The sequence below is a fragment of the Podarcis muralis genome, chromosome 1, assembly GCF_964188315.1.
Source record: "Podarcis muralis chromosome 1, rPodMur119.hap1.1, whole genome shotgun sequence".
In the NCBI taxonomy this organism is placed as follows: Eukaryota; Metazoa; Chordata; class Lepidosauria; order Squamata; family Lacertidae; genus Podarcis; species Podarcis muralis.
Window position 1 is genome coordinate 23,771,068 of NC_135655.1, and position 144,179 is coordinate 23,915,246.

A 144,179-nucleotide genomic window follows, 5' to 3' on the forward strand; every position below is an offset into this window, starting at 1 on the left:
CTGGCCACGTGACCCGGAAGTGTCTCCGTACAGCGCTGGCCCCCGGCCTCTTAAGTGAGATGGGCGCACAACCCTAGAGTCGGACACGACTGGCCCGTATGGGCAGGGGTACCTTTACCTTATTCCAAATGCATCTTCCTCTCTTCTTCACCATCCTGTTTGGAACACAGCATGTGTTATGAGAGACTTTTCACAAATGTCAGCTGTCTGCAAAGTTGCAGGAATACAAAGCTTTTCAGGATTGCATATACAAACTTCCTGCTCCAGTACTTTGGTTTTTTTATTTATTTATAGAAATGGGATCAGCGATAGCTACGTTTAATAATATGAAATTCCTTTACATACCAGAAGAGGGGACTCATAATGTGAACATGGCCCACTACTGTATTTCCTCACCAGGGGATGGCAGAGTGGCGCATACATTTCAATAAATAAGAGTTTTAAAACATTGGCCTGAATTCTATGTCAGCAGAACTCCTGGTTACAAAATATTACCACCAGCAAAAGAGGGGGGGATTTTTGCCAGCTTCCCTCTGTAGCCCATTGGGCCCCCTAGAAAACTACTTCAGATGATGGGGTAACTGCTGCCACATCCAGATGAGAGCGGGGGAATACAAAAATTGTCTCCCTCCTGCCAGTAGATCATCTTAGCTGGGAGTCCTGGAAGACCTTGCAGGCCTTTTCCCACCTGGCCTGAGAAGGTGGGGCCCGGACTGACTCCAACTACAAAAGCTGAGACTGCTGAACAGACTCTTGGGTTGGGGTATTGTTTAGAGGGGGTTGTTGCTGTTTTAGATATTATTTTGTATATTTATTTTAGATCTCATTATGATTTATGTGGAAATAGTTTAATTTTGTTGTGTACAATTTATTGTTCAGACTACTTTTGTTACGTTTGTAATTATGTGATATTTCTCATGTTGTTAGCGGCTTTGAGCATGGTTTTAGCTATGAAAAGGCAGACATACAAATAAAATTATTTATGTATGTACATCGAAAGCCCTTCCACAAACAGAAGAAGTCCTTTTGCTTTCAGAAGCAGTTATTTGGATCCAAGCTGTAATTTATTGTAAAAAAACAATAGATATTGGGAGAAATATAATTTAGAAGAGGAAGCAAAATGCTTAATATACAGTTACTAGGCAACATCTTTAGTACTGGGAGATTGCCTATATACAATGCCACTACCACAGAGAACCTTAATTCTTTATATCTACTCAGTCAAATGGCTCAAATGGGAGGCAGTCTAATTACTGTTCGTGACACTGAAAACGAAAGCAGAATAGCTGACATTATTCCTTGTTTAGTGCAATTTTTGTGAACATTCCTAAATTTTTATATGCATGTAACTGAAGTCAGAGGGTAGACCTATGCATTTTATTTTCAGCTATCAAGCTACATTAAGAAGTCCAAACATTACCATTGTTGGAAATAATGCATGGTTATGAATACCTTTTCATAATATTTTCCTCAACAGAGTTCTTGATTACTGCAAGGCTTTCATAAACTCTATACTCTTGTTCCTTTGCATATTTGAGGTTTACCTGTTTTCACTTCACACCTGTTTTGGTAATGAACTACCAGTATGAAAGTACTTCTTTGCATTTTCATTCTTTGCATTCATTTCAGCTCCTTCAGGTTAAAAAAGTTGAGTAAGGGGCTGTGATATATTAGAAAGGATATCCAGAATGCAATATGCTAGGACTGAAAACCAGTGCCTATCTGGGTAACCCAACCATTGCTCTTTGGAAAGCTTGAGGAGTACCCAAAATTTGACTGTCTATGTCCTGCTTCTAGACTTTCCGTAAGCATCTGCTTGACTGTTAGGAAAAGACAGTGTTGCACTAGATAGGCCTTTGGCCTGATTCACCACTTTTTATGCTCTTCTGCAGAGACCCGCCTTCACAAAAACTGTTAGGTGTAAACACCATATACTTGAGCTATTAAGAGTAGAACCCTACAATTTTCTCGATGAAGTAAATTTGCACTTTGCCTACACTATGCCATTCTGTCTCCAATTAACTAGAGCCAGAATGGAGATGGTACCATAATTTGTTTTCATTTCCAACGGCAAATTAGCTCTGAACAATTTTGTGGCTTGTTCCCAGGCATGAACAGCTTCCCAAAAATTACATGCAACCTCAAGGCTCACTCATAAAACCAAACCACAGTTTAAGACTGAACCAACCTATTGTTTCAATCCTCAAGATGCATGCTTCCAATTAAGCCCTATTGGAATCAATGAGACTTGGGCTACAAAAACCACTCCTATTTCGCTTCCCAATATTTTTAAACCATCAGTTAAACCTGAAGCTCAGGGTCCACTTCAGTATCTCATCTCATAGTGAATGATCGGTTATTGCTTAGAAACCAATGGATTATTATTTCTACAGTATTATACAACATCTGTCAGCACAAGAGCTTGGTTCTGTACATGTTTACACAAAAGTCACTGCCGGTTAGTTCAGTGGGTCTTATTTAGGAGTGGGCGCTGAACAGGAGATGGTGTCATTCTGTAGGCTAGATGTTGCCCATACACAATTAGTTATCGCTCTCTACTTTTAAAGATGAAATAGGAAGCAAAAATATCTTAGACTACCGCCATAGCAACAAACTACTTTATCTACATCATATGCTTTTATCAAGATTTCATCCTTATAAAAATATGCAAAAAGAAAAAATATGTATGCAATGCCTCGGCTGAAAAGCATTGTACAATGAATAGCATCTGTGGGGGAATAAACTCTATTTGTGAGCACAAGACAGAGTGTCAGGAAATAGGAGAAGCCTAAGCTCATACTTGGATGACTGAAGAAACCAAGAACTTTTATTCACTTTATTTCAATTCTGCACAAATTTCTCCTTCATCAGGGCCACTGTTTCCAGGATAAAGAAGGAACAGGGCTGAAAATATTCAGGCTCAGTACAAAGATAGTCTGACCCAACTGACATGGTCATTTCAAAAAAAGAGCAATGATGTTTATAAATTCAATTTTAAAAGCACTGCATTATCATAAGCTCTAGCAATATTCATCTATATGCCCATTATTTTATTCAAAATGTTTTCAATCTATAAAAAATGTACTTCTTCAAAAAAGAGAAGTTAGTTTACATCCTGTGTAGAAGTCCATGTTATTAGAACCAGCAAGTCCCACAGGTATATGAATCGGCTCATATTTAAAGATGCTGAAGTTTCATTCTGTGGTGAACTTGGGTGAACTTGGGCTATTCATTTAGGGACCCACATATTTCCATGTGTATCAGGCGCTTTGGTGTAGGGAATATTCCAAATCCATGGGCGATCTGCAACGAGGAAGAAATGGACAGATTTACACCACAGATACAAAACATGATGAGCCAACTGAGATAATTAAATTAGACCTTCCATTCCTAGATTTTGATAGGAGTTAGATGTTTCACAGCCACTTCATTTTTTCACCAGCTATTAACCTTTAGAAATGAGGTTTTGCTACTCAGAAACTTGTTTGAGGTATGATTAGCTTTGACCTTTATAGCGTCATTAGTGGGGAGTGCCCAGCGCTGCCCAGTTATTTTTAGAAACCAAAAAATATTGTGATTTTTAAATGGACAGTCCAATCTGTAGGTTTGAACCCGTCGCACCAAACTCTGGGTGAAGTCAATCCAAGGTCAAGTTTTCATCTGCCATCTTGATTCAAAATGGCCCCGGGCATCCAGACAAGACCACTGTTCCCACCTTGCAAACCCTTGTGCCATGTTTGGCATTGATGTCTCAAGAGGAGACACAATCTATGTCAAAAAACAAAGTCACGCCAAAATGAAGTTTTTGTCCACTATCGTGATTCAGAATGGCGCCCATCATCCAAACAGAAATGAAATCTACCGCCCTTACTTTGAGAAGCCTTGTGTCAAGTTTGGTGATGAAATCTTTGAGGTATGATTAAGCTTTGATCTTTATAACCACACAACAAAACACACAAGCAGTTCGTCCCAAGAAGCATCACCTTCTTATAGCAAAGTTTAATGTTGGGGCGCATAGCCAAGGGCACTAACTGGAGCATTAATCAATATATTGAATATGTATATGCCAATTTGCTTTGTCAGAATCTGCAATATTTCATCTTCAGCTTAGCTTTATCTTAGATGCTAGAAATGGTTAATGGGCTGTAAGACACAATCCACCTAAGCAATACTTACCAAATCCATTTACTGTTACAGAACTCAGACAATGGGGGATACTTTTAGAGCCCTATTAATACCCTACCTGAAACCAAGCCTACAGCATAGGGGAGAAACTGGAATGCACAAAGAATGCTTCTACACTTCAAAAGGAGGAGCAGGGAAGTTCAGGGGTTGGGATAGTTTTGTAAAACCAGGTACAGAGTGAAGCGAAGGCCCAAGAAAGGTGTTGATCATCATGTGAGCTGCGCACAGGTGGGCTGTAGCGAGCTGCTGCCATTCCTGTGGAGCCTCCTTTTATTGAGACAAGTATGCAAGCCAGGCAGATACATTTTGGGCTGTGACCTTTACACATCTTCCGTCCCGAGATCGTGGGGTGGTACAAAGCTATTTTGGCACCTGTTCCACAGCGTCATTTCCCCCTTGCACAGTGTATGACGAATGGAGACAAATGGTCTCTAAGGAAAAAGTTACAGACAGGACACTGCTGACTGCTGAGACAGCAAAAGGTCAGACACAGGTGGAACGATGTACAGACAGCTGTGGCTTGTCTGGGGGGAGGGTTTTCCCTGCACCCCAAGGTCATGCGTGCAGGCAGACGTGGCTGCCTGCTGGTGGGGAAGTGTGCTCCCTCTGGACCCCACTCCCCACTCTGCGATATCCCTACAACAGAGAACATTATTTCATTTGTAAAGAAAGGTCAGAACTGCATGACACATTACAGCAGAAGGAATACCAGGGTACAATTTGATTGATGTAACAGCAGCAAGATTATTACCTGAAATTTCCACAAGTGCACAGATTTCTCAACTATGATTTTAAAAAATATATTTGTACCCAGCCCTTCCTCGCAATAATCCTGTAAAGTTGGTTAACCAAGGAAACTCAGAGGGCTTCATAGAAGGGCAGGGACTTATAACCAACACTATTTAAAAAATATGTCTACCGTATATACTCAAGTATAAGCAGACTTTTTCAGCACATTTCTAATGCTGAAAAAGGCCCCCTCATCTTATACTCGAGTGAGGCAGGTGGCGGCAGCGGAAGGACGAGCGGCCCGAAAGGAGCCCTTTCTCACCGCTGGTCCCGCCACCGCCACCCGCCTCTCACAAGGGCAGGCACAGCAGCCGCGGTTGGGAGAGGCGCTGCACTGTGCCTCACCCAGCTGTGGCTCCTATGCCTGCTCTTGTGAGCGGCAGAGGCAGCAGCAGAGGGACAAGTGGCTGCTCTTGGGCTTTTGGGCTGCTCGTTCCTCCGCCGCCGCCTTTGCCACTGTTGGCGGAGGAATGAGCAGCCCGAAAGCAGCCCTTTTGGGCTGCTTGTTCTTCCTCCGCTGCTGCTGCCACCACCAGGTTTGTGGTGTGGTGAACCGGATTATACTCAAGTCAATAAGCTTTCCCAGTTTTTTGTGCTAAAATTAGGTGCCTCGGCTTATACTAGGGTTGGCTTATACACGAGTATATACAGTATATAGACAGGCTTTTATTGTAGCTCATATAATTGTTTTGCAGTTTTCTCCTCTGGTTTTACTGATTTTGTGCAGTTTTGATTTCAACTGCTATTCATTCCCTTGAATTTTTTTTTTAATTGACTAGGATTTCTACATGAAATTACCAATTTACTCTCAATTTTACATAGGGGATGTCTTTGGAAGTACTGCCAAGACTTTTTGGTTCCATCAGGCTTCCTATCAATAACTCTTAGTGCTCTAAGCTGTCACATAACATTTTAACATAACATTTTAAAAGCTTTCTGACGATAGATGTACTTTTAATTGCTCCATACTATTGTTTTTATTCGTTTTGCAAGGTTCCTCAGAAATGTGTTACCTTGAAAGGTAGGAAATAAATCAATAAAGTAAATGGGATAAATAATAAACCCAGGTAGAAAGGGAAGAAAGAGGGGCCAAAATGATCAAGGCTGAGGAAAATTGCAGCATTTGGGACTTCCTAGTTTAGAGAAAAGGTGACATGATATGAGTTTATGAAATTATGTATGGCAGGGAGGAAGTGGGCAGAGAAACGCTTTTCTCCCTCTCCTGTAATGCTACAACTCGTGGACATTCAATGAAGCTGAATGCTAAAAGAATCAGGACCGACAAGAGAGACTACGTCTTCACACAGTTGCATAGTTGGACTATGGAACTCTCTCCCACAGGAGGCAATGGTTGACACCAATTTGGGTGGCTTTAAAATGGCATTAAACAAATTCATGGAGAATAAACCTATCTACGGCTCCTAGCCATTATGACTATGCTCTGCCTCCACAGTTGGAGACAGCAAATGCGTCTGACTACCAGTTGCCCTCTTGTGCCCAGGTCCTGCTTGCAGGTTTTCCACGGGCATCCAGTTGGCCACTGTGAGAACAGGATGCTGGACTAGACTGGCCATGGGCCGGATCCAGCGGGGGGTTTTTAGGTGGCTGAGCTAGAAGGAAACAGGTCTCTACAGTGTATTTGCAGCTATGGCACTTTCCCTTCTATTCCGGTGCAATTTTGCAGTTCCGATTCTCTCAGCAGTCTGCATGTCATTTTGGTGGTTGGCACAACACACAGACTGGAGAAACCCAAAACAAAACGCCCAATAATGCAGAATCTTTACAGACTTTATAGAATCTATTTAAGTGTGTGCAGCTTTGCTAACCAAGGATGCCTGCCGTGTTTCTACTCGTCTTCTACAGAGCCACTACGAGGCAGGGAGAGAGACAAATCGGTGAAGTCAAACAGAGGCCCGGCCCAATGTTTAAAAAACAAAGATGACCAAGCAGAGGCTGAAGGAGCATGTCATCTAAATAACTAGCAAGGTCCCCATTGCAGGCCTTCCTCAAAGCCTATGTACTGTGCAGGGTGTTTGTTTGCCACAAAGATTCTTCCTCTGGCGAAGCTTCAGGAGGTTGATTGTTGTTGTTTAGTCGTTTAGTCGTGTCCGACTCTTCGTGACCCCATGGACCAGAGCACACCAGGCACCTCTGTCCTCCACTACTTCCCGCAGTTTGGTCAAACTCATGCTGGTAACCTCGAAAACACTATCCAACCATCTCATCCTCTGTCGCCCCCTTCTCCTTGTGCCCTCCATCTTTCCCAGCATCAGTGTCTTCTCCAGGGAGTCTTCTCTTCTCATGAGGTGTCCAAAGTACTGGAGCCTCAGCTTCACGATGTGTCCTTCCAGTGAGCACTCAGGGCTGATTTCCTTAAGAATGGATAAGTTTGATCTTCTTGCAGTCCATGGGACTCTCAAGAGTCTTCTCCAGCACCATAATTCAAAAGCATCAATTCTTCGGCGATCAGCCTTCTTTATGGTCCAGCTCTCACTTCCATACATCACTACTGAGAAAACCATGGCTTTAACTATACGGACCTTTGTTGGCAAGGTGACGTCTCTACTTCTCAAGATGCTGTCTAGGCCTGTCATTGCCCTTCTCCCAAGAAGCAGGCGTCTTTTAATTTCGTGGCTGCTGTTACCATCTGCAGTGATCATGGAGCCCAAGAAAGTAAAATCTCTCACTGCCTCCATTTCTTCCCCTTCTATTTGCCAGGAGGTGATGGGACCAGTGGCCATGATCTTCGTTTTTTTGATGTTGAGCTTCAGACCATATTTTGCGCTCTCCTCTTTCACCCTCATTAAAAGGTTCTTTAATTCCTCCTCACTTTCTGCCATCAAGGTTGTGTCATCTGCATATCTGAGGTTGTTGATATTTCTTCCGGCAATCTGAATTCCAGCTTGGGATTCATCCAGCCCAGCCTTTCGCATGATGTATTCTGCATATAAATTAAATAAGCAGGGAGACAAAATACAGCCTTGTCGTACTCCTTTCCCAATTTTGAACCAATCAGTTGTTCCATATCCAGTTCTAACTGTAGCTTCTTGTCCCACATAGAGATTTCTCAGGAGACAGATGAGGTGATCAGGCACTCCCATTTCTTTAAGAACTTGCCATAGTTTGCTGTGGTCGACACAGTCAAAGGCTTTTGCATAGTCAATGAAGCAGAAGTAGATGTCTTTCTGGAACTCTCTAGCTTTCTCCATAATCCAGCGCATGTTTGCAATTTGGTCTCTGGTTCCTCTGCCTCTTCTAAATCCAGCTTGCACTTCTGGGAGTTCTCGATCCACATACTGCTTGAGCCTTCCTTGTAGAATTTTAAGCATAACCTTGCTAGCGTGTGAAATGAGTGCAATTGTGCGGTAGTTGGAGCATTCTTTGGCACTGCCCTTCTTTGGGACTGGGATGTAGACTGATCTTCTCCAATCTTCTGGCCACTGCTGAGTTTTCCAAATTTGCTGGCATATTGAGTGTAGCACCTTAACAGCATCATCTTTTAAAATTTTAAATAGCTGTCCAATACAAGCCATGTTACAGTATCTGAGTGATGCCAAGGTCATTGCTAACAATTAATACCTTGGATACACTGTGTAACAATAGGCAATGTGTGCTGCAAAAAATAGTAACGACAAAGCAATTTGGAAACCTTACACAGCGGTACATACAGCAGCAGTACAATATGTACAGCAGAACAGCGCTAGAAAACTGCATTCATTCTAGTTACGGTACAAACTATAGCCTTCTATGGTCTTCTCATTTGCTAATGAAAAATGGCCTTATTTTAATATACAAGAAAATAAGACTAATACAACTTTCTCTGAAGATTTAGACAAAGTTACTGAATTGGAAAATGTTAAAACAATCCATTAACATTTATTTATAATGTGAGATGGCACCTTAGAAAAATTAGTGTTTAGTTAGGCCTGTCTAACAGGTCTATAGCAGGGCTTTATTTCGGTCTACTTTTCCTCAAAGTTGTGTTGCTGTTTTTAACACTTTTAGACTTCCCACTAGTTATTCATAGAGCTTTACAAAGCGGGGTCACACTTCAAACCCTATGCTTTCACAGGAAAGGAAGCAAAAGGGTGTAACAGATATGCAGGGAAAAGACACAGAGGAAGAAGCAAAGTATGCAGACATATATTTAACCATTCCAAAGGGAGACCCCACATATTGGTATATCCCCTGCTTGCTTTTTTCATGGTAGTCCTGAGTTGTACAGCTCTGGCCCACAACAAGAAAACAATGAAGATTTTGCAGAGCTGAGTTTACAGCTTAAAGTCCTGTCCGATTTCTTTCAATAATACTTCTCCACAGGATGTAGACTGATAGAGCTGCATAACTGCGTTGTCAACTTAACTTAGGCAGCATTCCTTAGGTACCTTTCCCAACGTCTCCTAAAGGGCTGTCAACAGGAACACCTTACATTGAAAACATTGTGCTCTGCTAGGACTTAGCACTTCAGGTTTCTTGGGATACTTCACTGGATAAAATCTTGCAGCCCTTTGGCAGCTGTGCAAGATTTTGCTTACTGGAAACCAGAGGAGGGTGGAGAAGAAGGGAAAAGACAATTTCAAAGCCTTTCCTTGAAAAGAATCCTCTCAGAGACCCTCAGGGGTTTTGCAATTCTATGTACCAACCTTTGAAAAGCTACCCCACTAGCAGAATTCTAATGCACACAAAGACATGCTAAAAGCCCAGCTTCAAAATGAAGGGAAAGCAACAATGCTTCACATTTTCTTGCTCCTTCTGCGCAAAGTGATGATACCCATTTGTAAAACAGACATAGCATTTCATCTTAAGTATATTAATCTACTGCACAATGAACAAAGCAACCTTTGATTGTATCAGCCAGAATAAAACACGCCTCTCAAACTGCACATAATAGGAAGCCGTGAAATTATGTCTCCTGCAAATGCAGCAATTTGCAATGATTTAAAGAGAGACAATGTCATATAGCAGGTCAATTTCTGAACCTGTGGATTTACGACGTTTTTCACTGCCAAGAAGAAAACGGAGGCTAGTCAGCTCCTATCAAAGTCAGGAAATGAAGAATCCAGAGTTCTCCATAAGCAAGACTGTTCAATAAATGGGACCCAGGTTGGCAGCCTGCCTCAGTGGACCAAAGAGGTAAACTGCCTGACAACAGTGAACAAAACTTTCAGTACAATCCTTTCCTTGACTTGCACACATTTTCTCCCTTTGGGCTGGTGGAGCATGAAGTTATACTTGCCCAAAAAAACCCCAACATTCCATCACAGCAGCATCTCAGGATCACATCAGGAGGTATAGAAGTCTTATTTCTCTCTGTACAGCAGGATTTGCTAGCAGAAGAGCAGAAACTAGGCAGAGCTGAGCAAGAAGCAGGAAGAGGTTGAAATGCTATGCTCACTTGGGACTAGTGCCAGCAAAATGTTACACCTGAATAAGAGGAGGCATAAATGAAAGCACTCTAGAGCCAGTGAAGATCCCAGTCACACCACATCACGATGGGAGGAAAAGAACCCTATCGATGCTGCAGCTAATCATATCACCATCAGGAATATAGAAGTCCAAACGAGGAAATACAGCTTGCTAACAGCACTCTCTCTCTTCACAATTCCAGAGACCTCGGGTGACACATGTGGGATTTTTCTGATAAGATAACATGATGGAAGGGGACGTAGTGGAAAGGTAACATTTTGTACAAACAGCAAGCCAAGGCAAACAAATACAGGAAGGACGAAAGTATTATGCTTTCTTAAGTCCCCTTAAGGACACGGGTGGCGCTGTGGTCTAAACCACAGAGCCTAGGACTTGCTAATCAGAAGGTCGGCGGTTCGAATCCCTGTGATGGGGTGAGCTCCCATTGCTCGGTCCCAGCTCCTGCCCACCTAGCAGTTCAAAAGCATGTCAAAGTGCAAGTAGATAAATAGGTAAACGGGAAGGTAAAAGGCGTTTCCGAGCGCTGCTCTGCTTCGCCAGAAGCAGCTTGGTCATGCTGGCCACATGACCTGGAAGCTGTACGCCGGCTCCCTCGGCCAATAAAGTGAGATGAGCGCTGCAACCCCAGAGTCGTTCGCGACTGGACCTAACGGTCAGGGGTCCCTTTACCTTTAAGACCCCCTCATAGATACATCAGAGACAAACACCCACCTGGAAGCCCAATGTCACATTCTTGTAAATGAATTTGCAAGGCACCCACACAGGTATGCAAGGGAGGGGAAGAGCATACATTTTTGAAAGCCCAATTTCGGCAAATAAGCTACCTGGCACAAACGGAATCATAGGACCAGCCTATCAAAGATTGAAAGGCTATTCTATTTATTGCTACTTGTGTCCCATTCTTCTTCCAAACTCAGCCCATTATTGTAACAACACTTGGGCAGATCCATAATGACCTACTTGAGGGTTTTAGAGCCAAGCAGGATTTCCAAAGCTTGGCTGTTAAGTCTCATCCCCAGACGTGAAGCACTAGTTGCCACAGCTAGTCTTATGTGGAGGATCTAGTTCTTTTGATGAGTGGCGTTTAAGAGCCAGACAATTCTGATACTTTAAAAATTACTTCCATTGGTCTCTTTTGGGTTAGTCCAGGGGTCTGCAACCCGCGGCTCCGGAGCCGCATGTGGCTCTTTTACATCTTTGCCGCGGCTCCGGGGCGGATACTAGCGAGGGGAGGAGGCGCATTGTGCGCCCCGACACTCCTCACTGTGGCGGGCGCTGTACTGGCTGTGACATCACATGGGGGTGGTGCGTGCGTTAGTCACGCACAGTCCCGACGTCACCTTCCCGCCCGCTGTCAGATCGCGGCTCCGGAGATATATTTGTTTTAAATGTCGCAATGGTTTTGCGGCTCCCAGTTGTTGTTTTTTCTTCGGAAACGGGTCCAAGTGGCTCTTTTTGTCTTAAAGGTTGCAGACCCCTGGGTTAGTCTCACTTTCTAGATATCATCTCCCTTAGCTCCCATCAACAATTATAGTTATTCCCCCGCCAAGTGTCAAAGAATAAAAAGGTCTTTTGCTCAAGTGTGATACCTGTCCTTTTCCCCTACATTTGAGGAGGACATCTTACCTTTGCTTTCATACTTCTCTGGGGGCAGATCATAAGGTACAGGAAACGCTAACACCGGCTCATCAGAAAACATGTTTTCCTTAACTTGGAAGTAGCCTGCATCCAAGCCCTGTGAAAAGTGCACACACACACACACAGAGAGAAGTGATGTTACATTCAATCCATCACTTCACTTCCTTTCATCAGAAAATATCCATGAGGCTTGCAAACATATATTCTTACATTTCCTTCTTCCCTGGTTAGCAGCTACAACATATAGTCCTGTATCCAGCGTTAGTCATACTGGGAGTAGACACATTGAAATTAAAGGGCCTGAGTAACTTAGGTCCATTCATTTAAATGGGTCTACTCCGATTAGAACTTGGCTAGATGTTAAATAGCTGACCCAAACTAAAGAAACAGACATTTTATTAGCTTTGTAAATGTCTTGTTCCAAACTGCGCAAGACCTCAAAAGGGCAGTTTCACAACTTTTTGGAACTGTGATACAGATGCACATTGCCTGATGAACTGATGTCATAATGGTATTTATGTATTTATGAATACATAAAAAGACTTGATTGCATTCACTAAATGAAGAATTATATGGAATTAGATAAACTCACAAATTCTGATGGCAGGAAGAGGACTCCTAGCTCATATGATCGGATCATCATCTGCGTGCCATTTTTCTCAAACACTCCCCAAGCAGCCTTAGAAAGATTGGCACTAGAGAGAGAAAAACTCAATTTCTGAGACTCACAATAAAGAAAGAAAAACACCAAAATTGCTACCTGTTTTACTTAAAAGAGGACAGAGGGGCCAAATGATAATTAAAGCAGCTGTTCTGGAGGAAATACAAAAGAAGTCAAAGACTTGCCTTGTAACTAGAAACCATGCAATCTTCTGGAAGTCTGGAGACGATCTCATATAAGTCTTAATGTGCGGCATTGCGTGGCTACGACCTGACGTCTCTGCTGACCACTTGCTCAAGTATTAAAAAATGAAAAGGGAAGTTTTAAGTTAAACCTTAATTAAGATGTTTTCAAATTCACATCGTTCCCAAGCGTTTCTGCCAAGCTTCAAATAAAGTCCAATCCCCATGTTATAGATAAGCGTGTACCAAGTTTGAAGTGGCTACCCACATCTATTTTCAGTATGCACAGGAAAAGTCTTCAAACATGGTTTATGCCCTTATTACGCGTATTGTGCAAAGCAGCATTCTGCAACCATTCCTAGAGCATATGACCAGATAATGATCAACACCCCACCAGCACTCTCACATGCAAGAATTGTCAATGGGCACAATGCGCTTAGATCCCAGTCACAATTAACTAAACCTTTTACCCTTCAATGTACAGATTCACTGGATTCAAATTACACTTGACTTAAACCAAGGAATGTATGTATGTTTACAAAAAATCAAAAGAGGTAAGAGCACATTGTTGCCGCTCATCACTGTCTACTGATGTTCTTCTTTTTTTGCAATCAAAACATAAAATAACATTCGCTGGATCAGGCCACCTCAATTTCTGAGAAAGCTTAAAGGTTATATAGGAATGTACATCACAATCCAATGAGTTTTAAAAATGAACTTTCCAAGGCTTCTCTGATTTCCTTGTTTGTATGCCTATTTCTCCTGCAAATGTAACGGATCTTTTTAAAAAACAAACAAACCCAAAATGTCATTAAATCACGAGGAGATAATTTTACTTACTGGAAGTAAGAGTGCAGCCAAAGCTGTTTCTGTGCTGTTTGTATACTGTACGGAAGAGAACCACCAGCTTAGAGAGAAAGAAAAGACCCATTACTCATAGTTAAGTGTGGCATTGAAAAGGTTTCTCACAATAGAATAATGAATTATTCACAAATTTTCCCTATACATGCACACAAAAACAGATTTAGTAGGATTTTAAAAAGCAATTTACACCCCAGCCTCTTTAAAGAATACTCTATATGCAGATTTTCAATTATGTGATATGGAACCTGCAGTACATAAAATAAACATCAAGATGGAAGAGTCAATTGGAAGTGCCACGGAAAATGCCAGCAATAACTTGCTAGTTCACATTAGTAGAGCATAAATTAACTATGCAATATGTCTTTCATGTTTGAAAAATGTATTTAGTTATGAAAATATCAAGGCCAAGACAGTTTTATTCTGATGGGCGTTTGGTTCGTGTTGATTCTCACCTCCCACTCAGTCTTTTTCATAATGTCTTGATCCTCTATTCTTATATTCTTAGGCTCTTTATATTTTATTACATAATTAACTTTCGAGGGTGATCTGCCTCAGGAGCTATTATGAGGGTTGAAAGAATGAATAGAGAAAAATGTTTTTTAAAAGAAGTTTTAAAATACAGTGGTGCCTCGCAAGACGAAATTAATCCGTTCCGCGAGTCTCTTCATCTTGCGGTTTTTTCGTCTTGCGTATCACGGCTATTAGCGGCTTAGCGGCTATTAACGGCTTAGCGGCTATTAACAGCTTAGCGGCTTTTAACGACTTAGCGGCTTTAAGAAAAAGGAAACTCGCAAGAACTCGCAAGACGTTTCGTCTTGCGAAGCAAGCCCATAGGGAAATTCGTCTTGCGGAACGACTCAAAAAACGGAAAACTCTTTCGTCTAGCGAGTTTTTCGTCTTGCGAGGCATTCGTCTTGCGGGGCACCACTGTACCATGAAACTTCTAGAAACTCCTTCTGTTGTTTCCCCCCAACTTTATAATACCCCCTTTCTGCACTGCACCCAAAGGCATATGTTTTTACCTGGATAACCTTCTAAACTCTGTCTCACGTTGTCCACTGATGGGTAAACCTAAAGTAACAAATTGTAATAACTAGTTAGCTATAATAAATTGTAGCTGAGTTGACAGCTATACTCTATTGAAGCACAATTAAGCCATTCGTGCCAAGTAACATGGTAGCAAACAGCTTAAGCCACAGCCCTACTTGGAAAAAGGTCTGCAGAAATAAGTAAGACTCTCAGAATTCAAAATCTTTTAAAAAAAATAAAAGTGAGCAGTGAGTTTTTGCATACAACACGAGTATGGTGTTATACATTAACTCAGGAGAATTTTTAAATGCACAAAGTCTATCGAGTTCAATGAGGCTTAAGCATTAGTCTTTTGCTGCATTTAACTCTAAGAACGTCAAAAGGATTTGGAAGATTACCCGCTAGCTGAAGTTTTGAAGGAAAATGTGTGGTTTTTTTATTTATTTTAAAAAAGCAGTAAGTAATAAGTAAGCAATACCAGGTGAACAGGAACATCATGATTTGTCAGTGTCTTTGTGTTGTTTCCCAGAGAGATCAAACTGTCTCTAAATTCTGAACACAGCCATTTGGAATGATCAGCTCCCAAAGATCCAATGCTTGAGAACTGTCCTATTACAGGCCAAGAATGCTGATCGGGTAGCTGGGTTGCATGCTCTTTCAAAAGCTGTTGGGGAGAAATTGGATACAAGAACAAAACATCACCACCTTTGGCAATTCAAGTTGTACTGAACAAAGTCACTTGATTAGCTGAAGTATGACAAAGGGATTGCTTATTATGAAGGACGTCATTAATCTGATTAGCTACTCAGCCAGCATCTCACCCAACCCTCTTTTACCACCAATGGATTCATAATAGGTATCTGTGCTGAATGCTTCGTTTCTCCCTAAAAAATACCATGACAGAGTTCCCTCATTGTTTAAAAACAGTAGGAAAGTCATGTTATTATGTTAACAGCAGGTAAAGGTAAAGGTAAAGGTACCCCTGCCCGTACGGGCCAGTCTTGCCAGACTCTAGGGTTGTGCGCTCATCTCACTCTATAGGCCGGGAGCCAGTGCTGTCCGCAGACACTTCCGGGTCACGTGGCCAGCGTGACAAGCTGCATCTGGCGAGCCAGCACAGCACACGGAACACCGTTTACCTTCCCGCTAGTAAGCGGTCCCTATTTATCTACTTGCACCCGAAGGTGCTTTCGAACTGCTAGGTTGGCAGGCGCTGGGACCAAACGACAGGCGCGCACCCCGCCGTAGGGATTCGAACCGCCGACCTTTCGATCGGCAAGTCCTAGGTGCTGAGGCTTTAACCCACAGCGCCACCTGCGTCCCTTTATGTTAACAGCAAAAATGGCCAAATCCTTGCGTACCTTACGGAATCACAGAATCAAAGTTGGAAGGGACTGCGAGGGTCATCTAGTCCAACCCTCTGCAATGCAGGAATCGTTTGCCCAATGTGGGGCTCAAACCCACGACCCTGAGATTAAGAGCCTCCTGGCATAAGCTTCCATGAATTAGTCTCACAATTGCATGGTCTGGTAAGCTGGTAGGTACAAAGAACCATACAATTGCAGAGTTGGAAAGGACCCCAAGGATCATCTAGTCCAGGGGTCAGCAAACTTACCACGCCTCGGGCTGGTGTCTCCAGTGCCGATTGCGTGGCGGGCCAGAGGGTGGGGGAGCACATGCCCATATGCATGCACACATGCTATTTCTGGCGCACTTCCGGGTTAGAGGAGCACCGGAAATAGCTTGTGCACATGTGCACGGGCCTCCTCCAACCCAGATGTGCACCGGAAATAACGCTTGTGCAAATAACGCTTGCGCATAAGCTATTTCTGGTGCTCCTCCAACCCGGAAGTGGGCAGCTGTGCCGGTAAGAGCGGGCGGTGGTAGCGGGCCGGATAAACGATTCCCTCGGACCTTATCCGGCCTGCGGACCTTAGTTTGGGGACCCCTGATCTAGTCCCACCCCTTGCAATGCAGGAATCTCAACTAAACCATCCATCCTCTGCTTTAAAACCTCCAATGAAGGATCTACAACCTCCTGAGGAGACCACTGTTGAACTTATCTTACTGTCAGAAAGTTCTTCCTGATGTTTAGTCGGAATCTCCTTTCTTGTAACTTTAAACCACTAGTTTGAGTACTCCTTTCTGGAGCAGGAGAAAACAAACTTTCCCCATCTTCCATGTGACAGGCCTTCAGATATTTGAAGACGGCTATCGTATCTCCTCTCAGTCTCCTCCTACATATACTTGGGGACACACTGGGCTAAGCGGGGAAAAGACACCTAGTTTTATGAACCCACAGGATCTAGTTAAAAGTGTAATCTGCTCCCAATTTCTCCAGTACGATTTGTGCCATCACCTACCAACAGTGCCCTCTTCTGCCATTTTACACAGACCCAAAGGTTTTTTTTTTTTGGGGGGGGGGTGTCATATCAGAATACCAATGACAATTCAGAAACCAATGGAACATAGGACCATGAACATTTCAACTCACAAAAGCTTATGCCTCAGTACCTCACTATGGTCAATGTCTCTATTGCACCCAGAAAGCTAAAGATTCTCCATGCTATATCAAGAGGTATGGTCTTCTCTTACCACACACTTCTCTGGTCTTCTCCACAATTCTTTTTGCTGAATGTAAGCCTTATATTATGTGTACCACCAAATAGCCCAGTTATCAAGATAGTTTCTCAAACTGCACAATTCCCTCAGTGTTCAGCACAGAAGGCGGCTTCCTGTTGTTGTGCTCTAACTCTCCGTACTGGAAGAGTAACACTAACACAGAGTATTTTATAGATATTCCATTTACATTTGTGTAGCAAGTTAGAGACATGCTACTACCCTGAGCCACCAACTGAAGGTGCACCTTTCTTTCCTTGTCAGTTTCCGCTGTCAACAAAGAACTACTGGAGGCAAGCCTTGAAAAAGAAGAGCTTCAATGATACATCCTTAGAGGGATAGGAATAAAAACCCAGTACCTTTCTAAGTCTGAGATGACCCCATTTCTCTTTTTCACTGCCTTGGTATCGACCTGGAGTTGACCCAAGAAGATATACTCTACACAAAAGATGTAGACACAAATGAAAGCATGCCGAATTATGGTAAAGGTTACAGTGCTTTTCCAAATTGCGCTATTATCAGGCATTAAGTCTTCTCAAAGATGCTACTGCCTAGTTAAATTGTTCCAACATGCAAAGAGAAAACGATTTTTTAAAAATGCAACCAGCTTTCAGTTAGAACCTTAATTTTATCACTGCTCCATTCTCACTGCACCCCTTCCCTCTATCCTTCTCAACATGCTAAAAAAAAGGAAAGCAAGCCAGGAATAAGAATTCAGTGCAATTCGTTGCAAAAGTAACCCCTCTCAGATTATGTACCTTGTCTCTGAAAGATCATGCTGCTTGATTATTTCAACCCATTCATTGAGAGTAGGAGAACCGTAAGACCTCAAATAGCTTATTAGGTCACACTTAAAATTGGTACGAGATTCACCAGCAGACTCAGCAGCTCCAAGTGGCAGTTTTGGATACAGAGGGCTTAGCCATATTCTGGAAGACAGAAGTAAAATAATGGCTGATGTATCACCAAATGATTATATTGCATTTAGAACAACAAATAGTTTTGTTAAAGACTCAGTGTGATAGCCAACTAATGCTGGATCTTGCCCTAACGTGTTATAGAAAATGCTTTCATGGAGCAGAGTTAATTTCTATCAAATTTAAAGAATAAAGGTTTCCATTCTTTTCTCTCTTTTTTACAATTGTGGTGCATCATCTTTCAAAAGTAAAGCTCAGGGAACTGACTTATTCTGCCCTTAAAGGAAATATTCAAGCTTAACTATCTGGAAAATGTTTCAAATCATGAAGTGAAATTCAGCTACGTTGTTGCATGCACAGAATGCTGTTCATTTGTGCAACCGGACTTCTCTCCTTCCCAATGCTCCCTAAATCTCCTCCGGACAGCTGAGGAATTTAGCCAGCTTTGAAAACTGCCTAAATATGTCCTTTGTTTGAATATCCTAGCAGCAGATGCAAAAAGGCAAGTAGCAATAGGCAAAACATTATGTGGTAGATAACTTTGTAACATGCTACTTTTACCTCCAATAACAATAGTTATCTTATAGTTCAACTGAGGAGACAGGACCTTCCCTAGCTACGTAGACAATTTTTCAATATGAGCTGCATTGTCTATTGCCAACAAACAAACAAAAGAGCTCTTGTATCACTTAAGTCTATCCACAATGTCACTGACACATTTTCTTTGTTTCTCACAAGAATATCAGTATAATTTCTGTATCAGGAAAGAAACTAGAAATTTGACTTAGCATCAAATATCACTTTACTACCCACCTGCTAAAAATACAATAGGGGAAAAAGTATGTTTTATAAAGAATAAAACTTACCTGGATCATATTTTCTGTAAAAAGTAAAGACTGCATTTTATGACTTCTGAGCAGCCTGACCCAAGCAAGTATCGTCTGAAGGTGAACTTAAGTTATTGGAGCAATAAACTAACTAGGGGTCCTCTATTTATATTTATAAATATGAAACAGTCCAAGATTGACAATTCCCTGTAATAGCTGAAATCTCTACTTTAGAAATCATGCAGTAATCAATCATACTTTCACTTATTGTTCTGGCCATCATACCATCTACAACCAAAATACAGATAAGGTGATAATAAATCTACAATTCATTATTTTGAAATACTTCATCCTGTGTGACTTTATTGTCTTGTTTTAGATTCTACATTGGATAAGGAATGGGGCTTATTAGCTGTACCATTGTCTGGACTGGAAGTTTGCCACTGGGTTTTATAGGAAGGCATTTGAGGCAAGCCAACAATGGATCCTCTGGGAAATAAGGCAGCCCAGAGACCATTAAAGAGGAAATAATATATGCCATGTAGCCACAAACCACAATATTAAATGCCTTCCTAAACAGTGAGTGGTTGTGCATAACCTCTGAGAATCCTGGACGTATATACATTAAACACATGCAATATACAAGGTTTTCAAAAACCCAATGATACAAATGACAGTCATACAGCATACTATTTTATTCTGTGAGCTGCCAAAAGATCTCACGATGAAGGGCGGTAGATAAAGCTAATAAGTAGTAGTTGTTGTTTAGTCGTTTAGTCGTGTCCGACTCTTCGTGACCCCATGGACCAGAGCACGCCAGGCACTCCTGTCTTCCACCGCCTCCCGCAGTAGTAGTAGTAGTAGTAGTAGTAATAATAATAATAATAATAATAATATAATATTCTAACAGTTGCTATGGAAGTCAAGAGTCCTTTAGGGAAGTTTTTAAGGACTGATGTTTTAATGTATTTTTAGTCTCTGTTGGAAGCCGCCCAGAGTGGCTGGGAAAACCTAGCCAGTTGGGCGGGGTACAAATAATAAATTATTATTATATTATAATAACTTTCTTACCCTTGTGTTTTCTGGTACCAATCATCATCAATAAGGTTGGATGTATGTATCACCACGCGAAGCCCTTCTTCGTAATGTAACAACATCATTTTCCTATACAAAAGTGTTATAAGTATTACGGGGAGCACTAAATACAGCAAAAATGAAAGAGGGCTCAAACGCGCAAACGCAACTTCAGCGCTTTCAGGGTGTCTTCAGATATAATACTTTATATTATAGCTATAAATATGTTTACGAGGACATTGACTTTATGGCTGTTAAAATATTTCTTCAATCCGGCGGTAACACTCAAGTATACATCTCAAACAGTATGGAACTGAAACTGCCTTGGTCATTTTCCCTAAGAAGAATGGGGCAAGAATGATTAAGGAGGACTTTTGCTCAGACCCGTGGCATTTCAGATACAGAGTTCTTAGAGCTCTATTGTGTCCACCGTGCTGTTTAACACATGGTGCTGCTGACAGTCAACTCTAATTCTTTCCATTAGAGTCTGGTAAAGAGCAGGAAGTTCTGAACAGGCATTTAGAGAGTGAGCACTGAATTAGACAAGATCAAACAATAAAAGCAAGGCACAGCTAGCAGATGGACTATCTGTCTAGGAAGGGGATATACATCAAGTTTTGGGTGAAACTGCATGGTATCCTAAGGTGCACATTCATAACATGTGGATACTAACAAATACAGTTTTTATTGTAGGTGCCCAGGCCACATCGCTAGGATGAAGTCAGGGGCAGACGTTCATAATATGGTGCCTAAGAGAGAACAAAATTTACCCTCCCATTTATTTTTTACACAACGATTCTTTTTGGAACAGAGTATGTTAAAAGTGCCCTCGCCTTTCATTCTCTCAAGCGCACTATTTAGTGATCCCTCAGCGCAGCTCCCTGTGCTGGGGAACCACCTGCAGCACCCTAAATCTGGCAATGAAGTAATTTATACCAGCAGCTGTTCATGTATCAGCTGTAACATCTCTTGGACAGTCAGACCTACAGACAGACAGCTATCCATTCCCTGAAAACAAATAGACTAGATGACTAGAATAGTAGAAGTGCAGAACAATAGCATTTTATTCTCTTCGGGGAAAGTAGGAAGCATGGTGTGGTGATCACACAGGGTCCCCAGACGTTTGACGGTCTATTGATCCCTGTGCCACCACTGTGCTCGCTTTCCTGCTGCCACCAACCCGTTACTCTCGGGTACACACTGAGTCCAGACAGTTGTTAAAATTAGACCAAATAAGTTTATTTTATAAGCATTAACAAGTTTATAGTTTCTCAGATAATTTTCTTGTCAGTTTCTTAACCTTCGTTTCTTTACCGGCCTATACCTTTTGACTGATTATCTCAACTGTTTGACTGACTCCTCTTAACAGATTCTCTCACACTCTCACATCAGACTAGCCCAACCCGCAGACTTATCCTCCCTCTCTCTTCTCTGACTCCAGACTGACTTCTTAACAACTCTAACTCCTCTCCTTGGGTTCCTATAGGTTAGTCATTTTACAATTAGTTAACCCTTTCCTTATGAACCCAGTATGATGTCACACACCTAGGAGGGCAAACGCCGCACATGGGTTTTATTTTTGCAACTTTTCTGGCCCTTGTGACTGCTGAGGACACAACAGCAGCCAGCACTTCCATGTGAAAGAATAAGAATGCCAAACTAGGAAGGCACCCGGTATTCCAATGACCAACCAGATACCAGCAAGGTGTATACAAGCAGGACAACAGTCCTCTCCCACTGTTGTCCCCGCCCAACAACTAGTATTCAGAAGCATCCTGTGCCTTAACCTGGAGTCATTATGACTACTAGCCAATGATAACCTAATTAACTGCCATGAAAGAGTGTTTGGCTGCAGCAGGCTGTAAAGAGAGGGATATATTCTTGGCAGCCACCCTTAGTAAAAAGCACTGACTATCTTTTTTTGCTCAGTAGGACAATAGTCACAAGGCCTTCCCAACCCAAATTTTATATTAAAAAGCCAATTACCTATCCTTCTCAAAAAATCTACTCACATTGTCTTTTATTATTTAAAAAGGAAATATTCTTAATTAGATCCACCATTGTCCTTTCCTGTTGTTGTAACTACCATATTTTCTGTGTCCTTTGTTTCAAAACTTTCATTAAGTAAATTATAGTAGAATGCTAAACAGAAAGCATGCCATGTGTTGCCTTGGCTTATTCCCCTCAAAGAGCCAGGTTGCCTTAGAAACTGGTACTTAGGAAGGAAAATGGCAAAAAATATGCCTAGCTCATAATGCTGACTCATTCCATCATTGCTAATGATATGAACACATGAAGTTGAAAAACAACAATAGCTTACTCATAAATTGAACAAACTGTGTGCTATAGTGTACAGCAAACAATCAAGGTCTGAAAGACTATTGAAATACTACTTCTGAACAAAGTGAGGATGCTGTTAAATACACTCATGGGTGGGTTGCCTCTTTCTGGTGGGTGCTACTTTGGTGTGAATTTTTTTTAGGGGGGTGCTGGTGTTTTACCTGGTTTGAAGGGATGGGTGGGCTGAACAACACAAATTTTTATTTGATGAAATTGATATGCTGTGGTAAACTGTTCTAGTTTTCTAATTGTGCAGCAATGCAAGTATATACAGTGGTACCTCAGATTAAGTACTTAAATCGTTCCGGAGGTCTGTTCTTAACCTGAAACTGTTCTTAACCTGAAGCACCACTTTAGCTAATGGGGCCTCCTGCTGTCGGAGCACGATTTCTGTTCTCATCCTGAAGCAAAGTTCTTAAGCTGAGGTACTATTTCTGGGTTAGTGGAGTCTGTAACCTGAAGCGTATGTAACCCGAGGTAGCACTGTAATCATGTTGTGACCCCCCCCCCAAGGAACAGCCAATAATGTAGCCTAAGGGCAGGGAAAGTCATGTATTCATGCTGCTGCCTCACATGGCAAGTGTTCCTAGATGTTACGGCAAGGAAGGGGGGAGAATTTGCAACCAGAATTTGTGGCAACATCCACACGGCAACACGTAGAAGAAGAAGAGTTTGGATTTGATATCCCGCCTTTCATTCCTCTTCAGGAATATCAAAGTGGCTAACATTCTCCTTTCTCTTCCTCCCCCATAACAAACACTCTGTGAGGTGAGTGGGGCTGAGAGACTTCAAAGAAGATTAAGAGACTACCACTCTTAACCACTACACCAACATTGGCTCCACGTAGGCCACTTCTTAGCATCATATCCGTGTTAGAAGGATCAGGACCACTCTTTGTGCTGTTACAATGCTGCACACAGAAAACACAATTTAACACAAAAGGCTATATAGACAATGCACAGGCTTTTAAATAGCCACTTAATTGTAACAGGCAGCCAGAGGAGTTGTTAGGCAGTGACAGCTGTGGGCCAGCAATATGGTTAATGGTCCCCTCCCTTACCTCACTGATATGCAGAAATGAAGCAGGTGAATATTTCCCCAACACTTTATCCTGCCCCCCCCCATATAGAAAGCTTCACCTGCTAATAAGGTTCTGCATGTTAAAGGCACAAGATCAGGAAAAGCCTATAAAACTGACAACCCTAGCTAGTAACTTCTGTGCACCTATTTGCAAGGCTGATTTAAGGTACTTAACAGAATCAAGGTGCAATTGCAATGGGGCACTTCCTTTTCAAGACTTTTGCTTACCTTCTTTCATTACCTGAACAAATCTAAAGGCTACACATTGTGTGCTGCAAGTACACAGGGGCTTTTCAGCTCTTCCCTTCCAGCTGCAGGCAACTTCCCCAAAGGTGGGGGCCCTCTGGAGCAGCACTCCATGAGGCATGGGAGACTGTCACTAGAATAAGTTGAGTCAATCATCCTCTTGCTTTGAGCACAAATACATCCCAAGCTGTAAACAGTCAGAACTTTTCCTATTATACTGAGATTAATTATTAGTGTTTATCTATTTAAAATCATTTGTACCTCCCTCTTACTCTCTAAGGAAATAGTTCCTTAGTTATTACCATAACTGGCTTTCCCCAATATAATACAGATTACTTACGTGTGGTGTGTTCCAAAAGCAATATCCAACTTTGCCTGAAATAAAAATGCAATTTTTAAAAAGTCTTTTCCGGTACAGAAACTCTTAACGTTATGCAGTACTGCCTATAATGATTTAGGACCAGTTTTCTATTTTGCTTTGGCTTACTGCTCCCTGGTGGACTCAACACATATTACACTATAGCCGTCTCACCCAATACTATACATGCAATCTTCAAATCCTAAAAGTCAATCTACAGATTTTGCATGCTGTTCTCTATTGCCAATTGTTCTATTACAGCTTCAAGTATCTTAGACTGCATATAGAAGACTCAAGAGAGGTATACGAGGCACAGGGAAATGGAGAACTCTGATCAAATAAAAATATTTCCCGATTGGTAAGTAACATTCCCATAAATATAGTCCTCCTTACAGAAAACTATTAATGGACTGAGGATAAACAGCCACCCCCAACCAGGTGCCCTCCAGATGTTTTGAACAGCAGCTCCCATAATCTCCAACCTTTGTCAAAACAAAAAAAATTCCTTCCAGTAGCACCTTAAAGACCAACTAAGTTAGTTCTTGGTATGAGCTTTCGTGTGCATGCACACTTCTTCAGATACGAACCTTTGGTCATGCTGACTAGGACTGAAAGAAGCTGTAGTTCAAAACACCTTGAGGGCACCAGGTGGAGTAAGGCTACAGAAGAGACATATCTTTTGTCAATATGCAGGCAAGATAAAAATAATTACCTGGCATAAGCGAACATTTTTATAAGGATGTGCCTCTTCATGTAGTGCAGCCTTGGATTCTCGCTTCTCCCCATGGATTATTAATAAAGGCTTGTCCCTTAGAGCAAAGGAAACTTCATTAGACAACTCACTGGTGATAAACCACACAAACCTCCAGCTGAGCTACTGGCTATAAGCTGTTTAATTATGCTGGAAGTATGTATTGTCAACTCCAATTGGAAATGCCTCTCAGGATTTTCAAAAAAGTGTTTTCTTACAAGGGACATCCCCAGCCCAACAAGGAGCATCAGGGATTGAATCTGGGACCATCTGCATGTAAAGCAAATGCTCTAGCATGGAGCTACATCCCTTTCCCACATCAGTCAATGTGACTGAATGATCGGGAGTGTAATGTGGACTCCCTCACCCTCCCTTCCTACAGGTTCCCTCATGCATCTTCCTTCACTCACTTTCATGGTCTTCTTTGAGGTTTTCTTTGCATCAAGTGGTACATAAATTTTATGAAATACAGTCATACCTCGGGTTGAATGTGCTTCATGTTGAGCGCGTCCGAGTTGCGCTCCATGGCAACCCGGAAGTAATGGAGCGCGTTACTTCCATCTTTCGCCACTCGCGCATGCGCAGACGCTCAAAATAACGTCACATGCATGCGCAGAAGCGTTGAAAAGTGACGCATGCGTGCGTAGACGTGCTGTTGCTAGTTACGTTTGTTTCTGGATGTGAATGGGGCTCCAGAACGGATCCCGTTTGCATCCCAAGGTACCACTGTAAATACTTTAACCAGGGGAACACATTATGTCCCTGTAAACCATGGTTAGAACCAGATGGCCCTCACAACAAGTTTGAAACAGATATGCAAACCATGGTTGCAAGACAGCCCAGTTTGCACTGTTCCAGACATAAAACAATGCTGCAGTTAAGAACGTTAAAGGCTTGCAGAGTCAGTCCAAAAAAATAATGAAGACAATACCCCACTATTATTCCCCAACAACTTATATTCAGTGGTATATTGCCTCTGAACATGGAGACTCCATTACTCATCACTGATAAATTTATGGAGATGAAATATCTAAAAACCAACATCACATCATTGCAATAAATTTAATCTCACAAGAAGTATGTAACCTAGACCATTTTTATGTTGATTCAATTGAACCTTAAGAAAAGTTCATCATCTTGTCAACTGCCCTGAGACCTTTGGATGAAGGGCGGTATGTAAATGTAATTAATAAATAAATAAATACAGTAATGTGAAGAAGAAGAAAAGCACTACAAGAGGGAGCTCCTCTCAAAGAAGCATACCTGAATTCCTTTGGATACTGTTTGACAAGCCACTCCACATCTATACAATAGTTAAACTTTGTCATGAAGAGAAAAAGAAGGAATAGTTAGAACCTGTGTGCTACCTTTCCCCATAGTAACACTTACTGAAAGTTTAGAGCAGCCTCGTCCCACCTTGGATTCCCCAGATGTTGTAGCTCAACTTGTGGAGACTCAAGGTTGGGGAAGTTGGTTTAGGGAGATTTTTATTTCCTAAGTATAGGAGTCATTATACACGCTAAGCAAGAAAATGCTTACCCATGTAACTAGCACCTTTAAAATGCAGGACATGCTTAAGTAAGGTTTTTACTGCTGCACATTAATTAGGTTTCATCTGCCACACAATGTATGAATATAGGCTATCTCATTTATTTTCAAGGCATATGCAGCATTAGCAAAATTATCAATCCAACACAGCAAAAAATTATCGAACTAAATGCATAAAAAAGTGCAAAGAGGAAAATAAAAATTGAAACCTGTTCCCAAATATTAAGACAAATCATGTTCAGCAGAAAGCTATGATGGTGTGAAACCTTTATTAGGACCAGTTAAAATGTCACTAAAGTCAACAAGCTTTAAAGTTCACTACACCCATTCCTCTGAAAAACTTGCTTGATGCTTTTTGACATTTTAGTTGGTTCTAATAATGGTATTTCCTGAGATGGGGTTTGATTCCCCCCCCCCCCAAATGGGCAAACGAGCTGACCAAAAAGTTATGTGCATCTTCAGAAAACTCCTTTAAATGCCCTTGCAAATCCTATGGGTAAGGGAACTGCATTATGTTTTAAAATAGCAACATGAATGTATAAAGTTACCTGAGCAGAAGATACAAGAGTCCCAAAGAGGGGAGACAAAATATCTGCCATAAAAATTTAAAGTTTTGTAAATAAGCATTTCTACTGAAATAAACATCAGCAAATTTGTTTTAACAACATTAACCATAAGTGAAATTCAGGGTTGAGACATGTAACTGAAAACAAGCCTACCTCACAAAAGTGTAAACTATTTGTTCTTTAACAAGCTGCACACTGTGTCAACATATTCATCAAATTCTACCACTATCCCATACGTTCAGGACCTAAGTGTTTATGCGGAGTTAGGATTTTTTGTCCCACTTACAATGGGACACTTACATTTGCCATTTTACATCCCACTTACATTTGTCATTTAGACCCTACTGGGTGTAAGTGTCATTTTAATCTCTGGTCACATATTTTGAAGAGATGCTTTTCAGAGCTTTTCACCATACCTTTCTATTCTTACCATTCTGAATCATTTGGTGTTGTCAGAAAACCAGGCAACCTCAGGATCACCCCCAGCTACAGGACATTCATGAACAAAGTTAAAAGCAGAGATCCCAATACTAATACTCAGGTGATCCCGTTTCACAGATCCCTCCATTATGAGAACTGTCAATTTATTATCTCCGTCCTCTTCTGTAACCAGTTAGTGATTCCTAAGAGGACATGTCCTCTTATCACCAAACTACTAAGCTTATTCAGGAGTCTTTGGTCAGAGACTTTATTGAATAAAAATACCTGCTAGAGCTTTAAAGGTAAAGGGACCCCTGACCGTTAGGTCCAGTCACGGACGACTCTGGGGTTGCGGCGCTCATCTCGCTTTATTGGCCGAGGAAGCCAGCGTACAGCTGGTCAACATGATCTTCTGATCAGCAAGCCCTAGGCTCAGTGCTTTAGACCACAGCGCCACCCACTGTTTAATATCACCTAAAATGCTATGCTTTTCAACTGAAACCACTGCTAGTCAGCAAAGATAAGTAAATCAAGTGGTGTGCATGTGTGTGAACCCCAAGCTAGTTTTCTGACCACTGCAATCTTTCATTTGTTTCACACATTACACTGCAATGCCTCTATATACCATCTGCAGTAGCATTTATACCATCTCTTAGAAAAAGCTAACACCCAAAATGTGTATGCATTTATCCCCATTCCAGCATGCCATTACTTACCTTTTATGTGTAGGGATCCAGAATTGTACTTTGCCTTAATTCCTTTGACTTTAGTGAGGAAGAATCTGAAAGGGTTTCGTCCATTTAATAGATCCCAAGCATCTTGTACTCTGTCAGATGGCTCTGTCGTTTCGTAGCTTGGTGGAAGTTTATGGTTTGATAGGATCCCCTTAGGAGCACAATGTTCTTCCTGCCCGACTCCAGCTGCTGCACCTCCTTTCCCCCTTCGCTCTTTCGGATCGTCTTCATCATCATCATCACTACTAGAAAGGCACCAACCTAAACCTTCTTGAGAGGGCTTCTGTTTCTGAGCCGGGGCCACTTCCTGCGGAAAGCTCCCATCGCTATGTTCCAGGGGAGATGCTTTTCTTTTGTGAGCAGCTTTCCTGGCCTCTGAGCAAGGGTAACGGGGACCCTTCGCTTGCCCAGTTTGCTGCAGCAAAGAGGTGGACGGCATCTGGCTGTTCGTTTGTTCCCCTGCACTCTCATCATCGCTACTAGACACTGTCCATTTCCCATGCTCACTTCCCTGAGACATGATATTGTGCCAGGAGGATCAGGGTGGGTGGGGTGGGGAGCAGAGGTGATAACTAGGAGGAGCTCAGGGGTTACTATGCCCACCTCCTCATCACAACCCCTTTCACCTTTTCCGTTGTTTTCGCTTTTTCACACGTTCTCCTCCACAGCCCACACTCTCTTCCCTTCAGACCAGTGAGCCTCCAGGTCGGAACCTGCTTTTTCTTCCTATACCTTAAAGGGCCAGTTAGCCACGGGTGACCTTTCAAAAATACCTTTTTTAAAGGGCTGCCCCGGGTGAAGCTGGCACGTTCACCTACTGGGCGGCTAAAAAAGGGCTAAACTCAAATGCCTATTTTTTTATTTTATTTTCAGAGCGGCTGACATAAGAAACACGGCAGAGGAAGAGTTTGGGTCGCTTCTTGCAACCGAAAGCGGACGGTGTCCTGGCAGGAGCCCTGCAGAACTACCCCTTTGCGGAGGCCGCCATTCCCTCAGGAAGCAAAGAAACAGGGAAAGAAGCTCCTCAAAAGCAACCGGGGCTTTTGAGCCAAGCGCGTTCAGCGCAGCGTGGAGGAACCAGAACCGCCACGGGCGGCCCTATTATAGAACGAGCTTCCGGTTCCGGGAGAGTAACCGCCCGCCTCGAAACCATATGACAGACGCCTCACCCAATCAGACGATTCCCTCGGCCCAGGAGGGAGAGAGAGTGGGTGGGGACAATAGCGGCTTTCCCGCCTCGCGCTTCCAGCCAATGAGGGGCGGTGTTGGGGTTGCTAAGGAGAGCGGTTGGGTTGCCATGGGAAGCTTGGCGCCGGTTTGAGGCAACGTCTGCGATGTGCGCTTGGCGGGGAGAGGCAGGGAGCGGATTAAGTGGTGAGGAGAGTCGCAGGAAGCGGTGGGTTAAAGTAGGTAACGAGGTGTGGGGTGTGTGTGTTTGTGTTGGGTGTTCTTTAGTTGCATTTGTGTTCCGCTTTTCCTCCGCTCTCTTTCGTCCTCACAACAGCCCTGTGAGGTGGGCCAGGGAGTGACTGGCCCGAGACCATCCCAGGCAGCTTAGTGGTGATTTGGACCTGGGTCTCCTCAATATGTACTCCTAAACATTTCATCATAGATGCTGGAAATCCTCGGTATTCGGATGTCTGGCCTTTGCTTGAAGGTCAGTAGCGACCCCCCCAACACAACCCCCCCCCCCCAACATTTACAACGACAACAACAAAACAATTTATTTATACCCCGCCCCTCTGGCTGGGTTTCCCCAGCCACTCTGGGCAGCTCCCAACAGAATATTTAAAACACAATAAAACATCGAACATTAAAAACGTCCCTAAACAGGGCTGCATTTAAGTTCCTCTAATGTTCAATCAAAATACACCTTATTTCATTGTAAACACATTAGGTATAGGCCTGCCATCTAAGGCAGAAAAGATAAAGGCTTTGCTCTCTTCTAAAGCAACAGCCCTTCATTAGAAGATATTTGAGGTGTGCTATAATCCCACCTCAACGAACGCTGGTGGCGCTGTGGTCTAAACCACTGAGCCTAGGGCTTGCTGAGCAAGTCAAAGTGCAAGTAGGTAAATAGGTACTGCTCCGGTGGGAAGGTAAATGGCGTTTCCAAACATCAGCTCCCTTGGCCAGTAAACCGAGATGAGCGCCGCAACCCCAGAGTTGTTCGTGACTGGACTTAACTGTCAGGGGTCCTTTACCTTTTTATAATCCCACCTCAGTCTTTTTCCTTCTTCAGGGTACGCTTGTTCAACGTTTCCTCATAAGGACTTCGTTTCCTGTACTTCTGTCCCCTTCCAGTTGGTCCACATCCTCCTTAAAGTGAGGAGTCCCATACCTGGACACGTTACTCCAGATGAATCTAACAAGGAATTGTTACTTCCCATGACTTGGAAACTATCAAGAGGCTTGGGTGCTTGTAGGCTGCACTCTGGGCTAGACCAGAGGCGAAACAAGGCTTCATTCACCCAGGTCAAAGACTCAGTTTGGCACACACAGAAACCCCACACATTGGGAACCTTAGTTGTGTCCCTCTGGAGGCTTCACCTGGAGCAGAAAACCTGGCTAGTCCCTCCATAGCTAGCCAAATAATTAGACACTAGCCAAATTATCTGCAGCGTGTTGGTGAAAGGTATCTGCATTTCCAAAAGTATTAATTCCACAGTTCACATCACAGGAACACTTGCCCTGATATATCAGAATTAATTATAAATACTTAAGGTAAACATGCACATGTTTGCAGACCTAAATATCTTGAAGGAGAAGCCCTATTCTATTCAAAGGGAGTACAAGTGGTGTTCTACAATTACTGACCTTCCCTTAAATTGATTTATTCACATGTTTAATGTGTGCTTCACTTAAGGATAGAGACAGACCTGGATAACAGCTGTGTTTTGTATTTTGTACTTCCAGAGACTTGGAATCAGCCATATTCCTCCTTGGGACGCGGGTGGCGCTGTGGGTAAAAGCCTCAGTGCCTAGGGCTTGCCGATCGAAAGGTCGGCGGTTCGAATCCACGTGGCGGGGTGCGCTCCCGTCTTTCGGTCCCAGCGCCTGCCAACCTAGCAGTTCGAAAGCACCCCCGGGTGCAAGTAGATAAATAGGGACCGCTTACTAGCGGGAAGGTAAACGGCGTTTCCGTGTGCTGCTCTGGCTCACCAGATGCAGCTTGTCACACTGGCCACGTGACCCGGAAGTGTCTCCGGACAGCGCTGGCCCCCGGCCTATAGAGTGAGATGGGCGCACAACCCCAGAGTCTGTCAAGACTGGCCCGTATGGGCAGGGGTACCTTTACCTTTTACCTTTATATTCCTCCTTACCTGTTGTCTACTGTAGCACTTATCAGAGCCTCATTTGAATATCTACTCCCCCACCAATACTCCATCTTTGTACTCTTACCAGATGCAAAATTCACCACCAGCCAGTTCCACCCCACCCCATCCCCTCACACTTTGTTTACCGTCTGTAGCCTGATGAAGAATTATTGAAGTTTGCACACTGTTATTATTGTTACACTGATTGGATAGTGTTCTCGAAGCTACAAACATGAGTCTGACCAAACTGCGGGAGGTAGTGGAAGATAGGAGTGCCTGGCGTGCTCTGGTCCATGGGGTCACGAAGAGTCGGACACGACTAAACGACTAAACAACAACAACAAGCCAGGCTGTGTGAGTGAGAAAGTTGGTTAGAGTATACTGCTGATAACGCCAAGGCTGTAGGTTTGGTCCCTGTTAGGGTCAGCTGCATATTCCTGCATTGCAGAGGATTGGACAAGATGATCCTTAGGGTCCCTTCCAAATCTGTGATTCTATAATCAGTATGGTGATGGCCTTTTAATGGCAAACTCCCGTGGGGAATTTCACAAAACAAAAAAGAATAAGCAGAGCCCCTTGGAGGATTAGCAGATCATTGGATCCTGTATATTCAAAGCCACTGGTGCCCCACCAGCAGAACAACAATTTGGGGGCTTTTTGTTTGTTAGCACCAGCAGAACTGCTGGTAATACCTTACTGCTCACCTGGACCCAGCTGCTACCTACAATGAAGAGAGATCTATGGCTGCCACCATCAACATTGGGATTAAAAATAGGATTCCATTCCTATTATGAATTTTTTTTAACTGTGGAGTAATCCTATGCACGTTTACTCAGAGATAACACCTACTGTGTTCAGTTGGGCTTTACTCCTAATAAGTATGTTTAGGATTACAGAATTGAACACATTATCATACTCTAGGAAGAGATATTTGTCCCTCCACCTTAAAAAAAATGCTGTGCCAAGAAATATGGCAGTTTTCCGAGCAGTTTATCCTTTGTTTAACTATTACTACAGTTAGAAAGTTTATTTTTTGTTTTGCACATTCACCTCATACCAGTGCTAGAATTTCTGTGAACATTTAGAACTAGTTGTCTTTCTGCTGTGTGGGTGTCCAGGATGTGAGAATTGCTTCTTGCTCACCTGCTGTTTGAGAGTTTCTCATCTCTGCTGTATTAAAAGATTGTATCTAGGTGTTAAAATTTTGAAAGCTATTAGTTGCTCCTTTGTGTGTTTATCCAAAAAGTCTAAAGTAGTCCTGGTGTGTTTTCAGGACCTGATAATTTGCTCATGCATTTCATTAACAGTTTTCTCCACCAAGTGCTTCTATTGATAATCAGTAGGCAATCTGCCATTTTTCATTTCTGTTTGGGTTACTTCATAAGCATGTTCCTGCATGAGGCTGTAACAAATAATAAAGTCAACAAGCAGAGATTTCTATTCGCTGGTCCAAGTGTTTAATGAGAAATCTGGTTAGTTGATTCATTCTTAGTCTCTCTCAGCATTTTATCTTTCACAAGCATTCAGAGTACATTAGAATATTTCTCAACTGCTGGTATCTCTGCAGTCTTGCTGTTATCTAACTCAAGATTGCTTTTGACAGCATTTTCGTTATTCTTTGATGGACATTTTAGTGGTTGTTAAAAAGTAAAGTCAGCAGTTGTTGTGACGGGGGGAACTGAGATGCTGTAAAACTGGATCTTTGTTGTAGGTTCCCCACCACCACCCTTTGGCAATCTTTTCTAGATCCTAAATTCATTGTATTTAACTATCGGGAGCCTGTAAGGTGTTTGGCAAAAATAGTAAGAAGGTGCCACTGCTGAGCAACAGCTGGCGGGGGGCAACAAAACCTATTTGTTGACTTGGGCCTTTTTTGATGTTTAGGACAGTTAACCTGTTCCGCTGCTTATTTTGTTGTTTTTACCTGATGAATTTTTATAACGTGTTTTGTTGTTTTCTGATTTTTATTTAATTTTATTTCAACTTGTTAACCACTTAGAGAGTTCCCCCCCCCTCTAAAAAGTGAAGCAGTTTATCTTAGAATCATTGACTTGGAAGAGACTCTGAGGATCATCTAGTCTAACTTCCTTCAGTGCAGGGTATATGCAGCTGTCCCACATGGAGATCAAACCTGCAACCTTGGTGTTATCAGCACTACACTATAATCAACTGAGCTACCCAGTATATAAATTATCTAAATAATATCAGTGATTTTAAGGGCAAAATATAATAATCTCTGGGTCCCTAGAACAGTGTTGTACCTTGATCCCCTTTTACTGTTTTATTGTGGTGGCATAAGAAGCTTGGGCTTTTTTTTTTTAATTGAAGAGATATTGTCAGGGAACTGCCATCGGAGCCGATAGTGGAGGTAAGGCTCCCCAATGATGCAGGAGAAGGGACCAGCAGGGGGAGAGAGAACACTTCCTTTGAGGAAGGAAATAGGAGTGACACCAGGAAGCAAGGGGAAACTGCGGAGAGAGGGCTCCAAGACTCTTCCACAGAGACCAGCAGGGAGAGCACAGGACCTCCGTTGGGCACGCCCACTCTGCGCAGGAGACTTCCACGCAGGGAGGCGAGGAGGAGACTTGCTGTCAAAGAGTTTCTATGTTGGAAGAAGTTCAGGAAACGCCCACTGACGGATTCTGCCAGCGACTGACACAGCCATGGAGAAAGGGCTGTCCAGCCAGGGAAAGGTTTTGCCAGGCTACGTTGCCTAGAACAGTAGCACCCTTTACGCACAAGCAACCCCAATATCCTTTATAGATATATATAAATGTTTTTAATAAAAACATCTAGAAATAATAAAAGCTTTCAATACCCAATTTTTGCTGGCATGAGTCATTAAAATGAATGATTCTAAATCAAACTTTAAGGATCACAGACTTTTAAAACACACCAAACTAGAGCTGGGCAGCGAATTCTAATCCAAGATTAGACAGAAATGTGATCAAACTTGATTACTCATTTTCTTTTTGCCAAACATACTTCAAGAAATTCTTGTTTTAAAATCATTAATTACCTTGTTGTATTTAGGCATTTGAGGCATGTGATGAAGACCACAAAGGATATTTAAACAGAGAGGACTACAAGGTTGCTGTAGTGATGCTGTTTGGCTATAAGCCCTCAAAGGTAAAGTTTATTTTCTTCCACCCTGTCTTGAGGATTGGCATATTCATTAAGCACCCTAAAATAAAATAATATATATAGTATAAAATAATCAGATAAATATTCTGTAGTTTACGTTTCTTGAGTTACAAAAAGTCTTCAAAGGACTGGGGTGTTTTTTCTCTTTTAAATTGCAGGATATGGCAGTGAATGTTGGCCTTACCTCCATTGTGAGTTCTTGTATTTAAGTACCTGTAATTGACACAAGTGTCTCTTATTTTAAGGTGTAATGTTTTATTATGTTTTTATGTGTTGGAAGCCGCCCAGTGTGGCTGGGGCAACCCAGTCAGATGGGTGGGGTACAAATAATAAAATTATTATAATATTAGAGTCCCTTAAATCACAGCACCCCAGCCCAATAAAAGTCAGTGGGTGCATCCTACAGAATCATCATAGATATCACTTGTTTCTAGCTTCATATAGTATCCCTGAGATTTTGCAAGTGTAATGTCCATCATTATGATGGACAGAGCAGATCAGCAACAAAATGCTGCAGCGTGGAGTGCTCCTGTTCACAATTCCAGTCTGCTATACTGTTTTATTCTGGTCCAAACCTTCAATTTAAAATAAAACTTCCTGGATTTTTTTTTACAAAATACATAGTTGTATGGATTCCTTATAACTGAAACTGAGCCACCCAGTGTAGGGATGCTAACTTGGCTGTGTCTCCATTTGAGCTAAAACAAAAGCTAACCTTGGTTATTCCAGTTTCTGAGATGGGGCAGTTCTGCCTCAGCTATCTTCCCAATAGAAGCTGTTTTTCTTCGGAAATCAGTGTTGCATGGTGTAATTCACTCATATTTTTTTATCTACTGTTTCTACATCAAAGCAGATATTTCTCAATAGCATGTGTAGCCAGCTTGACCTTCTAAACTTCAAAGTTACTTAAACAAACAAATGTTGCCCCACATCCCAGTCAATTACGCAAAATAGCTAAATAGAATCATAAGGTAAAGGTAAAGGTACCCCTGCCCGCACGGGCCAGTCTTGCCAGACTCGGGTTGTGCGCTCATCTCACTCTAGAGGCCGGGAGCCAGCGCTGTCCGCAGACACTTCCGGGTCACGTGGCCAGCGTGACAAGCTGCATCTGGCGAGCCAGCGCAGCACACGGAACGCCGTTTACCTTCCTGTTGGTAAGCAGTCCCTATTTATCTACTTGCACTTAAGAGTGCTTTCGAACTGCTAGGTTGGCAGGCGCTGGGACCAAATGACGGGAGCGCACCCCGCCGCGGGGATTCGAACCGCCGACCATGCGATCGGCAAGTCCTAGGCGCTGAGGTTTTACCCACAGCGCCACCCGCGTCCCTAAATAGAATCATACCATATCTCAAAAACATATGCACAAGTAGATTGGGAATTAAAATTAGAAACTGCTATTGAAAGGTTAAATAAGTAAATGAAAATAAGAATTTCAGATGAACATTGCATTCACAACCGGTATGTTGCGCAAGTGACAACAGGAGCTTCTGAGCACTGTTTAAGTCAAGGCACACTTGTTTTTAAAAGTTAAATCTTCCTAACTACTGTGTCAGTTGAGACATAATGCCAGACCACAGCTTGGTGCTAAGTGAACAAGCCTTATGCTTGCACCTTCCCTCCTTCTCCCCTTGTTCTACTCTGATTTCCCCTCCAACATCTGGTTTAGCAGCAAACAAGGATTGCAAGCCTAGTTCAGCTGCTACTCATGATCTTAGACTCTGTAAGCCGTGGTTTGTCCAGTTAGGGTGTAATGCTAAAATATGGCTTGCCACTAAACCAGGGAAATTCAGCCTGTTTCTTCAGTCCCGAGGACAATTAACAGCACAATGCTGTACAAGTCTGCTCAGAAGTAAGTCTCATTAAGTTGAAAAGGAATACATAGGGTTTCAGCCTTAACTGAGAAATAAGTGCTGTTGAACTCATTGGGGTTTACTTCTGAGTAGACATGCTTAGGATGACATTGCTTATTGATTTCTAGCCTTGAAAAGGTTTGCCTAATGAAGTTTTAACAGATTTTTGTTTCATATTACCATGTATAAAGATGTGAATCAAAGTAATACCTTTTGTGGCCGTGAGATGTCGCTGTTAATGCTTTCCATAGTGATTTGGAAAGTAGCTGATCTATGATATTTTTCAGTGACTTTATTAGAAATTCTGAGGCTGCACTTACCTGTTCTCTAATCTGTGAGAAAGCTTTACTGAGCACAGTTGGATTTGCTTCTGAGTAAGTATGTTTAGGATTGTACTTTATGTCTGTAGTCTACAGTCCATTTGCTCCATATTTGTTCTGCTAATTCTAATAGAGTAAATGGCTTCTAGATTACAGTCCAGCTACTGGTTCAAAATAAGACCATTAATGAAATTATATTTCACTTTCACATAGTCATATTTCTTTTCTTTCTATGGAGAAAGATGCTAGACATGTTGCCATCATTAAAGCCTATAATAAATAGCCTGATTTGTATGGAAAGCAAATAATGGTAGGAAAAACTGATCTTAAATTTTTAGATACATTTTTGGCATTTGTTTCCCTTTCAAAAGTATAATGTTATAGACTTGTTCAGTACAAGAAGTTATTTCTTTTATAAATGAAGACCCATCTGTACATCAGTTTCTCTCAGAGCATCCATATTTTTGGAATGACCTAATTGCAATGCAGGTTGACAATGAATGATGTGGAATTTATTTGATAATTGATATGCTATGCAACCCTAGCTTCCCTTTTCATTTACATCTATCGTTCTCTTCATTCTTAACCTGGTTAAACTATAGGTTTATCAATCAAAACATAATGAGTGGCATCCAATGATGTCTGCCTACTTGCACAATTGAAATCCACTTGCACAGCAAAATTTCCAATTTGTTTTCTCCTCCCCAACCCCAACCCCCAGCTCTGCAGGTTCTAATTCTAAAAAATATTTTTATTTGTTCTGGCGTGATCATAGCTTGAGCTTCCTGCAAGCTAAAATGCACATAGCCACAAAATAAAGTCTGTTGTTTTATTGAGTTGTGCATCTGTTGTGAGCAATCAATGCAGTTGGCATACACATTTGGAGTGGCATTGTATTTAGCATGGACCAATGAGGGAAGGAGAGCATTAGACTCAGACAATGTGGGCCTAAGAGTATGCTTCCTCTAAAGCCAATTCCACTCACCTTCTCCCATGGTTCTTTAAGCTGTACTCGGGCAATCCCCCCACAGCTGAAAGGATTGACTGCTGGGACTCATCATTAATATGCTGTCATGAATCTCATGGAGACGTCGTGGACAGCATGGTCAGATGAGGCAGAATGCAAGGAGCTTGGAGAGTTGGAAGTGGCTGACCCAGAGGAAGGGCCTAGTGAGATGGGGAATGAGAATTTGGGACACCAAAAGGAGTTATATCCAGAGGAAGGTCCCAGTTGAGCAAGAAGTCTGGGTTCTAGGGACAGGTCTACTAGTCTGTTAGGAATGGTCCATCTCTGTGATAGTGGACACCTCAAGTGCTATGTTAGGAGCTACCAAGATAGCTGCGGTGCCCCCCCTTGTCAGCAAAGAGCCCTCTCCTTCAATGGAGACCTCTAAGAATAAGCCCAATGGCAAGCTGTCTTAACTAATTCATTCTCCAAGGATGTGGAAGTGGTAGTGTAAGCAAACCATGACTGTCTAGCACAGGCATAGGCAAACTCGGTCCTCCAGATGTTTTGGGACTACAACTCCCATCATCCCTAGTTAACAGGACCAGTGGTCAGGGATGATGGGAGTTGTAGTCCCAAAACATTTGAAGGGCCGAGTTTGCCTATGCCTGGTCTAGCCTCTGTGGTGGAGTACCCATTTGCTTGTGCATTCCAGAGACTTGGGACACAACCTGCACAAATAGTCATGCCCACCCTGCTCTTGAAAAGGAGAGCAGAGGGGCATGCCAACTGTTGAATCAATATATTAGCTAAGCTTATCCACGTCTCGTAGTTACCTGCCAGCATGTAACTTGTAACCCCATGTTGGAACACTTTTTTGATTTCACAATTAAAGCATTAAAAACCCCATGTTCCTCTCAATGTGCACTGCCCGTTTGGTTTACAATCTCAGCTTAATGGGAGTTCAGAGAAATGGATCATGCCTTTCATTTTCTGACATCTGAAGTAAACAGCTGAACTGAAGGTAATTGTGGGTAAGACAGTGATAGCGGTTTTGCAGAACTGGCTTATGTAGAGGTAGCAAATAAAACAATGAATTGAAAGAAATGTACCAAGTCATTCTTGATGGTGTCACTTTTGTCCATTCTAGGTGGAAGTGGATTCAGTAATGGCTTCTGTGAAGCAAAACCAGTCTGGTATGTACAAGCATCATATTTTGATCTTCTTTTAACTAGTGATAAGAGCTCAAACATGACAGAGTTAGAAAATAAGTATGGAATAGCTTTAATTACTAAATTTGTGAGAAATAATATATTGAAAAATATGCATTCAGGTTCACTTTTGGTGTACAATATTGAGCTAAACACTACAAATTGAATACTGCCCAGGTGAAAGTAAGGAGCTCCAGTTTCAAGTCACAAGGGAATGGGAAACTGGATCATAGTCACACTTACATTTCATAGTACGTATTATTTATTTAAGAAATTTCTATCCTATTTAAGCAAAACCTCTCAGAGCTGCTAACATAATAAAGATGAAAACAACAATAAATTCTTGAAACAATAGTGACAGAAAGACAGCTAAGTCTGATTAAAACAGAATATAAAAACTCACTATCTAGAAAGAGGGAAGGGAAGGTGGGATCTAGGCTGATATCAAGGAAAATAGAGAGGAAATAGCGAGGAAAGGGACAGGGCAAAATGTCCCAGGTTCAGTACTAGGACTGGTAAAGACCCCGGTCTGAAACCCTGAAGGTTTGCTGCCGATCAATTTAATCCTGAGCTACATGGTCCAATGACCTGACTAGGTATAAGGCACTTTCACATGCTCCAGAAAGGGTTTGCTTACTCAGACAAAGAAAAGGCAAGAGTTATAAAAGAATGTATATTACACTTTGTACTTATCACAGCAGAAGTAGTGTTTAAAAGTGCCTTTTACAAGAGGGGTTATAAAGAAGAATTAATTAATTTTCCCTCTGGTTGCCTTGGAGCAAGGTTGTTTTTTTTAAATAAAACAAAAGCAGTCCTTCAGCTTACAGAAATAAATGTTTATATTTGTAAGGGACCTGGGGATAGAACCTAGCTACTTTAATCTGACATTCTTCCTTCACTGCCGTGATGTACCTGAGTGGCATTCCTCACTCCAGCTTCCATTTCACACCTTCCGTTTCTGCTTGGAAGTCAGTCATCTTATTCCTAACAACATCTTTGATGAAAGATGAGAAACTGAATCTGAACTTGAATGGAAACTTCAGTTCAAATGAACACACATTGGTGTAGGATACTTTTACTAAACCGAACAAAATCTTTCATGAAAAATGAATGAAAACCATATGCTGCTTAAGGTTCCTCTGCAACTCGGCATTTTTGAGACGAGAAGTCATGTGTGATCTCACCTCCAGACCTAAGTGTTTGTTGGAAGATTTTGCAAGGGGGCTTGTTGCTTGCAAGACAGAATGCCTTGCATTGATCATAGTGACAGCCTAGCTCAGGATTATCTTATGATGTGCCAGTGCAGTTTCTCTTCAATAGGCATGGATAATCCTGTGTTCTGATTTCTGTGAGCCTTCTAGATGTATTGTGAAATTACACACACATTATTTTGAATTGCCCTGTGTTTCCTATATCCCCAAATCAGTTCTGAAAGCCCTTGTGTAGATGTGACTTCAGAATTAAAAAGGTAAAGGTAAAAGTACCCCTGCCCGTACAGGCCAGTCTTGACAGACTCTAGGGTTGTGCGCCCATCTCACTCTAGAGGCCGGGGGCCAGCGCTGTCCGCAGACACTTCCGGGTCACGTGGCCAGCGTGACAAAGCTGCATCTGGCGAGCCAGAGCCGCACACGGAAACGCCGTTTACCTTCCCGCTAGTAAGCGGTCCCTATTTATCTACTTGCACCCGGGGGTGCATTCGAACTGCTAGGTTGGCAGGCACTGGGACCAAGCAACGGGAGCGCACCCCGCCGCGGGGATTCGAACCGCCGACCTTTCGATCGGCAAGCCCTAGGCGCTGAGGCTTTTACCCACAGCGCCACCCGCGTCCCTTGACTTCAGAATTACGTGAATCCTTTAAGCTGCTAAACTGACGATGTAAGAGGAGCCCTAACTGGAGCAGACCACAGACCAATCTAGTCCAGCTCCCTCTTTACCACTCAAGCCAACCAAACACCTATGGGAAACTCGCAGGCAAGAGATGAACACAGTAGCCTAACAGTGTGTGTGTGTTCGTATGCACAAACATTTATAAACAGCCAGAGGAACATGGGAAGATACAACATAAGAAACCTAGAATGAATGGAAATAGAGTAGAATTTCACACTTCTCATCGGCTAAGTGTGTAACCAGCACAGAAGGCCTATGTGCATAGCATTTTAAGCCCTATATTACATTCATAAGACTAAAACGCAAGCTGGTGGCCTGGAGAATTTAACTTTATCTAATGCTCCAATGAATACATATTGGGAGATGAGTGTCTGTTAAGCATGGGTCACTTCATAATGTAAGCCAGCGTGCATTAATGAAATTGGATATTCAGGCAGGCAAATGCAGTATGTTTAGACATTCCCTGCTATTAAAAATTTGCACATCATAAACAGAACCTGATAGTTGAAGACAGTGTGGTCTTAAAATCCTTGAAATAGATAACATCCCAAACCCTCTGAAACAGATTTTGGAGGGTGCATGGAAGTCTGCAGGGGTGAGGAGAGGAAAGGATAAGTCCCATTTGTGCAAGTGAATTGCACAAGAAGAATGCCACAATTGAATATTACCCATAATGTTTCCATAAGTGAATTGGGAAAACAACATTCAGATAAGCAGTTCATAGGGTAGCAGATAAGGGTGGTGTTCCTACCTGTGTAAATGATATGATGTGGGAATGAATCCTGTAGTTCTTACATTAAATATTGAGATTCTTTTTTCGTGAGCTGTAGATGTTGGAGTGGCGGATGGTGCTGTGGTCTAAACCACTGAGCATCTTGGGCTTCCTGATCAGAAGGTAGGCGGTTTGAATCCCCGCAGTGGGGTGAGCTTCTGTTGCTCTGTCCCAGCTCCTGCCAACCTAGCAGTTCAAAAGCACACCAGTACAAGTAGATAAATAGGCACCGCTTCGATGGGAAGGTAAACAGCGTTTCCATGTGCTCTGGTTTCCGTCATGGTGTTCCGTTACGTCAGAAGTGGTTTAGTCATGCTGGCTATGGACAAACACCAGCTCCCTCGGCCTGAAAAGCGAGATGAGCGCCACAACCCCAGTCGCCTTTGACTGGACTTAACCATCCAGGAGTTCCTTTACCTTTTACCTTACACAAGTGCTCCATATTATCTGAATAAATCATGACAGGAGTGAGGAGCAATAAGGTTTGTGCTTGGATGCTCCCTTTTTTAACTCCAGCATGGCTGCAAGGATGAGTTCAGAAGCCTTCACTTTTAAAAATAAATGTCTGAACCCAACAAACCTATTCATTTTATATACAGTTTATTTGAAATAAGTTGACTTCAAATCATGAGTTATAAAACTAGTTTCGTTTAACAAACTATAGTTAACTAACTGCCCTGTGTTCCTCATAGGAAAGGTGGTATGTAAATTTAATAAATATAAATATAAATATATAAATATATAAATATAAATATAAATATAAATATAAATATAAATATAAATATAAATATAAATATAAATATAAATATAAATAAATAAATAAATATTAACCACAGTTGAGGGGTTGGACATAATACTAAATTGTGTTTAATAAAAAATGGAAGCAAAAAATGTTGAATCTCACAGAGGAAGATGTGCATGAGTCCAGGGCTCGCTGCAACTTATCTCTCTCACAGTGACCCATGATTTATTGTGACATTTGAACTGGCCCCATTATCTATCTATGCTCATTATCTGTTCTTGATTTTGACGAGACCACAGCTGTACCTGTTCTCCCTGTCTAGAGGAAAAAACACGGCATAGGAGTTGAAAAGAAAATACACAATCAGATTTTTCTGTTGACTTAAAAAAATTACGAAAGAAAATAGAGTATTCTGACTTTGCATTTTAAATCGTATCATTGGCAGAATAACTTCAAATCAATTCCAAGTTGTTTAGTTCAGTGCCCGGTTTTACACATCAACAGAGCAGAACACAGAATCAGTTGTAATGGAGTATCACAGGAGGTACTGAAAAAAATAAGATCCTTTTTATTTATGTCACACATAGTTCAGTATAGCAGCTTAAAATCATAACTACTGTATACTAACAGCCTGTTAGTAGCCCACTGGTTTCTCTCTTTCTGCTTATACCCAACTGGTTTCCCACCAGGGGATTTGATTCTTATAAGCAGTAGCACTATAACCCTGTTTTAGGCTGCAATCCTATAGCTACATATATGCATGTAAGTCCCATTGAAATCAACAGAATATACTGTGTAAATATGTTTTACACATATTTGTGCAGTAGAAGAGAAGTGAACTGCAGTAGTATAAAAACCCTATTTCAAGAATTGTTCTTTTACTTAACATATTAAGATTGCAGTCCTCCCACTTACTGGAGAGTTTGCCACATGGTACTTACTTTTGAGTAGACATGTATAGGATTGCAGGGTAAGACTGCAATCCTGTGCACACTGACTGGGGAGTAAATAGTGACACCTCCTCCTGAATAAGTATTCACTCCAAAAGTGCTATGCTGCTTGTGTTGCAAATAATTTTTGGAGGAATAATGATAAGCATTTGACATATGCCAAATTTCTTATTTTTCTAGGTGTATCACTTGAAGAATTTCTAAATCTTATGAGTACAAAGAAGGCTGCACATTTTTACCAAAGCGAAGTAAGGCAGCTATTCACTGCTTTTGACAGGCAATGTAAGTTTTGCTTTCATTCCGCAAGTCTTATTGTTTTCCATCACTGTTATCCTCACAACAAGCCTGCGAAGCAAGTACAGTCATACCTTGGAAGTTGAGCAGAATCTGTTCCGGAAGTCCATTCAACTTCTAAAATGTTCAGAAACCATTGTGAGGCTTCTGATTGGCTGCAGGAAGCTCCTGCAGCCAATTGGAAGCCGCGGAAGTCCCGTCGGACGTTCGGCTTTCAAAAATAGTTTGCAAACCAGAACAGTCACTTCTGGGTTTGTGGCATTTGAGAGCCAAAACGTTTGAGAACTAAGCTGTTTGAAAATCCAGGTATGACTGTATGGCAGATACTGGCAGGCCCAACATCATCCAAGAGCTTCATAACCAAGAGGTGGTTTGAGTAAGGTTATCCTCAATCTTTGTCTGATCCTTTAAAGTGCAATACCACACTAGCTATTTATGAACATGAAGAGCTCAAGAAAATACAGGTTTACTGGTATTGGTTTTTAAACTGAAACACAATAACCAGGTCTGGAACTAAATCCCTTCTAAATTTATGTGCACTTGAGACGTCAGGTCCTTTTAAAAAATAATAAGAGTGATTCACACTCTTAGGGAGCCCTTGGTTCCAGGCTTTAAATGTGTCTTAATCCTGATTTATAGATTCACTACTCTTCTAAATATTTAAATGTCTTTCCTCATATACTTTCTCCCCTTCTTTATCAAGGTAGAGGATATTTGTCTTTAGAAGATTTCAGAAAAGCTTTCAGTGTTGTGGCCCCAAAGCTGCCAGAGAGGACTGTAGTTGAAGCATTCAGGTAAGATGAACAGAATCATTTGGTTGTGTTTCTAAACTGCAGACATGGCTCAGTCCAAACCACTGCAGGCCTTGTGTCTACAAGCAAAAGGATCTACTTAGGGGAAAGCAGAGTCATGTTTCCTCTTCTCTCCACACAGCACAGTCACACAGAATGGGAGACCTGCACACATCTCCTATAGCCCCGTCCTCTGTCAAAGAGCTCAGGGCAGCTAGTAATATTTGAAAACAATAAAACCAAGGAGAAAAATTACCATGTAAAGCAAATGCCGTTAATAGTAAAACAACCTCGGCAACAAATAGTAAAATCAGCAGAATCCGATTGCATAAAATGACAAAGAGAATTAAAAGGTCAGCAAGGCTGAGTAGCTGCTTAGCTGAGAATGGATACGGAGTTCCAAAGACAAGGCACCACGACTGAGAAAGCCCTACTCTGCTTCAGACCGTACAGGTATTCTGAGCACAGTGCATCTTAATGGTCAGCCAGGATCATATGGTAGCAGGAGAACTCTCTCCATTATCAGCTATTCTACCTGGCTGCATCTAAGGGACAAGTGGCATTTATTTATAAAAAATATTTTTTCGACTGCCCTTCAGACAAAATCTTAGGATAGTGTACAAAAATATTTACAAATGAGATAAAATGCCATTAAAAACAATACAGTCTGATCATTAAAATGCCTGGTTTATCTTAAAAGCTGAAACCACTGAATAGGTCTGTTGATACAGAAAAGTCTCCAAAGACATCTGAACATTAGGAATGACAAAGCCTGCTGAATCTCTCCTGGAAGAGCATTCCACAGTCTTGGCATTCAGTCTATGCACCTTGAGTTCATTGGCAGAAAAGCAATATAGTGTGATTTAAACGAACAAATATCATGCACCCCAGAGCACCTTGCCTTCTATTCACACTGCATTGCTATCTGTGGGAGTTGAATTGGAATACACATCTCATGCAGTACTTGTGACACATGTTATTATTACTTGTTGAGAGCTCTGAATCCTAACCACTAGACCACCAGGGAAGTGACTGTTATTATTACTTGTTAATACCTTTTCTAAAAATTGCAACCACTGTTTGATGAGAATGAATATATATTTAGGAGTTTGTATAGTATTTAAAATTGCAAGCATTGATTCGAGGGTTTAAAAGGAAATTAGTCATTTTTAGGGCACATACAGTAGTATACTATATGGTGCTGCTATCCTTTACCTTATACTATATGGGCTACTTTTACATTTGCAAAAATTGTAAGTTTTTTTCGCTTAGAGATTATGTTGAATGTGTGTTGTCCCTTCTGTTCTCTGGATAAAAGATGTCCAAGTAATTCCATAATCCAGAAGATTTATATAAAATGAAGTAATCTTATATATTTTACATCAAACTACTCATGGTGGGACAAACAAAAATGTATTGCAAAGAGCTCCAAAAAGATCTCTCCTAACTGGGTGAATGGGTATTAAAACGGCAATGCAGTTAATTATAAGCAACTAGAAAGTGGCGCACATTTGGGGCAAACTTTGTATATATGCTTAAAGGGTGTAAATTGGCAGTGATTGCCCAGGAAAGAGATGCAGTGGTACCTCAGGTTAAGTACTTAATTCGTTCCAGAGGTCCATACTTAACCTGAAACTGTTCTTAACCTGAAGCACCACTTTAGCTAATGGGGGCCTCCTGCTGCTGCCGGGCCGCCGGAGTACAATTTCTGTTCTCATCCTGAAGCAAAGTTCTTAACCCAAGGTAATATTTCTGGGTTAGCGGAGTCTGTAACCTGAAGTGTATGTAACCCGAGGTACCACTGTATTGGGGTCATAGTGATATAGCTCAATGAAAATGTCCCAGTGGCATTGCTTGGACAACACAGTAAACCAGATTGTGTCTTAGCAGCGCTACGTGAGCATGTGGGTTCTCAGAGAGGAGCTTCCAGCTCCTTTGCTCCTCTGTGGTCCTAAAGGAAGCCAAGGTTTGTCTCTGATTGTCCAAACCCAGGCTCATGGTGCAGCTCTCTCCAGATTGCCGTAACCGATCAACAGTGCCAGATGCAGTTGGTTGGTGGCTCCGCAAAAAGCACTCCCAAATTACCCAGCATTTCAGATTAAAAAAGGATCAACCTGGAAGCCAACTAGATGAGATGAGAACCTAAGAAGTGCCTCAAAATGGCATCCATGTGAGATGGGGGCAGGGATTAGGACATAGTGCAATGCATACAATTTATTTTATTTTAACTGTCATCCATATGACAGATAAGGTAGTAAAATACATGTAGGTGATATAAGCCTGAGTTCATCATTTGAGGAACTTGTGGTTATAGTGAGTACATAATAGTACATGGACTGGCACCCCCTTTTAAAAGTAAGGTTTTATAGGGCAGATTTTAGAACAGATTAAATAAAAATCATACAAAATAATCCAGCAATGTGCATCTCATGAGTCAAGTGACTTGAGAAGGGAGAAGATAAACTGTGCTCAGCTAAATGTTGCTGCTTTCTATTCCTGCTACGCATTTCCAGTTGTTGCAAAGTTTTGACATGCAGGAAAAACTCTCATGGGTATCATTAGTTAGAAAATATTCCCTACTAAAGTGCAGAGCACAGGCCATTAAGAGATAGTATATTACATGCCGAGCACTTAAGAATATACAACACACTTATACAAACAAATCCAATAGTTGTCTGCTGGGGTCAAGACACAGGTGGTTGTATGAGCCAGTGAGAGTGTTTATGTATGTGCTCATGCGATTTACACACACGCATGCATATATATAATGAAAATAGTATTTTTATGGAACTGTACGCATTAATTTATATGTTCCTTGAAATAGCAGTGTTTATATAGACATATTGTTTTAAATGTCTGTTTTGCTTTTGGGAGTGCAGTCCCATTATGTGTTTTTCAAGCTGGTCTCTGACCATAACAATAAATTATTATTATTATTTAGACATCTTTTCTTCCCGTTGATTAAAGTCTTCTAATTTGTTATAAACAGAATATTCTGAAGAGGACACATGCCATCAAAGTTTTACCAGTTTGTACACTAAATCTTTATAATGCGGAGCACCAAAATAAACATGCATTCATAGATCAGTTGAACCATTTGGTGGTGCTAAATAGCCTTTTCTAGGCAAGTAATAAAAGACAAACTATAATACATGCATTTGATATTGTTTAATGGAAATCAGAATTGTCTTCCATCTTGCACAGTATGGTTTTTCAATGTAACTTTTCAAGATGTTCATATTAACCAATGCTGTTGAAATCTGTGTAATATATTCAATTTATTATGGTCAACATACTAGAAATAATAACAAAAATAAAACTGTACAGTGCATCATTATTTTAAGTACAGAGTAATATATAAAACAAGGTATAAAAAATGACTTTGGCTCAGGGATGCTTATATAGAAGATAGCATATGAGTTAAGTAGCTCTCTGTCCCCAGTGATCATTCTGACTTGAGATAGGTAAAATCTGTTATACACATGTAACCATTTGTCTTAGGTGAGTTTGAGGTTACTGTTAAGCTCATTATTTGATCTAGTGTCTAGACTGTAGAAGATACATTATTATTATAGCAGTGAATACATATCAGTTTCCTTTTATGCTGTCTGTTATCTTAAGACTGAAATGCACATCAGGCACTTCATGTGGGCTAAATCTGCAAAAGTGTTATGTTGAACTGATGTTAATTTCCCTCCCTCTTTTTCCTGAATTCCAACAGTCAACCAAGCCTAGCGAACAGCAGGCATACTAGGGCTGGATCTAGACACATCAAAGAAGCAGTTCAGTTAAATGCATTGTAAACTTCATATAGGGAAATCCCAGTGGCAAAAAACGGGACTCCACAGCGCCATCTGGTGCCACAGTGCTATAACACATATAAAGCAATTTATCTTTACGCTCCATAGTATTGGAGCTATACAGTTACTGGTAGTGCTACTCTTGTCCTGCCTGGAGCCTCTTTGCCTTGGGTATCGCTAGTGTAGGTGCATGGCTACCTTGTCAATATTAAGTGTTCCTGGTGTTTTGCTGGCTACTTCAGCTTTCTGGGGTGGTGGACAGAAAGGGAAGGGAAATCAATTTGTTGGTTGCTAATGTATAGACTAACTTGATGTCTTACTAGCATGGAACAAGTGGCAGTTTTTGTTTGGTAGCATAGACTTCAACACTTTCCTTTTGTTAGCTCAGGTTTAAATTGATGTAGCAGGTCAGAAAAAATGATATGGCAATAAATCACTGTATTTCAGCAAAATGTATTGTGTTTATGCTATAATTCAAAATGGGCATCTCCTCTACAAGTTGTCATTCAGAGACCAGTTAACAGAAAGGCTTGCATATTTTGTTGTGAAGTGCTCATTTTATAAGTGTGAACCCATAAAAATAATAATGGAAAGGATGAGAAGAAGCACAGGCCAAAAGGGGAGGAAAGTTTCACACCTTCTATTACCCTATCAACCTGGGAAAGGAGTCCATCTAGGACAGTGAACCTATGGCATGTGTGCCAGAGTCAGCACTCTCTATGGGCACGTGCGCAGCTGCCAAAGCACGGCCGTTGCTGGGTTTTGGCAAAGTGGGCGGCTGCACCCCCCCATGCTGTTGCATGTGGGAAACACTCCATAGAGTGTGTGCCTCCTGCAGCAGCGTCAAGGGGAGTTGTGTGCCTGCCAACCAGCTAGCACGGAAGGGGGGGGGAGGGGAGCGGGAAAACAACGGGTGTTTGGGTGAAAGAGAGAGAGAGCATGCACAGGAAGGGACACGTGTGCAACTTGCTCACCACACTTCCTGTTCTGGGCTGGGAGGGAGGAGCGGTGCCCCTGGTCTAGGTGGACGCCGCTCTCCGCCTCCTCGGGGCTCCTGAAAGACATGGGCAGGAAATTCTCTGCAGCGATAGTGCGTGTGATTGGTGGCTGTGACAAGGGCTGTTTTCAATTTGCTGTCGTTGCGGTGGAGACGATTGGTGTAAGCCGGTGATGCTGGTGAGCTGTTTTCTGCAATCCCTCCCCCAAAAGCTCAACAAATCTTGATAATACAAACCCCCCCCCCCAAAAAAAAACCCTGAACAACTCTGGACAATCCCTCCCCAAGCTCTTAGTGGCTCTTAGTACAGCCCTCTAGTGAACCTTCTGGAAAAAGTGTATTTCCAAGATTTGATGGCTCATAACTACTTTTTTTGAAGTAATACCAGTGCTTTTTTTCTGTGGGGACTCAGGGGGACGCATACCCCTAAACATTTTGTGAATTTAACGGGAGAAAAAAAATCCCTGTATTCATTTCCCCCAATTATAACTATTTCCCCCGATGGTGATTTTTTTGAGTCAAAATGAGAGTATCACTAAACATTTTTTTAAGGGAAAAAAGTACTGAATTTTACCATAAAATTATATATCAATGGAAAGGGTTACATTAACCCTGACATATGAGGGTTTTTTCCTAAACTAAAACATCAGAATTCAGGTTAAATTGCCGTGTTGGCACTTTGTGATAAATAAGTGGGTTTTGGGTTGCAGTTTGGGCACTCAGTCTCTAAAAGGTTTGCCACCACTGATCTAGGAGAAGTAAAATTCTGGTCCTAAATTTGGCTGCCTTGCAGCATACCGGGTATCTTCAGAAAAGAAGAGGCTAAGGAGTAAAGCCTATACAAACCGGAAGTGGAGTCCCTAATGCTGTTGGATGGAGTCTTGTATGCCTCCTTCCGGCAACTCATGCATCTGAGCTGGTGACAAACATATTGCTCTGCCTTTGTTTGGACCACATCAGCAAGACCAAGAGAGGGGTCTGTCCTATTTTCTGGGCAGCCTAGGACTGCCATACACATTGCCCAGGTTTGCACCCCGGGGAAGTCACTTTGGTGCTGCTAAGGCAGCAGTTTGACTTCACTCCCCCAGAGGTGCACCCCATTGTCTCTTGAGACAGACAGATGCCAACAACAAGTCCTGGACTGTCTTTTTCCCATTTCCTTCTCCATTGAATGTGCATGGATCCACTTTTCTAACAAGAGAATAAAGTTCCCCTATTGCTGTCAAAAAAATACCCTCCCACAAGCAGTCTTTAATTAAAGAAGTTATTCAAACACAAAGTTGTTAATCAGGAACATTAAAAAAAAATCCTTAGTTTTGCCAGTTCACTTCTATAAAGAGTGATGTGATGACAAAAATGTAGAAAGGAATAGATGCTATTCTGCAAGTCTTGGTGGTATCAGTTGAGCAAAAGGAATTGTGGAAACCGGGTTCTGCAAACAGATTTCTTCTAATGAGTGTATAGAGACCTATCTGTATATTAGCTGAAAAAGCGTTCTCATACATTGAGATAACCCATGGATCCTATACTTTACCCCATAAGAATCCCTACGTGGCCCAGCCTTCTGCACTACACCTGATTATTATTTCTGCTTCCATGGTTCTTTGGATCAGGGTATGTGAGATGACATTAACCAGAAGCAGATAGTACATTCTATTGTGTTCTGCATTTTATGCTAGTTTACACTTGGATGAATAGGATCACACACTAGAGGCATACTAATGCCTGGCATATTTTTGTCTCTTCTGCTCCAAAATGACCTCATTGTTTCTGGCCTATAATTATTCAGTAATATGAAAATATCCTGGTTTTGTGTAGATAATCTTCAGTCAAGATCTTGTGCTCTTTATGAAATTTTGATTTAGACATGTACTGCAGAGCAGAGTGAATATGAAACATTCATCTTCCCATGGCTAGTTGCCATGGGAACATAGTATACAGTGCACTGTCATTCCAGTTCTAGAGATGTCTGCAGTAGTTTTTCTTTGTTGCTGTCCTTTCTTAGGCCATTGTGTTGCAGGCTGCATATTTAAATGTGCATGCAGCTGTATGTACATGTAGCATCATCTTTGCGGAATAGTCTCTAGTGGCTGACACATCTGCTGGCATGCTTTTCTCCTAAGTCATAACTCTTATTTGGGTCTGGAATAATAATAGTAAAAAGTTCAGTTCTTCACATTTTGGTTCTTTAGAATGAGATGCAAAATGTATCTTTGTTAGCCCAAACAGACGATGTAGACATGTTATGAAAACAGGGCACTAGCTTACATTAGATAAAGATGCAGAGAAAATAATTCCTTTATTTTCCCCTACAGCCTTCTATATCCCTCCCTGAAGTAGTTCTATATATCCCTCCATCTGCTACAGCGGTATTCATTAAGAAATTACTAAAAACCGATCCCGAGATAGAAAATATTTGACAGGGTCATTGGGGGGAAATGTACCTGAGACAAGTATTTTATTTCAACATGCTAAATGTAAATTGCTTTATATTTTTATATGAAGACTCTTTTTGAATTTCAGGCCACATTTGACTGCAACAGGAGTTAATTTCCTCCTGCTTATTACTTGATTCACCCCATATTCAGCCCTCCATTAAAAAAACCCCTTGCATGCCTCATTATTCAGCTTTTGTTTACTTTCATATATTCTCTAAAGATTTTATATTCAAATAGCTCAGATTTTGTCGGTATCTTATAAAACTGTTTAGCTAATTTCAAATATAGATTTGGTTTAGTATGTTCCTTAAATATTTTCGCTTTCAGAAATCCCCAAAGTGTGCTCCTGTTCTTCTCTGTGTGACCCAAACACCCATCTCTTAAGAAGCCCACTTTGGCTCCCTCCTACTTCCTTTTGTTGTCATTGTGTGTAGCTTCTAAAGTAAACTCACTTAATGGTAAGGAACCTGTGTGTGTTCCTTGACCCAGGCTTGTCCAGCTGATGACAAAAGCTAAGCTTACAGTTAAAAATGGGAAACTAATGATTTGAGTCCTACAGATGCAGATACGATGCAATATTAATTGCACTTTTATGGAAGCATGTTACATCAAAATCAGTGGGACTCTTCAACATAAATGTGATTAGGAATGGACATTAGAATTCTTATTTTTCCAACATCATTGTCCTTTTTCTCCCTTTAAGCATTTATGCAAACTGAATGTTGTTCATTTTGCAACCCTAGGATTTATGGCCTGCCTCTGCTTATAAAATCAATTATATCCTTATGCATGTATTCTTAACTTATCCAGTCATTAATTTAGTGAATTTTGCTGTAGGTTTTGGTAAACCTTTTGCTATGCTAGTATTTGTGCTTGTATAATTTTCTTACCTCTAGAAAAGATTCTATTCGTATCTTTTAAGGTTTGGATAATTGTTAATTTCAGAGTCATGAGTTTAAGCCCCACGTTGGGCAAAAGATCCCTGCATTGCAGGGGTTTGGACTAGATGACCCTCAGGGTCCCTTCGAACTCTACAGTTCTATGATTCTGTGTTCTCGATGTACATGTATATGTGTGTTAATCATTATTGGTAGTTAGAAATTATTTAGGGAGGAAAATGTGGAGAGGGCAAGTGTAGATATTGCAAAGGAAGGAACAAGAAATTGAAGGCATAGTAAATTCAATTGTGATAGCAGTTTGAAGTAGAATAGTACATATGGGAAAAAGAAAATGTTCCAAGATAACATACATCTTAATGTTATGCATGTTGCTTAGCAACAAGCAATAAAAATGTGGACTAATGTGTTAAAAGTAATTCAAGGGGGGAAACCATGTATGTCTTGTAATCAAGTATTGGAAGGGGTTAAAAGCAAGAGCTGGAGAATAAAGAGTAAGTGTCCAAAAAGCTGCAGAAAAATATGAGAACAGATTCTTGTCTCTCATCATTTTACTTCAAAGTAGCTGGCACAGGGGGAGTCATTGGTTTTCAAACAGTGGCGCACCATTCACTTTTGTTTGTTTGTAACATTTTATATTCTGTCTTTCCTCCAAAGAGCTCAAAGCAGTGTTCTGACCTCCCCTTCAACAGAACAACTCTTAGACTAGGCTAAGAGATAATGACTGGTCCATGGTCACCCAGTGAGCGCCATGGTTGAATGCAGATTTAAACTCAAGATATCCTGGTATCGGTGCAGCATCCTTAACTGCTGTACTGGCTCCTTTTTGCAAATCTTATATTACCGAAAAGTGCAATGGATATCAAAAATTTGATTGACGTGTGCTTCTGAAAATTCCAAAACTATGTTTAGTCATAGGAACATAGGATGTTGCCTTATACTGCGTCAGACGGTTGGTCCGTCTAACTCAGTATTGCCTCCTCCAAGGTTTCAGACGAGACATTTTCAGCCTTACCTGGAACTGTAATATTTCCTTAAATAGTCCAAAAAGGGCTTCTATTCTTCCACAAAGCAATCATCGTTAACTTCTCTTATTTTGGTTGTTGGTTTCAGACATTTCCATGGTTTAAGGTAGGAACAGATCTTTGGAGCACCATTGTAGCACTTTTCTGTAGTCAAACATCAAAATGACAAAATTGTTTGGATTGTGATCTTACGGTTTTATATTATGCTTTTATGCTGATGGCCCATGGTTAATCCAGTTACAGTAAGATAGGAAATAAAAGCGTGAGCAAAATCTTGAGTATATCTCCAAATCTGGGAGAGCTGTGTACAGCTATTAACCAAATGAAAAACAACAAAGCCAGTGGACCTGATGGGATACCTGTTGAAATCATCAAAGTAGACGGAATTGAATTTACACAACAACTTCACAAGCTCATCGAAAAAATCTGGGAAAGAGAAGAAATCCTAGTAGACTTTAGAGATGCCAAAATTATCAGTCTCTTTAAAAATGGTGACAGAACTGATTGTGGAAACTATCGAGACCTCTCTCTATTAGCAGCGGCTGGCAAAATTCTTGCAAGGATCTTAGCAAACTGTCTCGTAACAATATCCGAGGTGACCCTTCCTGAATCCCAAAATGGTTTTCGGCCTTCTAGGGGAACAGTGGACATGATTTTCACTGCTCAACAGCTTCAAGAAAAATGCAGGGAGCAAAACCAACCCCTTTATATGGCGTTTATTGACCTAAGGCTTTCGACACTGCAAGTCGTAATGCCCTGTAGACTGTCCTTGTGAAAATTGGCTGCCCAGATAAATTTATAAACATCATTCGGCTCCTCCATGATAATATGCCAGCAACAATCGCAGATAACAATGGCTCTCAAAGTGAACCATTCACAGTGGGATCAGGTGTTAAACAGGGTTGTGTTATTGCCCCAACTTTATTCATTATTTTCATTCCAATGATCCTACACTTTGTTGAAGGGAAACTCCCCACCGGAGTAGAAATCATATATCGAACAGATGGAAGGCTCTTCTGTCTGAGCAGGCTGAAAGCAAAGCGTAAGGTTACCGTAACTTCCGTCATAGAGCTTCAGTATGCTGATGACAACGTAGTGTGTGCACGCTCAGAGGATGACCTCCAAACCATCCTAAATATCTTTGCAGAAGCTTACGGAAAGCTTGGCATATCACTCAACATCCAAAAAACCAAAGTGCTACACCAACAAGTACAAAATAACCCCTCTGCAGTGCCACAAATCCAACTCAGTGGTGTACCGTTGGTTAATGTCGATCACTTCTCCTACCTAGGCAGTTATTGTTCCACAAGGGCCAACACTGATGCTGAAATGCAGCATCACCTGAGCTCTGCAAGTGCGGCTTTCTCCCGACTGAAGTGCAGAGTGTTTGAGGACCGGGACATTTGCAGCGAAACCAGAATGCTTGTTTACAAAGCTATTGTACTACCAACCTTACTATATGCTTGTGAAACATGGACCACTTATAAACGCCATCTCCAACTACTCGAAAGATTCCATCAACAGTGTCTCCAAAGTTTTTTACACATCACTTGGGAAGACAGGCGAATTACCGTATTTTTCGCTCTATAACACGCACCTGACCATAACACGCATGTAGTTTTTAGAGGAGGAAAACAAGAAAAAAATATTCTAAACGAAACAGTGGATGTATGATTTTTGTGGTTCATGCTGTGGCCACAGACATGTGATCTGACGGTGAGTTTGGGGTAGCCCAATGCAAAAATCCTGAGGATCCATGTGGATCCATGCTTTGTAACCACGTTTTTGCGCCATTGCGGCCCCATGAAACAGTGTGTGTGTGTGTTTTTTGGTGCAGGCTGTAGCCATGGATATGCTTTGTGATCTCATGGTGAATTTGGGGTGACCCAGTGCAAAAATCCTGAGGATCCATGTGGATTCGTGCTTTGTAACCACGTTTTAAGTGGGGAGGGAAGGAAAAGCAATCAAGGGACAAGGAGCACGCGTGGGGGGTGTGGAGAAGGATGCTGCTAATAATGCAGGAGAGGCTCCTCTCCGGCTTTGCTCCTTTAGAACAAGCAGGCTCTGCGTCTCTCCCTCCTTTCCGGCAAGGAAACCATGATAGTAACCACTCTGAGACAAATCCAGAAAAATTCGCAACCAACACTCTCCCCCAACAAGCGCAGTGAGGTCAAAACACACACACACACACGCAGAGAGAGAACTGGCCCTAAAGTCGCAGGGCGCTAGAAGTCGCAGGGGCGCTGGGAGAGTGAACGGGAAGCAGGAGGAGGAGAAGGAGTCCTCACACACACACAGACACACAGAGTGTCAATCTTAAAGTCGCAGGGAGAGTGAACGGGAAGCAGGAGGAGGAGAAGGAGCCCTCACTCACTCACTCACACACACACAGAGAGACACACAGAGTGTCAATCCTAAAGTCGCAGGGAGAGTGAACGGGAAGCAGGAGGAGGAGAAGGAGCCCCCCCCCACACACAGACACACAGAGTGTCAATCCTAAAGTTGCAGGAGAGCGCAGGGGTGCTGGGAGAGTGAACGGGAAGCAGGAGGAGGAGAAGGAGCCCACACACACACACACACACACACACAGAGTCAATCCTAAAGTCGCAGGGAGAGTGAACGGGAAGCAGGAGGAGGAGAAGGAGCCCTCACACACACACACAGACACACAGTGTCAATCCTAAAGTCGCAGGAGAGCGCAGGGGCGCAGGGAGAGTGAACGGGAAGCAGGAGGAGGAAAACGATAGCTCAAGCACACACACACACAGCCCCTACAGTGGCTAATCCAAAATCGGACAGCAAAAAACTGCAGGCAGGGACAGAGAGCACAGGGTTGTTTTAAAGCAGCCAACCCTGCTCTGCTTCTGTCCCTCCTCCCCGGCTAGGCTGGCTGAAAAGCTTTGCTGCTACTTAGCGAGCTCAGTGGGGAGGAGAGAGGGACATAGAGCACGGGGTTGTTTTAAAGCAGCCGACCCCGCTCTGCTTCTCTCCCTCCTCCCAGGCTCCGCTAGCTGACAGGAGCCGCTTACACCCGCTTTTGAGCCACGGACTGCTCACGACTGCAGCAGATTCCCCTGCCATCTGTAGACATTCGCTCCATAACACGCACAGACATTTCCCCTTACTTTCTAGGAGGAAAAATCTGCGTGTTATGGAGCGAAATTTACAGTAATATCAGTGTACTGGAAGAAGCAAAGATCACCAGTGTCGAAGCAATAATTCTTCAACATCAGCTTCATTGGACTGGTCATGTTGTGCGGATGCCTGATGATCGTCTTCCAAAGCAATTACTCTATTCCGAACTTAAAAATGGAAAGCGTAATACTGGTGGTCAACAAAAGAGGTTTAAAGACTGTCTCAAGGCAAATCTAAAAAAATGTACTATAAACACTGACAACTGGGAAACACTGGCCTGTGAGCACTCCAGTTGGAGAACAGGCTTTACCAAAGTTGTCATGGGCTTTGAAGACACTCGAACTCGGGACACAAGGGAGAAAAGTGCTAGGAGGAAGGCACGCTTGGCAAAACCACACCGTGATCAACTCCCACCCAGAAACCTATGTCCCCACTGTGGAAGGACGTGTGGATGCAGAATTGGTTTCCACAGTCACTTACGGATTCATTGTTAAAACTGTGTTTATGGAAGACACTCTTACTTGGTTACGAGTGATCGCCAAAGAAGAAGATATTCCCTTTACGCAGAAATTTAAACATATTTGGACAAAGTATTCATTGCTTTTCTACAGACTTAAAATGTATGCTTAAGATCTCACCATTTTCTTGATTCCTTATTTTTCATACTTATTGCAATTATGCATACATGATAGTTGACTTGGCTCAGGAGACGGCACAGCTGACCTGATTTCTGTACGTAGTGGTAGTAGACTTTGCAGGCCTCCAAGGAAGCCATTTAACTGTTATCTGTGCCTTCATTTCTCTTTTCTTAATATTGGCATGCTTGGCAATTTCACATCTGTAGTCTGGAATCCTTCTGTGCCACATCCACAGGGACCTTTTATAACAAAATCTAATGTTAATGCAACAGAGCTGTTAAAATGAGTCAACCAAGAATAATTTTCCCATTTTAACAGAAGTGAGCAATGAAGAATCTGCTATTCCAAAACATATAATTAAGCATGAAGAAAATAATGTATTGAAGCCTTTTCTGGTGTTCATTTCTTTTTCAGTTTCATTATCCAGATATTGTAAGGTGACAACTCAGTGTTGAATATAAGTCAATACTGTGGTACAACTGGAGGCTGAGGCTGGTGGATTGCTTGAGCTCAAGAGTTTGGGGCTGCCAAGGTTACTTAGAGCAGTGTTTCCCAACCTTGTGCCTCCAGCTGTTTTGGACTACAATTCCCATCATCCCTTGCCACTGGTCTTGCTAGTCAGGGATGATGGGAGTTGTAGTTCAAAAACAGCTGGAGGCACAAGGTTGGGAAACACTGACTTAGAGCATCAACAACAGGAGTTAGGCTATCCCTGTCCAGAAAGGGGCTCAGCTGGGCCACCAGCTGAAACTGATGGAAAGCTGATAATATGCCCCAAAGCTGATGATACGGCTCTTTATTTATTAAACTGTAAACAGAACAAGTAACATGATGCGGTCCCAAGTCGCAAGCAGAGTAAGGGAGAGACAGTGAGGAAAACTGGAATTAGCAGATATGAGGAATCAAAAGTGTGTGCTGCGGGGAGAGGAATGTTCCATTTAGCAGGCATGAGAGAACAGGTGACTTTTAAGTCACCTGTTGCCTCCGCTAGCTCTCGCCCGGCGCAATTATTTAGTATAATTAGGTCTTTAACGTCCCTTGAAGGACAGCCAAATTTAAATAACAATTCGACACACAGCTGTGAGGCATTTGCGAGCTTTTTTGCGGAGAAGGTCCTGTTGCTCCGCCATGACCTCCCTGCCAATTTGGATACAATAAAGGAACTGGAGGCCCCTCGACTGTCCTCGGGTCCAGTATTGGACCACTTTGACCGGATATCCCCAGCCGATGTGGACAGACTCCTCCAAGCTGGAAAGCCCACCACCTGTCCTCTGGACCCGTGCCCGTCTTGGCTGATTAGAGCGTGTCCAGACGAGGTGCGGGCCCCCCTGGGTGATATCATCAATTTGTCCCTTGGCACCGGGATATTCCCAGGGGAACTGAAGGAGGCAGTGGTGCGTCCACTCTTAAAGAAAACATCATTAGATCCTCTAGATCTATCCAATTACCGCCCGGTTTCAAATCTTCCATTCCTGGGTAAGGTGATTGAGAGAGCGGTTGCTGAACAGCTTGGTAGGTTTCTGGATGAAACATCGGCTCTCGATCCATTCCAGTCCGGCTTCCGCGCTGGTCATGGGACCGAGACAGCTCTGATCGCCCTAACAGATGATCTCCGTAGGCAGCTGGATCGAGGCGGGTCGGGGCTGCTGATTCTTCTAGACCTGTCAGCAGCCTTCGACATGGTCAATCACGAACTCCTGGACCACCGCCTTGCCGACGTGGGGATCCAGGGCACAGTCCTTCAATGGCTGCGCTCGTTTCTCTCTGGTCGGGGACAGAGGGTGGCGCTTGGGGGGGAATTGTCATCGCGCCACTCCTTGGTGTGTGGAGTGCCTCAGGGTGCGATTCTCTCCCCGATGCTTTTTAACATCTTTATGCGCCCCCTCGCCCAGCTTGTCCGGAGTTTTGGGCTGGGCTGCCATCAGTATGCCGATGACACCCAACTCTATCTGTTGATGGACGGCCACCCTGACTCGGCCCCAGATACACTGACCAGATGTCTGGAAGCTGTGGCTGGATGGTTACGTGGGAGCCGGTTGAAGTTAAATCCTTCGAAGACAGAGGTCCTTTGACTGGGACGGAGTGATATGGGATTGAGGGGGCAACTCCCATCTCTTGCGGGGGTGCAATTAGTGCCAACATCATCCGTTAAGAGTTTGGGTGTAATCTTCGATACCTCCCTCTCTATGGAGGCGCAGATTACAGCTATAACAAAGGCAGCATTTTTTCATCTCCGCCAAGCTAAGCAGTTGGCTCCTTATCTCTCTCGCCCTGACCTAGCCACTGTGATCCACGCGACGGTCACCTCCAGACTGGATTATTGTAACTCGCTCTACGTGGGGCTGCCCTTGAGACTGACCCAGAAACTCCAGCGGGTGCAGAATGCCGCGGCGAGACTCCTTACGGGGTCTTCGCTACGAGATCATATCCATCCGGTATTATACCAGCTGCACTGGCTCCCGGTGGAGTACAGGATCAGGTTTAAGGTGCTGGTTTTAACCTTTAAAGCCCTATACGGCCTAGGACCCTCGTACCTACGGGACCACCTCTCCTGGTATGTCCCACAGAGAAATCTACGGTCTGCAAATAAAAACATCCTAAAGATCCCAGGCCACAGAGAGGTTAGGCTGGCCTCAACTAGAGCCAGGGCCTTCTCGGCCGCGGCTCCAATCTGGTGGAACGCTCTGTCACAAGAGACTAGGGCCCTGCAGGACCTGACATCCTTCCGCAGGGCCTGCAAGACAGAGCTGTTCCACCAGGCCTTTGGTCAGGGCGCAGCCTGACCCCCTCCTCTGGCAATCGGCAATATGCACAGAATTTGGCTTGATGTTGCCATTAATTTGATTTTAATTTAATTTGATTTAATTAATTTTATAATGAATGTTTTAGAATGTCGGATTATTTTGATTGTTGTTAGCCGCCCTGAGCCCAGCTTCGGCTGGGGAGGGCGGGATATAAATAAAATTTATTATTATTATTATTATTATTATTAAGCAGGGTTTGGGTTTTCGTTTTCATTTATGAAAGAGGAAATAGATGGATTTGTGTGGGTATTGGTGACAAGGGAATTCCAGAATAATGTGACGTGATGGAAAATGGTATTAGAAAGAAGGAAGGGAACATGGATTTGAATGAAAATACTGGAACCAGCAGAACAAAAATAAAAAATAAAAAATGAAGTGTATAGAAAAGAAGAAGAGATGGGCATAAGAGATGTAAGCAAAAGAGTTTATAGATTGATAAAATTCTGCTATCATTTTTTTTATTCTTGTAATTTAATTAAATTTCTATTCCACCCTTTCTCCCAAAGGAGCCCAGGGTGGCAACAAAGCAGCAAAGCAATTTTTAAGAAATAAAATAAATAGAAACATTCAAAACAGTTTGATATCCTCACAGCTAATAATTTCAAGGTTGCCCAGAACAATATCTTTCAGATACTGCCTGTACAGTCATGTTTCAAAATTCATACTGAATAAGGGAGACAGATGCACTGCACCTGTCTCACCAGAGATGGCGCTCCATAAATGGGGAACCACTATTGAGAAAGCCTTATCATGGAAAATGACGCCCTGGGCAGAATTTCTTCTTTTAAATTACTACTACTGCCCTTTGCGGCAATACTTGAGACCTTCTAATTGCAAAGCCATATTTGCTTAATATTTTGGCAGTATTGCCCACCTCAAAAGCCCACCCAACCTTGGTACCTCAGTGGGGTCCAATAACAACAAGGTTTCCCCCCCTTACATTTCCTCTGTTTATCCTCTATACCATAGACGTTTTAGTATCTTCCAGACTTGTATTAGGATATATGACTTACCTTATGGCAAGTTAATTTTAGCTTTTTGCTGCCATTTCACATCTTTACAGCCACAGTCATGTGAGATCCACGGCAACTCTAATGATCTATTTCTTCTTCCTTTTAAGAAGGACTGGATTCATTTTGCTTTGCACAGCAGTTTGAAAGTTCACACAGGGAGAAATATTTCATACTATTTATTACCAGTTATGAATAGTGCCTGGATAACAGCACTTCTAGAAATTCTGCAGAATTGCCATCTAGCACCATGGCATGCTGGGAAAGGAAAATTGCCATGGCTGGCAAGCATTTTTTTGCCTCTGGCAGAGTAACCCTAATGAACTACGACATTGCCGCCTAAGGTCCTATTTCAATCCCCAAAAGCGACTGTAGTTCTTTGTCCCATTTATCTCCTTTCAAAGAGATACCTGTTTCTTGAGTTGATTGATGACAGTTACGTATGGGGTTTTCTTTGCCTTTTGGAACCGCTAGCCAGGATTCAGAGTGCTATAAAACGAATTCTACACACAGGGCAGGGTGGTATTCTGAGGTTTAATTCTGCAGCCCTCTTCCAGTGTTCCAAACCTCTGGAATCTGCAAATGCTGCACAGAAAAATCCTGAAATAAAAACCTCAGAATGCATGTGCAAGCAGAGAAGATGATTTGAAGGTGTTCCACTGAAATTGTAAAGGATATGTCACAAGTTTGCTGGCCTGAAATATTCAGGATATGATGTAATGCTATTATTTCTCTGCAAGCGATAGGACAAATAAAAGTAATGTTCTAAGACTTGCAAGTATCTAAGAAGATGACTTGAAAAGTGAATGGAACTATTTTTGGATGTGATTAAGAGATAAAATGCATGGGATTAAATGGTTGAAAGGTTCAAGAAAATGTAAATGGGCTCCACTGTGGTTCCCGCTTAAAGTTTTCCAGCTCTTGTATTATGTTCTTTTCTGAGTATGGACGGTCAACTAGTGTTACTGAAGGGATTGTGATGTTTTAAAAATAATAACATTTTAAACCAGTAAGACATGGACTCCAATATAGTTGGTTTTAAGCAGTTCCCTATTAGTAGATCTTTGCCAATTTGCTGTTTCTAAACAACCCAACATTTTAAAAAAAAAATAGCTTGTGGGTTGTAAAAGTTGCTGATAGGGAAGCTGCCTTTGATACCAACTTGTTTCTGTTGCTTTTTAGTGAGTTTTCCTTCTTGCACTAAACCTCCAAACTTCTACAAGATTCAGGGGAATTGGGGCATCCGTGTGGGGATTTACAACAGGGAGATTGTTTCTTAAGCTACATTTGTTCTTAAGCTACATTTGTTTCAAAATCATTCGTAAGTACATAATTACAGTAGTTCCTTCTCTTTGGAATATTTTTTTCTGAATTTGTAAATCTCTGTTCTCTGCTTTCATATGCCTTGCTCATGTCACAGTTTTAGCCCATGTGGCTTCAGGGTTGTGTCCAACGCTGTGTAAGTGGGTTTCTCCTTGTGCAGCAGAATGTCCTTTCCTCTCCCCTCCCAAAAATAAAACTGCTCTAGATGGTCCCCCAATACTCAGGAAGATTTTGAATGCACACAGGGGGCTGTAGGCAGTAGGAGAGTAAGGGGAATTTCTGTTGTACACATGGAAGCGTGTTGCTCGGACGGCACTGCAGCATGGGATACAACCCTCAGTTCTTTTTAATCAAGTAGTAACTTATCCATCAACAATTTCATTTCAATTAATGCTCCATGAATGAAATGTCCATTGTGTGCAATCATACCCCTTTATTACCAAGTTGTTAAAGTAACAGCCCTTAGGCATTTTGCTCGGAACTTGAGAAGTTAATGGGCTTAAAGAAGGTTGTAGAATATGAGATAGAAACAGTTCCATTCTTGAGTAGTATGGAAAGCTGGAGCAATAAGAGAAAAGTCTTCATTCAGTGCTTTTGTCTGGAAGGTACGATAATAACCTTGAGCTCAAAATTTATTTATAGTATTAATAGAAAGAAATGTCTTGGGGACAGTACTGTGAATAACTTTGCAGACGCACCATTCAGAGAGTGAGAGAACATTAAATTGATATCCAGGTCTTCTCATTTCCTCACAAAAGATTTTTTTATTTTATGGAAGAAATATTAAATGCATTGTTTTGTGGGATGGGGTAGAAAGAAACAAAATCTGTAGACGGTGAATGTTCAGTGAGAGCTCCACTACCCAATATAATATTACGTTCAGGTGGTGCAAGCCACCTTCTTCCTTTCTCCCACCTTCTATGTCTTGTCTCCTGCTCTAGACAATCCCACAAAAGCATTTATAACCCAGTGCTTTGTCCCAGTCCCGTTGGGGCTTTGCCCACATATAAATGCACATAGAATTGAATGTGGGTGAAAGGAAGAGAAGCCCACTGGGGGACACATACACACTTGTGTTCCTTAGCAGATACGGCTTTCTTTGCAATGAATTTGATTTATCATGCACCTACCACCTCTGTGTCAGGACCAGCCCAGAATTTCATGAAACCTGCTCAGAAGACTGCGCCATATTGCCAGCCCTTGCATATGTGGTTCTTCTCATGTGGTGTATCTGCCGTTTACCTAAAGTGCCATGGCATGGGAACTTGAGAAGTGGCAGTCATACCAATCCCTTAACGGAAATGTTGAGTCCAAACCAGCTTTTCCCAATCTCATGCCCCCAGATGTTTTGGAGTTCAGCTCCCATCATTGGCTGTGCTTGCTGGTAGTTCAAAACTTCTGGAAGGGTACCACATTGGTCTAAACTCGTAGCGTATTTGGTGACTGGAGGTTTGTTTCCACTCATTTTCTCCCATGTTTCAGAAGCTGTTATTGGAAATAATTTGAGACAGGAATCGGCCTTGCAAACTTATGCTGCAGTTCTCAGCCTAAAGTCATAGCATTCTGTTGATTCTGTTTTCTTCATATGGGACCACTCCCAAGTTCAGACTGATACATTTAACCTTTTACTAGTGTGGCACTCTAGAAATTCAGTTAAATTATAATTAAATTTACACTCCAGTTCTTTAACTCAGGAGGGCATCCTCAACAGAGGATTTCAATTCTACAGTATTTATGTTTTTAAATGATTGCTCCCCCCCCCCATTTTTAGCTGTTTCCATTTTAGTTGTAAGATGCCCCGAGTCCGTGTCAGGGAAAAGGGTTAGATATAGATAAGTATAAAGAAATAAAAATTGTTTGATAGCACTCTTGAATAAGTGTGTGAGTAACATATTGCAGTAAGAATCCTCAACAAAAACAAAAAAGCACTTTATTTTTTAAGTATCCACACATTTTTATTCTAAAGAATGCAGTCTCTGCATAGGAAATATTACTTCCTGGGCTGTCTTCTTTTATTTATCTTTGCATTTTGCTTTTATCATTGTCGACAGATTTGCTTAAAGTACTTCAGTCTGAAATGGAATATGGGTATGGTCTTGGAGTTTAAAATATTTTCAATCATTGGGGAAAATATAATTCTAAAAAGAGAATTTATAAATAATGGGATAATAAAATCTTGAGATAGAAAAGTTATATTAGGTCAAGTAGTCAATTTCCCTTTGCCACATGAAGATAGTTTGCTTTCTATTAGGTATGTTGTTCACATTGATGTATGCCAAGCAGAGCTCTACTTTTTCTCCTGGGATATCATTCTGTGGGAATGTAAGATATTATTGAGGAGTTGGGGAGAAAATCAAGGTCAACTTCAAGCTATTCCGGAGCCTAGCAAGTTCTTTTAGTAAAGGTAATATTCAACATCAGCATGTTTCTATCTAACGTTTAAATATGGAACTATGCCATGGCAACCTAAAACAGCAAAATGATTGGACATTATAATGGGAGAAGAAATTTATAAAGAAAAGTTACTGGCAAGCTATATACAGACCCCAGCATTTAAGATTATTGTCAATACAGAACAAGAGTACCATTTTGTAAATCTGAGTAGTCTTCAGAATTGGAAAAGGGATAAAATTAGGATGGAAAGAGAAAGGAAAGAGATCCTTTTAGGTTTTCCTATGTGGTCTGTGTCCACCCTCTTGAAAACTCCAATAATAATAATAATAATAATAATAATAATACAGTGGTGCCCCGCAAGACGAACGCCTCGCAAGACGGAAAACCCGCTAGACGAAAGGGTTTTCCGTTTTGGAGGCGCTTCGCAAAACGAATTTCCCTATGGGCTTCCTTCGCAAGACTAAAGCCCATAGGGAAATCTCTGGGACAGCGGGGTAGTGCAGCGCGTCTTCCCCACTGTCCTCGGACCTCCTCCGAAGGCTGGCGGCGGGGCGGAGAGACCTCCTCCCGCCGCCAGGCTTCGGAAGGATGCTCCGAAGCCTGACGGTGGGAGGAGGTCTCTCCGCCCCGCCGCCAGCCTTCGGAAGGATGCTCCGAAGCCTGGCGGCGGGGCGGAGGTCTCTCCGCCCCCCGCCAGCCTTCGGAAGGATGCTCCGAAGCCTGCGGCGGGGAGGAGGTCTCTCCGCCCCCCGCCAGGCTTCGGATGGATGCTCCGAAGCCTGGCGGCGGGGCGGAGGTCTCTCCGCCCCCCACCAGGCTTCGGAAGGATGCTCCGAAACCTGCGGCGGGGAGGAGGTCTCTCCGCCCCGCCGCCAGGCTTCGGAAGCCTGTTCTGAATGTTGGCGGTGGGGAGGAAAAACCCTCCTCCCACCGCAAGCCCGGGAACAGAGGAGAAGCGCTGCACGCCTTCCCCTCTGTTCCCGTACCTGTCCTGAAGGCTTGCGGTGGGGAGAAAAGCCCTTCTCCGCACCGCCAGCCTGGCAAGCGGTTTCCATAGGAACGCATTAATTGATTTTCAATGCATTCCTATGGGAAACCGTGCTTCGCAAGACGAAAAACTCGCAAGAAGAAAAAACTTGCGGAACGAATTAATTTCGTCTTGCGAGGCACCACTGTAATAATAATAATAATAATAATAATAATCTGCAGCAGACAGTAAGAGACTTATACTAAGGAGAACTGAAAATATTGGACATATTTACTTAGAAAAGAAGAAGGGGAGTGAAATGAAGAAAGAAGACAGTCAATATAAATTTAATCTTTTTAATTTTAATTTTTGATACCTAAGGTGAAGAAATTATTACAGATTGCACAACTTATTTCTTGGCAAGAAATTAATATTTGGAGATCCAAAATGTTAGTTGGAACAGAGAAATATTTGGAAATATAAAGCTTGAAAGAATATAAATGTATTTTTACGTACATATCAACCTCTAACTGATGACAGCTAGGAATAAACTTCTATTAGAAACAGCCTATTCTATAATGGGCCTTCCTGTGACATATTTGCTTATTGAATACTGCTGGAGAGGAGATACTTAGACCTGAGAGATCACTGATTTGGCCATTATGACAATCCCTTTGTTTCTTTATTTTGCTTTCCATAGATTATTGTTGACTTAGAAGGATAAAGGAAAAGGAAAAGCTATTTCAGCTCAGAGGATGGATTAGGCTCTGTATCCAATCCAGTTCTAATTTTGCAGGGCTTACTTATACCACAGCAATAGCAGACCCTTCTGTGTGATCAAAAATCTTTGTCTTCTATGACTTGTTAAAAGATCATATACTGCCTTACATACTGTTAAGTAAGAATGTAATTGATAGTCTTCAAAATCTATTATGAAGTGTAGCATTTTACATTGTTTTTGTTTGTTTTTCCTTTTAAACAGCTTTTGTTTGTCAATGAGTGTGTGATTCAAATGTGTCAGTTGAACTGATATTCATAAATTGGTACATAACTCTGTTTCCGAACAAGCCTGAAATTGGGTTAATAACAAACATTTTCATAACATTTCTAATCGTATATCGAATTGCAGCGTTCACTTTTCACCAAAATGTATTCTTTGATTTATCAGTTTCCTATAATGGTAAATGAACACTTCTTCAACAAGTGGTACAAAGCTTGCATTTCTTTATTTAGACTCTAAGTTAAAAAATGCAAGCTTTATATCACTTGCAGGAATTCCCCCTATATTTTAGGGATTACCGTCAAAGCAGATAGCCACCAGTTTTCATGAAGAAAATTTGGCATCCCACTGCAACAAGCAAAAATGAACTAGTTCATTCACAAATAACTAATTTATATAGGAATAGTACACTGTCAAAATTGGTTCTGCAGCCAGTTATTTAGACTGTTGTAAGCAGGTCTACCACTTGCATTTGGGAGCTTCTAAACTCCACCTTTAAGCAATATTCGCATGGTGGTTTCAAATAGCCTCCTGGGCTTTTGGATCAGAACCCCATTGGGTATGTGAAGCTCTTGTCCCCTTCTCTGATCCATGAGCAGAATTGCTTTCCACTCACATACTGAGAATGACGGTGGGTTTCAGAAATTCCTTTTTTATTTTAAAAAATCTGAATATTTCAGTGAGCTAAACTAAAACCCCAGTTCAGGCAAAGCTAAGCTCTTTTAAGTTTATTGATTCCAGTAGTAGAGAAAGGAGCCCACCCAAAACATTTCATTGAAGTTAAGGAATTTAAAAGTGCTTGAAAGTGCCAATTTTTCTGTCGAGAAAACATGCCTACATTTGAGTTGTTGCAATATGGAATAAACTGAGATTTTAATCAATAGTTCAGGCAGATGTTGGAAGTGTAGATTAATGCAGAGCAATTTCTATCAATTTTCTGGTTTGTAGCTGCCTGGCACAATTTTCCTTTAATAAACATTAGAGCATGCCACTGTTTATAAAAGCTGCAAATTTTGTGGAACTGCATATGCTAAATATAATGTTCTGTTGCTCCATCTGTTCTTACTAAGCTATGGTAGCAATCTATATTATCTAGCCCGATGAAATCCTAATGTGTTATTTTATACTTAAACAGATGGGTGAATCTAATCGATAAGGAGTTAGGAAATAATGTTCACTAGGAAAGCATAAGCATAGATTTTTAAAACAATCCATTATGGGTCTAACACTATTTTGACCTAAATGTTTTGTAGAAGATGCATATACAGCTTGAACCTAAGAACTGCTACATCAGTGAAGTGTTGAATGGGATGTATCATTCAGGTGCTGGTGCTTGATAGGGGTCATAATTCTGATGCAAGGTTGAGGAATGTAGCTCTATTAGGAGCAGCTACCACTTCTTGTGAGTAGTAACAACTAAGAATTACTGAAATTGGATAAGACCAGAAGTAGGATACAAGGAGAAGCAGTGCATACCATCCTACAGGCATTCCAGCCACTGCAGTAGTGTAGCAACACCTAGCGATCACCCAAAGCTGATGAGGTTTTTTTAGGAGATCACAAAATTATAGAGCTTTTTTTTTTGGGGGGGGGGGGAGATCAGCCGAAGTTGTTGCACACCATCTTCTTAGGCACAAATCTGCCATGGACCACCATAAGCATTTGACACTCTGGCCAACCAATATAATACAACCACCATGCAGAGAAGCCTCCTTAGAATTTCAGAAGAGTTGCATGTTTTGAGTCTGGAATTCATTTGTTGTAAAAATGCAAAGTGTTTCAATTTTAAAACCCGGCATTTATATTCTTTCTTAAATGTTTCTGGAATTAAGATCAACAAGTCCAATAGTAGGTGGCAACTTCTGCCTAATGATATGCATTTTACTATTACTGTTTAACTGCATTCATATAGCTGCTTTGTAACAGGTTCTCTGGACAGCTCACAAAAGAAAAAATCATAATAATTTTAGCATCTTTAATACTAAGGCCATAGCCAACTTTCCCATTGGTCTTAGTGGTTCGTTGTGCCAGGGCGCTGGCCTCTCAGGGGTGCCCTAGTGAGTGGGGGAGCTGTGTGGCTTTGCTGGCAGCCTCCCCTTTCCCTGCATGCCCACCAGCTGCGCCCCGCCAACTACCGTATTTTTCGCCCTATAGGACACACTTTTCCCCCTCCAAAAATGAAGGGGAAATGTGCGTGCGTCCTATGGGGTGAATGCAGGCTTTCGCTGAAGCCTGGAGAGCGAGAGGGGTCGGTGCGCACCGACCCCTCTCGCTCTCCAGGCTTCAGGAAGCTATCCGCAAGCCTTGCGAGCCCGGCAGGAGTTCCCGCCGGGCTCGCAAGGCTTGCGGGCGGCAGCCTGCAGCCCGAAACCCGGGGAGCGCAGCGGAGCGCGCCCCGGGCTTTGGGCAGATATGTGCAAGCCTGGGGAGCCTGGCGGGAGTTCCCGCTGGGCTCCCTAGGCTTGCGGATAGCAGCCTGTTCTGGGGGCTGGGGTCGGGGGAAGCTCAGGCTTCCCCCACCCCAGCCCTGCGCCTGGGGGGGGAAAAAATAAATTTCCCCCCCTTTATTCCCCCCCCCAAAACTAGGTGCGCCCTATGGGCCAGTGCGCCCTATAGGGCGAAAAATACGGTATATGGCTGGTGGGCGTGCAGCTTCCTTCCCAAGTCTCAGCTGGAGGAGAGCAATTTCTGCAGAGGCTTAGGAAGGAAGCTGTGCACAGCTTCCCTCCCAAGCCTCTGCATCTGCTAGAGATGCCCCTGCTCCCAGTCATTGTCCTTTTCCTGCTTCCTGGAAGCACGCAGCCTTCCCGAACTGCCTTCTCGGGCGCCCCAATGCCGGAGAGCATGTCAGCCAGCACGTTTTCCTGCTTGATCGCCGCCACCACGCCAGGAATGGGGTGGTGGGGGAGGCAGAGGACATTTCCCCCCTCCCCTCCCTTGTTTTGGAGTTTCGGGGGGGGGCAGAGGGATCTTTGCACCACGGCGCCGGATATGCTTAAGTCAGCCCTGACTCAGGCTTATATCTGCGTGTACTAATCAGCATATGGTGACTTAATAAGCAAGCAACCAAAATGTGGCAAGTTCAGCCTTTCTTACACATTATATATTTTTTATGGGGACGCGGGTGGCGCTCGGGGACACGGGTGGCGCTGTGGGTAAAACAAACCTCAGCGCCTAGGGCTTGCCGATCGCATGGTCGGCGGTTTGAATCCCTGTGGCGGGGTGAGCTCCCGTCTTTTGGTCCGAGCTCCTGCCCACCTAGCAGTTCGAAAGCAACCCTAAGTGCAAGTAGATAAATAGGTACCGCTTTCTAGCGGGAAGGTAAACGGCGTTTCCGTGTGCTGCGCTGGTGCTGGCCCGCCAGAGCAGCTTTGTCACGCTGGCCACATGACCCGGAAGTGTCTCCGGACAGCGCTGGCCCCCGGCCTCTTAAGTGAGATGGGCGCACAACCCTAGAGTCGGACACAACTGGCCCATATGGGCAGGGGTACCTTTACCTTTACCTATACAGTGGTGCCTCGCAAGACAAAACTAATTCGTTCTGCGAGTTTTTTCGTCTTGTGAATTTTTCGTCTTGCGAAGCACGGTTTCCCATAGGAATGCATTGAAAAAGACCAAAGTCTTCAAAAACCTCAAAAAAGGCTACCACACCGCGTGCTATGAGTTGCTCCTCGAAGTCAAGTCGCAACTGCACCTCCTCAAGCAATGCACCCTGAGTACAGTATTAACGGTTTTGAAGAAAAAGGAAACAAACTTGCAAGACGTTTTCGTCTTGCGAAGCAAGCCCATAGGGAAATTCGTCTTGCGAAGCAACTCAAAAAACCAAAAACCCCTTCGTCTTGCGAGTTTTTCGTCTTGCGAGGCATTCGTCTTGCGAGGTACCACTGTATATTTTTTATACAGTTTGCTGTCCAAATCGTCTTGTACATCCTTAGAATGTTTGCTGCGTTGCTACCAGAAACATAATGGTTCAGCCAAGGGGCAAAGACCTTATGCATTGATCTCCTTGGTCTGTCTCCCTCTCCCATCCCTACCTGTTAAAATGAGCATGGTGCACTTCATGGTTTCTTTTTTTGGAAGGCCTTGCTATGTGGCTGGAAGCATAATTTCCCTCCTTGATATGCATTTGTTTTAGCTAGATTGTAACATGCCAGAACACTGCTGAATGAAGTGAAAAGCTCTTCAGTAGCTGATGTTAGAGGATTAAATGATGACCATTCCTGTCCCATTTCTCTTATCTCATAATCAAGCTTAAGATGGCACTAGATGGCTCTGTTAGAGTGATTATATATTTGAAATAGAAATTATTTGATCTCTACTTAGGTATCGCAGCATTTAGAGAAGACTCGTTTCTTTCTCTTTAATGCTGAATATATTTGTAGTGCTTTATAGCTTTCTACTTAGATATATTTGTGCTTAAAGTGTACTTCAGTCTAATAGGGACATGTGCTGCAGGGGAAATTTCAAGCTTTTTTATTTACACTGCTGCTAATAGTATCTTTCAGAATAATTGAAGTGCACTCACAATATGTAGGCATAAAGTAAGGAAATTGGTTCACTCAGGAATTGAATAATAGGAATTTCACTTCAAACACTAGCTGGCTAGCTCTGTAGGATGCAAATTGTACTCAAGTTAGTTTTTTCTAATAATGACATGAACTGTCAGGAGATAATATCATTTACAGAATTCTCTGCCTGTACGTGTAACACACATACACTTGCTCCATCCACTGTTTTGTAGCAAGATCACATGCTTTAAACTGGTTTACAACACAAATCATTTAGCTAATCTCAGAACTGAAATGTCATTTGCTTGATAGCCATAACAATCCTCTCCTAAGTCGTGTCTTTTGGCTAAAAGTCTCCACGAGTTTTCTACACCTGTGCGGGTACCATTTGCAGTATGCTAATATGTTCTATGCTGCTTAATTTACCCTGATATTGTCCATAGGTTTTCTCACATTCCCAGAACCAATCAATTTGCATGCGGCTCTCTCTGACATCAGAATGTTTGGGTCAATAACAAGCAGCTTGTACCACTAACGCATACTAGTACTAAGTGGCTGACTCACCCTCAAATGCAACAGATGCCCTCCACTGTTCTGCTCAGATACCACAGTAAGCCAGAAGGTTTATAGTTCATGGTGGAAGGCATACTTTGCAGGTTCAACCCTTGCATTTCCAGGACGGGATGAGAAGGACCCTTGCCTGACACCCTGGAGAATTGCTGCCAGACAGTGGAGGCAATACTGAAGTTAATGGACCAGTGGCTTGGCTCAGATTCCTATGTTCTAAAAGTTAGTTGAAGACAACCAGGAACTGATTCACATTAGCAGGTGCCCCCCCCCCCCAGTATTATCACTTCTTGCTTCCTTGTGATTCACATTATGCTCATTCCCACTTGAGTTGGTACCACTAACTTTTGACCCTTCTGGGATTTCTCAGAGAAGTTTTATGCTGACTCTATTGTGTTTTGCTGCTGGTCTTCGTCTCATGTGCACTAGCTGCATGATATTTCCACTGATACTGGTGAGAGTGGCTTCGTTCCTACAGAACCAGTTCACCATCATTTCCTTACCTTCCTCCTGCGCTCCATATTTGACCTTAGACTGCATCTGTCTGAAGAAAGAGAACTCCCTATTGAATGCAATCCCTTGAGTCAGGGCTTTTTTCCAACCAAAACTCACCAGAACTCAATTCTGGCACCTCTCAAATGGGCAACATTGCTCTTCTAAGAGAACGAGGGAGATGTTGGTGAGTTCCGGCACCTCTTTTTCTAAAAAAAATAGCACTCCTTTTAATCATGACAAGTGACTGAAAACATATTCTGTGTGCCATGTTTTGCATTTACTTGTGTGATGATAAATGGGTATACCTTTAACAGAATGCTTGCATTTTCTCTTAAGTTCAGGTTTCATTGGGAGTGAACTCTGTATTTTTTCGTTCCCACCTTGTTTTATTAGTTGCCCACAATAATTCAGACATTGAGTTTCCTTAAATATATTGTTGGAATACTGCTGTCACAATAGAAAGAAACCAGCATCAGGTTTAAAAAAGAAGTCATTCCTGTTCAGTTTTTGAATCCTTCAATTTTCTTACCACAATGTATTGCCTTTTATATTTAATCCCATCATTTTAAACTAGTTTGTGATTTAATCCCATCATCTAAAAAACCGGAGAGCACTCCACACTATTTCAGGGGGTAAGTACCTACAGATCTTGATGATATTATGACAACTTAAATGGTTCCTTAAGGGCTCCATCACTCAAAATAGGGATTTTGACTGCAAGTAATCCTATCAGATCTGTACTATTTTAGTTGACAAAACTACAGTAATCCTCTTTACAATTCTTCTATATTTATTAAGTATTTAGCTAGGTTTTCTTAACGTCTGTGTCTTCTAAGAAGTGAAATTAATACACATGTTGCTACCTAAACTGCAGCACGCTGCAGGAAGCTGATCAACAAAGTAACAAGCATTAGAAGAAGAAAGGACTGACTGATTTATTAAAGGAAAAGGCAGTTTCCTGCAGAAGCTGTCATCCTCGAATCTTCAATTGGTGGGTCATTTCATCCTCAGCAGGGACTCAATGCATGAAGTCTCATCTTTACTCTCTATGCTCAATCAGTACGGCACTTCTGCCTGTACTGCAGTAGCAGTTTAGATTCCTATTGAAATGCATGAGGACATGAATTTTTTCATAACTTTCCAATATCTGACTGTACAATTGCTATTATAAAAAAGCTTTTTGGGCCAGTTCTATTTCACATATCCACGAAAGCAGAGCAACTGAAGGTATTTGTTTCTGTCTAGGGTTCCCCTAAGACAGTTGTTCATACATTCCAACTTTGAAAAGGGGTGCTACAGCCTCTTCCAAAAATAGCAAGATGCATTCTAAAAGCAATGTTGACATTTGGAAAGCTTGTCAGCAACTTGTCCATTATTTGTGCAAAGACAATTTCAGCCAGAGATTACCTGCTTGCCTGCATACATAGAGAAAAGTAATAAAAATGCATCTGTGAATGCTTGTTCAAGATCTGATGGCCAGGTGTCTATTAATGCCCTTGTTCTAGAGGCCACTTCACCACTGGACCTATCCACAAAAAATCTAAGCTTTTCCTTTAGTGTGGCGTATGTTGCGCGCTCTCTCTCTCTCTCTCTGCTCTTCTCAGTGATAAGCTTGTCCATTACAGAATAGAAGGGCTGTGTGCAGAAATTGTCACTGGCACTCAAATGTGTGTCATTAATATCCATGCCAACTTTTTATTTAAAAAAAGGATTCTCAGTTGTTTACATTGTGTAGTCTCTTGGTAGTTGGATGGTAGGAGTCCTTTTGCCATTATTTTGTTCATGTTTGTTTTTACTATACAAAAGTATTCACAGTGTCATGGGATGGACTCAGTTACTAGCCATTTAGAACAGCTGGAGGAGAAGCAACCATTGTTTAGATTTCCAAAGGGCCATGCACTGGGCTAAGATGGGGATAAGATTTCCAAGCACCAATATTTGGGGTGGGGCAAGACCTGGATTGATACTTTGGTGGGAAGAAGAAGCCAAATGCAGAACACGAGAAAGAGAAATAGGAGTGGGGGTCTAGTATGCCAAAGAAAAATTGGGCAGGGCAGGGAGCTAGGTTTGAATGATTTTAAGGGAGATGCCTAGATAGAGATTTAGAGGGAAGAAGGATACAGAATGAAAGAGAGAGTTAAGGAGACCTACACTGATGGGGGATATCTGTCTATCTGTAGATATACATCTACAGAGGCCTGCACATTGGCATGGTTGCATGGCTGGCATTAGGACAGTAAGCACACTCAGCTGTCATTGATTTCTGTCTTCATGAAACAAGCACCTCATGAAAAAAAAAAATTATCAAAAAGCTCTGCCCTTTCATCTTAGGGCTGGACAAATCTGTCATGGTTGGTTTCTTATTTTTCCAATCTTACGTTCAGTTCTCTATATTTCCACATCAGTTTGCAGTTTTTAGAAAGCCCTTGTGAGAATTCACCATCATTTTAGTGCCTGCAGTGACACATGTTTATATGCACCTCTGCCTAATATACCCATTTTTGCAAAGCAGTTTTCCCTAATACAATGCATTTTTGTATGTGACCCTCACTAATATATGATTTTTTTTGAAAAGTGCACTTTACCCAAGTATATGTGTTTTTGTACATATTACTTGGCTGGAGAACTGCATTGCAAAAGTTAGAGAACTGTGAATTTTGGAAGAGGACTGTGTTTTGGTTCATGTATTGATTTGAGGAGTTTGATTTATGTCAGTTTTAAAATGTGGACTGAATTTAATTTCTCTTACATCTGTACCTCATCTCATATTCATACACAGACAGCCTGTGATTTATTCATTTTGTCTTTTTATCTCTAAGCCCCACAAAGTATCTCCTTGTCTTCTAACTTGTTCACAGAGGTAAAGAATCGCATGTCTCCTCTCTCACAGACTATGCTGGAAACTGTAACTAGGCACTGAATAGCAGTCTCGTGTATAGATATTTGGTTATGGGAAATAAGCAATGTAAATATTTATAGATCTGTCCGGGGGGGGGGGGGCTGTGATTATGAGGTGCCCAGGGCCTACTAAGACTTTAACCTGTCCCTGATCATATATGATGGTTATCTTGCCAACATGGCTACAGGAATGAGCTATTGATAAATAAAAGTGAAAGGGAACTGAAAGAAAAAGAGGAAGGGAGAACTGGGTAAGTTCAAAAGAGGAAGTGGTACAGTCAAGGATTCAGAGAGAGAGAAGCAGCATGGGGAAGACTAGTGGTGCAAAGCCTTCTGGGAGGAGATTTTGGGGTTAGCACTCTTCCATCTACTCATGGAGCTTCTTTAACTACTAACCTCAAAATTTGGGATCCCCTCCAAACTGGTGCCAAAGTTTTGCAGTCGTTTTGCAGTGGAAACCCAATGTTTGACAGTGCTCCCAAGCTGAGTAATTGTTACTATCACCATAACTATCACCCCCAAACCCAACATTGTCCAATTCATTGTCCAAACATGGGGTTTTTGCTGCAAAACTTTGGAACTGGTTTGGAGTGAATCAGACAGTGTTGGGTGTTAACTATGAACCCTGGCTTAATGTAGCAATTTCTCAGGGGAGGGGGCACTGCAAAACACAGGGTTTTCACTGCAAAACAACTGCAAAACTTTGACACTGGTTTGAAGCAGATGCCAAATTTCAGGGTTCGTAGTTAATAAAGCTCACTCAGGGTACAGCCTTGGCAGGAGTTATTTCCATGTGCATTCCCAGCATGCCTTGCTCATCTCAGTTGCTAAGCACAAGAATTGAGCCATCTAAATGTTTCTACTCTGGAATTATATGTCATTAGCTTTTTAAATTCTAACGCCAGCCAAACATTATTCATAGTTTGGAGCTTCCAGGCAGCTCATATTGCTTGCCCAACAGATTAGTGAAAATGATTAGAAATCTTGAGTGTTTAGATAATCATGTGGATGGTCTTTTGTTGTGGTCATTTGCTTAACAGCAGTCCCAAACCGTTTCTTTCAGCAGAGAATAATGGTGTTGTAATGGATGCCGAACAAGCATTAGACAAAGGAAAGCCTTTGCTCCAAAGAGTCTTTTCTCTTTCCAGATTAAAAATGTGGAAGATAACATAAAGGGAAGCAGAAACGGGAGTGGGGGGGAGTGAGGCTGAATGTAAAACTTGAAGCATATTAACTGGGTAGAAAGAATTTGAAGGTGTAGCTCTAGGTAGGATGTGTTGAAAGCCGGGACCTTCAAAGTGGCTTTCTCTGAAATGTTTCACATGCAGATAGGCAGAGCTTTATAGCCTCAGTATGTGAATGAGATGGTGGGGAGTTGGATATGTTAGGCACTGGGGATGTTTTCGAACAAGCCAGGCCAGTACAAAAGGCTTGGGTTCTACTTGAACCAAGATGGAACCAGATTGTTGGTGGTTAAAACCAAAAATGTGACAGAGCACCTTTTAAATTGATTGCCAGGGTAAGGCTGAGAGCAGGTGAGAAGCATCCAGTTTGGAAGAATTCCCCCAGGGATTGTCAGGTGTGCGTACAGGAGCCAGGCCCTGTGACCATTAGGACTCTGCAGGACTGGGGCCTTCCTAAGTTTGTTCTGAAGAGGCAAGGCGTGGCCTCACAGGTGAGGCTGATTGGTAACTCACAGCACCTGGTAGCAAGAGCCAGGAAGGGATATAAGGTCAGCATTTTCCCTTCAGCTCTTTGCCACAGCTACACGTTCCCTGCCTTGCTGTGTTTGGCTCCTTGCTTCTTGATCCTCGGACCCCTGACTTCGTGACTTTTTGCTTCCTGACCCTCGGACCCTTGGCTTCTTGACTCCCGGCTCTCTGACCCTCGGACTCTTGGCTCCTGGCTTCTGGACTCCTGTTCCTGCTCCCACCCCGCCACTTGCCCCCGGTCCCGACGTCCCCAGCCAGGACTTTGATCGCCTGTGAACTGGACCGTCTCAGGGATGACAGAGGAGTTGTCTATAGTTATTTAAATAAAGGAGGGCTAGAACTAGATAAATGACAAGTAAAAGGTGACATGATGGAGATATATACAAGTATACATGGTGTACAGAAAGTGCACAGGGAAATGGAATAATTCTAGAACTTGGGGCCATTTGAGGAAGCTGAAAGTTGTGCGATTCAGCACACATGGAAGTATTTCTTCACACAGGGCATAGTTACACTATGGAATTCGTCACCACAAGATGTAGTGATGCCAGGCAATTTGGATGGTTTTAAAAGAGGGTTCAACAAAGGTAAAGGAGGGTAAATCTGTCTGTGGCTTCTGGCCATGATGGTCCTGTTCTACCTCTGCTGTCAGAGAGAGTATTCTGTTGGATATCTGGCATCACACGTGGGGAGAGCACTTTTACTCCTGAGGGTCCTGCTTTCAGGCTTCCCACAGGCATTTGCTTAGCCACTCTGAGGAAAGGATGCTGATCTAGATAGACCTTTGACCTGATCAGAAGAGCTCTGCTTAGATTCTTAGGGGGGGGGGGTTTGCCTTGCGAGACTTCTGACTGAATATGGCAATTATATGGGTGTTAAGCTTTGAAGAGAACAATGCAACTGATTTTTCCTTTGTGTTTTTTTGAAAGATATGGTTTCTAATCCTTAAAGATAGTGGAATTTTTGAATAGTGTGGCTATATCAGTAGACATTATTCATGAGACTGTTGTTTCGGTACTCGACCAGATAAGAAGCGTGTAAGCAAGCCAATATTGTTTGGTTTATAGGATGGGTTAATATAACCTAATGCCAGTCATAGTCCAAGCAGTTCCATTGAAATCAATGGACTTCTACTAAGATCCATTAATCTTAATGTGTCTACTTAGACTATGCCTAGCATTGGATATCGCCAGTAGAGAGGACAAGAGAGGAAAAGGACACATTCCTGTGCACACAAAGTCCGTTGTATCAGTGCAGCTGCAGCATTGGATACAGCCCAATTGTTTAGAAAGAGACCCCCCTAACTGCCTGAAAACATTATCTGAACTTGAAAGTCCGTTTTATTTGATGTTTTTCTATTGCTGTTATATTGCTCTGTATCTTTAAATTGAATTACCGCAATTCAGTCTCCCTGTAATGAGCGCCACCTGGGAATGGTTACTTATGCTTCAGGTTTCATGCAACTGGTAGCAGTGGTTACATATCCTCATGACCACTGCTCCTTGTGCATTTTTCTAATCTATGGGGTATGTACCTTTGTCCTTCTTATTGTAGTTATAGCATATGGATTGCAATGTGTGAAGTTAATATAGCTTTCATGTACACAGGTCATTGTTTCATAATTGAATTCTTTTGTAGTTGTGCTGAAGAAGATTCCAGCGAAACAGTCAGATTATCCGGGATCACTGTCCAACGTTGTTATTCACTTACTACTTCGGCACCATGAACGCCTAAAAAGTTTTACCACTTAGCCCACAGGATAGCATCTATTACTTGGTTTCAACCATAGACTTATTATACTTTTACGGACTTTCAAAGATTAACAGACGTGTGTTCATTTGTTTTCAAATATATTAGAGAATTTACAAGTGTACACATTTTGTTTTTGTTGTACTAAATCATGTATATTATGCAATAAGAACTACAGTGCTATCTAGTATACTGGTCTTCGTGTTGCTTGTGTTGTTTGTTGTGTTAAGTTTGCAACACGGGTTTGTTGTTCTGTATTGGTGAAAACATTATCTGAACTGGATGGTGGCACCAGGAGAACTTTTTTTTTTTAAGAAACCTGCCTTGCATCTTTGTACAATAAGGGTCAGCGTTGGGAGACAAAGAATTTATGAGACCCATCGACTGTAGGTAATCATTGATCCAAAGTTATATTCTTAATTCTGCTTTCATGTGCACCATTATAAATGGCAGCATGAAGTCTGGAATAACTGTCAATACAAAGACGCTGGAGAAACATTCTCGATTTCCCAGGAGAAACATTCACCTGTTTTAAGACCACACAGGCAAGTGAAAGTCATTATTAATCCCAGAGTGTGACAAGCCATCAGCTGAGTGTCTGTAATTAAACATATGGCATTGCTGTGTTCCTTACAGGGGGCACTTCATTGTCTACAAAGAGTCCAAAAGGGGATCATCAGTATGTTTCTGGAGAAATAGTAATAGCGGCCAGTATAAATATATCCCCACCACATAAGGACAAAAGGATTGCACATTTGTCAACCTACTCTTCCAATTGGAAAAGGGCAGTAGAAATAGATTAGATGACCTTTTAAAATTCACTTCTATTCCTAACGTTCTGGGAAATAGTGTGTGCTATAATACCAAAATAGGCACAGTATAACTTTCCAACAGTAGTAAGTCTAGTGTGAGGAGTCTGACAATCAAATATACAATTTCTACACTTTAGGAACAAAAGGAATCTTTCCATGTAATTTAGAAACATGGAATCAAACATTAGGTGATTGGAAGCCCAAAGGAGGTTCACAATCTGGAACAAAGTAGTGGTACCTATCCTGGTTTGTTTGTCTATTTTATCATAGAATCCTTGAGCACTGGATACAGAGATAGAACTTTGTCTGTCATGAGTACTAATAACCGACTGACTGTCCTTGCATTTAACTAGAACATAAATTATATTAGAATGATATATGTTGACTGCATTTGTGTGTAACACTAAATTGTGATTTGGTACTATGTGAATAAGCCTTGGGCCACACAGCCTTCTCAGGTGTTGCTCTGAGACGTTGCTTCTGTTTTCCACTAGCCCATGGCTTCTTGTTATGTCCAAACAGGGACAGACTCTGGTTAGTTTTTGTATATTTTGTCCAAACATGTGAACTTTAGACTAGTTTATGATCCTGGCTTGTTCAAATAAACCATAGTGAAGACATACCATAGTTTCCACTTCAGGCTTTAGATCTCTTCCTTGCAGCTGTATAAGAGAGAGGAAGGAGGGGAGAAGCCAGATAGCACACATAAAAGTTTAGCATTACGTGAAGCAGGGCAATATGTCTAATTCAAGGAATATTTTGCTCATCCAATCTAGGATCATAGTATCATAGAATTGTAGAGTTGGAAGAGACCACAGGGGTCATCTTGTTCAACCCCCAGCAATGCAGGAATCTCTTGCCCAATGTGGGGGTTGAACCCACAATCCTGAGATTAAGAACGGATCTACACTAGTTGTCTATAACGTTTAAAATGTGTTGTTAAAATGTGACACTACAGGGCGCTGTAGAGCAGCGAGCCTTCAGTAATGGAAAATTGCACTGAGAGTTATATTGCGTTATATTTAATGACGTTTTTACAGATCAATGTCGATCCAGCCTAAGAGTCTCATGCTCTACTGACTGAGCTATGTCCTATATAGTATATCTGCAGCTAGGTATCTTTAATCTAGCAGTCCCTACCCTGCTAAACAGTATACCAAGTGTAAAGCTCCTCTGATTAAAATCAGGGCTGAGCTAACACAGAGAGGGTAGGGTTATTTTGCAAACATTTTGGTTGATCCTTGTGACAAAGCCCATCTTCTGATGTAGCTCAACAGTGCCTCCAAGCATGTTTTGGGAGTTAATAGACATCCAATGAAGCTGCATGTTGGAAGATTCAGGAGAGATAAAAGAAAGTACTTCCTCATGCAGTGCATAGTTAAATTATGGGACCAATTTCCATAGGGGGACAGTTATGGCTACCAACTTGGATGACTTAAAGGTGAAAAGTCATGGAGGGGAAGGTGCTAACCATGGTGGCTGTCCTCAGTTGGAGGCAGCAATGCTTCTGAAGACCAGTTACTGGAAACCAGAAGAGGGGAGAGGGCTTTAGCGCTCAAAACCTGCTTGCTTGTTTCCCACAGGCATCTGGTTGGCCATTGGTCTGATCCAGCAGCCTCTTTTTACGTTCTTACACTATCCTCTTCAGTTGACCCTGAATGGATAACTTTCCACTGTATTGTCCTTAAATGCACACTCTCCAGTTAAGCTCTTTTCTACAATAGCTCGGTAATCTGAATTGGCCACACCTTTTGTAATGTACATTCATAGTCATTAGGGAGGTGGAACTAGTGTGTTGGTAAATTTCTGGTTGGCTACATGGACCTCTGACATAGAATTTATTTTGCCATTGGACAACACATTGGTAGGACATCACAGGTATGCAGAGCTTTCTTTTTGAGCAGTCTCCCACTGCTCTTGGCTCCGCATTCATCTCAGGGCATACTGGGCATGCTGCATGGTGAGCAGGCCTTACATTCTGTGGCCTCAAGGTGAACAAGACACGAGTGCTACTTTGGAATGAATGGTCTAACCATGATGCTGCAGTGTGGCAAAGCAGCATCCTGATGAAGGAAGAGAAGACTATCAAGGCTTTTATGGGTGGCTCTGCATCTCAGTAGGTTTGTACTGTTCATGGGGGGCATATTTGGAGTGTGCAGAAGTTTTTTTTTTAAGAGCAACACTGCAGGCAACACACTGAATATCTTCCTTTTTCAAGTATCTACTTGCACAATACATTGAGATTTAAAATATTCCAGCTGGAGAGGTTCCTTACCACAGATGTGGGAGGGAACTTAACCAGCTTTAGGAGACCTTAATTATCTAATTTAATAAGAGGGTAATTTATATTCTACAGTGAGTTAAGTTGTGATACTAATTACTTCTACAGTTCCAGTAAAAGATCAGCCTTGGGTACCAAGTGCCACAAAATCTACACTTAGGTTTTTCCAGTGTAGAAAGTTAATGAATAATGTACTCTAAAATGTACAGTGGTACCTCGCAAGACGAATGCCTCGCAAGACAAAAAACCCGCTAGACGAAAGGGTTTTTTGTTTTTTGAGCTGCTTCGCAAGACGATTTTCCCTATGGGCTTGCTTCGCAAGACGGAAACGTCTTGCAAGTTTGTTTCCTTTTTCTTAACGCAGTTAAGGAGCAACTCATAGAACGCGGTGTGGTAGCCTTTTTTGAGGTTTTTAAAGACTTTGGTGATTTTTGAAGCTTTTCCAAAGCTTTCCCGACACCGTGCTTCGCAAGACGAAAAAAATCGCAAGACGACAAAACTCGCAGAACGAATTAATTTTGTCTTGCGAGGCACCACTGTAGTTACTTTAGACTACAAATTTGTATATTTTGTTTATTGAATCAAAAAGGTAAGTATTTCATTCGCTACAAGTGTGAGTTAAGATAGAGGTGTTGCCTTCATTATGACTCTTCACTTGTATGATGCATCCAGGAATATTACAAGGCAAAAGCACTGCATTTGGCCAGCAGGGGCGATGGTTGGAGCAAGGTGTTTACCTGTTTCTGGGGATGAATTTCCACAACTAAACCCCTTGTGTGGAGGAGACACTGTTCCCCACTGTTTCTCCACTATCACTGTGTGTGACAAGGAACTAGAGATATATGCTGCATGTTCTGTCTTACGAGTTACAATCTCACTGTTTTCGAATTTTAAAATGGCGGATGCTGACTTGCACCATATCTGTACAGCTCAGGACACCAATACCGCAAAGATTGCTTGTCCTCACATGAAATAACCTGGACCATGCAATTGTCAACTGATACTATTCTCTGTGCGCATCAAGTTTGGAGCTGATGTAAATGTGCAGTCAATGGAGACACAACCATTGATTGAAGGTGCATAGTCCTGTATATACCAGGAGTACCTCGACCCCCATCGTTCAGCCCAGACTTGGAGGTCCAGCTCCAAGGGCCTTCTGGCAGTTCCCTTATTGTGAGAAGTGATGTTACCGGGAACCAGCCTTCTTGGTAGTTGTGCCCTCCTTGTGGAATGCCCTCCCATCAGATGTCTAAAGAGATAAACAATTACATTACTTTTTGCAGACATCTGAAGGCAGCCCTCTTTCAGGAAGCTTTTAATGTTTGATGTTTGGTTGTGTTCTTTTATATTCTGTTGGAAAGTGCCCAGAGTGGCTGGGGCAGCCCTGTCAGATGGGTAGAGAACATGAAATTAATTATTAGTATTAGTATTAGATGCTGCATAAATGCATTCCGTGCATGCCATCCCTGTGCCACCCATGCCTCCTCCCTGTTTTAATCACACCTCTGGCATATCTTCAGCGGATCAGCTCCACCAGCAGTGTTTCACTTGCATATCTGTCATGACAGTAGCAAATTCCACATACTGCTAGCACGGCAGGGCTTCCATCAAATCCTATGGCACCTTATTCAGTGGTTCCCGAGCATATTTTTGCACCCTAAAACTCTTTTTCATTATTAACTTTATTTGATTGAGTATGATAAATAAAAAATGTTAGACCTTGGTCAGATGAACCGTTACAAACCATGTACAGTGGTACCTCAGGTTACAAACACTTTGGGTTACAGAATCCGCTAACCCAGAAGTAGTACATCAGGTTAAGAACAATTTCAGGTTAAGAACGGACCTCTGGAACGAATTAAGTTCGTAACCAGAGGTACCACTGTATAATCAAACTGAATATCATTTACTCTGTTATAGTGTAGCACACTAAAGTCAGAAAGGAATTGCTTTTGTTTGCATTCTAGAATAGTAGCTTTATTGGTATGTGGTACCAAATAAAATAAAATCCTCTGAGCATGACTCCAGGGGGCTTAAAAGGTAAAGGTACCCCTGCCCGTACGGGCCAGTCTTGACAGACTCTAGGGTTGTGCGCCCATCTCACTCTATAGGCCGGGAGCCAGCGCTGTCCGCAGACACTTCCGGGTCACGTGGCCAGCGTGACATCGCTGCTCTGGCGAGCCAGAGCCGCACACGGAAACGCCGTTTACCTTCCCGCTAGTAAGCGGTCCCTATTTATCTACTTGCACCCGGGGGTGCTTTCGAACTGCTAGGTTGGCAGGCGCTGGGACCGAGCAACGGGAGCGCACCCCGCCGCGGGGATTCGAACCGCCGACCTTTCGATCGGCAAGCCCTAGGCGCTGAGGCTTTTACCCACAGTGCCACCCCGCGTCCCAGGGGGCTTACTTCTAAGTAGATCTGCATAGAACTGGGAATTCTAATCATGCTGAAGATTGAAGCCAGGCCCTCTTTATTCTGGACTAGTTAACCCAGGACACTTTTGTCTCTGGCTCCAATTGTCCTCAATCCTTCCACTACCTGCACGCGGCCCTCAACACATTACAGAGGGAATACAGCTCTCAACAGAAAAAATGAGCCCAGCCTTGCTTTGTATAAATAACCTGATTCACAATCACTAAGGAGATGTTGAATTGCCACTCTACACCTTAAACCACAGTATCATTTAATATGGATTAGCCAACTGTTTAACTATTGTGTTAAGTAGTTGAAACTGTCTTTTATTTACCACTCTTCTAAAGCACATGGAAAAGTCCATTATTACAGCCTCCTATTGATTCTCGCCTTTCTTTTGGACTCAAGTGCTCCAATATGGATTGAAAATGCCGTCCATTGAACGTTCAGAAGAGTGAGAATGCTTTAACCATACTTTGACCAAGGTTTTTTCTAAACTGCAAAACAGTTGTTGAAGCATGTTAAATGATTACGTTAAGTGAGCTTGTGGAAACTTAACAGTCAGTTCAGTCACACATATTTGGAGAAAATGGCAAAGGTTTGATCAGGCTCCACAGCAAGAGTTAGAAACTTGTTATCAATGGCATATGAAAACTATTCAGAAAAGGGTCTGTTTTGAAAGCCTGTTTGATATCATTCTTGCCATGCTGAAATGTTTTTTGGAGAAAATGTCTGAGCTTTTCATCAGCATATTTTTATCCAAGTGAAGAGCAAGCATCCTGTTTAGCATTATCCTGGGGAATCTGATAATTTAAGATACTCTTTTCAATTAGTCACAGTAGTCCCCTTTGGGAATGTGCCTGACCAATATCTCCGAAACAGTCCATGGACTGAAAATTGATGAAGGAACTAGAGGACGGCTTTTATAAGGCCAGAATGCTGCTCCTTATAGCTCCTCTGTGATGGTACCTCTGAGGAATATGCTTAAGAGCAAGAGACTGACAGCAACTTTGTTTTTCCTCTCATGTGACATCAAAGAATGCCAAAATAGGTGGGATATTGGAACGGTATCGCTACCCTGCTTCCATTTTTATATGAGGAATGGCTGTTCTGTGGCTCTGCAGAAGTTGCTGGGCTACAGCTCCCTTCCTCCCTAATTATTGGTCATGCTGGTGGAGGCCAAACAACATAGGGCCACAGGTTGCCATCCCTGTTTTATACCCTGGTCTGGCTCCCTGGCAGATTAAGAGTTTAGTAAGGAGCAGGGAGTTTAAGAGTTTAGTAAGGAGGGACATGGGTGGCGCTGTGGGTAAAAGCCTCAGCGCCTAGGGCTTGCCGATCGAAAGGTCGGCGGTTCGAATCCCCACGGCGGGGTGCGCTCCCGTTGCTCAGTCCCAGCGCCTGCCAACCTAGCAGTTCGAAAGCACCCCCGGGTGCAAGTAGATAAATAGGGACCGCTTACTGGCGGGAAGGTAAACGGCGTTTCCGTGTGCTGCGCTGGCTCACCAGATGCAGCTTTGTCACGCTGGCCACGTGACCCGGAAGTGTCTCCGGACAGTGCTGGCCCCCGGCCTCTTGAGTGAGATGGGCGCACAACCCTAGAGTCTGTCAAGACTGGCCCGTACGGGCAGGGGTACCTTTACCTTTAAGGAGCAGGTGTGTTGGCAAATGCATACAGCATAGCACACTCTTAATAGTTCTAGGTTCCTTGTTATGGAAGCCATATTAAAGGTAAAGGTACCCCTGCCCGTACGGGCCAGTCTTGACAGACTCTAGGGTTGTGCGCCCATCTCACTCAAGAGGCCGGGGGCCAGCACTGTCCGCAGACACTTCCGGGTCATGTGGCCAGCGTGACAAGCTGCATCTAGTCAGATGTTGCTGCCTTCACCTTCACCATGTATAACCAGAGATCCACAATAAGAAAGAATGGTGTTAATAGAATTCTAGGTATACATTCTCTGAATTAAGTGATAGTTCTAAGTGTCAATGTTTTTCTTTTGTAGGGAAGTCGATCAGGATTCTGATGGCCATATTAGCTTCAAAGACTTTGAATCGGCAATGAACTATGGACAGGATAATTTGTCAGCGCTTCCTCTCATCTAATGAAAGTGGCCAAAGAAAAGACTCCATAGCCAAGGTTTTCTAAAATCTACAAAACATTTTCCTTTAGAATCTTTTTTAAACAAATCAAGGTAGATATGCTGCCATGAACAAGCTGTCTTTTGAACCTTTTATGGAATGTATTGTGTCTTTAAACATATATTTTGTTTTTCCAATAAATTGTTTTTTGACTTCTGCTTTGCTGATTGTCCTCTTCATGAATATTGTTAATATGAGCAAAGCCAGCAGATATAGCTGATTTGTTTGGAAGTGAAAGGGGGCAGTTTTTTATAGTGTGAATGAATCCATCTATATAGAACAGGGGTGCACAACCTGCAGCCCTCCAGATGTTTCTGGACTACAACTCCCATCAGCTCCAGCCAGCCTAGCCAGTGATCAGTTATGATGTGAGTTTTAGTACAGAAACATCTGGAGGGCTGCAGGTTGTGCACCCCTGATATAGAATAACCACATGCAACTCAGGAAGGGGGTCTGTGGAATTATCTGTCTAGGTTTTTATTTATTATACATAAATGTACATATGTTTTCAAGCATTTTCAAAGCGCTTTACAGAAAAAATACAAAATATGAGCACATAATCTGTAGTCTGGGGTTTGGCATGGTTGTCCAAAAATATATACTTGTGTGGCCCTTTGTGTGCCACCTTTCATCTCAACGAGCTTTTTAGGTAGCAATCCTGTACAGGAGAGTAAGTTCCAATGAAATCAGAAGCCCTTGCTTCCAAATACACATGTGTAAGATTGCTGCTGCTTCTTTGGTGATCACTCGTAGCCGAGTAAGATTGTCTTCCATGAACACAGTTTTAACAGTGACTCTGTAAGTGACTGTGGAGGCCAATTCTGGATCAACATGTCCTTCCACAGTGGGGACATAGGTTTCTGGGCAGGAGTTGATCATGGTGAAGGTTTGCCAAGCGTGCCTTCCTCTTAGCGTGTTTTTCCCTTTTGTCCTGAGTTCGAGCGTATTCAAAACCCACAACACCTTTGGTAAAGGCTGTTCTCCAATTGGAGCGCTCATAGGCCAGTTGTCGGTGTTTATACTACATTTTTTTAGATTTGCCTTAAGAGAGTCTTTGAACCTCTTGTTGACCCACCAGCATTACACTTTCCATTTTTAAGTTCAGAATAGGGTAGTTGCTTTGGAAGATGATAATCAGGCATCCGAACAACATGACCAGTCCAACGAAGTTGATGTTGAAGAATCATTGCTTCGACACTGGTGATCTTTGCTTCTTCCAGTACACTGACATTAGTTCGCCTGTCTTCCCAAGTGATGTGTAATTTTTTTCTGAGATTGAATCTTTCGAGGAGTTGGAGATGGTGTTTATAAGTGGTCCATGTTTCACAAGCATACAGTAAGGTTGGTAGTACAATAGCTTTGTAAACAAGCATTTTGGTTTCCCTGCGAATGTCCGGTCCTCAAACACTCTGCACTTCAGTCGGGAGAAAGCTGCACTGCTAGGCTTGCAAATAAACCTGAGTGGCGGGTTAAAGAGACTCACTCACCCAATGACATTCCTAGAGCTTCACAGCGGATGTAAACCCGGGTTTCCCACATTCAGACCCATACATTAGGCAAAGGACTGCACTTGTTTTTATTATCACCTGCCATAAGAATGCATAGCATAAGTCCAGCACAACTTGAGCTCCTTGTTTTGAAGTCAAAACCCATCTTCTGGGCTGGCATGGCAGCAGCTGTTGGTGCTAGTATGTTTGCACTTGACCCTTGACCTTGGTCACAGCATAATGGCTCCATGAATGGGTTGCTGCACAAGCAAATCAGTGCAGCCTTCATGGCTTTCCTAGAATTAAGGGAACAGCTATCTGCATGAACCAAACTGCTCTAGGTCAGCTTTCCCCAGCTGGGTACTCTCCTGATGCTTTGAACTACAACTCCCATGCTGGCTGAGGCTGATGTGACGCAAACCATCTACACAGCATCAACTAAATATAATGTTTAAGGATGGCCTGCTAGATAGAACCCAATGCCATTATTCACTGGTTCATCAGTCAATTTCTAATAGTATTTTGTTCTCTGACATTCTGAAATGGTATTAAAGAATGTCACACCTCTTGTCATTTACTTTAACATTGGAGGGAAAGTTGTGTCCAATCATCCATAGACAAACGTGGAGAACACCCGCATGCCGTTGTATATCGTAGTTGCCAGGTTCATCTTTGTTGCATGTTTGGAGATGTCAAGTGTGAAGAGGACACACATGCTCCCACCAGCAAACATGCTTGCAGCTGGAGAGAGCAAATCAGCTCTTCGCTGAGAGAGTTTGGCAGAAGAACAACATTGTTTGCTGTAACTGTGTTCTGTGTAGTATTGTCTTGACAGACAGTTCAAGCAAAACTTCACAGTTCTTTACTCATAAATGAGATGTGAAGTTTGACACCGAATGAAGATATCCAAAGAAGAACGAGGACATTAAAGATTCAGCACTTGTCAGAAGGCCTCCATAGTTAAACAGGAATTGCTATGACATTGCACTGTTGCACTTCAGAGCAACTCAGATTTCTGAAGATTATTGTTACCTCTGGATCTGAATGACATCACTTCTCATTGAAATGGCAATCTGCCATCTCTCACTTGAGTGACTTGCTTATACTATTTCTCTTGCAGTATGGTTTCAGATGGAGGTCTTCAAACTGTAGCTTACAGCTACCACTACTAAAAAAATTTTACTTTTCAGCACATGGAAAGGTCTCAGTACACATAATGAGAAATATCACAGATAAAAAACTGAGAAAAAGTACCTTTGCTTTATCTTTCAGCCCCACAAGAAAAGCAAACCCATCAGAAAAGCAAGCACCAAATCCAAACATTTGAAAGCTAGCTTCTTTTCAACTTGCTTCTGAGGTTAGGCTGGCCCTCAAGTGCAAGAATGGTTGCTGTTTATCTGAATAGGAATCTTTCAAAAATCTGAGCATGGGTTGAAAAGAGACATTGAAAGACGTAGGACCACACCTGATGTTCACCTGTGGGGATGCCTCCTCTCATTTAGTTTTCCTTTCCTTAGGCAAAATATTTTCATATTAGAAGTGTCTGGATGCATGCTATCCTGCCAGGAAGTTTATTTTGTTTTGTTTCTGATAATAAAAAGTTCTTCATTATAAGTGCATTTATGTACACGCTGCTTAATATGGTGGTGATATTTATATTATCAAACAAGGTCTCGATAAAACAATACCAAAGCAAAACAGCTCAATACAGAATAATAAGTCAATATGTTGAAGTATTTTACTCTGATGCATTAATTTGTGGGGTACTCCAGGGGTTGCCAGTCTTTGTGGGTTTATGGGCACATTTGCAAAGGAGAAACACACACAGAGACATATGCAGCCAAACACACATTGCAGCCTACTCTTATTGACTGTGATCAAATGGTTTTTAAAGCCTAATTTCAGTGGCAGAGGCATATATCTGCAACCTGCAGACGCCATATATCTGCAACCTGTGGACACCATGTTGGTGACTCCTGGCCAACTCCATAATCATCTTTCCTATGCTACAGATACCGGATCATTTTGAGCAGAGGTGCAGATGCCCTCCAGACTCAAACACTTAGGGATAGGGAATCTGTGACCATGCTGATGGGAGCAGGGATCCAATAACATATGAGGTGCTGCAGATTCCTTATCCCTAATTGTGGCAGTCTTCTGTACTAGCAATCTCAAGCTCAGAGAAGCAACCCAAAATGGCCATTATGAAGGCAATGGCTGGTTGTAAAGTGGTTTGTAATGGGGAGGATGGGTGCATAAACAATCAACCACACTTAAATAAAATAAAAATAAAGTAGCAAAACCAGGAGTTCTACCTAGTAGGAACACATCTGTCCCTTGATTTCCCTAGTTTTCTTGTCCTTAAAATGAAGGGAGGAAAGAGAAAATCCATGTAGTTCAGTGAACAGATAGTGAAATTTGGATTAGGGACGCCTAGATTCAAATCATGCCTCTATCAGCCTCGTTCTATATTATTGCTAGTAGGGAGTGCCCAGAAATCCCCGGGTATCTTTAGAAACCAAAACATTGTGATTTTTAATGGACAGTGTAATTTGTGAGTTTGGACATGTCGCACCAAAAATTGGGTGAAGTCAGTGCAAAGTCATGTTTTGGTCCAATATTCTCAACAGCTGGCCAAACCTATACCAAAAAACAGGAAAGTCATGCCTAAGTCATGTTTTGGTCTGCAATCTTAATTCAAAATGGCCAAATGTTGACATAGACCACCACCCTCATCTTGGGAACACTTGTGCTGAGTTTGATGATTGCACATTGAGAGGTGACTGAACCCACACCTAAAAAAAGTCACACAAAAAATGGTTTGGTCCAGCCATCTTGATTCAAAATGGTGATGAAGTCCACCGGCCCCAACTCAGGAAACCTTGTGCCAAGTTTGGCAGCAATATCTTGAGAGGCAGCTGAACCTATGCCCCAAAATGAGTGAAGTCATGCGAAAGCAACGTTTCAGTCCGCCATCTTGATTTAGAGGTACAGGTGGTGTCCAAACATCGACAAAGGCGGCCGAACCTATAGAAGACAAATGGACAAACCATTTCCCAAAACATATAGTAGATTATTATTCTATAATCATAACCATCATCCCACCCTTTGCCCCAAGGTGGGTTATAAGCATTTAAAACATGACATGAATTGCAGCTAAAACTATTTACTATAAAAAGGGTTGGGGTCTTAAATATATACATCTCAGGTATCAAAGGCTGCCTTCCCTGTGGAACGCCCTCCCATCAGATGTCAAGGTGATAAAGAACTACAAAACTTTTTGAAGACGTCTGGAGGCAGCCCTGTATCAGGAAGGTTTTAATGTTTGACGTTTTATAATGTTTTTACAGTGGTACCTCTGGTTATGAACACTTCAGGTTACAAGCTCCGCTAACCCGGAAATAGCTGCTCCACGTTGCAAACTTTGTCCCAGGATGTGGGAGGCCCCATTAGCGAAAGCGCGCCTCAGGATAAGAAGGGTTTCAGCTTAAGAACGGACCTCCGGAATGAATTAAGTTCGTAACCAGAGGTACCACTGTATATGTGTTGGAAGCTGCCCAGAGAGGCTGGGACAACCCAGTCAGATGGGTTGTTGCTGTTGTTGTTGTTGTTTTGTTGTTGTTAGCCTCAGTGATCTGTCTATACAGTAGTATTAGGTAAAGGTAAAGGGACCCCTGACTGTTAAGTCCAGTTGTGGCCGACTCTGGGGTTGCGGCGCTCATCTCGCTTTATTGGCTGAGGGAGCCGGCATACAGCTTCTGGGTCATGTGGCCAGCATGACTAAGCCGCTTCTGGTGAACCAGAGCAGCGCATGGAAACGCCATTTACCTTCCCGCCGGAGCGGTACCTATTTATCTACTTGCACTTTGATGTGCTTTCGAACTGCTAGGTTGGCAGGAGCAGGGACCGAGCAACGGGAGCTCACCCCGTCGTGGGGATTCGAACCGCCGACCTTCTGATCAGCAAGTCCTAGGCTCTGTGGTTAACCCACAGTGCCACCCGTGTCCCACATACAGTAAGTAGTATTAGTAGTGACCTAACTCAGAGATTGATTGTAGGACTAAACAGAATATGGGCCGCTGAAATTAATTTGTTTGATAGATAATTTTGTTTGATAGATAAATAGGTTTTGTTTGATAGATAAATAGGTACCGCTCCAGCGGGAAGGTAAACAGCATTTTCATGCGCTACTCTGGTTTGCCAGAAGCGGCTTAGTCATGCTGGCCACATGACCCGGAAGCTGTCTGCGGACAAACGGTGGCTCCCTTGGCCTACAGAGCGAGATGAGCATGCAACCCCAGAGTCGTCCGCGACTGGAGCTAATGGTAAGAGGTAGCTTTACCTTTACTTTAGAAGGCCCCAGCTTCAATCTCTGCCATTTCCAGGTAGGGCTGTGAGAGAATCCCGCTGGAAACTCTGGCCAGCGGCAGCCAGTCAGTGTAGACAATACTGAGCTTGATGCACGAATGGTCTGACTTGGTGAACGGCAGCTTCCTATGTTCCCTACATGTATTCCCCCCTCCAAGATGGAAACGGCAGTAGCTAGAAACACATTGCTTATTTGCTGAGTTTTATTTTAGGCAAATTAACATGCTAGCACAAATGTAATTGGGCTTATTTTTAAAATCCTCCTGATGATGCTTTGGTTTGCCTTGTGGGATCGCAGATAGAAAACTAGCATCTGGTGTTTGAGGCTGCTGGGGATTTGCACCATATTATGTGTAATAGCTCCACTGTAAATAAACAAAATGAATAATTAAATGAGTATTAAGGTGGCCCGAGTGATAACATTTTAAAAGCATTCTCTGCAGAGGAACTGATGTTATGTTTTGTAACACAGGGGATGCATTCCTAGTTAGATTTTGCTAAGGGGTCCCCTTTACCTTTCTGGACGTGAAGCAAGGTGAATGTCCAGGCAGAAATCTAAAAGGTACACTATTCAGAGTATTCAGCCTTCTAGTGCCTAGGAGAATGGTCTTTTGCAGTCAGAAAAATAAAGTACCTCTCCGTGGAATACGCAACAGAATAGATTTTGTATGTTATGTTGGCTAAACCCAAATCAGTAACTGTGTATGTTATGAAAATTCCCATTTTGGTGTTTTACAGCTCTTATTTAGGAAAAGTGGTGTTTGTTTTACTTATTGATAAAAATGTAATAAAAATATTTAAGGGAGGGGGGAGAATAGTCTGTGCAAGGAGACAAAAACGTATATTAAAACCATAAGTCTCATTAATGTTAACTTACTGGACAAACATTGTGTGTGTGTGTGTGTGTGTGTGTGTGTGTGTGTGTGTGTAAAATACTAGTTGCATTTGTATACCACACTTTTCAGAAGGAACTCCAGTGTGGCTTATTTGTGCTTTCCCCCCATTTAATCCTCACAATAACCATGTGAAGTGAGCTAGACTCAAGGCTTCCCAGACAATTTTGTGACCAAGGAGAGATTTGAACCCAAATCACCTTGACTCGTGCACAACTGTCTCACCGCTTATTCCACACTGTCTCTCACAAAATGCCTGTGAATTGCCTCTGATAGAATTCAGGAAGCCAGCAACTCATTTATAAGAAGCAAAGGCCTAGGACTGAAACCAGCCTGGAAGCTTCGGCTTTGAGCTAGCATCTCTACCAATGCCACATGTAGAGGAGACTGTGTTTACTTGGTGATGTAAAGGCACTCTGGACATGCTCAGGAGCACCGTGTTCTTACTAGCCTTTGGCACAACCCTCTGGTCACCATGCCTCAGGTAGAAATTCTATGTATACTCACCAAGACTTACGGAACTCAACAGGGCTTGCAGCATCAGAATAGGATTGCAGTATATTACTGAAATAATTATATATTCTTTCCCTTGTTAACCCCCGCTGCCACTTTCCTTCCTTTCCCCTATTATTCAGCCCCTCATAAGGATAAGTGGCATATCTGGTTCCACTAGTATATTGAGGCAATGAAGCTTCTTCCAAATATAACCTCTCACCTGGTTACCTTAAGTATAGGACTGCATCCTAAAAACACATCATAATATATGCAATACCTTTATTCATCTCAGTTGTGAGAGAATGAGTGTAGGGACCCTTCCAAAATATCACCTTAGCGTGCAGTTAATTCTGTTTTTTAAATGATGATGATAGAAAATTCAGAAGGGGGAGGAGCAATTATAGATTCCTCCCCCATCTATTATTAGAAATGTTTAAATCCCCTGCTAAACTTTTAAAAGCCAGGTTTTCTGCCTCCTGTAATGTCTTCATTTTCTTTGGCAATAGGACCACCTGTCTTTGGATACCCTGCTACACAAAATGTGACTTGCCCATTGTTAATCCGCTGGCAAGGACAAAGTATTTTTAGAGCTGTCATTTGCAAAACGGCACCGGAGCTTTATTTGTCTTCTGATTAAAAGAGGTTTTAGTTTGGATCCGTTAACTTGCATGTTGTGCCTACCAAGTTGCGTGCTCCAGTTCGGTAACATAATGAAACAGATTCTTGGGGGGATAATCATAATGCTAATTTGAATTGATCCTTTGGAGATTTGGGTTTAGAGATATGCCATGAAATCGGTCGATTAGCATGAAAAAATAGAACCAAGTGTTATTCTTGGATTTCTCATTGGACGTGAATGCTGCTGAGGACCTTTTGAGATACCATATCTCAGAAAAGAAAAGAAAAGAAAAGAAAAGAAAAGAAAAGAAAAGAAAAGAAAAGAAAAGAAGGCTGGAGGGAAGGGGGGAAAGAGTTAAGTCCACAAAAATTCATTTAGGACTTAATTTTCAGCCAGAGGATCCTAGGTCACAGACAGTCTTGTAACCGTCTTAGGGTTGAGCTAAACAAACTTCAGCATGTAATTTCTTAAAAGAGTTTTGGGACATATCCTTTGACCTGCAGTCCTGCCCCCTAATTTCCAATATACAGTGTTGATATATGAGGCTGTCGCTCACACACTGCTATAGAAATGCATTCCTACAACAGGTGCACATATGTGACACCGTATATTAGTCTGTCCTGCTCTGCTGCCTGTCAGCTGTGATCCCATTAGGAAAGGTTACTGCCAGCAGCGATGGCCAACACGATGCCCCCCAGATAATATTGGACTCCAACCCCAATCAGTGTTGGCCAGTAAGAACAAAAGAGACCTGCTGGATCAGACCAAAAGCCAGAGGCCAACAGTAGAAACAAGAGCCAGTCACGGACAGAACCAACTAAGTCTACTTTTGTCTCCCTCCTGCTGAGTTGTACAAGTGCATACCCTCCAAGTATCCATCTTTTCCAGGGACAGTCCCGGAATTACAAAGCCATCTCAGCTTCTGATTTGATCCCAGAATGTCCCTATTTCCCCCTCCAGTGCTAACACCACCAAGTTCAGGGAGTGTCAGGTGTGCATGCAGGAGCCAAGCCCTGTGACCAATAGGACTTTGCAGGACTGGGGCCTTCCTAAGTTTGTTCCGAAGAGGCAAGGCGTGGCTTCACAGGTGAGGCCGATTGGTAACTCACAGCACCTGGTGGCAAGAGATGGGATGGGATATAAGGTTAGCATTTCCCTTCGGCTCTTTGCCACAACAACACGCTTCCTGCCTTGCTACATTTGGCTTCTTGATCCTTGAACCTCAGCTTCTTGACTCCTTGCTTCTTGATCCTCGGACCCTTGGCTTCTTGACTCCCGGCTCTCTGATCCTTGGAATCTTGGCCAGTGTGGTGTAGTGGTTAAGAGCGGTAGACCTGTGATCTGGGGAACCGGGTTCGTGTCTCCGCTCCTCCACATGCATCTGCTGGGTGACCTTGGGCCAGTCACACTTCTTTGAAGTCTCTCAGCCTCACTCACCTCACAGAGTGTTTGTTGTGGGGGAGGAAGGAAAAGGAGAATGTTAGCCGCTTTGAGACTCCTTCGGGTAGTGATAAAGCGGGATATCAAATCCAAACTCTTCTTCTTCCTGACTCCTGACTTCTGGACCCTGGACCCCTGTTCCTGCTCCCACCCCACCATCTTGCCCCTGGTCCTGACGTCCCCTGCCAGGACTTCGATCGCCCGTGGACCGGACCGTGGCAGGGAGAAGGATGAGCTGGCACTTGCCCTGAGGTGCAGTGGCAGCTGAGAGGGAGCATCCCATTGCCTTTCCATTGCCATCGCCACCACCGCCCGCCTCCTCCCTTGGGCAGCTCGTAGCAGCTGCTGGAGAGCGGGCGAGGAGGAGGAGAAAAAAATATTCCCTCTTCTCATTGTATGCATTTGTTGGGATACTCAGACATGCAATTCTTCTTGCTCAATTCAATTATTTCTTTTTTGCTATCTGCCCATTGAAAGCATTCACAACTTCGGAATTTCTCAGGAACAATAGTGGGGAGCCTTGATGGTTCAGTTTCCCATCCCATAAATTATGGAAGGGAAATGCATTAATCCTTTAAGTCCGTGCATTCCAAACCTAACAGTAATGGAAGCTGAGAAAGTTAGGTGGGGCTGCAGTTTGACATTATGACAGCTTGCCTTTCACAATTGCTTTAGAAACTGCTTCTGATTCTTAGGAAGGGTATCCAATCTGACGTCGCTTCCTCCTGTTAGGTAAACTTAACTTGAAAGAACAGCTGCTTCCCAACGTATATCAGGAACAGAAATATGTATCCCCCATTTGTTTTCCTGGTTTGTTTCCATGGAGCTGGAACTCGCCAGAACTCAGTTCCAGCACCTCTCGGGTGGGCACCATTGCCTTCCTAAGAGAACAAGAGAGGCGTTCATGGTGAGTTCCAGCACCTCATTTTCTAGTAAAATAGCATTGGGGTTTCAGTAGCTACTAGCCACACTACTCCAGCATAAAGGCAGAATGCCTCTGAATACCATTTGCTGCCCATCAGCAGTTCAGCCCACCACCAGTTAGCTCCTCGGAACAGATTGAACCAGCACCTAGGTCTGTTGGCCATAGTCTTCCCTACTATGGCGAGGTGTATTAAATTTCTATTTAAATCATAGTAATGAGAAAGGGGAGACAAATGCAAATGGTTTGCAAATCTGAGTCCTCACTTTTGCAATGTACAAGTTGCCACCTTAATTTGTAGACTGAATCACACGCATGGGGAGGGGGGCGTTATGTCATGTTTAACTACATCTTTGCAGTGGTCCTATATTTAGGGTGCACTGCGGTCAGGAGTGCAATTTCTTTCAACTCAGTAAACATGTTTAAAGGCAAAGGGACCCCTGACTGTTAGGTCCAGTCGTGGCCGACTCTGGGGTTGCGGCGCTCATCTTGCTTTACTGGCCGAGGGAGCCGGCGTACAGCTTCCGGGTCATGTGGCCAGCATGACTAAGCCGCTTCTGGTGAACCAGAGCAGCGCACAGAAATGCCGTTTACCTTCCAGCCGGAACAGTACCTATTTATCTACTTGCACTTTGACGTGCTTCGAACTGCTAGGTTGGCAGGAGCAGGGACCGAAGAACGGGAGCTCAGCAGGCGCGGGGATTCGAACCACCCACCTTCTGATCAGCAAGTCCTAGGCTCTGTGGTTTAACCCACAGCACCACCCGCGTCCCTAAACATGTTTAGGACCATGCTTAATTAATTGCTCTTGGGGAAAGTACAGGGGCAGGGTTCTGAAGGAAGGAGAACACTCTGTTTGCTATCTGATCTCTGTCCATGGAATCACAGAGTCGGAAGGGTCTTGGTGACCCTTCTAGTCCAAATCCCTGCTTGATGCAAGAAAGGCAGAGCTAGAGCCTCCATAATAGATGGCTGCAAGTTCTGCTTGAAGACCACCAGTAAGGAGAGCCCACCACCTCCCTGGTTAATTGGCTTGATTGCCCAAGTACTCTTACCGTAAAGAAATTTATTCTAATGTTCTGCTGAAATCTACCCTTCTGTAACTAGGGCCCACACATTCATCATACATTGAAAGCACATTTATGCCACTCATGGCTCTCCCCCTCCCACCCAAGAATTCTGGGAGCTGTAGTTTACTAAGGGTCCTGGGAATAGTTAAGAGACTCCTATTTCTCACCCTGAGCTACAGTTCCCAGAGAAGCAGGATTGATTATTAAACCACTCTGGGAATTGTAGCTCTGGGAGGGGATTGGGGTCTCCTAACAACTCTCAGCACCGTTAACAAACTAGAACTTCCAGGATTTTACTGTTAAATTGGTATCATAGCGCTTTTATCATGTTTTTAATATTCTGTTGGGAGCCGCCCAGAGTGGCTTGGGAAACCCAGTCAGATAGGCGGGGTATAAATAATAAATTATTATTATATTATTAGTAGTAAATGTATGCTATGGATGTGGCTTTATGCTCATTTAAGCTTTGCCTTGCCTTGCCTTCTGGAGCAGTAAAGAACAAGAGTTCTCAGAGTGAAACGGAAGCCGAAGAAGAAGAAGAAGAAGAAGAAGAAGAAGAAGAAGAAGAAGAAGAAGAAGAAGAAGAAGTATACTTGTATCCTACCCTCCTCCAGCGAGCTCAAGGTAACACATATTGGGATATTTAGTTTGGTCCCCCTAACAACCATCAAATCAGCAAATCAGGCAGAGAAAGAGAGTGAGCGATTTGCCCAAGACCACCCAGTGAACCTCTTGGCTGTGCAAGGATTTGTCCCAAGTCCAGCATTCTCTTTAACATTTGCTAATTCACATTACAAACAGAAGGCCCCACATACCCCGCTATTAGATGTGCACCCCCCAAATACACACAGTGAGGCCAGACTGGGCCAAGATGTCTGACAGGCGGTATCTGTAGGAGTTGTAAACAATCTCTAACAAAGTACTTTCCAGCTTGTCGTTTGCAAGAGATCTTTTGTATACTTTTGACCAGCTTTCATGCGCACCTGCTACCTGTGCTCCTGCAGCGTTTTATTGGCACATGTTGAAAACAGCGGCTCACGCAGTCGAGTGCATAAAACAGGCAACTGTCACTTTGCCACTTTGCCTCCGCCGCTTTGCTCTGTTCTTTGGAGCCATTGCGGGAAGGCAGAATATCACTCAGCGCGTTTTAATCTGCAGGAAAGGGCTGCCTACGGAAGACGTTTTGAAAAGTGCACGGAGCGTTGCTTAAGTAAGAAAAGGAAAAAGCGGATATCGTTGAATCAAAGCTATTGGGGCCTAGCCTTGTTCTTAGATGGGGCAGGGGGGAACTTAAAAGTATTTATATAGAAAAATTATCTCTGAAAAGTCAGTGACAAAGAGCTGGTACAATCAAATGCGCTTGACCCTCCCCTCTCTGACACAGCTTTGATGCAGACTATAGCTCTCATTGGCTTTGGCCAATATAGCCGTTCCCGGTGGGTCTGATGGGATTTGTAAAGCAAACCATCTGGAGGGCACCAAGTTGGAGAGCGCTGCCAGAGGGCACAACAACCTTCTCTTCCAACTGACCTCCTTATTTAGTTAGCTAGTTTAGAACACTTGTATCCCATTTTCCTTCCTTTGAAGGCATCCAAAGCAGTGTACAAGATACACATTAAAAAACACAAACCAACGCCTTTTATCTATGCACAAGGTCGTGTATACAGTCTTAGGGTTGCCATATTTTGAAGAGCAAAAAGGAGGACTTCCACTTTTAACTATGGATCGCTAAGATGACTCTCATTTTACGTGCCCATGAAAAAGAGGACGTGTCCTGGGAAAAGAGGACATATGGCAACCCTAAGAAGGGAAGGCATGTGTGCAGTTTTTGTATCTCTATCCAACCCTCCCCCTCCACTTGGGCTGTGTACACATCAGGCCTTTCAAAGTACATTGCCGTCCTACCTGCCATTCTGGGAACTACAGCTGCCAGCGCCCTCAACAAACTACAGTTCCCAGTAGTGGGTGGGAATGTGCTTTAAAGGTCTGGTGTGTTTGCAGCCTTGGTCAAGTAATGCTGACCACTTTTTCCATCTGCCTTGTTCCTGGAAATTGCTGCCAGCTATGCTCATGATCATCCAGTTTGACATGGTTTTTCACGATCAGGGTAGGGAAGCTCTGCAGAAATTTCAGCAAGTGTAAGTCTTCAGGCAAGCTACGCCTGCTGGAATTCCCTCTATTAAAGGTGCAGGAGCATTGTATGGCTGTAGCTCATTGGCAGAGGATCTGCTTTGCATGCAGAAAGTCCCAGGCTCCGTCCTCAACATCTCCAAGCAGGTCTGAGGAAGAGCTTTGCCTGAAATGCTGGATGGCCACTTCCGGTCAGTGTAGACCATTCTGAGCTAGATGAGCCAACGGTGTGACACAGAATAAGGCAGCTTCCTGATTCCTGTCAGCATTTTTTACCTGGCCATCCTAGAGTAGGGGGAATGTGATTGGAATATTTATTTTACTCCCTTTTCTTTTTTAAAAAAAGTATATATCAAGGGGGTGTGCAATACATTATGAGAGGCTTGCAATGTTTAGCACATCAAAATTAGGAAAGTTCTGTGTTTTCACAGTCAGCGGTATAACAACCTACTAACACTCTGACTTTACGAGGAGCTCCTCCCTTATGGTAGAGTTACGGATCCTTCCTTTTCTACTTGCCAAAACATGAGCGAATGTCACTGCTGGGTTCTATTGAGGAGAATTGTTTTGGCTGAAATATGACAATCACAGATGGTACCACAAGATGCAAGCTTCCCTCCCTTTTCATCTGAACAATAAACACAGGGTCTCCCGATGGTGTGTTCAGGAAAGAATAGGAGATTCAGCTGACATTATATCAACAGGAGCAACATGCCTTGAGGGGGATCGCTTTTGTTTCATCCTCTTCAGCCACTTCCAATGAGTTAAAACTCCTGCCCAGTCTTTCTCCGTAACATATTGCTCCACATTCCCTACGGAGTAGCCGAAACTTCCAGGGCTGTTTTATACGTAGTCTGGTCCTCTTGAGTGCTGAAGGGCAGGGTTTTTGTAAAATCTGTTTGTTTACAACAGCCTTTCCCAAACTGGTGCCCTCCAGAACTGTTGGCCATCATCCCTGACAGTAGTCCATGCTGGCTGGGGCTCACAGATGCTGTAGTTCAACAGCATTTTGGAAGTTCTGGGTTGGGGAAGGCTGGTTTATAATATACAGATAGCACAGGTCAGGGAACAAGGAAGCACCCAGACAGTCAGTGATAGTCTGGAAAAGGCTAAGTTGGGGACTTGTGGTTGTTGTACACTAGAACAGGCATAGGCAAACTCAGCCCTCCGGATGTTTTGGGACTACAATTCCAATCATCCCTAGCTAACAGGACCAGTGGTAAGGGATGATGGGAACTGTAGTCTCAAAACATCTGGAGGGCCGAGTTTGCCTATGCCTGCACTAGAAGCTACTTTACCTCAGTATTCGGTGAACTTTTTGTGTAGTAGTTGTGCAGGAATCTCAACTAAAGCATTCATGTCAGATGGCCATCCATTCTTCTCCTTCTTCTTCTTCTTCTTCTTCTTCTTCTTCTTCTTCTTCTTCTTCTTCTTCTTCTTCTTCTTCTTCTGCACCCCTGAACACATTGCCAGAAATAGGTACTCTAGCAGGCTACACACACACACACACCACCACCACTACTTCTGTAAAGCTGTATTGCCCTAGCCATTCTTTCAAGCATTGCCTTTCAGTAGTGAACTCTTGGGCATCTGGCATAATATGACAAAATTGCTTTACATTCCCTTGGGAGAAGGGAGACACACTTCTACTCAGTTTTGCTGCTGGTGTCCCAGTGGGAAGATGTTAGCCAGAAACTCTTATCAACTGGAGAAGGAGCAAAGGAAAGGGGTACATTCACCTCCATGAACACAGTTATAAATGCCTAGATTAATGAAGCTAATGTACTGAGAACAGCTCACAGACACAGAAGTGTCCAGTGGAGTCTTCCAGGAGTCTTTTCCTGCCGACCCAAGTGAAGATGGGGTGGGTGGGTGGGTATGGAAATACAGTCTGGAGCTTTTCATGACTTCTGATTCATTGAATGGATGAACACAAAAGCTTGCTAGTGTAACTCCTCCTATAGTTATCATCTAGGAGAATTCCCAGTCACCCAGGCCTTATCTTGGTGACAACAACTAACCCACCAGCTTGCACGCTTCCCATGAGTATCTGGTTGGGCCACCGGCCTGATGGTTCCTCTTATCTACCTATAGTCTTAATCCTATCAGAAAAGAAAGTTTCATAACATACCCATAATTTGGGTAGGTTGTTACGAGACAAATTTACCTGGTAGGATGGTCACTTAAAAGGTAAAGGGACCCCTGACCATTAGGTCCAGTCGTGGCTGACTCTGGGGTTGCGGCGCTCATCTCGCTTTATTGGCCAAGGGAGCCAACGTATAGCTTCTGGGTCATGTGGCCAGCATGACTAAGCCACTTCTGGAGAGCGAGAACAGCGCACGGAAACGCCGTTTACCTTCCCGCTGGAGCGGTACCTATTTATCTATTTGCACTTTGACGTGCTTTTAAACTGCTAGGTTGGCAGGAGCAGGGACTGAGCAATGGGAGCTCACCCCGTCACGGGGATTCGAACCGCCAACCTTCTGATCGACAAGTCCTAGGCTCTGTGGTTTAACCCACAGCGCCACCCGCGTCCCTAGGATGCTCACTTACACATCACTAAAAAAGAGAGAAGAAATGGACCACTAAGGGAGCAAGATTTGAATAACATTTGCCTGTGTGTTGTTGTTGGGGTTTTTTTAAGTATTGATGCAAGTTTAGAAACCATTGCTGTAATTTCAGTGGCAATACAGTGCATCTCACCATCGTGGGGCAAGACTGTGAGCAGCTGACTTATGTGCCCGCTCAGCCTTGCTATTCAGGTGCAATCTGTTGGTGGGCATCTTCAAGGCATCTGCTGCTCTCCCTTCTTGTGGCGTTTCCCCGACAAACTGCCCTTCCCAGCAGAGGATGTGTCCTCTGACAGCCCTTTGAACAGACCCCTTCACACCCGGGGAGTGTGCAGCACCCCTTAGCGTCTCTGTGAAATCATTGCCACATGTTCAGGGGTTTTTTTAATATGAAAAGGAGAAAGAAAAAAAGGGAAGGGCTTCTTTTCATTTATGTCAGGGGAAGCAAGTTTCAACAGATATTTTTAAACAAAATTAATAGTGCCTCTTTCATAGATGTGTGGCACCGAACTGTAAAAGCCAACCTAGTTATTAAGTATGCTCAAACGGCAGTCTTCAATCCCCCAGAAGCCTGATTCACGTAGGTGTTTATTTGGGTTGCTACAGTCTGTTCTCTCTGCGGAAGGGGGGGGGGAGGGAGAGCGCTGAAGCTAGGTGAGCTGCATCTGTTCCGTCTTGGCATCCTGGCAACACAATTTCTCCTGCAGAGGCAATCTGAATCTCTCCTCTCTCTCTCTCTCCCTCCTCTTTCCTGTGCAGAGAGACGAAAGAAAAACAAAACAAAGAGACCTGGTGATGACAAGCTGATTGTGGCTGCCAAGGATCTTAGAATTTGTGCTTCAGAGAAGCCTCTTTTAATGATCTGACTATACCCAGCCAAGTTTTGTTTGAAACCCAACAAAGCGCAACAATAACCCGCTAGGTGTTGGAGCTCCTGAATCAGACCTTCTTCCTCAAGTTAAAGTGTTTCCTTTAGAGCCTGGTTGGCATCGCACTTGCATCAAAGGGAGCCGTCCTTAAGTGTTTGCTCCCCAAGTCTTCCTCTTCAAAGTGGTAGCTAATTGAGGGACATCAATGGGAGCGAAGCAGCCATTGTTGCAAGGGCCACCCGTCACACTCATAAAGAGATGCTTCATTGAAGTGCAGATATCACACCTGCGTAAGAAAACCGGTGCATGATCCTGTGAATCGGCCTTAAGCATTAGCCGGGTCACACCGTTTGCTGCCACAATATGGGCTGTGTACACACCATACAAAGCGTTGTGGGAACGGTAGTTTGTGAAGGGTGCTAAGAATTATGGCAATGTGTAAACTACAATTCCCAGGATTCTTTGAGGGGAGAATGCTTGAAATGTGTGTTGTGGTGTACGCACATCCATTGTCTGATCTCAGGGGCTCTGCAGGTAACCACGAAGGGAGTTGGCATGAGGATGAGAGTATCCTTTCTTGGCACAGGACATGGGACCCTGGTGAGGAGAGGGTCTCTTTCAGTTTCCTGAGAATGGACTTTCTCCAAGTTCCACATGGTTATTTTGCTTGATCAGCTCCACTTTTTCTGCTAGTTGGATGTGGGCGAGGTACCTTATTGCTAGATATCTTACAGGGTACACACAGTAGAGCTGTGCCAGTCAAGAAGCACAAACCCTTTCATACAAACATTTGTACATGTATAGATGCAGCTTGTACTTGAGTTCAGTGTAATGTGTGAACAACCTTTTAGTTCATTCAACTGCTGAATTAATTGCTTCACGTGGGTATAATATTGATATTATTATAAGTAGAAGAAGAAGAGGAAGAGTTTGGATTTGATATCCCGCTTTATCACTACCCAAAGGAGTCTCAAAGCGGCTAACATTCTCCTTTCCCTTCCTCCCCCACAACAAACACTCTGTGAGGTGAGTGGGGCTGAGAGACTTCAGAGAAGTGTGACTAGCCCAAGGTCACCCAGCAGCTGCATGTGGAGGAGCGGGGAATCGAACCCAGTTCCCCAGATTACGAGTCTACCGCTCTTAACCACTACACCACACATTGCTAAATAATCTGCTGGTATGATTTACATTCACTTAAACTTTTGATATTTTTGCATTGTTTGAATTGGTAGTGTTATATTGTAATGTGTTATACTTCTGGTTACTGTACTTAAGTTGCCGATCCTGTGAACCACTTTGAGCACAATATATCTGGGGTAAGTGCCATTTATAATAATAAATATACATTTATATTTATTATAAATTGAAAATAAATGTGGCTGCGGACACAGCATACATTTCAAACACATGACTTTCCCCAGAGCATCCTGGGAATGCAGTTTGTCAAGGTTGCTGGGAAACATAGCTCTGTGAGGAGTAAACTACAGTTTTCGGGATTTTCTGGGGAAAATCATGCCCGTGACCCATTTCATGGTGCTGATTAAGTTTTAAGTTGTGATTTTTAATTGTCATTTCAAGCAATATTGTTAAGTGCGATTTTAACACTGTCGTTTGCTACCGTTTTGGACTCTTGAGTGAAAGGGTGGACTACAAATACTTCAAATCAAAATATAAATAAACGTAACAGAGGGGATACCATTGCAGTAGAAGAAAAACACGTCCTCTGTCCGTGTCACTGGATGACTCACTAGTCTCTACTCAAAGCATCTTTATCTAGGAGAAGGTGAAAGATATATCTCTGTGGGCAGAGCAATCCTGAGCCATCTGCAAGGCCTCCCTCCTGCCCTGCCTTTCCTCCCTGACACACCATCACGGTGGGCGTTTGGCTTCTATTTTACATTTTTATTAAAGACTTCTTAGTTTACAAAAATACGTGCATTGTCTCTTTTCTCAAGTTGCATTTTCTACAGATCAGTTTCATTTGTTGTGAGACATTAGTGTGTTATATACAGTGTTAGGAAGAAAAGAGAGGGAGGGGGGAATGGTGAGTTTGGTGGGGTCAGGTGGCAATGCCTCTATTTTTTTACTTAGTTTATGTGTGGGGTTTTGTGTCAGCATCACTTGTGTGGGTTCTCTTACTATTCGCTTGTTGTATTTCCTTGGTGGTAAAAGAGGTTGGGGGAGGCCTAGGGTGTGGTTGGTTGTCTTTGGTTGGCTGTAGTGAGATTTTTGTGTGTGTGTGAGTGGTGTGTGTGTGTGGTGTTTTTTTTTATCAGGTTAGCCTGATTGATTTGTATGTTGTCGGCAGATTCTTGTTGTCTTGTTGGACTGTGTATGTGATAAAAGGGAGCCATACCGGGGTAAAGGCGTCTTCTTCTGTTTGTCCCTGTGTCAGTTTCAGTTTATTGGTTAGTTTTTCTAATACAGTGGTACCTCGGATTAAGAACTTAATTTGTTTTGGAGGTCCGTTCTTAACCTGAAACTGTTCTTAACCTGAGGTACTACTACTGAGAGCCAGCGTGGTGTAGTGGTTAAGAGCGGTGGACTTGTAATCTGGGGAACCGGGTTCGCGTCTCCGCTCCTCCACATGCAGCTGCTGGGTGACCTTGGGCCAGTCACACTTCTTTGAAGTCTCTCAGCCCCACTCATCTCACAGAGTGTTTGTTGTGGGGGAGGAAGGGAAAGGAGAATGTTAGACGCTTTGAGACTCCTTAAAAGGGAGTGAAAGGCGGGATATCAAATCCAAACTCTTCTTCTTCCTCTTCTTTAGCTAATAGGGCCTCCCGCTGCCACCGCACGATTTCTGTTCTCATCCTGAAGCAAAGTTCTTAACCCCAGGTACTATTTCTGGGTTAGCAGAGTCTGTAACCTGAAGCATCTGTAACCCAAGGTACCACTGTAAGGCTGTTTCCCATACTATTTGATACCATTGGTCCATGTTTAGCTTATAAACCGTAAGCAGTGGTAGATGCGGGAGTCACTTGCTGAACACAGAGAGCAGTCCCGAGTGCTGTGAAATGAGTTTTCAAAAAAAGAGAGGGGGGGGGAGGGATTTTATTTATTTATTTATTTATTTTTAAAGCACCAGCAGCTGAGCTCATCTCTGCTGGAGTTGCTCGACCCTGGAAATAGATTTGATCCCATCCATTTTCCTTTGATGGTATTACTTGGAAACATTCTGCTCAGTTCCCTCAGAAATAAAGACGCAATGTGTTTAGTGTAGTGGCCTGACAAGTAGTACTCCTCTTGTGTGCTCTTTATAGCAGAGGATGCTCTGGCTCCCTCTCCCAACCCTTCTCCTTTCATTCCTCTCTCTTGATACAAAAGGCTTCCCCTCTTCAGATTCCTGCTTTCTTTTATTCAGACCTATCATCTCTCTGCAGGGACTCCGCTGACAGTGATTGAGACTAAGGGATATAGTATCATCTCCATGCTGAAGAGCGTTAATGGGAGTTAAGTGCATAATTCCCAGCAGAATGAGCTAAGAATATACAGTAGAGCCCTGTTAATTTACTCTTTGGTCTTTCACAAAACCAAAAGGAGACGAGGCTCCTCTTTAACCTCTGCTAGTCATGCAGTTTTTGTGTGTGTGTGTGCTCTGGCACATAAACGACGCTTTGCATTTCCCTGCATATGGATACTTTGGTTACAGAATCATAGAACTGTAGAGTTGGAAGGGACCCCGAGTGTCATCTAGCACAACCTTCTGCAAGGCAGGGAGCTCAATTAGATCATACATGACAGATGGCCGTGCAAAGCTAATGGGGGCTGCTGAGCAAAATGATGCTTTCGTCCCCGCTTATTATTAATATTATTATTTGTTTGTACAGTCATACCTCAGGTTACAGACACTTCAGGTTACGTTTTTCGGGTTACGGACTGCCAAAACCTGGAAGTACTGGAATGGGTTACTTCTGGGTTTCGGCAATCGCGCATGCGCAGAAGCGCTAAATTGCACTTTGCACATGCGCAGAAACGCCGAATTGCAACCCGTGCATGTGCAGACGCGTCACTGCAGGTTGCGAATGCTGCAGGTTGCATACGTGCATCCCGCACGGATCATGTTTGCAACCTGAGCGTCCACTGTATTTTAAAAAGTTATAGCCTGCTTCTCTGCTCTGCACTGCAAGGTTCATAATAATGCTGAAGCAAAGTAGTAATAAAACAATAACCATAAACATCGTCACTGAAACCAGAAACCAATTTTGGAACGTGTAACAACTGCGGTCTGGTTACGCAAGCATACAAAAAAATATTTATGGGTAGTATTCAGCTAGCTTGACAATCCTGTACTATAATCTCTTCTACAAGCATAGAAAGGGAGACTCTCACACTAATAAGGCACAAGGAGGGAAGTCCTAAGATGAATCAACAGCAGGTAGGGGAAGAAAACAGCAAAATTTATGGCAGTTCCACAGATGAGCATATTCTCCTTCACAGTGATGGCTTCGTACAATACGGTCTGTGTTCCTCTTCATGTGGTGAGCAATCCCATTTCATGTCATCAAATCTATTGTTTGTTTGCTTGTTTTTGTGCAATCTAGTCCTGGATCAGGAGATATGCAGTCTGTAGTGTGTCTACCAGCTCCATCTCGTACGCAGGCTGAGACCCCACCTGCCCGTGGACTGTCTCACCGGAGTGGTGCATGCTCTAGTTATCTCCTGCTTGGACTACTGCAATGTACTCTACGTGGGGCTATCTTTGAAGGTGACCTGGAAACTACAACAAATCCAGAATGCGGCAGCTAGACTGGTGACTGGGGGCAGCTGCCGAAACCACATAACACCTGTCTTGAAAGACCTACATTGGCTCCCAGTACGTTTCTGAGCACAATTCAAAGTGTTCGTGTTGACTTTTAAAGCCCTAAACGGCCTTGGCCCAGTATACCTGAAGAAGCGCCTCCACCCCCATCGTTCTACCAGGACACTGAGGTCCAGCGCCAAGGGCCTTCTGGCGGTTCCCTCACTGCGAGAAGCATAGCTACAGGGAACCAGGCAGAGGGCCTTCTCGGTAGTGGCACCAGCCCTGTGGAACGCCTTCTCATCAGTTGTCAAACAGATAAACAACTACCTGACATTTAGAAGACATCTGAAGGCAGCCCTGTTCAGAGAAGTTTTTAATGTGTGACATTTTAATGTATTTTTCATCTTTGTTGGAAGCCGCCCAGAGTGGCTGGGGAAACCCAGCCAGATGGGCGGGGTACAAATAATAATAAATTATTATTATTATTATTATTATTATTATTATTATTATTATTATTGCTAAATTTATAGCTACGCCCCACTGGCCATAATTAAATTTGGAACTGGGACTAGGAACTCTTCTGGAGTGTGTACCTCTTGGCTCCGAATGTAACTCAGGAAGAATAATGAGCAGTTAAAAATGAAGTGAGAGGAGATGCCCCAGGAGAACAGGAGTTTCCGTGCATTGATCCTGTTTTGCACTCGGTGAACTAGACTGAAGAAGCCATGAAAGACAGACATGGCAAAACGTACTCTCCTTGAAAGTCAAGTCTGTGAATATATATATATATAACTTTTGTGAGAGAGACACCTCAATACCTTTAACTCTGATATAAAATTACCCTTATTGCAAGTGAACTGTTGCTGAGAGGAGGAGATTTCCACCGTTGTCAAGATGAATCCTTAAAGGTGGAGGCAGACTATCGATTTTTAGGAACTGAAAGTGGTTTAAAAGAGTCACAACTACACCTTACACATGTAGGTGTTTTATCAGCTGGTGAGGGGGGTGAGGGGGCATGGAGAAGCAATTTAAACTTCCTTGCCTGTGGAACTGAGGAAAATCTCTTTTGGGAAGCTGGTACTTGCTTAAAGGGGAGATTGTTTTATGTGTGTGGTGGGGCTTCCTTCAGTGTTACAGTTGAGCAGAAGTGTGGTGGGGACAGTGCAACTTTAACACTTTTTCTCTCAGCAGGAACAATGACCGCATCTTCGGGAGAAGCACTTGTCACTAGAATAAGCTTAGGCCTTGGAGGACGTCTCTGGCCTGGCAGATGTTCCTTTAGATAGGTAGACTCAGGGTCACCCAGTAAACCTTTTAGCTGATCAGGGATGTAGACTCAAATCTCCACTACACCACACTTCTACTAACTCTCTATTCCATAACTGTCAACTGATCTTAATAAATGGATATTATGCTATGCACTGCTGCTCTTTGGTGATGTGTGCGTTTTGTTTTGTTGGCAACCTTCTGTTTATTTATTTATCTTTATATAAGGGACGCAGGTGGCGCCGTGGTCTAAATCACCAAGCCTAGGGCTTGCTGATCAGAAGGTTGGCCTATAGAGCGAGATGAGCGTGCAACCCCAGAGTCGTCCGTGACTGGACCTAACGGTCAGGGGTCCCTTTACCTTTTTTATTTATGTTTATACCATGCCTTTTTCCCTTATAGGAACAAAAGGCATCTTACAGATAAAACATTAATAGAATTAAAACTATATATTAAAAAACTACAGTGGTGAAGTCAAACCACTGCATTAGCAGTGCTAAAGTGACCTCCCTGGGGAGCAAGCCTAGGCAGTGTGTATGGAGGCAGTCCTGGGCTACCTATACAACAATATATATGGATCAACACAGCTGTTGTAGCTATGCAGGCTGTCATAAAGATCACCTTCAAAATTTGCCATTACCCCTCTGGTTTAATCTCTACACAAATCCTAGTTTAAGAGAAAGGATTTCCTTTAGGGTTGCAACAGGTGGGGGTGGGGGTTGGGGGAGCCAAAAGAATCCATACGCAAGGGCAAAATGGATTTTTTTTTTATTTTAAGAAAATGGTGCACAGACTGATGTTCCAAGTTCCCAAATGCTCCTCATTTCCATAGTTGTGTGTATGTGCTCTTCTGGAGTTTAAACATATTTGTGGAATGCCTGCTCTCATTCTGATTTTAAAATATGCATGAAAACCCAGCTCACTGAATGTAAAGAAAGATGCATTTAACACCCCATGTAGCTTGGCCTTTGCTCCCAAAAGTTGTGCCCATGGGGACCTGTTTGAGTTGATTTCAGTGGGAGAAACTTTAACAGCCACTGAATTCTCACCTTCAAATCAAATGATCTTAAAACACCCTTAACTTCAGCTGAACCATACAGTGGTACCTCAGGTTACATACGCTTCAGGTTACAGATTCCGCTAACCCAGAAATAGTGCTTCAGGTTAAGAACTTTGCTTCAGGATGAGAACAGAAATCGTGCTCCAGCGGCGCGGCGGCAGCAGGAGGCCCCATTAGCTAAAGTGGTGCTTCAGGTTAAGAACAGTTTCAGGTTAAGTACAGACCTTAACCTGAGGTACCACTGTATGTCCATAATGATATGGAGACAACATTTCCGAGGGTTTTAAACAGAGGGGATGAGTTCATTGAAATAATTGCTGCTGTAGTAATGCAAAATGGTTTGTGGGACTCCCATGCACACATGTGCACTAGGACCCAGCAGGAAGGTCCCTCCTTTCCTGTGATTTTCCAGTACCTCTGACACAAGGCTAAGTCTCAGTGTGCGTGGAGTCTGGGCTAGGGCTGCGTTCTGTCTGGAGGGATCATTCCAAATGCTGAACAAGACCAGAATGAAGGGATTAACTGTGTGAATATAATAAAAACTGCAAAAGCAACTAATGCAGGAGGCAGCGAGTGGGGGTTGGGGGGGGGGGCAGGGTTGGGAAACCTGCACATACAAAGATTAAAAGGTAACTAAAATGGTTCTCATTTCCTGTCTTTTAATCTTTGGCTCAGGATTTAGCATTGTCATTAGAAGCTTATAAAACATCCAGCAGCTGCATTTGTGAACACTTGGGAGTTTGAAGTTTCTGTGTCGGCAGACTCTGTTTCCCTGACATTCCCTTGGTTTTTAAGCTGACAACTGCGTGCAGCTCATGGTGATTGCGGGAGGAGTATTGATCTCATCCTGCTCAGTTGCAGAAGTTCATTTGGAAACAGGGGCAAAACTTTTTTGTGGAGCCACAACTCTGTGGGCGAATGCTGTTGTCCTTTGTTTTTTAAAGCAAACAAACAAACTGGTGCTAAACTTATTCTAGAAATGCCCAACATACTAACTTTTGCCATTTAGTTGACCCAGTAACACCTTTTCAAGTTAATTCTAGCAAATAACATGGGACTCAGCTACATTTGTAAAGAGAAAGTGCTTTATATGCGTTATAACACTGGGACACCAGATGGCGTTGTGGAGTCCCGTTTTTCACCAACGGGATTTCCCTGCATAAAGTTTACAATGCATTTAACTGAATCACTTCTTTGATGTGTCTAGAAATTGTTCAATCTTGATATACAAGAACGACTCTCACAGGCTGCTCAGTGTTTTGTTGGGTTGTTTGGATCTGGATATTTTGTGATAAAGATGCACCAAAAGTGTGCAGGGGTCATAGCAAGTGCATCTAAAGTAGATGTGCTGCTTTGCTGTGTCCCCTTTTAAATTAAGATACTGTACTTTTAAAAAGAGAGAATCCTTTAAAAAAAAAGTCAAATCCTACCCTACAGTACTCTGATATTTGCTGTGAAATATCACTCCTATTATTATAAAGTATTGTTACAGTTGTATCCCATTATAATTCCAAGGAGCTCCAGGTTGTATACAAGGTTTTCCCCTCTTCATTTTATCCTAAAAACAACCCTGGGAGGTAGGTTAGGTTGAGAGACAGTGGCTGGCTTAAGGTGACCAAGCGAGCTTTATGGCAAAGTGGAGATTTGAACCTCCATACTCATTCTCAACCAAGTTACAGTCACTCAGCACCTCACAGGATTACGTCTTGTTGAGTATTGTGTTTAGAATTATGCGTAGTTTTGGAAGTAGTCAGATTTACAGTTCTTCATTTAAACTGGATTTCATAACATTTCAGCTATATGGCTATACAGTGGTACCTTGGGTTAAGTACTTAATTCATTCCGGAGGTCTGTACTTAACCTGAAATTGTTCTTAACCTGAAGCACCACTTTAGCTAATGGGGCCTCCTGCTGCCACTGCGTCACTGGAGCACGATTTCTGTTCTCATCCTGAAGCAAAGTTCTTAACCCGAGGTACTATTTCTGGGTTAGCGGAGTCTGTAACCTGAAGCGTATGTAACCCGAGGTACCACTGTAATTATAAGCAAGGGTTTGAGAGGAGTATGTCATTGCAGCTATCCTATGAAGGTTGTCACAAGTGTGGGATTCTAGTCAGTGGGCAGTTTCTTTTGGGTTAACATATAAGTGACAACATGTTTGTGTGTGTCTGTCCCCTGACTTAAAATCGCTGTGTTCAGTTATTGAAATATGTACAAGCACACAAACGCATGCAGAAGAATTTTTCTGTTACATTCAGATATTGATAGCAGAACAATTGAGAGATATTTTCCTGTTTTCTCCCACTTCCTGAAATACTGTTTTCTAATTTACCTGGACTTTGCCCTGGATATTTTGGTTGGTAGTGATGCATATTTTCTTTCTTTTTGGATAAAATAGACGGCTTTTAGCCCCTCCTACAGTCTAGTCATGGGTCCAAGAAGAAATTTAAGTTTTGCATTAGCAGGATACTGTCATAATTGTTGATGTTGTTGCTCATGTACACTGCATTATGGAAACTTTAATCGCAGCAAGCTGTGAGATGATGCCACTGTCTTTAGGTGTGAACGACGACTCTGTCTGAGAATGGTTGTATCACTAAATATTTCTTCCACACAATGGAGTGAATGGAAAGTACATTTAAAAAGTACAAACCATGGAAAGGAGTTTTTGATTGATTGGGTTTTTTCTAAACCAGACAGTATCTGCTAGCAATCTCTACCATTCAAAAAGGCCTCCGTTTTTATTTCAGAAGGTGAGATTTATTAATAGCAACAAAAATTGTCAAGCCGTTTCCAACGGGAGAAAACAAAAAGCCCTTTTAAGGTCTTCAATCTCTCGTTATTTCACGTCACTGGAGTAGCTCTGGAGTGGGAAAGTCCTCAGAAACTGGCAAACCTTCGGAAGACTCCTCTGATTGGCTTAGAAATTTAGACACAGGAAGCTGATGGCATCTAATAAGAGACAGAGGAGACCCTGTTGTCATGGAAACTGAGAAGAGTACTCTCCCTTTCCATTTGGAGCAGGGAAGTGGGGAGGGTTGCATGTCATCACAAATGCCTGCAGAAAGCTTTGGCTTCTGTTGCCTTTTCCACACGGCATCTGTTGAAACCTGAGAAGGTTGCCTGTCAAATCAAGGCCATTTCACGGCTGAAGGGGGGGGGGCGGGGGGACCCAGCCAGAGTCTGTCTAGTACAGTTCAGCGGTAGGTATTACCGCATAGATCTGCAAAGAACAAAGAGGGCAGAGAAATAGCTTTGTCTTTAGTCAGGCAAAACTCCCATAGATTCCCACAAGAGGCTCCTGTCAGTCAAAGCTGCAGCCCTGAACTCTCTGGCATGCTCGATGGCTGAAGGTCTGGGCCACTTTTTGCTGATGGATCCCCTTCGGCTGAAAGGCAGGGAGGGTATCTAGTGAGATGTCACATGGATTTAACTGAGAGCTGGTCTAGCGTAGAGGCTGAGGTTCACAGTTCAAATCCTGCCTCCGTTCCATAATCGGTTTTAGGCCAGCCAATGTTCAGTCGAGCTCAGCTCCTTTTGTGGAGAAAATCTGGCCTACCTCATAGGGGTATATTGTAAAGATTACTGAGTAATGTGAGCATTTTGAGTCATAGGAAATGCCAGAGAATTGCTAAGGATCACAAAGGCAATATTTTATAATAATATAATAATAATTTATTACCGTATTGGCCCGAATATAAGCCGCATCCGAATATATGCCACACCTTTAAAATTCAAGGGGGGGGGGGGGGAGAAAAAAAAGACAATACCCGAATATAAGCCGCTCCCTTAAAATTCCGCAATCACTCACATCCATTCTCTTTTACCGTATGTCTATTTCAGCAGCAATATCATAAAAGCCAGTTTTTGTAAGGTCGTGAATTTAAGCCACATTTTAACTTTTCACAGTCGGAATTTGGGAAAAATATGAAGTTTATATTCAGGCCAATACGGTATTTATACCCCACCCATCTGGTTGGGTTTCCCCAGCCACTCTGGGTGGCTCCCAACAGAATATTAATACATGATAAAACATCAAACATTAAAAACTTCCCTAAACAGGGCTGCCTTCAGATGTCTTCTAAAAGTCAGATAGTTGTTTATTTCCTTGACATCTGATGGGAGGGCATTCCACAGGGCGGTGCCACCACTGAGAAGGCCTTCTGCCTGGTTTTTGAGTTGCAAAGTTGTTATATCAGAGTGATGTTTCCTTTCTAAAACCTCCTTCTCAACAGATGGGACAGCAAGCCTGTTTCATGACTGAGGCTGGTCTCCGTGTTGGGCTCTTGTTTTTCTTCTCTCTTTTTTGCTGCAGCTGCAGGGTGATAGATGGCCATATCTCTGCCCAACAACCCTCAGATCACCAGTTCAGGATCTACTGAAGAGGGGAATGTTGTAATGAGTACACATTGTGGAGTGAGTTATGGGGTCAGCCTGTACGTCATCAGTGTGATTTACTGACATATTTAACAACATATTAAACTGTATTTAATTTATTTCTTCAACTTAAATTCCACCCTTTGTCGCACGGTCAGGTTACAGCAAGTACATAGCTGAAACAAAATATTAAAATCCTATCATGTTCTATTGAGTCTGCTTGGGAAATAAACTCTTTGACCTTTGAATTCTCCATTATTTCCAGTTGTGTGTGGTTTTCTAAGGAACTAGCTGACCACACTAAAAACTTTTTGATGCTCATGCCACACAGGAGAAATTAGCTCCTTCTAGAATTGGACCTTGCCAACAAAGGTCCGTATAGTTAAAGCTATGGTTTTCCCAGTAGTGATGTATGGAAGTGAGAGCTGGACCATAAAGAAGGCTGATCGCCGAAGAATTGATGCTTTTGAATTATGGTGCTGAAGGGGACTCTTGAGAATCCCATGGACTGCAAGAAGATCAAACATATCCATTCTTAAGGAAATCAGCCCTGAGTGCTCACTGGAAGGACAGATCCTGAAGCTGAGACTGCAATACTTTGGCCACCTCATTAGAAGAGAAGACTCCCTGGAAAAGACCGTGATGTTGGGCAAGATGGAGGGTACAAGGAGAAGGGGACGACAGAGGACGAGATGGTTGGATAGTGTTCTCGAAGCTACCAGCTTGAATTTGACCAAACTCTGGGAGGCAGTGGAAGACAGGAGTGCCTGGCGTGCTCTGGTCCATGGGGTCACGAAGAGTCGGACACAACTAAACAACAACAAAGAATTGGTCCCTCAGCATCTGACAACCAAGGGCCTAATTCTCCTCCAACTTAAAGCACTTTTACATGTGACCTTGACAAAGAGTCTTCCGGATCAATCCAATACATTCATAATAAACTTGTTCTCCCTGTGTAGCTAACACAGCACTCCCAGCACATGCGAGGGAGGTATCAGCAAGCTTGAGGGCAGAAAAAGGTTTGCAGAAGTATTTTTTAAAAGCTTTCGGGGAGAGGGAGAGTGGAAACTCTGAAGACTGAGGATGCCCGGTGGCCGTTGAATGCTATTTACTTACATACTTATTTATGCATGTGTGTATTAAATTGCAAAGGAGTCCTTGCTGAGAAAGAAAAAGCGGGAAACCATGTTTGCAGGGGCAGGAGCGAATGGATTGGAGTATCCTATGACTGGGTGGAATCATGAACCATGGCATTCCACACTACAACTTTTTGCAGGTCTCACTCGCGTAAGCTCATTCTACAGTGCTAATGGTGATTCACCCGCAGTTTGGGCAAAGTTACTGAGATACACAAAACTGTAGATTTCAGTCCACATATTCACTGAGCCAAACGTTTTTTTTACTTACATTTAACATAAAATGAAGGATGCCAGGCCCGACAGCAAAAGGGAGTTTCTTATCTAGAAGGAAGTTCACAAGGAGGAAGTCAATCACTGGCTTGTTTTTACAAAGGGAAGGAAATTAACTGGAATAGGCGTTTCTCAATTCATAATGTGGAAAGGAGAATTCCTGGATGCCAAGATCCACATTTGGGACAAGTACTCTTTGGTGAGAGAATGCCAGCAGAGATTTAAAATCACAAAATATGTAAAGTAAAGTTTGGTTTAGGCTTAGACCTTTAAAATATGCCCTTTAAAGTGAGTTCCAAAATTTCTCTCTTCCCCTGGCATATGAAAAGACTGCACATTTGGGAAGTTAAAAATTGTTTACTTACAAACTCTCCGAAGGTCAGATCCACCTGCTTCAGGAAAGTTGCAGAGGCAGTAAAACTTAGCTTTGTTACAAAGTGGTGATAGTTCCTAAATGATTGGTATCATCATGGCTTGTGAGAGCCATGCAGCTAACCTGGAGCAACCAATGCTATAGGCTTGATTGCCCATTTCCTCCCAACGTAAGGGAAGTGGGCATAGCTAAGCCTGGCAGGACAGCTTACTCTATGGTATTAACCCCTTCATGCATTAATTAGACTTCAACATAGTGGTTAAATGAGGCTGGTTACACCACATCCACCACCAAGGGAAGATGCTGGCCCAAGCAAGTAGGCTAAGGGTTCTGGAACAAAGGGGGAAAGAAAGCAAGGGGAGCTCAAGAGCTTGGAAGATGACCAAGGTGCATCTAGATGTACTTTCTGGAAAGTTATTTAGTTCTTAGGTCCTTGTTAATTCTGATTTCAAAAGAAATTGCATTCAACTGAATATGCTTAGGATAATAAAGATTTCATTCCAGTTTGAAGACTGGGAGAGGTTATGGAACACCGGAATGAAATTCACGGCATGTAGTGCCTTGAAGGAAAACATTATGAAAATGATATACCGGTGGTACATGACCCCAGTCAAGTTAGCTAAGATACATCACCTGTCTGACAATAAATGTTGGAAGTGTAAGGAAACAGAGGGGACTTTCTTCCATCTCTGGTGGACCTGCCCAAAAGTGAAGACCTTCTGGGAAATGATTTATAATGAATTGAAAAAGATATTTAGGTATACCTTTCCCAAGAAACCAGAGGCCTTCCTGCTGGGCATGGTGGACCAGAAATTGCCAAAGAAAGACAGAACCTTGTTTATGTACGCTAGCACAGCAGCAAGAATACTCATTGCTAAGAGCTGGAAGACACAAGATTTGCCCACGCTGGAGGAATGGCAGAAGCAGTTGATGGACTACATGGAGATAGCTGAACTGACCGGCAGAATCCGAGATTTGGATAAAGAAACAATTGAGGAGGACTGGAAAAAATTTAAAGACTATTTGCAAAAATACTACAAGCTGTATGAATCTTAAGATAGTGCATGATTAGGAAAAGTTATGCTTCTGCAATTATGATTAAGTAAATTGTAAAATAAGTGATAAAAGAGAAAAGGAGACAATTTGAATTGAACATGTTATGTTTATTTTAAAGGCATTGAATCTGAGATACAATATATCGAATTTGGGTACATAACATTGGAAAGCTACAATAAGGCATGAAATAAGGTAACAAAATGCTGACATTGTTAATTTAAATAACGCAGAATCGGAAGGGGTGGGGAAGTCCAAGTTGTTTTTGTTTGTTTTTGTTGTTAAAAAAAGGGAAAATTTGTTTCTTGCAATTATGTTATTTGTTTGTAACCTATAAAATTATGGAAAGAAACGCAATAAAAAATTTATAAAAAAAAAAAAAAAGATTTCATTCCAATTTGTAATTATTTTTTTAATACTATAACAATGCATGTATAATCTACTAAATATACTAATCAGTGACCTACCGTAATTGCTTCATCGCTTCACCTCCTTGAAAATGAAAAAAGTAAAGAAATGCTGATTATTATTTTTCTGTGTAAAACAATAAATAAAGCTACCAGAAACTGATATCACAGATATAAAATGCAGGAGTTTTCCTGGTTCAGACTTTCCTATGCCCCTGGAAAGTGTATCACCCTTGCCTTGGGGTCCGTCCCCCCCAAACACCAGTGCAGCCTTTCTCAATCTGGATGTTTTAGACTCCAACTCTCAGTCCCAGGGATGATAGGAGTTGTTGTCCCAAACACCTGAAGAATACAGTGGTACCTCGGGTTACATATGCTTCAGGTTACATACGCTTCAGGTTACAGACTCCGCTAACCCAGAAATAGTGCTTCAGGTTAAGAACTTTGCTTCAGGAGAAGAACAGAAATCGGGCTCCGGCGGCGTGGCAGCAGCAGGAGGCCCCCATTAGCTAAAGTGGTGCTTCAGGTTAAGAACAGTTTCAGGTTAAGTACGGACCTCCAGAACAAATTAAGTACTTAACCTGAGGTACCACTGTACCAGGCTGGGAAAGGCTGTACTGGAGCATAAAAAAGGTGAAAAATCTGACTAGAGACACATAAGATGTACTAGCGGCCAGCAGATTCTGAGGGGGAAATATTGCTATCATTTGAATTTCATGCAGTTTTTTCTTCAGCAAAAGAAACCCTTTGACAGGATTGAAAGATTACACCCTTTCTCAACAGCAAGCTGACCCAATAAAGATTTATTATTTCATCCGGGCAGCAATGTCCTGTGCAAAGAGAGACTCCAGCTCACAGAAAATTAATTTTAACTTCTCCCATTTTTTTAAGGGGCATAATAGAGTTTCAAAAGGTGGTTTGTGATCGTGGTTAAAATGTACTAGTTAGTCTGGACAAATACTATGTATACCTTAGAAAGAGATTAGAGCAAGGTTGGAGAACAAATGCTGAAAATGTAGCTAACAGTGGACAAATAATCCAACTGTTGCGCTGCAACAAGATGGATAGAAGGAATCGGGGAATGTGCTAGAAATATCTGAAGGAACTGTTGGAGAGGGAGAGAGGGAACATGCAAACTCAGTTTCTTCCACCCATCACCCACCCTACTGTGCAATAGAAAACTGAATTTTGCCAGGGGTTGTACACTCAACAGAAAACTAGACCCACCTCCCTGAAGTTATACTCTTGCATACATATCTGTATGTTGGTTGTATTTATGAACGTTTGCTGTACAGTGGTACCTCGGGTTACAGACGCTTAAGGTTACAGACTCCGCTAACCCAGAAATAGTACCTCGGGTAAAGAACTTTACCTCAGGATGAGAACAGAAATCGTGCAGCATCAGTGGGAGGCCCCATTAGCTAAAGTGGCACCTCAGGTTAAGAATAGTTTCAGGTTAAGAAAGGACCTCCAGAACGAATTAAGTTTTTAACCCGAGGTACCACTGTATTCACATGTTACAGGTGTGTAATTAAGATATTTTACATATACCGGTATATATATTGCAAGACATAATATTTGAAGTAGCTTTAAGAACCTTGAGTGCTTCTGAAAGGAGTATTGAGGGAACAGCGTCAATATTAGTATTATTGACTATATCTTCTTGGCTATGAAACTAAAACTGCTATATCGAATGGGGAGGTCAGCAGGAGATAATGTGTCGGTTGTGCTCTGGTGGCTGACGTGGTGATGTTTGGCTGGAGGCGCAAGTTCAGGAGCAATCCAGCCATGAGTCAGAGAGTCACCCTCCAAATGGCATATTATCCCTGCAAGTAATTTGCATTCATGTAGCAGATGCCTCTCCGTTGGTGGCAGACAAGTTCCTTGTCACCAGCTGGGTCTTTGAGCTTTGGCGTTGCCGGCCCAAAATGTGACTGTTTTAAAATAAATATATAACATCATGGCCCCAGCTATCAAAAGAGTTTAAAGGTCTGACATTTGGGGTGAATGATATAACAAAGGTGTGTATCTTGGATATTTTAATTCACAGCCTTTCAAATACAGTGGGTTGTAGCCCACGCTAGTCCTACACAGAGTAGAGGTAAAGGGACCCCTGACCATTAGGTCCAGTCATGGCCAACTGGGGTTGCGGCACTCATCTCGCTTTACTGGCCGAGGGAGCCGGTGTACAGCTTCCAGGTCATGTGGCCAGCATGACTAAGCCGCTTCTGGCGAACCAGAGCAGCGCATGGAAACGCCGTTTACCTTCCCGTTGGAGCGGTACCTATTTATCTACTTGCACTTTGACGTGCTTTCGAACTGCTAGGTTGGCAGGAGCAGGGACCGAGCAATGGGAGCTCACCCCGCCATGGGAATTCGAACCGCCGACCAGCAAGTCCTAGGCTCTGTGGTTTAACCCACAGCGCCACCTGTGTCCCCTACACAGAGTAGACCCATATAAATTAATGGGTGTGACTGATATAGGTCCATTACTTTCAATGATTTTACTTTGAGTAGGTAAAGGTAAAAGGTAAAGGACCTCTGGACGGTCAAGTACAGTCAAAGGCAAAGATGGGGCTGTGGCGCTCATCTCGCTTTCAGGCTGAGGGAGCCGGTGTTTGTCCACAGACAGGTTTTCCGGGCCATGTGACCAGCATGACTAAACCGCTTCTGGTGCAACGGAACACCTTGATGGTGTTCTACTTGCACTGGTGTGTTTTTGAACTGCTAGGAGCTGGGACAGAGCAACAGGAGCTCACCCCATCATGGAAATTTGAACTGCTGACCTTCTGATCGGCAAACCCAAGAGGCTCAGTGGTTTACACCACAGCACCACCTGTGTCCCTAGCAGACAGCTCAGTGCTCTCCATTTGTCAACATTCTCTCTGCAAGCAGGAGGGATGGATATTTTCCATATAAAAATTGATTTAATTAAATTCTCAAAATTTTAACTTTCACTTGCAGACCTCAAAAATGTGCCATAGGACCATTCTAGAAGGGATGATTAGCACATCCCGTAAGGTTGAGGTGTTGGGTTTTGGTTGTAGCTGAGCATCTGCTGGGGGTCCATACTCCAAGATGGTGCCCACTGAGAAGAACTCCCTGGACCAGCTGCAGTGAGGAGGTAGACTCACTGAGGGAGGCGACCATGGAAGGCGTTTAGTGCAAGGGCCCTCAAAAACTTGGAGCCAACACTTAATAGCATTCAGAAGACTTGTTCATACTTATGCCTGTCCCATGCCTAGAAAGCACAGGGCTGGGTGGTTTTCCATTTGTCCTGCTTCTTTCCCTGGAAAAACCTGTTCTTTAGTGCTGAATCAGAGCAAACGTTAATCCACAGAAAACCTGATTGCCGTTTGCAATCTTTTTGCCGTTTGATCTTCAGGGGTGAAGATCAGGTCGTTCCCCCCCCCCCCAAGGGAAAGCAGTGGGGCAAGCAGAAGTCTGGATGATCCCTTAGATTGTTGTGCAGTCCTCCCAATGATGCAAATATTTGACACAACTGCTATATGGAGACTTATGAGTGCATAGTGCAAGCAGACTGTGAGCAACTGGATGGGGTACAGAACATTACATCAATAGCTTTACTTGTGGGTACTTTGGATCAGGATGGAGAGAAGGGATATGTGGATTTGATTAAATGATCCCTATTCTTGCTTCTCTTTTATTTCCGTAGCAGTACAGACCACGAGTCAAGACGATGGCCATCTATCTCAGCCCTTGCATGCAGTAATGAAAAGTTATTCATTTCCGGATTAGGATTAGAACATGCTTTATATGGGAACATGCCCTCAGCACAAGAGCTCCACTTCACGCAAGCAAGAGCCTTGTGCGTCTTTGTTGCAAAGCACAGGCGAGAAGAGGTTGTTGATGATCATTACGAAAGGGTGAGTGGTGCAAGTTGCTACCTGAGCGCCTTGATTACTGTGTTTAGCCCCTCCATAATGAATAAGGACTTCCACTACCTTTGAAATGTGGCTCGGCTGATTAAGTGTCGTCTTGGCTGTTGTAAGGAAATGGTGATTTGCAAACAGAAGAAACACTTCTGTGCAAGGAGGCATAAGTGTGCTTGATTTTGCTTAGCGTTGCTATCTTCTGAGTAGGAGAGAGGGGAGATTACTTTAAGAGCTACCTTTGTGGAGCACGGTGCTGATTCCTCCACCGACCATTGGTGCCGGCGGCATACAAAATGCAAGTGTGGAAATGGCGGCAAAGGAGAAAGTTTACTTGATGTGAGGGGTACCATTCTCATCCACAATCACCTCCCACAAGCTCTATGTGCAGGGTGAGATTAGGAAGGCCTCTTGGGCTCCTGAATCTCTGATCCCGTCCTCTCGCCATGCAAAGTATATATATTCCGTGAACTGAAAGTTTCTGTGTTTTATTTGAATGTGGGCATCAGAGTTTGGATCCCAAGTGCCAGGGAGATTCCACATTCAGATAAATGTAGGCAAAATCTCCCAAATCAGGTACTACAGTCTAACCTGATGATGTGGGGTATGGGCCAAGCCCAAGCCACACACTTGGCCTCACCTGGCATAAATATTCCAAGGTGGGTTGTACTAATAGCTATTATTTATTCAGATAGTTATTTTTTGTTATTAGGTGTATATGGGGTGTTAGAGGAGGGTTGGTCCTTATGGTGGGGGACACACATCATGCTCCTTCTGGGATAGTTTATCCACCTTTGGTCCCTACCCCACACTCAGCTCTCACCTGGGGCTCCTAGAAGCTGTTAGCATGTGACATAACACTCTGGGAACTGGCTGGCTGAACCAGGTGAGGGTAGCCAATGGGTCTCAAACCCTGGGTGAGTGTCAGGCTTCAGGGACTCAGCTTCCTCCCACCCCCCCTTGGCAGTAGATTAGCATAACAAAGCGAAAGGAGTCTCTTACCAGTTAGAAAATTTAATGAGCACAGCAAGAGAACAAAGAATCCATTTCGAGGAATAAAGGTGCTCCCAATTAAGGATTCCACCCACTTTCCCACATTGTCATCCACGTCACTCCCGCATCTCGCAATCTGATCTCACAACCGCTTTGCTTTATGTGCTGCTACCTTATCTGCTCTCCTTGACCTTGGGCTGAACGGATGGATGTTTTCCAGCGAAAGAGAGTCTGTAAACTCTCTCTCTCCCGGTTCTTCTTCTTCTAGTTCTTCACCACCCAGTTCTTCCCAACTTCTGTCTTCTGAACTACGTCCCTCTGCAAACCACTGTTCCAAATCTATACTGCCCCACTGCTCTTGGGAAGATTCAGGATCCTGATCAGGAGCAGGGGGAGACTCCTGCCATTCCTCCTCAGTGCAGCCCTGCTCAGAACGATCCCTGTCAGTGAGTTAGGGACTCCCCCTGCATGTGAAGACAGGCTTTGGTTCAAAGATGAAAATGAGGTAGGAGAGCAGCTGGTCACAGCAGGAGGGGGGGACTCCCTAGATTCTTCAGCAGCCTGCCTCTTCTCTGTCTTCTGTTCCTGCTCCCCTCTACAGTCTCTGATTCTGGGCTGCTGTCTGGCTAAGTTCCTTCCTGCCCACTAAACCATGTTGCCTCTTCAGCTTCTAACACCTCCTCCTCCCAGTCTGTCCCCTTTTCTTCCTCTGACCACTCATGGTCATCCCACCGTCAGTCCCCTGGCTCTGAGCCTTCTTCCCCCCCGGGTTCCCCAGTCGCTGCCTCCCACCACTGCTCTGCTTCCAGCCAGTCCAGGACATTCAGCCTGAACCTGTCCCTACCTTGTCTTGACTCAGTTGGCCTTAGGTCCAGACTGAATCTCATTCTTCATCCACCCTGAATTCCGCCTTGCCACAGAGCAGGACAGGGATCACCAATGAAAAGTCAGCAATGCCAAGAGCAATTCCCCCCCCCCCCAAAAAAATGAAGCAACAAAAAATTATGCCTCTAAAACCAGAGGAGAAGATGTTAGCGGTACTGAAACCAGTTGGCTTCTCCCATGGGCCACACAACAAATCCCATTTGCTACTTGCATGACTAATGCACATATCCCATTAGAAGTCATGTAGGAATAAATCCTTCTATATGCAGAAATACACTTGGCTGCACAGTTTTATGCTGTAGTTACTTCAGATACTGAGCTTGCAGTACTCAGCTTGTCTTTGACATTTATATTTTATGAGAAGAATTTCAATTATAAAAAGATAACTGGCCCAAAAAAAGAAAGTAAAAAAAAGTGAATGAGAGTGAAAAAGTGAAAATAGTCACATTTCCATACATTAGTACAATCTTATTACCCTAATATAAATATATTTAGCAATAGCCTAATATATTCTGCATAAACACATTCCAAATGTCATTAAATTTATCAATTTGTCAATTGAAATTGCTCAGTGCTTAATCACAAAGGCACAGCAGGGTGCTCTGGTCTAAGGTGTTTGGGAGGACCTGTGTCCCTCCAGAAGTTGCTAGACTACAACTCCTATCATCCCTGATCTTTGGTCAAACTGGCTAGGACTGATGGGAACTGGAATCTAACCATGTTAGCTTCCTCAGTCCTGGCCTAAATGTTTGAAAATGTGCCGTGTCCTTTCTAAGACTAAAGACAGTAAGGCCTGAATGCACTTTAAGGGATAATAAATAACCCCCTTATTTGCTTGTGAGGACCTTCTCACCAACGTTTAAGAATATATAGTGATGAGTTCCTGGGTTCTTAGGATCTAGAGAAATTGATGGTTATCTGACTGTTTGACCACCTGGGTCTGTTTAACCAGCCAGATCATTAATCCATCTAGTATTGTCTATGTGGTAAGAATTTACTTCTACACCACCTTGTTCTTACCCAGCTGAGGGAACGCCTTTAAATAAAACACGGAGCCAAGAGAACAACAACCATCTCAACATCCTGTAGGAACCCAGTTTATCAGAGCTATTGCAATAGGACAGCCTTGCCAACCAGCTGCCCAGCTGCTAGTAAGGACTATTGGGGAATTTACTTTTTTTATTTCTTTCAAATTTGCCATTCCTGGCCGAATTGGTCAAGCAGACATTGGTATATCTTCAGGCAGTTTGGGATGTGATGGATTACCTGGGTGTATTTTAATCTGGCTTCAGGATAAGGTTCATGATCCAAGGTCCAAGGCTGCCCTAGTTGGCAACTTGCACTGAGAGATGCAGGATCATGATCTATTGGTTTTTGTGGGTCCCTCGGTTGCTTTTCAGCTTATTGACCATGATATCCTTCTGTACCATTTGTAAAGATTGGGAAGACTTAGTCAGAAAGATCTATGGTAGAGGCCCTTCTCTAGACACCTTGACATGAGTCCCGAGGAGATGCCTTTGAGGGGCTGGTCGGATCAGGATGAGGGATGGGAGGAGTTGGAAGGGTTACCCTTTGATGTCCTCAGGGTGGGACCAAGCTGGTTGGGATAGGCTGTATCAAGGGTCATGAGAAACAGAGGAGCAACCTAGGGAGGAGGTAACAGGTGTGGGGATTTGGATCCTGGGGAGAGTCCCAGCAGTATGTCCCACCTGCGCCCATGTCACCCAGGCACTCTGGGTATCACCTCACCTCCAACTCCTGTGCCAGTTCACTCCCAGCACTGGCTCAGCCTTCAACGATGTGTCCACCAATCAGTCTGGCTCAGAGCTGGTGCTGACACCTCCTTCATTGCCTGAGACATAGAGATGTCCATGCCGGTGTGAACAGACTACAGGCTCAGCCCACCTGAAGGAAATATGATTTGTAGATGAAGAACACAGCCCTCCCTTCAGAGGTGAGAAAGGTTGTGAGTGACCTTCTCAGTGATGGGGTTGTGTTTGTGGAATATGGTCCCCAGTCAAGTTAGGGAGGTACCAATAGTAGTACTTTGGGACAAAACCCATTGAATTCAAATTCATAGGATTGTGGTGTTAGTCCCTCTATTAGGCATTGTGATATATCGGCTTGTGTTACACACACTGTGTTTTAAACCATTATAATCTTCCTGCAGAATCAATTTCTCGTATCTGCTTTTCATAGTCTATTCTCCTTTTTCTGAAATACCTTCGGCTCAGCACCTTTCCCCAGGTAAATTATGTAAAATCAAAGCATAATCAGTTATCACTTTTAATTTCCTCCAGTAGCTGTGACAAAACTGTGTGAAGACTTAAAAAATGATATTCAAGAGGCCCCAATAACCAAAGATGGCTTTCTCATAACCTCATCCTTTTTTTTTGCAACTGGTAGGTAAGAATAATTTTGCAAACCAATGGTGCCATCCAATTAACTGCTTCCATTAGGGCAAGGATTTCTGCCACCTCTCCTCAAACTTTTCCAGGGTCCTCTCCAAATATGCTCTGGAGGGTTAGAACAAATTTTGGGGGCATGCAGAGGAAGTGGGGGAGTTCTATTGCCCCAGTGAAAATCATTTTGCTGATGGAATGAGTTAGATCAGTACCACCCGAACAGCCTTAAAATGGAGTTGAAAGGGGTGTCAACATATTACATTCAAATACAGTATAAACTTTCATACACAACAGTTGAGCTGTTCACCTGTTATTCACCTGTAGCTTTCAACAAGTGTAGGGTCTGTGCACTTATATACACAACAGCTGATCTGTAAAAGTCAGCTAGTGTACACTCTTTCACACAAACACTTATACCTGTGCAGAGACAGCTTGGTTCAGTGCAATGCGTGAGCAAGCATAACATCCACTTTGAACAGCCTTCTAAAGGAGTTGTCTTTAGCAGTCAAAATTCACTTATATGAGCTGTCTGGGCTCCTATCACACACATTCCCTTTCCCATCGGTTTCATTTTCCTAGACAGGAGAACAACAATACTCTTTGCCAGCTGGCAAGAAGACATAGAAGTATAATTTGTCACCTGGGTGTCCCCAATCTCAGTTGTCTAATTGTTCTAAATAAAACTCTGGATGCAAAAGGTCAGAAATTGAATTGGGCATATACTCTGTGCTTAAAATATATAAATCTTGCACTGAAACAACCACAGTTCTGTGCCAATGAAAGATGAATATCTCAACTCCTGAATGTGCAGACATGAAACTACGTATAGATTTTATGTATGCTTACATATACAGAGAAAAGGAAGGAAGAGAAAAAAACTTGTTCTGAATGGTCCCAAAGGCACAAGAAGCTGCCACCATGCCAAAGTTAAGCAGGTCTGGGTCTGGTCAGTGCCTGCATGGGAGACCATCAAGGAATCCTATGTATGCACTTTGAATTCCATGATGGAAGAAATGTAGGATCTAAATGTACTGAAAGAAAATAGAGAACTGAACTTGGGAAAAGTTCCAAAGATATTACATATTTATTATCATAAGTTTGTAAGCCTGCATTCCATAAATGAATGAAGCACAAGGAGTGATGTACAGTGGAACCTTAGTTCTCAAACTTAATCTGTTCCGGGAGTCCGTTTGACTCCCGAAACTGTTCAAAAACCAAGGTGCGGCTTCCGATTGGCTGCAGGAGCTTCCTGCACTCAGGCAGAAGCCACTTCAGACATTCTGTTTTGGAAAACATTTGCAAACTGGAACACTTACTTCCAGGTTTGCAGCGTTCGGGAGCCAATTTGTTTGACAACTAAGCCGTTCGGGAACCAAGGTACCACTGTAGTCATTATCAGATGGATCTGTAGGATTCTAATGATTTGACTGCATTACATCAAGGCCTTTCCCCCCAAGTATAATTCTGCAGTGTTGCCCGATATGGTCAGGGGTGTGGACTTAAAAACTCATGGATTTGTAGACAGTCACCATCCAGAAACTGATAGGATTTGTTACTCCTGGACATCTGTGGGACATTTTTCATCATCATTAGTCATGACATCTTGAGTGCCAGGGGGTGCAGTCTTATGACACTTATTTAGGAGTAAGTCCTTGCTTCTGAATACAACAGCATAAGATAATACTGTTAGTAGGGATTAAGCCCCACGGAATATAGCAGGGCTTGTTTCTGAGTAAACACAGAGATGTTTAAGTGCTTAGTTTCTGGTTGGTACTAGAAGTTTATTCATTTAAATGCAACATATCTAACCCACCTTTCATCATAAAGGATCGCAGGCTACAATAACATTCCATTTAAAATACAACAATTTCAAAAAGTAATAACTAAGAGAGCAAATGAAAGAAAGAAATGCTATCCAAAAACCTTTAAAATGTACCTGAACTGAGCAGCTAAAAACACACCCCGAACAAACCATGCTTCTAGCTGATACCAAAACTAACAAACAAAAAAGAATTGCTGCCAGTTGTATATAAGAGAGAAGGCCAATCTGCAGTTAGGATGTCGACAGAGAGAAGGCCCTTGCTGGTGCTAAGACTCTTTTGTTCCTTGTGGGGAATGGCTCTATGGACCACTGCAAGGTGCTATCATGCCCCCGAATTTATTTCATGTACCTTGATGGGAGAGACTGATGACACCAAGTTCTAAATTTAATTTTTTGTACATATCATCTGAGTGCATTGGTTGGTGACCTAACCAGTGATAAACTGAGTGAGTTTGAACAAGCTGAAATGCTAATAAATGTAATAGAGGAGATGTCTTGGAGAAATGTATAATGTACTGTATAATGCAGTAAGAATAAGGGTGGGAACAAAAACAGCACGGAGGTAAGGGTGGGAAGTCAAAATGCCAAAGGGAATTAATATCGAAGTTGAAACTAATATATAATATTTTTTTTTGAAATTCAGTAAAAATCTAAATTGGAAGATCATAAATAAATAAACTGAAATTGAATTCAGACAGGACTTAACTGATGATGCTGGGAGACCTATGTAATCTGGCGGAGGTACATAAACCTTTCTGGGACAAAATCACAATTTCTTTGAAAAGTCAAGTGTACAACTTAGGAGTGGTACTTCATCTCCCTGTGGTCTTGGATGCTCAGACAGCAGTGATGGGTTAGGAGTGCTTTTTATCAATTGCTTTTGATATGTCTGCCGCCACCATCACCCCTGGACCTCTCTGTCAATTTCAGCACACCCCACAAGTTTAAAGAGTCACATGGTTCCCTCCTTGAACCATGTGAAAAATGCTGAGGGTCTTGGTGGACCATTTCATGTTTATTCATTTATTTATTTATTGCCTGTCATAGCAATTGTAATTCCATATATTTCAAAGTGTAATAGAGACAAAACTGCAAGAGATTAAAGAAGCAATAAAAAAATACAATTAAATATGGATATTTAATGCAACGGATGTCTCTCGTCTCCAACCACAAATCCACAGGCATGCCATGGACCACCTGAGTTAACATCATGGACCACTCGAATCATTGGAATCCAAAACCCCATGGTGGCTTATCACCCATTGACGCATTATCGTTTAAAACGTCAACAAATGAAAGGAACATGGCCAACATATAGAGATTTACTAATAGAACAAAAAGGAAAGTTGAAACTGAAAGATTATGATGAGATAAAGGAACACTTTCAGAGCTGGTTCTACTACAGACAATTAAATGAAATCTTTAAAGAAGATAATAAGAGAGGATTCACTTACACAGTTTCCAAATTCCAAAAGGATATCATAGATGATAATTCCAAATTATTAAAGAAGGCGTATAATATTCTGTTGGAATGGGAAACTAAAGACGAGGAAGTCAAATCAGTAATGATTAAGTAGGCACAGGATTTAGGTCACAACATACAATTGCATAAGGCTTTGGAAAGTGAATTTGAAATTTACGGATTGCATATTGTTGAAAGAGAATTACATGAAAATGATGTATAGGTGATATATTACACCATTAAAACTGGCAAAAATGTATAAAACAGAACAAAAGAATTGTTGGAGATGTAAAGAAGGGGAAGGTACATTTTACCATATGTGATGGGATTGCGAGATCATAAAAAAAAATTGGGAAATGATATACAATGAACTGAAAAAAATGTTTAAAATAACCTTTGTTTAAAAAAGCCAGAAGCCTTTCTCTTGGATATTTTAGGGCAAGAATTCCTGAAAGAAAATTTGACATTATTTATGTATGCTACAACAGCAGGAAGAATTTTAATAGCACAGAATTGGAAGACTGGAGAAATACCATCAAAAGAACAATAGCAAGTAAAGTTGGTGAACTATGCAGAGTTAGCAAAGTTAACGGATAAAATGCGTGAAAAGGACAATAGTGACTTTGGAAAAGAATGGGAACCTTTTACAACTTATTTGCAGAAATAAAAAAAAAACATGGACTCATTGGCAGGAGTTAAATAAACATTTACAATTTTATTTACAGAGAACAAGAAATATAACAGGTGATAACATAGTATTATGTATAAACAGCAGAATGTAACATTTGATGTAATAAACCAGAAATGGAAGCTGGGGGAAGTCACAGGGAGGGGGGAAATTGGAAAATGAATGTTAAGTAATGATATTGGATATTTGTTATGAGAAAAAAATATATTAAAAATTATCAAAAAAAGAGATCACTAGTGATCCACATACCAAAGTTTGGGAGCCCCTGATCAATGGCTTTCCATTTTAATCAGTTGCTTGCTGGTACCTTGGTAGATGTGGGCTCAGTTTGACATCAGAAATGTGGTTAGGAAAACACAAACTTGAAATTGAAAACTTCTGTCTGCTCAGTGACTCAGTACAAAGGAGGATTTAGAGGCGCATAGCCAGAGACATCACCTTGCCAACAAAGGTCCGTATAGTTAAAGCTATGGTTTTCCCAGTAGTGATGTATGGAAGTGAGAGCTGGACCATAAAGAAGGCTGATGGCCGAAGAATTGATGCTTTTGAATTATGATAATAAATAATAATAATAAATTTTATTTATATCCCGCCCTCCCCAGCCGAAGCCGGGCTCAGGGCGGCTAACAACACTAAAACAGTACAACATTATAAATACATTCTAAAAATTAATTAAAATACAAATTGATGGCAACCATAGACTAAAGCTTTGTAGAGATTGCCAAAGGAGGGAGTCAGGCTGCGCCCTGACCAAAGGCCTGGTGGAACAGCTCTGTCTTACAGGCCCTGCGAAAAGATGTCAAGTCCTGCAGGGCCCTTGTCTCTTGCGACAGGGCATTCCACCAGGTTGGAGCCGCAGTCGAAAAAGCTCTGGCTCTAGTTGAGGCCAGCCTAACCTCTCTGTGGCCTGGGACCTTCAAGATGTTTTTATTTGAAGACCGTAAGTTCCTCTGTGGGGCATACCAGGAGAGGCGGTCCCGTAGGTACGAGGGTCCTAGGCCGTATAGGGCTTTAAAGGTTAGAACCAGCACCTTAAACCTGATCCTGTACTCCACCGGGAGCCAGTGCAGCTGGTATAGCACCGGATGAATGTGATCTCGCAGCGAAGACCCCGTAAGGAGTCTCGCTGCGGCATTCTGCACCCGCTGGAGTTTCTGGGTCAGTCTCAAGGGCAGCCCCACGTAGAGCGAGTTACAATAATCCAGTCTGGAGGTGACCGTCGCGTGGATCACAGTGGCTAGGTCAGGGCGAGAGAGGTAAGGAGCCAACTGCTTAGCTTGGCGGAGATGAAAAAATGCCGCCTTTGTTATAGCTGCAATCTGCGCCTCCATGGAGAGGGAGGTATCGAAGATTACACCCAAACTCTTAACGGACGGTGCTGGCACTAATTGCACCCCCGCAAGAGAAGGGAGTTGCCCCCTCAATCTCATATCGTCCCGTCCCAGCCAGAGGACCTCTGTCTTCGAAGGATTTAACTTCAACCGGCTCCCACGTAACCATCCAGCCACAGCTTCCAAGCATCTGATTAGTGTGTCTGGGGCCGAGTCAGGATGGCCATCCATCAACAGATAGAGTTGGGTGTCATCAGCATACTGATGGCAGCCCAGCCCAAAACTCCGGACAAGCTGGGCAAGGGGGCGCATAAAGATGTTAAAAAGCATCGGGGAGAGAATCGCACCCTGAGGCACTCCACACACCAAGGAGTGGCGGGATGACAATTCCCCCCCAAGCGCCACCCTCTGTCCCCGACCAGAGAGAAACGAGCGCAGCCATTGAAGGGCTGTGCCCTGGATCCCCACGTCGGCAAGGCGGTGGTCCAGGAGTTCGTGATCGACCATGTCGAAGGCTGCTGACAGGTCTAGAAGAATCAGCAGCCCCGACCCGCCTTGATCCAGCTGCCTACGGAGATCATCTGTTAAGGCGACCAGAGCCGTCTCGGTCCCATGACCAGCGCGGAAGCCGGACTGGAATGGATCCAGAGCCGATGTTTCATCCAGAAACCTACCAAGCTGTTCCGCAACCGCTCTCTCAATCACCTTACCCAGGAATGGAAGATTCGAAACCGGGCGGTAATTGGATAGATCTAAGGGATCTAATGATGTTTTCTTTAAAAGCGGGCGCACCACTGCCTCCTTCAGTTCCCCTGGGAATGTCCCGGTGCCAAGGGACAAATTGATGATATCCCCCAGGGGGGCCCGCACCTCGTCTGGACACGCTCTAATCAGCCAGGACGGGCACGGGTCGAGAGGACAAGTGGTGGGCTTTCCAGCTCGGAGGAGTCTGTCCACATCGGCTGGGGATATCCGGTCAAAGTGGTCCAATACTGGACCCGAGGACAGTCGAGGGGCCTCCAGTTCCTTTATTGTATCGAAATTGGTGCTGGAGGAGACTCTTGAGAGTCCCATGGACTGCAAGAAGATCAAACCTATCCATTCTTAAGGAAATCAGCCCCGAGTGCTCACTGGAAGGACAAATCGTGAAGCTGAGACTCCAATACTTTGGCCACCTCATGAGAAGAGAAGACTCCCTGGAAAAGACCCTGATGTTGGGAAAGATGGAGGGCACAAGGAGAAGGGGACGGCAGAGGATGAGATGGTTGGATAGTATTCTCGAAGCTACCAGAATGAGTTTGACTAAACTGCATGAGGCAGTGGAAGACAGAAGTGCCTGGCGTGCTCTGGTCCATGGGGTCACGAAGAGTCGGACACGACTAAATGACTAAACAACAACAACAACAGCCAGTTCTCCTGTACTGGGTGCTGAGCTAAGAGGGTACTGAAAAATTGATGTACAATGGAAGGCGAGAGGCAGTGGCGCAAATTTTGGCATCACACAGGGCACTGCTGAAATTCAAAAGGCCAAAGTCTGCCACTGCCCAGTAATTACTTAAAAGTGAAAGGAAACTACTAATTGTTCTCAAGAATGATATTACTCAGTTTCTACAGCCACCCAAAATCTGCATTTCCATGGTTTTGGAAGACTGCTTACAGAAAGCTACATGAAGGCAGGAGGGAGAATAACTTCCGTTGAGACAAGCTCGCCTTTTCTGTATCTAGCAGAAACAGGTTCTTAACAATACTTTGCCACAAACAGAAATGCATAGTCACCACAAATGGTTGGGGCTGTATTCTGCAGCTGGTATATCTCCTGCCGTGTGTGAAACCCGTTGACAAGGTCCATTGATGGGAAAGTGTGAGGATTTTGACTCTGTTTTTGCTGAAATTGCTTGCTTTGAGTGCTACAGTGGCTGTTCTCTTCCCTGCTGGAACCCAGATAAGCAAGCAGAGAGAGGGGAAACATGGAGATATGAACTGTGTTTTCTTTGACGTGATCAGCGACTTCTGTGACTTTCCCTCCCATCCCTCTGCTAGAGCTTTGATAAGCAGCCTGCTTTTGCAGACAGCCAAAGAACATTGAGGCTGTTCAGCGGCTGTTTGTAAGTAGAATTTGCAGGGTGTCCATTCTCATCCCCCTTTATTTCTCCCCAAACTGCCTCTCTGTTGAGAGTTGCATTCTGAAGTTAAATGCTGGATTGGGTTTAAGCATGTGCCTGTTTTTGAAATACGGTATCTACCAGGAAACGACAGCTCACCCCTCAATATTCAGGGGTGTTTGGCTCCGCCCCTGGCTCCTCGTGGCACCGCTCGCATGACATCACAGAGCATCACTCACAAGACTTCAGGACATTGAGTCCCACACAGGCCTCCTCAATCCTATTAAGAAGATGGCGCCCCTGGTCTGATCAAGCAAGGTTCATATAAATTAGTCAATATTCAACACCCCTGAATATTGAGGGGCTCAGCCCTCTAAGAAAATACTTTGGGGGGGTGAAGCTTCCTTGGCCCCTAGGGGTTGGCGCACTTTGATCAGACCAAAGGTTCATCTAGTCCAACTGTGGTGGTGCCTATGGGAAGCCCAGAGGTTTGAGTGTAACATTCCTCTTCCACTCACGTACCCAAATAGCTGATGCATGGAAGGTAGTGTGTAACCAACATTAGTAGCCATTGATGGCTTTATCTTCTATTGGCTTGTTAAATTCCTTTTAAAAGAATGTCTAAGTTGGTGGTGATCATCACTACCACACCCTGCGGCAGTGAATGCCATCATTTAACTATATAATATGTGGAGAATTGCAGAGGGCCTTCTCAGTAGTGGCACCGGCCCTATGGAATGCCCTTCCATCAAATGTCAAGGAAATAAACAACCATCTGACTTTTAGAAGACATCTGAAGGCAACCCTGTTGAGGGAAGTTTTTAATGTTTGATGTTTTATTGTGTTTTTAATATTCTGTTAGGAGCCGCCCAGAGTGGCTAGGGAAACCCTGCCTGATGGACGGGGTATAAATAATAAATTATGATAATAAATTATTTTTGTTTCCTTTTGTTTGCCCTGAATATCCCACCACTCAACTTCATCAGAGAGAAACTTTTCTTTCTCCACTTTCTCCATGGCATGAATAACTGCATGTATCAATCTTGTTTTGCTTATTGGCCCTTTTTCAAAAGCGAAAAGGCCAAAATAGTCTTTCCTTGTAGGGAATTTGTTGCAGCACCATGATCATTTGGGTTCTCCTTTTCTACACCCTTTCTGAGACTCATCCTTTTGGAGATGCAGCAACCAGAATCGTACACAGTATTCCAAGAGGGGTCACACCATAGATTTCTGCAAAGGAATTGTGATATTCACAGTTTTATTTTCAGTTCTTTTCCTAATGATTCCTAACATGAAATTTCCCAACTGCTACACATTGAGTAAAGGGACATGGGTGGTGCTGTGGGTTAAACCACAGAGACTAGGACTTGCCGATCAGAAGGTCGGCGGTTTGAAACCCCACGACGGGGTGAGCTCCCGTTGCTCAGTCCCTGCTCCTGCCAACCTAGCAGTTCGAAAGCATGTCAAAGTGCAAATAGATAAATAGGTACCGCTCTGGCGGGAAGGTAAACGGCGTTTCCGTGCGCTGCTCTGGTTCGCCAGAAGCGGCTTAGTCATGCTGGCCACATGACCCGGAAGCTGTACGCCGGCTCCCTCGGCCAATAAAGCAAGATGAGCGCCGCAACCCCAGAGTCGGCCACGACTGGACCTAATGACCAGGGGTCCCTTTACCTTTACCTTTACTCACTGAGTATTCACCAGAAACCCAAGATCCCTCCCCTGGTCAGTCATTGCCAACTCTGAGCCCATGTGTGTGGGAAGACATCTGAAGGCAGCTCTGCATCAGGAAGTTTTTAATGCTTGATGTTTTGTTGTTTTTTATATATATACTGTGGGCCACCTGGGGTGGCTGGGGAGGCCTGGCCAGATGGGCAGGGTAAGATGAGGATGAGGATGATGATGATGCGTGGGAAGTTAGAATGTTTTGCCCCAGCAGGTACATGCATCTCCTTACACTTACTTTCTTTCATTGAACTGTGTTTGCCATTTTACCACCCATTTTCAGTAGATCTTTCCAGAGCTCTTTGTGATCCCTTTCTGTTTTTGCCACCCTGAATAATAATTTGGCATCCACAGCAAACGTGGCTACTTCACTGCTCACCCCTAATTTAACCCACATTGAAACTGCTCAGCAGACATAACAAGTAATGGATGGAAATGTCCAAAGGATAATCTTTTAATGCAGAGATTCCTGGCTCTTCAGTGCATGTTTATTTATAGATGAATGCAAACCATTTTGAATTAAATTAAGGGATACAAAGCATAAACTTTGTTGGTTTCTCTTTGGCTCTTAATAGCGCCCAATTTTAGGAGGATCCAATGTTAGATTATGAGCAACATGCACAGAAAAAAGAAATGGAATCTGAATCAGTTTTAGAATTAGAAAGTGTGTTTGATAGGCCTTCCTTGTGCACCGAGCCTTGCCCTAAAACCAAATAATCAGAATCAGAATTCATTCCATAAACAGCTTACATTTGAATAAGAGGAAACTATTTGAAATTTGGACGTGTTGAAATTTCTTGAAGAATTGAAATATTTTGTAGAATATTTGGGGGGGAAACATAGTTAAAACATATGCAGGATTTGAAGTATAGCAGCTGATGAGAAGTGGTAATTTAATAATTTATAATTATAAGTATATAATGGCCAAAATAGAAATAATACAGGAGCTTTATAAGATAAGAAAAGAACGCCATGGAAGGGAGGATGGGAAGTCAACCGATACGATATATATGTTCTGATGGTTGTTTAAAATAATTTGCAAAATTTGAAAAGCTAATAAAAAAGATGTGGTGGTGTTTTGTTTTGTTTTTAAAAAAGAAATTAAAAGTGCTGTATTATTTGTATTTTGTATTCTTCATGAGGCAGCCTTTAATAGAAATACTTGAAGCTACGTTGACATAGGTGTTTCTACGGCGCTTGAAGGTATGCATGAGAAATAAGCAGTGGCATAGCAATGAACCTATATTGCCATCTGAGCAGAAGAGATCCATTAAAGAAGAAATGGAATTCAAGATCAAGATGAGGAAATATGGATGGAAATAAAGGCCTGCAATACCATTTGGTTGCGATCACAAATGAGAGAGGAGGCATGGTCTTTGTGTCCTGACTGAGGGCTTCCTAGATGGAAACAGGATTCTGGACTAAGTAGGCCTTTAATCTGCTCTACTAGAGTTCTTCTCATGTCCTCAAGTTGACTGTAATGTTGTCTCTACCAGCAAGCCCATGCTCAAAACAACAGGAGGCTTTAGAAGGCCATGAGAACCACTGATTGTTTTGGGATCTGTTCCTGGCTTCTAGCCTCCAAAGATAAAGAACACCTTTTGAAGTAAGGTGGCCTCCCTATAATTAGTTTTGTCTAAAGACTCTTGCCATCTATCTCCCAAGAGCGCATCTAGTTCTTTCCTCAAAACATTTATATTGTGAGGCTTCAGCAAAGCATCTGGCTGCAATGGAGTTTCACAGGTGCAACCACAACATTCACCACAATAATAAATTCCCTTTAAAAAAAAAAGAAAAGGGGAAATATGTATCTCTCAAACCAATTCAGGTGACTGATGAAGACACTATCTTATGGCTTTAAAAGCTGCACACTGCTGCCTTTTTTTTCAATCCTAGCTATTTCTTCACTGTTGGAAGGTAAAGAAATCTCTGATAAAATAATAATTAAATGCCGACAGTACTAAATTTCCACCCAGCATGAGCTGCCAGCAGTTACAAAACCAAAACATTAGGTCACTTTTTTGAAGGGGGAAAAAAGGCTGATTAAGTACCTAGGTAGACTTTTTTGATTAGCTGTTCTTTCCAGAATATGTAGCAGTAATAAAAGGGCAGACTTGACAGCAGCAATTGGCTTTTTAAGGAGAAGGGTAAAATATTAATACCCTGGTGCAACTTTCGCTAACCTGTTGGCCATCAGCACAGAGCTATAATTCCCAGAGTCCCCTGGGAAGAGGAATTGATTATTAAACAACTCTAAGAAGTGTAGCTCTGCAAAGGGTATGCTGTGTCTTAATACCTCTCAGCACCCATAACAAATGACAGTTACCAGGATTCTCCCAACCCAGTAATGTCTGAGAGCCAGTGTGGTATAGTGGTTAAGAGCAGTAGACTCGTAATCTGGTGAACTGGGTTTGCGTCTCCGCTCCTCCACATGCAGCTGCTGGGTGACCTTGGGCCAGTCACACTTCTCTGAAGTCTCTCAGTCCCACTCACCTCACAGAGTGTTTGTTGTGGGGGAGGATGGGAAAGGAGAATGTTAGCCGCTTTGAGACTTCTTCAGGTAGTGATAAAGCGGGATATCAAATCCAAACTCTTCTTCTTCTCTTCTTCTGACTGGCCACTGAAAGTGATGCTCCAGGTTCTCAGGCAGATCTTTTCTATCACTTGCTATCTTCCAGCCCCACTGCCTGACCCCTTTTTAAAATCTGGAGCTGACACAGATTGAATTTGGGCCGTCTGCATGCAAAGTGTTTGCTCCAACGCTGGATTAAGGATCGTCCTTTCAGAAGGCATTTCCTCTCACTCCTATATTTATAGCAAGAAAGGTCAGCTGAGCTGAAAATTGGTTTGGACCAGGTTCGCCAACTCTAGGGGGCAGAGGTGTATTCAGCCCCCTCGATATGTGTTTAAAGAGAGCAGCCCAGCACAATGTCACAGAAGGCTACACTGGCCTGCACGGTGTCAGGGGACTTCCCTATAGGACTGGCTATTTTTTATGGCAGCCCCACTCCTGTGATGGCTTAATCATCTATGGCTTCTCATTTTATCCTGTTGTTTCCAGATAACCTGGTAGATGTACGCTCAGTTTGAGATCAGAAATGTGGTTTGTTGTTGTTGTTGTTTAGTCGTTTAGTCTTGTCCAACTCTTCGTGACCCCATGGACCAGAGCACGCCAGGCACTCCTGTCTTCCACTGCCTCCCGCAGTTTGGTCAAACTCATGCTGGTAGCTTCTCTTTACAGCATTGGACTTTCCTTTCACTTCCAGGCACATCCGCAACTGAGCGACCTTTCAGCTTTGGCCCAGCCGCTTCATCAGCTCTGAATCTACTTGTACTTGTCCTCCGCTCTTCCTCAGTAGCATGTTGGACGCCTTCCGACCTGAGGGACTCAAAAACACCACTTTGAAGTGGAAGGAGTTTGTCAGCTCAGTGGTGCAGTAGTTAAGAGTACTTAAAAATAAAAGGAAACTACTAATTGCTCCCAGGAATGATGTTATTCCATTTATACAGCCACTGAAAATCTGCATTTGCATGGCTTTTGGAACACTGCTTACAGCATGGGTAGGCAAACTAAGGTCCGGGGGCCAGATCCAGCCCAATCGCCTTCATAATACGGCCCACAGACAGTCTGGGAATCAGCATGTTTTTACATGAGTAGAATGTGCCCTTTTATTTAAAATGCATCTCTGGGTTATTTGTGGGGCATAGGAATTCATTCTTTTTTTTCCTTTTCCAAAATATAGTCCAGTCCCCCACAAGGTCTGGGGGACAGTGGACTGGCCCCCAGCAGGAAAAAGTTTGCTGATCCCTGGCTTACAGGAAGCTACAGTGTTGCTGCTTTAAAATTAATGCTCCCATTTTATGCATTAAGAATATTTATGAAATGCATTCCAGACAGAGACCACACTATGCTTTGCCATACTTTTTTTGCCAAGAATGCAGAGTTTTGCATATCATGATTTTTGTGTGGCTGGATTATAACAATATCACACATTTCTGCAGATTTTGGAATGTTAACATGCTGCCATCTTTGCATCAAAAGCACCTCTGCTCAAGTTAGAATTTTATGTATTATCAGTGTTTATTTCAGCTCACTTAGAAGGGAAAAGGAAAGAGGGAACGGAAAGGGCTCGAATGTGGTTTGATATCTTTTCGGCACTTTTATTAGGATCTTCCAAGGGCAACTATAAAGTTTGCCTTCCCTTGGGGAGCTCTATAATACGAATATATATGTTAGATCATTATGCAATACGGAAAGCGATTTCTCAGGGACAGTCCTGCTTGTTTAATGTCCAGATTACCCGGGTTTTCCCCACCCCTTGTCCCACCTCCAAGGATAAATCTGCTAAATTATCTATCTATCGTCTGTCCTTCGATGGGACATGGCTACTGAGTAAGTACCGTATTTTTGCTCCATAAGACGCACTTTTCCCCTCCTAAAAAGTAAGGGGAAATGTGTGTGCGTCTTATGGAGCGAATGCAGGTGGGAGGCTCTGCTCAGCACTCCCTTTAAAGGGTCTCGTGGAGTGTGTATGCGGCTCTTGGGGGCTTTTCCCCGAGGAGGGAGAAGGGCAGCCCCTCAGTCCCTTCCCCCACCTCCCGGAAAAGCCCCCAAGAGTCGCGCTCCTCGGGGAAAAGCCTGCAAGCGCCGCACACATGCTCCACGCGGCTCGTGAAAGGGAACGCTGAGCAGAGCCTGGGGTGCATACAGGCTCTGCTCAGCACTCCCTTTAAAGAATATATTTTTTTCTTGCATTCCCCCTCTAAAAACTAGGTGCGTCTTATGGTCAGGTGCGTCTTATGGAGCGAAAAATATGGTGTATACGAGATATTATTTTTTCGAGCAGTACAACATGAGATTTCAGACTTCCTACTGCCTCTTTTACCTTGAGTATGTGCCCAGGCCTAAGCTCACAAGAGCCTCTGAGACATATTTTTTAATGCCTCGTGTCTCAAGAGAAGATGTGAAGGCTGACTTCTGCCATATGGCCCCATGAAAGCGTTTTAAGAGGAGGCCACATATTCTGCTTCAGGGAAGCCAACAATGCCCCGTCCCTGGATATCAGTGGCGAGCCTTACCCATGTGAGCAGATAATAAGCAGAATGTGCCTGCCTTGGAAGGATTTGAAACTTAGCTTGGCATGGGGTGCTGCCTAGGGAGAAACTAGGAGACATGTTTACATCAAGAGAGTACAGACACAGAAGGGAAGGGTCTAAGTAGGGCCAGCCTCACCATGAGGCAGCCTGAGGCAGCTGCCTCAGGTGGCGGGATCCGATAGCAGCATATCCTGCAGCCGCACCTGCCACTTCATCAGGAGCTCGCAGGCCTTGACAGCGGCCCGGACACCATTTTGGAGGCTCATATAAGTCACTATTACAGGAGGCACTGATGCACACCAGCTTAAATGGCTTTAAAAGAGAATTCCACAAATTCATGGAGGATAATGGCTACTAACTCTGATGGCTATGTTTTGGCACTGAAACTGCTTTCGTCGCTTTGTATGATGACCTCTGTTGGCCAGGGACAGGGGAAATGTGTCCTTCTCAATTCTCCTTGACCTCTCAGAGGCTTTTGATACCATTGGACATGGTATCCTTCTGGAGCAGCTGGGTGGCACTGCTTTGCGGTGGTCCTGGTCCTACTTGGATGGTCTTTTCCAGAGGGTGATGCTTGGGGAGTGCTCTTCGGCCCAGTGGAGCCTTAAGTGTGGGGTTTCTCAGGGTTTGGTTTCATCTTCTATGCTGTTTAAAATCTACATGAAACAGCTGAGTAATGTCATCCAGAGTTTCAGAATCGTACTTTGGTTTTCAAACAGCTTAGTTCTTGAACGTTTTGGCTCCCGAATGCCGCAAACTCAAAAGTGACTGTTCCAGTTTGTGAACTATTTTTGGAAGCCGAACATCCAATGGGGCTTCCATGGCTTCTGATTGGCTGCAGGAGCTCCCTGCAGCCAATTGGAAGCCGCGTTTTGGTTTCCAAATGTTTTGGAAGTTGGGTGGACTTCCAGAATAGATTGCGTTTGACTTCCAAAATACAACTGTACGTTGTCAGAGATCTGTGGATGACACACAGCTCTACTTCTCTTTTACATCTGCAGGTGTGGCTGTGGATGTGTTGGACTGTTGTCTTGCCTTGGTAATGGGCTGGATGAGAACCAATAAACTGAAATTCAATGTTAGCGAGTGGTTCCCTAGACCGGGGATACTTCTTGTTAGAATTCCTGCTCCATGATTGCAGTCATGGGATTGTTGTCTATCACATGACGGTGTATGTTTTGACTCCACAGAGTGGGAAGTGACGGAAACAGGATGTTTGTGTTACTGTGTTCCATGAAGTGGGACTATTATCCTTTGTTCTTTCTCTTTGCTGTCTGATGCTAGAGAGAGAGAGAGCCATGTTGCAGTGCTCCATGTGTGTTTATATGTAAATAAAGTAGATTAGCCAAAATGCTGAGTTGCTGTTACACAATCTGCGAAGACTCTGTGGAACTCTAAGTGTGCCGATGTCCATTGGCATCGGTCGCTGTGATGTTTGGGCTGAAGAAAGCTTTTGAAGCTCCTGAACGGATGACCAGGAGGGAGAGAACATGCCAGTCGGGCATGTGTCTCTGCCAGGGTCCTACTCGAGTGTAGGCTGAGCTCCTGACACTTCTTGGGGGTACTTCTGGATCCATTTCTGTCACTTGAGGCTCAGATGGCCTCAGAGGCATGGAGTGCCTTCTCCCACCTTCAGCTAGTGGCCCAGCTGTGTCCCTATCTGGAGAGAGATAGCCTGACCTCTGTTGTCTATGCCCTGTTAACCTCTAGGTTAGATTACTGCAACACATTATATGTGGGGCTGGCTCTGGAGGCTGTTGGGAAACTCCAGCTGGTGCAGAATTCAGCAGCCAGGTTTCTCACCGGGGTAAGACATTTTGAGCACATAATGCCAACCTTGGCCCAACTGCACTAGCTGTGAATTAGTTTCCGGGTCCAATTCAAAGTGCTGGTTTTGACCTACAAAGCCTTCAATGGCTCAGGACGCTGAGATCATCATCTGAGAAGAGAGTGGGTGAGCTGGATAGGATTCAGTGCCCTGCACCCACACGCTCTGTTTCCTGTCAAAATAGGGTTCTTCACCCTCCTTTCTTTATAATTTCAGCAGATCTGTGTTTAAACACATGCTCCATCAGATCTAGTGAGATATACTGTTGCTTTGATTATTCTTAGTATGCCAACAAGCTGGTTGTCAAAGCACATTAAGAACTGTCTAGTCTCTCCATTAACTTATATTTAGCTTGGAGGTTGTGAGAATAGTTCCGGATTCCGGTTTTATTTTAATTTTAATGTTTTCCACAAAATACTGTTTACCACAAAATATTCCATTCCCTAACAAAGAATTTCACCTTTCTCAAGAACACTGAATCCCCACCCCCACACCACATATAAGGCTTAATCAGTAATTGGTGGGTTCCACTCCTATTTTTTAGGCTTAAGCAAGCGATATTAACCTTTCAACAGATTGGCTCAGCATCCATCCTCCCTACTTAGCAGAATGAATGGAAGAATTCCAGTTAATTGTCTGTGAATGGGGGACTTTTCCAGCGGACTATTGGCAGGTGTTTTCTTTTCCTCAGTGAGTCATTAGCAGTTTCTCCTTTCTGATTTGAATCCTGGGAGGGACTTCAGAAAATAAGACCAGGCAGGATTAGTGGTCACATCCACACCATACAGTCAAAACACATGGCTTCCCCCAAAGAATCATGGGAACTGTAGTTTCCCCCTCACACCGTTCCCATTCTGTGCACTCTTAATAAGCCACAGATCCCAGGAATCTCTGGGAGAAGCCATGTGCTTTAAATGCATGGTGTATATCAGTCCTGAACAGGTACACAGGTCACCTGGTCAGAGTCTTCCCTAGTATAATATGATGGGTTATATTTCTAGCTCAGCTGGTAGCGCATGAGACTTAATCTCAGGGTTGTGGGTTTGAGCCTCCTGTTGGGCAAAAGATTTCTGCAAGGCAAGGACGACCCTGATGCTAACTCTACAATTTTATGCAAACAATATCTACATTAATATGTTTTCCAAAAATATATCTTACTTATGCTACAACCATTTCATTTATTTCTCTTGGAAAGGGATACACGGACAGATGCAACTCTGGGAAACATCAGCAGAAGGCGGGGAAGAAGGTTCTGGCATGTAACTGACAATATGATGAACACCTCTGCAATTACTGTAATTTTAAATTAATTAATAATAAATTCCAGGCCTTCCTAAAGACCCATTTGTGCATTAGCAGTTGCAGCCCCGGGGCTCAATGTGAGCTCATCAAAGTCAACGAGGGCCTCCGGTGCATATAGAATGGATCATTGATCCACTGATAGGCTGGAAAAAACATATTTGTAATGTAGCAGACAATTGGTGCCTGGCTGGAGCTGACTATTCCCACATTAGCAGCAATCTGTTTTCAGAATCAGGGGCTAGGTCCACAAGCACGAAAGCTGCGTACAGTATGATAATGAGGAACCAGGGAGATGCTTGAAATTTGCAGCATGGCTCTGCTAGGCTTTTGAGAGTGTGAAACTTTTCAGACAGGCACATAGGGAAGACAGGAAAGAGAATGCCATTGGTCTACGAGGAGCTGATCTCAACATTGACTTTTAACCCTTTACTTATTTATTTGAAAAATGTTTATACAGCCTTGCAATTAATAATAATAAAAAGAATAAAAATTCTTGGTGGTTTGCAATAACAAATAAAGGCACAATAAGACAGTAATATCTAGTGCTAGAAACTCACAGCAGGGTGAAAACAAACAAAAAATTCAGATGTTAGAAACCTGGCAAACAAAAAACCAAAAA

At 42.9% G+C, this 144,179-nt stretch overlaps 2 protein-coding genes across 8 annotated transcripts; one reads left to right on the top strand and one right to left on the bottom strand.

Annotated features, from left to right (window-relative positions):
- Positions 1–2,822: 2,822 nt before the first annotated feature.
- On the bottom strand, positions 2,823–29,363 carry TDP1 (tyrosyl-DNA phosphodiesterase 1). Of its 2 annotated transcripts, XM_028717814.2 has the most exons (15): positions 28,238–29,362; positions 27,084–27,127; positions 26,251–26,306; positions 24,949–25,045; positions 24,219–24,253; positions 20,210–20,302; positions 18,153–18,323; positions 17,754–17,832; positions 15,254–15,439; positions 14,769–14,817; positions 13,723–13,789; positions 12,886–12,993; positions 12,632–12,734; positions 12,028–12,136; positions 2,823–3,303 (listed from the first exon to the last, which is right to left on the bottom strand). In XM_028717814.2, the coding sequence occupies exons 1-15, from the start codon at positions 28,773–28,775 to the stop codon at positions 3,230–3,232; spliced, it is 1,809 nt and encodes a 602-aa protein (XP_028573647.2). In that variant the 5' UTR covers positions 28,776–29,362; the 3' UTR covers positions 2,823–3,229. The 2 variants fall into 2 exon arrangements, with proteins under 2 accessions (XP_028573647.2, XP_077780965.1); XM_077924839.1 differs by lacking the exons at positions 2,823–3,303; positions 12,028–12,136 and having other exon boundaries at positions 12,682–12,734; positions 12,886–12,989; positions 28,238–29,363.
- Positions 29,364–29,501: 138 nt separating this feature from the next.
- Positions 29,502–86,637, top strand: EFCAB11 (EF-hand calcium binding domain 11). Of its 6 annotated transcripts, none has more exons than XM_028717847.2 (6): positions 29,503–29,661; positions 34,606–34,701; positions 38,983–39,028; positions 43,575–43,676; positions 44,392–44,482; positions 47,469–47,493. In XM_028717847.2, the coding sequence occupies exons 1-6, from the start codon at positions 29,590–29,592 to the stop codon at positions 47,476–47,478; spliced, it is 417 nt and encodes a 138-aa protein (XP_028573680.2). In that variant the 5' UTR covers positions 29,503–29,589; the 3' UTR covers positions 47,479–47,493. The 6 variants fall into 6 exon arrangements, with proteins under 6 accessions (XP_028573688.2, XP_028573680.2, XP_028573700.1 ...); XM_028717867.2 differs by lacking the exon at positions 47,469–47,493 and adding an exon at positions 86,344–86,637 and having other exon boundaries at positions 29,509–29,629; XM_028717832.2 differs by lacking the exon at positions 47,469–47,493 and adding an exon at positions 86,344–86,637 and having other exon boundaries at positions 29,510–29,661.
- Positions 86,638–144,179: the final 57,542 nt, after the last annotated feature.

Coding starts and splice junctions, on each gene's coding strand:
- TDP1 (XM_028717814.2), bottom strand. CDS start 28,775: ATGTCTCAGGGAAGTGAGCATGGGAAATGGACAGTGTCTAGTAGCGAT. Junction 14,818..15,253: donor ATGATGTTCCTGTTCACCTG/GTATTGCTTACT, acceptor TTGTTACTTTAG/GTTTACCCATCAGTGGACAA. Junction 3,304..12,027: donor AGAGAAGTATGAAAGCAAAG/GTAAGATGTCCT, acceptor TCCTCGTTGCAG/ATCGCCCATGGATTTGGAAT.
- EFCAB11 (XM_028717832.2), top strand. CDS start 29,590: ATGTGCGCTTGGCGGGGAGAGGCAGGGAGCGGATTAAGTGGTGAGGAG. Junction 39,029..43,574: donor TGTGAAGCAAAACCAGTCTG/GTATGTACAAGC, acceptor TTATTTTTCTAG/GTGTATCACTTGAAGAATTT. Junction 44,483..86,343: donor ACTGTAGTTGAAGCATTCAG/GTAAGATGAACA, acceptor TTTCTTTTGTAG/GGAAGTCGATCAGGATTCTG.